The sequence below is a fragment of the Spermophilus citellus genome (assembly GCF_964194105.1).
Source record: "Spermophilus citellus genome assembly, chromosome: 1".
NCBI lineage: Eukaryota > Metazoa > Chordata > Mammalia > Rodentia > Sciuridae > Spermophilus > Spermophilus citellus.
Genome location: NC_138182.1, coordinates 184,844,623 through 184,972,748, shown reverse-complemented (window position 1 = coordinate 184,972,748; position 128,126 = coordinate 184,844,623). Strand labels below are relative to the sequence as shown.

Here is a 128,126-nt window from a genome sequence, read left to right as displayed (position 1 = left end):
TCTAACAACTAGTTTTAAAATACAGATTTAATGATGGCTTAACACAATGCCTGGCATGTGAGATAGTCTCAATGAAAATGTATTGCAGGGCTGGGGATGTGGCTCAAGCGGTAGCGCGCTCGCCTGGCATGCGTGCGGCCCGGGTTCGATCCTCAGCACCACATACCAACAAGGATGTTGTGTCCGCCGAGAACTAAAAAATAAATATTAAAAAAATTCTCTCTCTCTCTCTCCACCTCTCTCACTAAAAAAAAAAAAAAAAAGAAAAAAGAAAAAAAAGAAAATGTATTGCATAGAGAAAGTTAAAAAGAAACCTTAAGTTATAGAGAATCCACCATTGGCTCTCCTGACTCTGGGCTTTTAAACATTTAAATACTCCCCATAACTTTCCACACCCTCTTCATTTAGCTACTAACAATTTAGAAATTGCTTACTGATGGCCCAAGTCTGGGTTAAAGTACCTAGAAATTCCCCTAAGTATCCCCTACGTACCGCCCTTGGAAAAAAAAAATTTTTTTTAAAGAGAGAGTGAGAGAGGAGAGAGAGAGAGAGGGAGAGAGAGAGAGAATTTTTAATATTTATTTTTTAGTTCTCGGCGGACACAACATCTTTGTTGGTATGTGGTGCTGAGGATCGAACCCGGGCCGCACGCATGCCAGGCGAGCGCGCTACTGCTTGAGCCACATCCCCAGCCCATGGAAAATTAATTTCACTAAATTTAATTGCCTAGTTTTGTTTGTTTGATGTTGCTTTGTGTTTGTAGTACTGGAGAGTGAACCAGGGCCTCCCACCTGCTAGGCAAACACCCTACCACTGAGATACATCCACATCCCTCTTTATTTTGAGTCAGGTCTCATTTGCTCAGGTGGACCTGGCACTTGCAATCTTCCTGCCTCAGCCTCCGGAGTAGCTGGGATTACAGATGTATACCATAATTGCCTGTTTGTTTGGCACCAGACTACAGGCTCCAAAACAGCAAAGATTGTGCCTAGTACAGTTTCTGGCACATGACAGGTACCTCATAAGTATTGTTTAAATGAATATGAGAATCTCAGGCACATGCAATGGCCCATGCCTGTAATCCCAGCAACTCAGGAGGCTGACGAAGGAGGATCTCAAGTTCAAAGCCAGCCTCAGAAACTTAGTGAGGCCCTAAGGCAACTTAGCCAGAACCTGTCTCAAAGTAAAAAATAAAAAGGGCTGAGGATGTGACTCAGTGACTAGGCTCCCTGGGTTCAATCCCTGGTACAAAATAAAAGAATCTCATACTCCACAGCTCTTCTAACTTAGGTTTACTTTCCTGTTCCAATTCTGCCCTAACCTGTATTAGCTGTCATGTTTGATTCATCTCCTTCCAATTCACATTGGTAATTGCAATTATTCATATAACAAATATTAATTGAATAATTCCCATGAACCCTACATAAAACTGAAATAGAGTAGGGAAACATGGTTACTGCCTTCATGGAGCTTACATTCTAATGGGCATAAGACATTAAAGCAGAAAATAAAAAGGCAATTATATGATCACAGATTATGTGGGGCTGGGGATGTGGCTCAAGCGGTAGCGCGGGTGGCCTGGCATGCGTGCGGCCCGGGTTCGATCCTCAGCACCACATACAAACAAAGATGTTGTGTCCGCCAGGAACTGAAAAATAAATATTAAAAAATTCTCTCTCTCTCACTCTCTCTTAAAAAAAATTATGTATAACCTGCCCTCATGCCTCCAAATTTATTCTTATGAATATTCCTATTTTAATGACTAAGATTCCTCCAAAAATCATTTTTTGGGCCAGGGACAATAAAATGGTGCATACCTGTAATCCCAGAGACTTAGGAGGCTGAGGCAGGAAGATAGCAAGTTTGAGGACAGCCTCAGAAATTTGTTAGCCCATGTGGAATACCTTCTTTAGATAAATTTTATTAGAAAGGTAGTACAATATCCAGGCACAGTGGCGTACACCTGTAATCCCAGTGACTCAAGAGGCTGAGGCAAGAGGATTGCAAGTTTGTAGGCAGACTCAGCCACTTAGTCAGAACCTCTCAAAATTAAAAAATAAAAAGGGGTGGGGATGTAACTCAGTGATATAGTGCTCTTGGGTTCCATCCCCAGTATCAAGAAAAGCAAGCAAGAAAGGAAACAAGCAAGCATAGTAGATAGAGCTCAGGCTCAAAGTCAAACAGATCCAGTTCATCATTTATTAGATGAGTGACATCAAGCAATTCAACTAAACACTAAAGGTGATAATAGTATGTAGCTCACAGTACAGCTATGAGAATTAAATAAATAATAAGCATTTGAACCCTGTTTATGCATATGAACATGATGAATATGTCTGGCATATACTCAGCACTTTAAAATGTCAGATATTTTTGCTGGTCATGGTGACACGCATCTGTAATTCCTTTTATTCTGGACGGTGAGACAAGAGGATGGTAAGTTCAAGGCCAGCCAGGACAATTTAGTAAGACCCTATCTCAATATGAAAAAATATGGGGTGTGGGATAGAGATATAGAAATATATTGGTAGAGGATCACTGGGCTAGGTTCCTAGTACCTCAAAAAAATTTTTAATTTAAATTTTAAAATAATAAACTTTTTAAAGTCAGCTATTGTTAACATTGTTTTAAGGAAACTAAAACAATGATTAAAATGGAAAAAAAAAGGATACCTGTACTCTATAAAACTCTTTCCTGGCCTAACTGAGCTGGTTAACATCGTATAATTGTATGACATACCCTTTCAGACCATCGAACCATTTGGCAGTCATTCTTCAAAACTACTTAACAAAACTCAATTGCTCCCTGATTTTTTTCCCCCAAACTTGCCCTACTGGTTACACCACTCAATTCAGTAAATAGTCAACATTTCTAAATTTAGATCCACAGACTATAATTAATTTTGACATGTCTTTGAGTCCTTTTGTATATGCTTTTTATCCATATTTACCTAACTTCTCTATATGACAGGGTCCTCTGAAGAAAGAATTATGAGAACTTCTTTCGATATTTCTGTCCTCAAGCATGTGGCTCCTAGTGACTACCTCCTTACCCTATTACACACCTTTAGTTCCTAAATTATTTTTTTCTCAGACACAAGGTACTACATGTTCTACCTTTATCTTTATACTTCTAGAATAGTGAATACTTATTTTTTGCTGGGCACAGTAGTGCATGACTATAATCTCAGCAACTGGGAAGGCTGAGGCAGGAGTATCCCAAGGTCAAGGCCAGCCCCAGCAATTTAGCAAGACCCTGTCTCAAAAAAAAAAAAAAAAACGTTGGGGATGTAGCTCAATGGTAGAGTGCCCCAGGGTTCAATCCCCAGTACTTGAAAAAAAATCTTTTAAATGACACAAAGAGTAGAAATATAAAAGCCTTCTAGAACTCAGGAGCTTAGTTGATGCTGGAGTTCCTTTGTGCAACTTCAATGGAGGAAGGTACTATGCTCAGTGGTTGTTTCATGGACTTGGGATTCAAAAACAGGGTCTGATGAGGCCTTGTCCCATTCTAGTTCTATGACTTTAGGCAAGTTCCTTCAACCCTGGAGACCTATGAGTCCTCCCATATAAAAAGTAGATAATGATAATACCTACCTCTTCAGCTTGCTGTGAGAATAAAATGAGCTTTACCAAGCAAGGTGATTAACCCAATGCCTGGTACTCAGTAAGTGCTCAAGAAATATTAAACAGCCAGCCTATAATCCCAGCGGCTCTGGAGGCTGAAACAGGAGGATGGAGAGTTCAAAGCCACCCTAAGCAAAAGCGAGGTGCTAAACAACTCAGTGAGACCCTGTCTCTAAATAAAGTACAAAATATAGCTGGGGATGTGGCTCAGTGGTCGAGTGCCCCTGAGTTCAATCCCCAGTACCAAAAAAAGAAAGAAAGAAATATCAAATAGTCAAGCAAGCAAGAAAAATAGATGATGCACACCTATAATCCCAACAGCTCAGGAGCCTAAGGCAGGAGGATCACAAGTTCAAAATCAGCCTCAGGGACTTAGCAAGTCCCTAAATTACTTAAGGAGACTCTGTCTCAAAATAAAAGTAAAAAGGCCTGGGGATGTGCCTCAGTGGTTAAATGTCCCTAGGTTCAATCCCAGGCTCCAAAAATAAAAATAAAATAAAAATGTGGAGACCACTGGAAGCCAGTTTGGTCAATCAATTAGTGAAAATTCTAAATCTGATTGACATGAGCTAGGAACAGTAGCTTTGTTACTCAGGGAGACTGCCTTGTTATTTAAACAAATGTAACCAAATTAGAGAAGTTGCACTGCTCAGATGCAAAAATTTTGAAAAGCCTCTATAATGTCTACTTTTCTTCTAAAGTGGGATATTGTGATCCTGAGGAATTAGAAATCACTCACTCATTCTATACAACTGCAGACTCAGGGTCCATAAGATTCAGCCTGCCCTCTTGTCAACATTCCACAGAGCACTGAACTCTATGTCATGGGCTCATATGGGCAATGTGACGCCTGAGTCATCAAAACACTGTTTGTAGTTCCCAAACAGCCTACTATCCATATTGCCACTACCATTATCATCATCATCAGTGTGGAATAGTCCAAGGACTCCATAACAGAAAAAGGAAGGAAGAAAAAAAATAACTACTAACATATTGTTGAAATTTCAATCTTACTAACTAGTTTTAAATTTTTATTTTGTGCATTTATGATGTTTAAGGTTCCTGTTTCTATTATATCATGAAACTAGATTGATCTACACTATAAATTAGGGAAACAACCAGGATCATGTCCCCCTCTCTACTCCCTGTTAATTAGGCCCCCCGAATTTTTTTTTTTTTTTGCATTATTGGAAATAGAACCTAGTGCCTCCTTGCACAAGCTAGGCAAACACTCTACCACTACATCCCCAGTCCCAAAAAAAAGTTATTTTGCCTTGAGAAAAGTTCTCACTAACTTGTCTAGGTTGGCATTGAACTTTCAATCCTCTACCTCAGCCTCCCAAGTAACTGGATTACAGGAGTGTGCCACCATGCTATGCTTCAGGTTCTCAATATCTTTTTATTTAATATTTATTTATTTTTTGTTTTTTTTTAATTTTTAATATTTATTTTTTAGTTCTCGGCGGACACAACATCTTTGTTGGTATGTGGTGCTGAGGATCGAACCCGGGATTCACGCATGCCAGGCGAGCGTGCTACCGCTTGAGCCACATCCCAGCCCCCTCAATATCTTATTAACCAGAAGACTACTATCTTGCTGCACAGGGTGGCACACATCTGTAATTCTAGCAATTCAGGAAGCTGAGGCAGGTGAACCACAAATTTAAGGGCAGCCTCAGAAACTTAAGGAGACCCTCAGTAACTTAGTGAGAACCTGTCTTAAAATTAAAAATAAAAAGGGCCGGGATATAGCTTAATTGTAAAGCAGCCCTAGGTTCAATCACCAGTATCCACTACCCCCCACAAAAAGAAGACTACTATCTTTCTCATGTAATATCTGGGAGCATGGACTCTAATGTCCAATTGCCTGATTTTAAATCATGGATCCCCCTATACTGAATTTGCTGTGTGACCCTGGGAAAATTACTTGATTTTGGCCTATAATATCATAATAATAGTACTTACTTAGTAATATTGTTGTAATGATTATGTTAGATTATTCATTAAATATTTATTGATCATCTGTTACATATTAGGGGTTTTATGCTAGCACTACAGATATAACTGAAGACAAAATACCTGACTTTATGAAGATGTTCTAGTTGGGGTGGGGTAGAGAGCATTAATAAGTGAAAAAAACTATTTCGGATAGTAAAAACCGCTATGACAAAGATAAAACAGGATGATATTATTTAGAATAAGTAGGACAAAGAAATAGAGTATTAATTTAGATTGGATAGTCAGGGAAGGCCTTCTCAAAAAGGTGTGGAGACCCAACTCCAGACCCAACTCTTTTCATGAAGAGGTCTTCCCATCCAAAGATGTGAGGAAAATAATTCCAGGAAGAAAGGACCAATAAATACAAGAGCACAGGCTCCATGATGGGAAGGAGCTTAAAATATCTGAAAAACTACCTGGTGTGGTAGTAATGCCTGTAGTCACAAAGACTGGGGAGGCTGAAGCAGGAGGACCACAAGTTCAAGGCCAGCCTAGGTAAAAAAAAAAAAAAAAAAAAAGATTAATTTGAAAAACAAAATAAATTTTCTCTTGATACTTCTCTCCATAAACATCCAGACTCAATTGGTAGAGCACTTGACCAGCATGCACAAGGTTGTGGGTCCAATCCCCAGAACCAGAGCTAAAAATGACAATCTGCACCTGTAATCCCAACAGCACAGAGGCTGAGGCAAGGGATCATGAGTTCAAAGCCAGCCTCAGCAACAGTGAAGCAGTAAGCAACTCCGGAAGACTCTGTCTCTCTCTTTTTTTTTTTTTTTTAATATTTTTATTTTTTAGTTCTCGGCGGACACAACATCTTTGTTGGTATGTGGTGCTGAGGATCGAACCCGGGACTCACGCATGCCAGGCGAGCGCGCTACCGCTTGAGCCATATCCCCAGCCCCAAGACTCTGTCTCTAAATAAAATACATAATAGAGCTGGCGATGTGGCTCAATGTTTGAGTGCCCTGAATTCAATCGCTGGTACCCCTCCCCCGCCCCCGCCTCCAAAAAGACAATCTGACTCAAACATCCAGAAACCCCTCTTTACACTAAATTGGTGATTGATTTTTTTTTTTTTTAATGGTACTGGGGATTGATTGAACCCAAGAACATCCTACCACCAAGCAACATCCCTGGCACTGTTTTATTTTTTATTTTTAGATGGGGTCTCACTGAGTTTCTGAGGCTGGTTTCAAACAAATAGTCCTGCTACTTCAGCCTCCCAAGTCACTGGGATTATAGTGCACTACCATGCCCAGCTCCTAATGATTGCTTCTGAATTCACTGAAAACCTAGAAGCAATTAGTGAGGAACTTCCATGAGTTTCTTTTACTGCATCTCCATCATATCATTACCTACCAATATGGGCTCTGTTTTTGCACTTATGATGAATAATTAAGGTTTCTGTTAAGACTTATATTCCATTTGTACACTAAACCCCATTATCTTTTGCATGCTTAGAGATTTTGTTCCCAAGTTGCTCACCTCACCTGCACCATTATATTTTCTCTCTCCAGATTGTACCTATCCACATTCATATATCTTCTATGCAAACAAGCGGACAAGCAAGAGAAACCAAAATAGAAGCAAACCCCATCCTTCTCTCTACCTCACAATACCTTCTGGTATTTTCACTGGTGGTTTATTTCCCTTTACAATAATACTCTTCAAGAGAATTGCCATATGCTGTCTAATTTCTCTCCTCAACCCCTTTCAATCACATGTTCACCTCTTTTCCTCTGTGGAATTGTCCAGCTCATCAATTACCCCCTGCTGCCAAATCCAGTGTTCAGTTCTCTGTCCTCATCTGACTTGACCCATGAACTCTAGTTGATACACTGAAAAATTCCAACTTTCTTGAGTAATGTTTCTTCTCTGTCTTTTCCTCTGGCTTTGCCTTCTGATTTCTGAATAGTCCTCACCTTTCCTCTATACAGGGGAATGCCCTAATGGCCTTCCATTCTAAACTTACTCACTTTCAAGATAGCTAAAATATCTGGCTTTAAACACAATTTGCAGGCTAATAAATTTTAACTCCAGAACCAACTCTTCTCATGAAGTCTAGATTTACTGATCCCACTACCTACTCAACATTACTTAGAGATTTTTATATTAATTACTATTGCTGCCCAAAATAATTTTCCAAAACTTAATGGTTTAAAACCAAGTTATTTATTGTTTCTAGGAGTTTGTGGAAGTTGGGAGTTTTAGAACACTTTGATGGGCCTGGGTTTTTTTTGTTTGTTTGTTTTTGTTGTTTATTTTTATTTTTTATTTTTTTTTTATGAGATCACAGTCAGATATTGGCCAGAAGTACAGTCATCTATCTGAAGCTTGACCCAGGCCAGAGGATCTGCTTCTAACATGGGCCCCCATAAGCCTGGAAAGTTAGTTCATGATATTGGTAAGAGGTTTCAGTTTCTCTCAATGTGGACGTCTCTAATGGGCTGTCTCACAACATAGCAACTGGCTTTCCAGAACAAGAGGTCCAAGGTAGAAGATAAATGCTTTTAATAACCTAAACTCGGATTGGGATTGTGGCTCAGCGGTAGAGCATCACCTACCATGTGTGAGGCCCTGGGTTCAATCCTCAGCACCACATAATAATAAATAAATAAAGATACTGCGTCCAACTACAACTAAAAAATAAATATTAAAAAAATAAAAATTAAAAAAACCTTAGACTCATAAGTCACCAATGTCACTTCAGGGATACTCTGTTGGTCAGACTGGCACTGATCCAATGTGAAAGGAAAGTACCTGAGGGTATGAAGGTGGAGAGGAAAAACAGGGGGGCAGGGCAATGTCTTGAAGCTGGCTACCACAATGTCTAAAACTGAATTCTGGATCAATTAGCAATGTTCTAAACCTTCTCTTCTATCATTTCCCCCCATCTCAGGCCAGATGCTCAGGACAAACACTTGGGTGTCATCCTTGATTTTTCTTTGACTTTTAGATCCATAATTAATCTGTTAGCAAAAATGGGGGCTTTATCTTCAAAATAAATCCAGAGTCCAACTTCTCACCATGAGTTTAGTCCAAACTAGCATTATCTCTTGTTTGGATGATCACACTTGTCTCCTATTTTCCCTACTTACTTCCACTTATGCCCCCTGGACTCTGATGGCCATAGAGCAGTTTCAGTGATTACACTTTTTTAAAAAAGGTAGGTTAGATCATTTCATTCCTCTTCTTAAAACCTTAAATGTCTTCCAGTCTCCCTTAATATTCAAATCCAGAGCTCTTAGCTTAACAAAGTTTTTCATGATCTGACCTCTAATTACCTAGCTAACCCATCACTTTCCTCTTGATTCACTCTGTTCCAGTCCCACTGCCTCCTGCTTTTCTTCAGATTTGCCAAGCAAGTTCCTACCTCAGGGTCTTTGCACTTCCTTGGAAAGCTGCTTTTCAAAATATCCACAAACTAATACCCTTATTACCTCTAAGCTCAAAGAGTCTTTTTCCCATCCCTATCATTCCCTATTCCCTCACTTTGTCTCCTTGTTTTGTATAGAATATATCCCACTTGACATATTATATAGCTGTTTGTCACCATTCTCATCCTGCTAAAATAGATCTTCTCAAGAATCCCTATTTTTTTTTTTCATTGATCTATCCCCAGGGTCTATAATAGGGCTTTTCCTATGATAAGTTTTCAATCAATATTTCTTTCTTGGGCTGGGGATGTGGCTCAAGCAGTAGCGCGCTCGCCTGGCATGCGTGCGGCCCGGGTTCGATCCTCAGCACCACATACAAACAAAGATGTGTGTCCACTGAAAACTAAAAAATAAATATTAAAAAATTATCCCTCTCTCTTTAAAAAATATTTCTTTCTTTCTTTTTTTTAGTTTTATTGATTTTATTTTTCTAAATACATGACAGCAGAATGCATTACAATTCTTTAATTACACATACAGAGTACAATTTTTCATATCTTTGTATATAGAGTATGTTCATGTCAATTCATGCCTTTATACATGTACTTTTTTTGCATTATAATTCTTTTTACACATATATACCACAGTTTTTCATATCTGTTTATATATAAAGTATGTTGACACCCAATTCGAGTCTTCATACATGTACTTTGGATAATGATGTCCATCACATTCTACCACCCTTGCTAATCCCTTGCCACTTCCCTTTCCCTCCCAACCCTCTTCCCTATCTCAATTCATCTAGTTTTCCTATGCTCCCCCTCCCTATCCCACTATGAGTCAGCCTCCTTATATCAGAGAAAACATTAGGCATTTGTTTTTTTGGGGGATTGGCTAACTTCACTTAGCATTATCTTCTCTAACTCCATCCATTTACCTGCAAATGCCACGATTTTATTCTCTTTTAATGCTGAGTAAAATTCCATTCATTGTGTATATATGCCACTTTTTTTAAATCCATTTATTCACTGAAGGGCATCTAGGTTGGCTCCACAGTTTAGCTATTGTGAATTGTGCTGCTATAAACATTGATGTGGCTGTGTCTCTGTAAGTATGCTGTTTTTAAGTCCTTTGGGTATATCCAAGGAGAGGGATATAGCTGGGTTAAATGGTGGTTCCATTCCCAGATTTCCAAGGAATCTCCATACTGCTTTCCCTATTGGCTGTACCAATTTTCAGTCCCACCAGCAATGTGTGAGTGTACCTTTTTCCCCACATCCCCGCCAACACTTATAGTTGTTTGTCTTCATAATAGCTGCCATTCTGACTGGAGTGAGATGATATCTTAGAGTAGTTTTGATTTGCATTTCTCTGATTGCTAGAGACGATGAACATTTTTTCATATATTTGTTGATTGATTGTATATCCTCTTCTGAGAAGTGTTTGTTCAGGTCTTTGGCCCATTTGTTGATTGGGTTATTTAGCTTTTTGGGTTCTTTATATATCCTAGAGATTAGTGCCCTATCTGATGTGTGAGGGGTAAAAATTTGCTCCAAGGATGTGGGTTCTCTGTTCACCTCACAGATTGTTTCTTTTGCAGGAACTGAAAAGTAATCCATGTAAAGTCACATGGCAGAGTGCCTGGCACACAAGCACAAGATTTTATTATTTGATGTGTCCAAATCCCAAAAGATTGATTCAATCTAAAAAAAAAAAAAAAGAAGGCAGTTTCCTTCTAACATCAGAAGGTTGATAACCAGGGGAAACTGGAATCTGGTCAGTCCACCACTGTTGCTGTTTTGCAAGGGGGAAAAAAGCTACTATTGAAGTGGAACTTTGCACATTTTTTTTACATCTCTCTCAGATGCTTTTTCTATTCTATTCTTTTCTTTTTTCTTTTTTTCTTTTTCCACCAGGAATTGAACCCAGGGGCACTTAACCACTGAGCCACATCCTAGCCCTTTTTATTTTTTGAAAGAGGATCTCACTAAGTTGCTTAGGGCCTCACTAAATTGCTGAGGCTGGCTTTGAGAACGTGATCCTCCCACCTCAGCCTCTTGAGCTGCTGGGATTACAGGTGTTTGCCACCATGCCTGGTTCTTCAAAATGCTCTTTTAATCTGCAGATTTATCAGATCTAGGTCCCCTGGGAACCCGTAAAACTTGGAGAATAGGGCAAGGACTACTCAAGAAACCACACATACTGAAATGCCACTTTTGACTCTTTTTTTCTGGTAACACTTTTCTTAACACGTGAAACAATTACTTATGTTTTTGGTTTTTGGTACTGGCGATTGAACCCAGGAACACTCTACCACTGAGCTACATATTCAATCCTATTTAGTTTTTATTTTGAGACAGGGTCTGGCTAAGTTGCTCAGACCGATCTCAAAACTTGTGATTTCTTGCCTCAGCCTGCTGTTTTGCTGGGATTATAGGCATGTACCATGGTGTCCGTCTGAAATAACTTTTTAATATTGAGATACTAGTAGAGTTAGATGCCACTATAAGAAATAACACAGAAGCCCGGCACAGTGGCACACACCTGTAATCCCAGCAGTTTGGGAGGCTGAGACAGGAGGATGGAGAGTTCACTGCCAGCCTCAGCAACCGCGAGGCACTAAGCAACTCAGTGAGACTTTGTCTCTAAATAAAATACAAAATAGGGCTGGGGATGTGGCAGTGGCCGAGTGCCCCTAAATTCAATCCCTGGTGCCTAAAACAACCCCCCCACCCCCCCACCCCCGCAGAGAAAACTTTTGCATACCTTCTCTAATTCCTCCATTGGTAACATTTTGTAAAACTATATAGTATAATATCACAATTGAATATTGATACTTGTATTAATTTGTGTATGTGTATAGTTTGTTTTATACAATGTTACAACCCTGATTCACCACTACAGTCAAGATACAGAATAGTTTCAATATCACAAGTGTCCTTCATTTGCCCTTTTGTAACTACACCCCCTTTCCCTCTGTTGGCAACAGGTCTCAGTGCCTATGTAAGTCTCTTTATAGGACTACTTAAATGTCTTACATAGTGACCAGCCTTCCCCAGATAAGAAATGCTAAGTTTTTAAAAACATACATACAGGGCTGGGGATGTGGCTCAAGCGGTAGCGCGCACGCCTGGCATGCGTGCGGCCCGGGTTCGATCCTCAGCACCACATACCAACAAAGATGTTGTGTCCGCTGAAAACTAAAAAATAAATATTAAAAAAATAACATACATACAGAAGTCACCTCCCACCTTTCTTCCACTTTTCAAATTGTTATTATGTTATTTTCAAATGGTATTCAAATGGAACTATAAAGTATGTAAACTTTGGAGATTGGCTTTTTCTGCTTTGTGTAATTCAACCAAATTGTCATATATCAATAGTTCATCCTTTTTATAGCCAGGTAGTATTCCATGGTATGTATCACAGTTTGTTTAACCATTCACCTGTTAAAAGACATCTGGGCTGATTCCATTTTTTGGCTATTACAAATAAAGCTGCTATGCACATTTGTGTACAGATTTGTGTGTGTGAACATAAGGTTTCATTTCTCTGGGATAAATGCCCAGGAATGCAATTGTTGGTTCATATGGTAGTTGCAGGTTTTGTTTTTTAAGAAACTGCCAAATGCTCTTCAGAGGGGTTGCATCATTTTACATTACTCCCAGCAAGGTACAAATGATCCAATTTCTATGTATCTGTAACAACATTCAGTGATGCTAGTTCTTTTAAAAAAATATTAGCCATTTTTATGGTATGTAGTGTGAAACAACTTTCTTTCTCTCTCTTTCTCTCTCTCTCTCTCTCAATCTTATAACACAGGAAACAAATCTACATTCCCAGAAAGAAGGGATAATTCAACTAGATTCCCCATTTGTTTTGCAAAGGTAAAGGTAAACACACTTTACCTTTGCATAACAAAGATTCCAGCAACTCTTTTTGAGTGACTTTTCTCAGAGCCAGATGAGCTGCTATAGATGACTCTGGAGAGACTGATGTTTATTAAGTTGACTATTTACAGATGTACAGACAAGAAGAGATCTGTTTGTAAGCTTGGGCATTCTAGTTTGATATTCTACCAAAGCTTTGTTTAAGCAAGTAAGGAAAACTGTGTGTGTAAATTTTACAGATAAAACAAATGAACAAAAAAATGATTCTCAACCTTTGTGATTGTACATCTGGGTCAGCTTTTAGCTATAGGGTGAAGAATAAGGACAGAAAAAAAAAATCCATTTGCTAGCATAATGTACTCTGATTCTGGAGGACCTATTTACTTCTCTGAACACTTGCATGAGATCCCAACATTGACAGTTCTTCTGATTGAGGCCAATTTACCCTCAAGCCAAGAAAAGGAAATTGGTTTGAATGAGAATTGTTTAAATGTCCACTTTCTTGTAGTCACTCACTCCTCAATGCCCCCCCACTTTTATTTTTTAAATATTTTTTAGTTGTAGTTGACACAATACCTTTATTTAATTTATTTATTTATATCTGGTACTGAGGATCGAAGCCAGGGCCTCACAAGTGCTCCGTGAGCGCTCTGCCGCTGAGCCATAACGCCAGCCCCATCAATGTCCCTTATTAACAATATCTCTTTTCTTTATTTTTTTCTTTCTTTCTTTCTTTTTTTTTTTTTTAGAATATCGGGGGCCACCTACACATGAGCTAGGTCCACCTACCAGCCTTGACTAGAGAGAGTGAGACAGGAGAGGAGAGAGGTGCTGAGGATCGAACCGGAGCCGCACGCATACCAGGCGAGCGCGCTACCGCTTGAGCCACATCCCCAGCCCCAATATCTCTTTTCTTAATCAAATTAGCATCTAAGAGAACTTTAAGTAAGTCAATCTTACTTAGTTAACTATCCAACTTGACATCCACCATCACTAAGGAAAGAAAACTTATTTAAAATAAGTCTTGTATTGGGGATATAGCTCAGTTGGTAGAGTGCTTACCTTGTATGTACAAGACCCAGGGTTCAATCCCCAGCACCACTGAGAAAGATCAGTCTTATTTTCTGTTACCCAAGAACAGTGACTAACAGATGATAATGAGCTCAGCATGTATTTGTTGAATGATACACATAGGGTTTTTTTGTGTGTGTGTGCTCCCCGCCCCCCTGTACTGAGGATTGAACTCAGGGGCACTGGACCACTGAGCCACATCCCCAGCCCCTTTTTGTATTTTATTTAGAGACAGGGTCTCACTGAGTTGCTTAGTGCCTTGCCATTGCTGAAGCTGGTTTTGAACTCTCCATCCTCCTATCTCAGCCTCCCAAGCTGCTGGGATTACAGGCATGTGCCACAACATCTGGCTCATATTTCAATGTTTACTAGCAAGATGATTTAGTGAAGGTTACAGGTGTGGGCTTTGGAGTTTCAAGACCTTTCTGGAATGTAATTTATTTGTGAACAGGTCTATTATATAGGGGTACTGTGAAGATGAGAGGACACAGTACACTGAAACACTTAACATAGGGAGAGTACAGAGTATGTGTATGTGCTCAACAAATTTAGCTATGATAATTATTTCCATGCCCAATAAATCACCAGAATCTGAGCTCCCCAAAAGTTTAGAATGCATTCCAAAGACTTAGTGAATGGATATAACTTCAAAATTCTCTTTGTCTCTGCTCCAGCATAGATTCTGGCACATGGTAACCAGCACTCAGTATGTGTATATTGAATTAATACATATATGCATGCACTGAAGTCAGGAGAGGCCAATAACTATGAACCTCATCCATTAGTGGACTGCAGATGAGTCAGTCCTGTGCACACAATGCATGGTACTGAATAAAGTAAATGGAAAAATTCTGTTTCATGGCTAGTGACCAAAGCTGAACCATTTAGCAAATGGGAGTGAGCCAGGCAGGGAGTAGAACTGACTACATATATATTATCTCATTCCTACTTTGGGAAAAACAACTTTTTATAAATGCTTTAATATCTAGTTTCAAAGCAATATTTCTTTCATTTTTAAAAAATATTTATTTTTCAATTGTAGTTGGACACAATACCTTTATTTTACTTATTTATTTTTATGTAGTGCTGAGGATTGAACCCAGGGTCTTGCATGTGCGAGCGCTCTACCACTGAGCCACAACCCAGCCTGTCAAAGCAATATTTCTATATGTATATAAAATGTGGGCTGGGGATGTGGCTCAAGCGATAGCGCGCTCGCCTGGCATGCGTGCGGCCCGGGTTCGATCCTCAGCACCACGTACAAACAGAGATGTTGTGTCCGCCGAAAAAAACTAAAATAAATAAATAAATTCCCTCTCTCTCTCTCTCTCTCTCTCTCTCTCTCTCTCTCTCTCTCTTCCCCCCCTCCTCTCTCTTAAAAAAAAAATGTACTCAATTCACTGAAGTAATATGATAACATGGTAGTAGAGAAAAGGGGGAGCCAGGTGTGGTGGCACATGCCTGTAATTCCAGCGACTCAGACTCAGAGGGCTGAGGCAGGAGGATCACAAGTTTGAGGCCAGACTCAGCAATATAGTGAAACTTTCAATAGAGAACTTCATCTCAAAAAAAAAAAAAAAAAAAGGATGTAATCCAGGACAAAGTGCCCCTGGGTTAAATCCTCAAAACACACAAGCTTGGGGGGGGGGGGGGGGGAGGGAGAAGGAAGGAAAGAAAGAAAAAGGGGAGAAAATTACTCAGGATCCCCAAAACCAAATCTTACCACTATAATCATGGTTGTTTTCTCTGTAATGTTGTTGGTTAAATGATGCCCATGGTAACCAGGAAGCATATATGTAATATGTATGTATATATGTGTGTGTATGTATGTATGTATATATGTATATATATAAAACCTTTGTCTTCTGAAGTAAAATCTGCAAAATTTGTTACATAAATTAAAATATTTGAAAAGCACTTTGACATTCTTGAAAAAGGCTGATGTAATGTGATAAAAGCAATTCCTGTTTCATTTCTATAATACTATCCAGTTCCTTTTTTTTTTTTTTATTGGAGATTGAACCTACAGACACTTTACCATTGAGCTACATCCCAGCCCTTTTATTTTTTATTTTTATTTATTTATTTTTTTAAAGAGAGAGCGAGAGAGATAGAGAGAGTGATATAGAGAGAGAATTTTAATATTCTATTTTTTAGTTCTTGGCGGACACAACATCTTTGTTGGTATGTGGTGCTGAGGATCGAGCCCGGGCCGCACACATGCCAGGCCAGCGGGCTACCGCTTGAGCCACATCCCCAGCCCTATTTTTTATTTTTAAGACAGGGTCTCATTAAGTGTTTTAGGGCCTTGGTAAATTGCTGAGACTGAACTTGAACTTGTCATCCTCCTGCTCAGACTCTAAAGCTGCTGGGATTACAGGCATGTACCACCATGCCAGGCATCCTATCCAATTTTTTTTTTTCTTTTTTAGAGAGGAAAGGGGGAGAGAGAGAGAGAGAGAGAGAGAGAGAGAGATAGATAGATAGAGAGAGAGAGAGAGAGAATTTATTTATTTATTTATTTTAGTTCTCGGCGGACACAACATCTTTGTTGGTATGTGGTGCTGAGGATCGAACCCGGGCCGCACGCATGCCAGGCGAGCGCGCTACTGCTTGAGCCACATCCCCAGCCCACTATCCAATTTTTGACTAGCCATTGGCCTATAGGTCACTTTTGTATTTTTCTTTTTAAATGTGTCATTTTAGGGTAACACTTCATCTCCTTTGTGGAAAGAAATAAAGGGGAAGAGGAGACAGGGAAGAAGAGGCAACAATTGGATGTGAGAAAGTTCTGCTCTTACTGTCAGAATTTCTGGATGCTACTTCTGCTCCATTTACAGACCTGTGATTCTGGGTAAACTACTTAATTTCCCTGGGCTTTTTCCTCATTTGCAAAGTTGCAGGGCAAGTGTTAGTGAGGAAGGCTCATTAGATGGTTTCTAAGTGCACTTCTGCTTTTATTACTCTATATAATGGGTCAGAAAACTGTGGCCAGCAAGACAAACCCTGCTGGCACCAGTTTTTGTATACCTGTAAGGTTATAATGCTTTTTACTTTTTTTTTTCCTTCTAGTACTGGGGATCAAACCCAGGGCCTCACATTTGCTAGGAAAGAGATCTACCACTGATCCACATCCCAGCCGTTGCCTTTTAGATTTGTAAATGGTTGGGAAAAAAATTAAAATAATAATATTTCATGACATGTAAATTACACAAAATGGAATTTTCCTATAAGTGTTTTCAGAATATAGCCAAATATTTCTTATGTATTATCTCTGGCCAGTTTCATGCCAAGACATTGCCTATTGAGTATTTGCCACAGAAAACTCAAGGCCCATAAATCCAAAAATATTTACTATGTGGCCCCTTGCAGAAAAAGCTTGCCTATATCTGTTCTAGGTACAGTATATTTAGTTTATTTACTCATCTTGGGTTGATCCATCTCTTTTATATGAAATGTGTGCTCATCAGGTATTTTTCCAAATGTATTATAATTCATAAATTGTTCTCTTTCCTAAAAGGAGGGACTCAGTTTGCTTTGTTCACCATTGCACTCCTGGTGCCATGCACAGTGTTGGCTCATAACAGCGGCACAGCATTTGTTATTGGATAAACACTCTATCACCAGTGCTAAGCCACAGATTTCGGACTTCCAAAGGAATTTCTTACCTAATAAAACTAAGTTGCCTATTTTGGTAATTTTTAAATTCTTCTTTAATATTATTTTTAAAACCTCTTTTGCTAATCAAAATTCTCCCTGAAGAAAACAGGGAGAATTTTTACACAAACTTATTAGAATAATTTTCCCCCTAAGGTATTTATTAATAATACTAGTAAAAATGAAATGGCCTCAGTCTTTTACGTCCGTGCGCCACGTTTTTAAAATGACGATTACTGGATTCCAAGGTATGGTTATCAGAAACATTCTGCGTAATTTAAGCACAGCAGTAAAAAATACAGGCACGAGTGCGGATCAAAACGAGTGTGTAAGGAAAAAAGTAAGATTTTGCATTATTTGCAATGTGTCGAATGTGATCCTATTGCACGTTGTGTTGCAGATTTACTACAGCTGAGTCATTTCGGGACACGAGTGTGGGTTTCCAGGAAAAACGAGAGGAAGGAACCAGGATGAGGGGCTCGCCGGGTTCCCCCAGGCACTCCCAACAGCAGACACCGGTATTCCGCGGCGGGCGACGGCGTGGTCCAAAAAGGCGCCGCGGCCCCTTTAAGAGGCACAGCACCTTCTCCAAGATACCATCTTGCACCAGGAGTTCACTTAAGCTCTCCACCTACCTTGCTATATCCCTCCTCCCTAACTGGGTACGGCCGGCCGGCGGGGCGAGCGAGCCTTTTCATTGGCTTTGCGCGCACGGCCCTCTCTCTTCTATTGGGTATCACACCCGCCACTCGTCATTATCTCCCGCCCACCTGAGCCTTCGGGCTAGGTTGAGTGAGGGCTCTTGGGTTAGTTCCTGTTAGGCCCCGGCCGGGGGAGTAGGTTGAAGTCTCGTAAGATGCCCGGTGGGCTAAGATACTGGGGGTTGTGAAGGGAGCGTGAGGAGGCGGCGAGTGGAGATCCACGGCAGGCCTGAAAAAGAGCGGCGGCCGAGCCCGCCTTCCCTGCACCATGCTCATAGAGGATGTGGATGCCCTCAAGTCCTGGCTGGCCAAGTTACTGGAGCCGATGTGAGTGAGCCTGGCAGGGCCGGGGCCGGCGAACGTGGGCGTTGGGGGCCCGCGGGGGCGTGGGGGAGGGGAGGCGGCGTGAGGTGGGCGGCGCGGCGGGGCGGCGGTGGGGAGGTCCCGGCGACGTCTTCTCTGTAGTACTATCACCATTGTGGGGGGGAAGGGAGGCGGAGGGAGAGGGAGAGCGAGGGGCGTAGAGGCGGTGTTGATGTGGGGTTGAGGGGGGGTCACGAGGACGGCGAGGGCTTTTAAAATATGCCTATTGGGGTAATGAAATTTAAAATACTGCTGTTTGAGATCTGAGGGAGATGGCAGGGCTATCGAGGGATTTTTAAATGTGAATAATCAAATCTTGAAGGAGACAGCAGGATCGAGGGCTTTACAAACCAGTATTAATCCAGGACTAACAGATCTAGAAGCAGAGTATCGAGGGCCTTTTCAAAATATTAGGGAAGAAAGGGGTAGTAGGGACTTTGATGCTGTGTAGCTATTGGTGAGCTCGAAGGGTTCAAGAGTATTGAAGGATTTGAAAAATGTTATGGAGGAGCCGAAAGGGTATGTGGGCATCAAAGGGTTTTAAAAATTATTGGGGAGCTGATAAGTGTGCCAGTAAGGGTATTAAGGGTTTTTAAAGTATTATTGAGGAGTTGATAATGCTAAGAGAACCAACCAATGATTTTTAGTTGTCATGGGAGGTTAGGGAAAAATTGAGAATTTTTAAAATAAGTTTGAGGATTGAGAGGACTACACTTGGACGTAATATTGGTGGAGGGGTTTAAGGGGTATACCTGCAACATCTAGGGATTTTTTTTTTTTATTAGATACAGGGTGTTGGAGGAGTAAATGGGGTAGTAGAAAGAAAAAGGGTTTTGTGAATATTGATGAAATATTGATAGCACAACTGAAGTTAATTGGGGTTTTAGGATTGTTGTTGAAGCACTGAAAAGAAACAAGAGACCTGTCCTTTTAATATTATCAGATGCTTGAAGAGGATATAGTAGAGGCATCAACTTTCTGTTTTATAGTTACTTTAAGGAGGTAGGGTTGTGTAGAGTGTTTATTTGTGGGGACTCTGGGATAAAAATCTGTGGAACAATCTTCTAGGATCAGGAAAGAAAAGGCCAGTTCCTTGAATGTGCATCTTACCAATTCTTTTGGAAGAGGGCACCGGAAGGGAATAGAGGGGAAGGGATCATTTCCTGCCCCCTCCTCATTTCTGCTTCTTTTCCTCTTATTGGAGGTTAGGCCTTGAAGAAGGAGAGTTAGAGAAAGGATGGGCAGGTTTTGATTCATTAGATTAGATTGCTTTAGTGGAAAAATTGAGTGTTTTTCAGAGGGTGGAAATACGGAGTAGTTTTGGTAGTGTGGAGGCAGGGTAAATTGGTGCTGTTGGGAGACTGTCAAGCTACTTCCCTGTTAATCTATTTCCTGGGTCCCCCTGAGAAACCTGGTTAACTAATTGTTTTTGTTTTGCTACTTTGGTTTCTTGGGTGGAAAAGGCAATATCTAGGAAGACAAGTTTTATGAGTTCATTGTATTAGTTGGGAAGGCAGGATGGGCAAGGGAGGAAACATTAGGGGAATTTTGATGTCTGAAGTTGTATTTGCATTAGCAGAGTGAGAAGTGTGTGAGTACAGCATGGGTATAAATAAATGAATGAATAAATGTGAAATTAGGGCTTCTGAGTTTTAAATTAGTGGTGGTCTAGTTAGTGTGAAAGTGGCTTCTGGACACACTTGAAAGTTTTGTAGAATATGAGCTCCTTGAATGTACATCTTACTTTTTCTACAAATAAAAAGGTTTGGGGCACAAAGATGGAAATGGATTGTGAAGGTTGGAAATTAGATAAATTTAGTGAAATTGACCATATGTGTCTTTTATCAAGACTGATAAAAGGTATGTATATTTAAAAAATTAGTTACCTTTTCTTGAAAATTAGTTATCTTTTGTATTATTAAACATAAAATTGACTTTGTATACTTGCTATTTCAGTTGCCTTTTTTTTTTTTTTTTTTTTTGTGGTGCTAGGGATTGAACCCAGGGCCTTATGCATGCAAGGCAAACACTCTACCAACTGAGCTATATCCCCAGCCCTCTGTTGCCTTTTAAAAAAAAAAAAAAAACTATTTTCCATGTAAGCTCTGATTTTGTTTGTTGGTAGAGATCTTTTAAAAAGTATTAAATGTTCATTTTATGTCTTGGATGGAAGGTAACAATTTTAAAAATTTATAGTTGATTGTTTTTTCTTTTTGAAAAAATTCTTTAAAATGTGCTATTCTGAGTGTTTTTTTTTAATATTTATTTTTCAGTTTTCGATGGACACAACATCTCTATTTTTATGTGGTGCTGAGGATCGAACCCAGCGCCCTGCGCATGCCAGGCGAGCGCATTAAGGCTTGAGCCACATCCCCAGCTCGGTTCTTTTTTTTAATGTAAAATTTTAGTTTGAGTAGAAACTTTATTTTACTAAGCATGTTCACGAGATTTTTTTGGCTGGAGTAAAACATTTTAAAATAATTATTTGAATTTAATTTTCCCATTTGAGTTAATGTTTTACTTAAAGTCCACTTTCTACTTTTTTTTTTTCCTTAAAATTTTTTTTTTTTTAAGCTGGGAACAGGGACACATGCATGTCATCCCAATGGCTTGGGAGGCTTAGGCAGGAAGATTTCAAGTTCAAAGCCAGTCTCAGCAACTTAGTGAGGCCCTTAAAAACTTAGTGAGACACGTCTCAAAAAATAAAAAGGGCAGGGCATGTGACTCAGTGGTTAAGCTACCCTGGGTTCAGTCCCTGGTGCCAAAAATAGTTATTTAGAAAAAAAGTTTTTTTTTCACTCATTTAATGTTTAAAAAAAAAAAGGTCTGGGCTGGAGATATTACAGAGCACTTGTCTCACATGTGCAAGGCCTTAGTTTCCCAGTACAGCAAAAATAAATAAGTAAAAATTAAAAAAGACCTAAAATCACTACTCAGACTTTAACAATGTAGTTTGGTTTCCTAAAGTGACAAATATGCTTATGTTTAACTCACATAAGTATTGGTTTTGGAGGGAGATATTAATAAGAAATAGTAAATGCAATATGAATATCATATTTTCATTCTTGCTATATTATGGAGGTTATTTTTTGTTTATATGTCCTAAAATATGATAAATGGTAAGATAAAGTGGGTTGTATTTGTAAATTTATTTTTTTTTGCATATTCTAGATTCAAAAAAATTTTCATGGCAGATTGACATGTTGCTACAACATAGCATTTCAGAGCAGTTGTTAGTCTTTGAGATAAAGTAGTTGCAGTGTCTAGGTTGGAATCTATGGTTGTGCACATGATTTTTTGTTGCACTTTCTTAGCATAATTTGCCTTAACTAAATTTATAAAAGCATCTCATTTTTAGGAGGTTTCAATCATGTTGCATCTTGTCATTGATGAAACAAAGGTATGTACCAGGTATTTTTAAACCAATGCAATTTGCATGTGATTATTTCCTATACACAAATGGTTAGAGCTTATCTATTGCCTTCTTTTTTAGATATGGAACTCTTATTATTAATCTTACTAGTGGAAAGATGGAAGGAGGGAGACTGGAAGAAATAACCCGTTAGTTACCTTAGCTGGTGGAGAAACACAAATCAGCAACCTTTTTTCTTGGCAATCCATTAAAGGGGAGGGATACCATATTTTAGTCAAGAAGTTTTATTTCTTTGTTAGAGGTGCATGAACAGACTGGAGTAACAGGTCTTGTTTGGGGTCTTCATCTTTCCCCCGTGATATTGTAGTGAGAGATAAGACGAAGGGATTATGCACAATTTAGAATTGTTGTTTCATTCTGTGAGAATTGACTACTTATTTTAAATATGTGAACCCCTTAAAAATAAGATTCTAAGAAAATCCAGGAGATAAATGAATCACTGAAGAAATTTCTGCAAGTTTAGAAAAAGTTCAGGCAAGCGTTTTTCAGTAACAAATCTGCATTTATACCAAAACATTATATTTAATGGGGAATTTTAGGAAGTTATTTTATATATATACAAAACATATATGAACATTTGCTGCTGCTTTTTTGACTTAATAGATAAATTTATCTTTATGTTTTTCTTTTCCCTGCTTTGGTGCTAGGGATCAAGTTCAGGGCCTTGTACATAACAAGAAAGTCTTCTATGAGTGAGCTATATCTATAGCTCTTGGTATATGCTTTTAAAAGAGTAATGGATTTTTTAAACTTGTTAGATAGTGTCTGTTTGTGTTTACTAATGGAGCATTATTTTAGAATGGGAGAATTTGGAGAAATTGTCTGACCTTTTTCTCTTTATTTATTTACATGCAGTGCTAAGAAGGGATTATTATTTGAACCCAGTGCCTCACACATACTAGGCAAGGGCTCTACCACTGAGCCATAACCCAAGCCCCTAACCTTTTTCTCTTAAACAGATATATTAGCTTTTTAGATAGGTGCCTAACAAAAATTGTATATTAATGATGTAGACTAAAAAGTGTTTTGTGTACCTTAATCATACTATAATATAAATTTTATGATTTTTGAAATAGGATATACATTAAACTTTCTGCAAAATTATACATATTTTTTTTTGGTACCAGGGATTGGTACTAAAAGGTTTAACTACTGAGCCACATCCCCAGTCCCATTTTTTATTTTTATTTTTTTGCTTATTAATTTATTTAAGGTACTGGGGATTGAACTTGGGCACTCAACCACTGAGCCACATCTCCAGACCCATTTTGTAGTTTATTAGAGACAGGGTCTCACTGAGTTGCTTAGCACCTCACTTTGGCTGAGGCTAGCTTTGAACTCTCCATCCTCCTGCCTCAGCCTCCTGAGCTGCAGGGATCATAGGCATGCTTCACTGTACCCAGCTTCTATTTTTTTAGTTTTAGACAGATTCTCACTAGGTTGCTTACAGTCTCACTAAATTGCTAAGGCTGCCTTGAACCTGTGGTCCTCCTGCCTCAGCCTTCTGAGCTGCTGGGTTTATAGGCATATACCACCATGCCCAGCAAAAATCTCTTATTAATGTTAAGCACCACTACCATTTAAAATAATATTCATCAGATTTATGCAGGCTAGAGTCTTATTGCAGGTTCCATAAGTAGGAACAGAAATAGCTAGTGAAAGTCTGATTTGGTATGCAGTTTCTGTGAATTCTGGCCATATCAAAGTCTTTTTAAATTTTTTTGTAGTTATAGATGGACAGAATACCTTTGTTTTATTTGTTTATTTTTATGTGGTGCTGAGGGTTGAACCCAGTGCCTCACGCATGCTAGGCAAGCGCTCTGCTGCTGAGCTACAGCCCTAGCCCTATATCAGATTCTTTTTAAAAAATTCTTTTTTGGGGGGGCTAGGGTTGTAGCTCAGCAGTAGAGCGCTCACCTAGCACATGTGGGTTCAATCTTCAGCACCACATAAAAATAAGTAAATAAAGGTATTGTGTCCAACTATACCTAAAAAATAAATATTAAAGAAAATTCTTTTTGATACTGGCAGTTGAACCCAGGTGTGCTGAGCCACATCCCCAGCTATTTTTATTTTTTTGAGACAGGTCTTGCTAAGTTGCCGAGGCTGACTTTGAACTTGTGATCATCCTGTCTCAGCCTTCCGAGTTCCGTACTCAAGTCTTTTTAAAAATATTCTAGAAGGTTGAATATGTTGTCATCTTGGAGTATATATTGGAAAATACAGTAATAAGATTAACAAAGATTATTTTATTGGTTCATATTCATTGGTTTTGTGGTCATGGCAGGTATGCATACATGTGAATGCTATAATTTACCTGTGGCTAATAGGTTTGCAATCCTTACCAAGTTAAACTCTGGCTGGTAATCTCTATGGTTACTCAAATGGGAGGAAAAATTATTATCTAGCTGTTGTTAGACCTGATCTCCTGATTAACTGGGTTAAATGATTATTTTGCTGCTACATTTTTAAGACTGAGAAGTACTAATAATTTTCTGAATTGTACCAGTGGTTTCAAAGAATCAGTGTACCTCTAACATACTGTGGAACTTAAGGAGACTATTTCCTGTTTCATAGGAAAGGTCTTATTTTGTCCAGAGACTTCTTGGCAAGTTTTAGTTTACTGAATTAAGAACATATTTGTTCATTTGTCCTTGATCTGCCTCCTAAATATATCTGACTTCATTCTTCCTGGCCCAATAGCTATAGAGCAGAAGCCAGAAGTTGCTTTTATAGCTCTGTGTTTCCTACCACTCTCTAGGCTCATCTTCTCACAGTGTCATTACTTATATCTTTATTAATCTCTTTTTATATCATTTGTTGTTTTACGTATGATTATTTTCATACTCATCTCTTGGTCATGTGACTGAAGGGCAAGATCTGTCTTGCTCAGAGTAATTCTATTACCAAGCAAGATGCGTGGCACTTACTTAACAGTCAATATTTAAATGAATGAGCATCCTCAAATATGTTTAGATTGTTTTGACAATTAGAAAAATGAAATTGGGTTGGGGATATAACTTAATAGTAGAATGCTTGCTTAGCATGCTCAAGACCCTGGGTTGGATTTCCCCACCACAAAAAAAAAATATTGAGCCCAGGAACATTACGCTTCTGAGGTACATCCCTAGCTCTTTCTTCTTAAATTTTGAGACAGGTTCTTGCTAAGATGCCCAAGTAGATTTTGAATTCGCAAGTCTCCTGTCTCAACCTCCTAAGAGTCGTTGGGATTACAGATTCACTGGGATTATAGCTCCTACTGCTTTAGGAGTTATAGTCCAAATATCAAAATGGTGTTTTGCAACCAACAGATATTATATGTATATTTTTTACCCCAAATCTTGTTGTGTTTCTTTCATAACTTATTCTTTCATGAAAGCACTTAAGATTAAAGAAGCTGGGCATGGTGATGCATACCTCTAATCCTAGCAGCTCGGGAGACTGAGGCAGGCAGATCATGAATTCAAAGCCAGCTTCAGCAATTTAGTGAAGCCTAAGCAATGTAGCAAGACCCTGTCTCTAATAAAATATAAAAAAGGGCTGGAGATGTAGCTCAGTGTTTAAGCACTACTGGGTTCAATCCCCAGTACCTCCCCGCCCAAAAAAAAAAAAAAAAAAAAATTTAAAAGAAAAGTGCTATTGGTCTGAATATTGGTTTCTTCTCGTATTCACATTAGAACTTAGTCTCCTGTGTGATAGTTTTAAGAGATAGGACCTTTATTATTGCATTACAGAAAAATTTAGAAAGGAAATAAAATTATTTGTAGATATTTATTTTCAGTTTTTCTTTTATGTGTGAAGTTTTGTGTGTGTGTGTGTGTGTGTGTGTGTGTATGTGTGTGTATGTGTGTGTGTGTGGTTGCTGGGGATTCAACCCAGGGGGCCAGACTTTTTTAAAAAACTTATTTTTATTTTTTGGGTACTGGGGATTGAACTCAGGGGCACTTGACCCCTGAACCACATCTCCAGTCCTCTTTTATATTTTAGAGACAGGGTCTCACTGAGTCGCTTAGCACCTTGCTTTTGCTGAATCTGGCTTTGGACTCTTGATCCTCCTGCCTCAGCCCCCTGAGCTGCTGGGATTACATACAGGCCAGTGCCACTGCTCTCGCTCTTGGCAACTTTTTAACTTTTTAAAAACCTTAAAAAAGAATATTACTCAGCAATAAAAGAGAATAAAATTAAAAAAAAAACACCCTCTTTTAGAGGGATGAGGTTGTGGCATAGTGGTAGAGTGCTTGCCTAGCATGCATGAGGTACTGGGTTCGATCCTCAACACCACATAAATGTAAAATAAAGATATTATATTCATCTAAAACTTAAAATAAATATTAAAAAAAAACTTTTTTAGGGGATACAGCTCAGTTGGTATATATTGGTTGCCTAGCATGCACAAGACCCTGGGTTCAATCCCCAGCACCAGTGGAAAACAAAAAATTATTTTGTGATAGGGTCTTGTTAAATTGCTGAGGTTGGCCTTGAATTTTTTATTCTCCTGCCTCAACCTCCTGAGTGGCTGGGATTACAAGCATACACCATTACACCCCTGTCTGTATATGAACTTGTATGTAGCTACATGACAACTCAGTGTAAAATTTTGTGTCTTGATTTCTTCAGTTGACATAACATCAGAAGCATATTTTATAGGGGGCTGGGGATGTAGATCAGTTGATAGAGTGCTTGCCTCACATGTACAAGGCTCTGGGTTCTAATTCCCAGCACCAAAAAAAGAAAAGACAAAAAAACCAGAAGTATATTTTATAAACCTCCAGCAGCAAGAGAATGGATTCCTTTACTGTACTTTTCTGTTAGAAGTAATATCATTTTTATGCAATAAATTTTTAAAAAGTATTTCTAGATACCTGTGTTATTTTCTATATTTGCCTTTGTTTCTTTAGTCTGGTTTTCCATATATGTAACTACTAGTCAAGGAATATGGACTTTTTTTTCTCTTTTCTTTGAATATGAACTTTTAATGGCTATTGATACCTATTAGAATCAAATTCCTCTCCCTGGCTTATGACTCAGTAGCACATTTCTTAGATGTCTTACCTGTGAAATAGAGATTGTACTAAGAACTTAAAATTAGACCCATATTCAGAAAGATGTACATTTTTCTGAAAGTGGAAAAGGTATTAAGTAGTTTTTTCCTGAAACAAAGACTACAATTTTTTTTTTTGTACCAGGGAATGAACTCGGGGTACTCGACCACTGAGCCATGTACCAGGGAATGAACTCGGGGTACTCGACCACTGAGCTATGTCCTCAGCCCTATTTTGTATTTTATTAGAGACAGGGTCTCACTGAGTTGCTTAAGCATCTCGGTTTTGTTGAGGCTGGCTTTGAACTCGTGATTCTCCTGTCTCAGCCTCCTGAGCTGCTGGGATTACAGGCCTCTTCCACTGTGCCCGGCTATACAATAATAGTTTTTTAGTAATGTTTCTTGGCTTGGGGTCAAAGGTAGGACTTTTACTCTTTGATCTTGGAATTTAACATATGTCTGAAATCTTCTGTGAAGTTGATGTGCCTACTCAGCAGATAATTTGAGGTTTTTGCAGATAAGGCAGTTAGAGCAGTATTTCTATTAGATTTCCTAAAAAAAATTCATTTTAATAGATTTTATTTTTTAAAATAACTTACAGGATAGTTAAAACATAACCTTATTATACAGAATGAATTAAAAAATTTTAAGGTGTCTTTGTAATTGTAACTTATATTAAGCTTTAGTAAATTTATTGATTCTTTATTTTAGTTAAAAGGTTACTGTTTGTTGAGACTTAGAATACATTGATCAGTCTTGGAGATGTACATTAGAAAAGCATAGGGCTAGTGAGGTATGGTGGTGCATGCCTGAAATCTCAGTGACTCTGAAGGCTGACGCAGAAGGATTGCAAATCCAAGGTCAGCTTCAGTAACTTAACCAGACCCTATTCTCAGATTAAAACATAAAAAAGTGTGAAGATGTAGCTCAGAGAAAATAGCATTGCCATTTTCTGCCATTCTTTCTTATTTTTCTGTATCCTCTTCTTGCGTATTAGATGTTCTTATCTAGGATCTAAACTTTTCGAGTAAAGGCGGAAATGTGATTTACCCCCCTTTCTCTCACTGGTCAAATGTGCTATTCTTCAGTGAAGTTAAGTCTACCTATACATCTTCATTTTAAGGTGTTTATAGAATACTAAGTTTAGCATTGCGTGTATAATATTTTTTGAAAATGTAACTGCTTTCTTGTGCTTTTTGTTTATAAATGAATTTTTTAAAAAGTGTATATAAGACGTATGTTTATGATGTTTTGATATGTACAGTGTGAAATGGTGACTGCCATCAAGCTAATTAATGTCCGTTTTATCACACAATTATTTTTTGTTTTTATGTGTGTGGTAAGATCCTTAAGATCTACTCTCAGCAAATTCAAGTATATAATATGCATACAACACTTCAGAATTTAGCAATTGGATTTACTAAAGTGATGTGTTCATAATGTGTTCTCTAAAATGGAACTTTTTTTGATATTTGGGGTTGAACCCAGGGGTGCTCTATCACTGAGCTACATCTAGATTGCTTATTGCATAGCCATTGCTGAGGCTGGCTTTGAAATCCTGTTCCTCTTGCCTCAGCCTCCCAAATCACTGGGATTACAGGCGTGCGCCACCACACCTGGCCATCCCTAGCACTTTTAAAAAATATTTTTTAGTTGTAGATGAACACAATATCTTTATTTTATTTACTTATTTATTTTTATGTGTTGCTGAGGATCAAACCCAGTGCCTCATCTGTGCGAGGCAAGTGCTCTACCACTGAGCTACAATCCCAGCCCCCCCAGTGCTTTTTAAACATTTTTTATTTGAGGCAGTTCCTTCCTAAGTTGCTAAGGGTCTCATTGCTGATGAGGACCTCAAACTGGCGATTCTCCTGCCTCAGCTTCGTGTTGCTAGCATTACAGATAAGTGTATGTTACCATATGCCTGTAACATTTTTTAGTTTAGAAGAATCTTGACTTTCTTTTAAATTGTATGTTTTTTGTTGTTGCTTTTTGCCATGGATGTGGGACCCAGGGCATCAACATGCCAGGCAAGTGCTCTACCACTCAGCCGCATCCCAGTCCTACATTGTATTTTAAAAATATATGTAACCCATCATCTATGACCTTTGTCCATAATTTTTAGAATTCTGTGTTTTGTAAAATTGACACATTTTTCTTTTTCTTTTTTAAAAAACATTTATTTATTTATTTATTTTTAGGTGTAGATGGACACAACACAATATCGAACCTGGGTCCCGTTTGTGCTAGGCGAGCGCTCTACCACTAAGCCACAATCCCAGCCCTCTTTTTCTTTTTTTTTTTTAAACATTTATTTTTTAGTTGTAGGTGGACACAATACCTTTATTTTATTTTTATGTGGTGCTGGGATCGAACTGAGTGCCTCACACATGTTAGGCAAGCGCTCAACCACTGAGCCACAACCCTAGCCCCAACACATTTTTCATTATAATTAAGTGCATAGATGCAACCTTTCCCATGTCAATATCGGCAATGAAAAAAATTTTCTTGTTTTATCCAAATATGAACTTTAAAAACTAGGTAGAAGAAGTAAAGGTGCTGGTGCTTCATTTTTCTTTTTTTTTTTTTTACTGATTTCAAAATTTTTGGAAATGTAATTGATATTTTTTTTTAAAGAAAGAGTGTGTGTGTGTGTGTGTGTGTGTGTGTGTGAGAGAGAGAGAGAGAGAGAGAGAGATTTTTAAAAAATATTTATTTATTTATTTATTTAGGTTTTTGGCGGACACAACATCTTTGTTGGTATGTGGTGCTGAGGATCGAACCTGGGCCACATGCATGCCAGGCGAGCGCGCTACCGCTTGAGCCACATCCCCAGCCCCCGTAATTGATATTTTTGAGCTGAAACTTTTCCCTTTCTAGTTGATAGTGGAGGTCTAAGGAATTATGGAACAAGAGTAGATGGAATAATATTTTATAGGAATATGATCACTTTGGTTTTTTTTTTTTTGTTATCATCCCAAGTATTTTCATTCTATTTTTATAACCCTATGAAGCCACATTGAATATATGTTACTTAAATATAAGCATTCATGGGGGAATATAGACTATATATATTTGTTTGTTTTGGTACCAGGAATTGAACCCAAGGACGTTTAACCACTGAGCTGTATCCCCAGACCTTTTTATTTTTTATTTTTAGATGGAATCTTTTTTTTAATATATATATTTTTAGTTGTAGATGGACACAATATCTTTATTTATTTTTATGTGGTGCTAAGGATTGAACTCAGTGCCTCACGCTTATGAGGCAAGCACTCTATAACTGAGCCCCAGCCTCAGCCCCTAGATGGTATCTTGATAGGTTGCCTACAGCCTCACTAAATTGCTGAGGTTGGCTTTGAACCTGAAAATCCTTGCCAAAGCCTCTCAAGCCACTGGGATTACAGACCTGTGCCACCATGCCTGGCTGGAATCTAGACGATTAAACTAAGCTAAACTTCTATTTTTCTATGATGGAGACAAAACATTAAGTCTGAACAGTGGGTATACAGGAATTGACAAACCAGGATCATTTGGTACCTGGCATAAGAGATTATTTTGAGTGCCAAAGTTGGATTCCTGCTGACTAGAAAAAACATGAGGCAGATAAAGTTTGTCTCTGCTGCCCTTTTGCCACTTCTAATGACTCTAGATTTTTTTTTCTTTGCTTATAGCTGCTAAAGCATTTACCAATAATATTTAAGGTATCATCCTTCTCATGTTCTCAGTTTTTTTTTTTTAAACGACTGTGGGAAATGTGTCCGTCTTTTTATTTATTTATTTGTTTATTTATTTTGTACGGGCTTGAACTCAGAGTCACTGGACCACTGAACCACATCCCCAGCCCTCTTTGTATTTTATTAGAGATAGGGTCTCACTGAGTTGTTTAGTGCCTTGCTAAATTGCTGAGGCTGGCTTTGAACTCCTGATCCTCTGCCCCCACCTCCCTAGTTGCTGGGATTACAGCGGTATGTTCTCAGTTTTTAAAAAAGTCTTTAAGGGGAGCTGGGGATGTGGCTCAAGCGGTAGCTCGCTTGCCTGGCATGTGCGTGCGGCCCGGGTTCGATCCTCAGCACCACATACAAACAAAGATGTTGTGTCCGCCGAGAACTAAAAAATAAATATTAAAAATTCTCTCTCTCTCTCTCTCTCTCTCTCTCTCTCTCTTTCTCTCTCTCTCTCTCCCCCCCCCCTCACTCTCTCTTTAAAAAAAAAAAAGTCTTTAAGGGATGGGGTTGTGGTTTGGTGGTAGAGTGCGTGCCTCACATGTGTGAGGCAATGGTTTTAATTTTCAGCACCACATATAAATAAATGAATAAAATAAAGTTCATCAACAAATATATAAAGTCTTTAAGATACCTATTGAAAAAATTAGCAGTGGTGTTGATTGCTTTTTCTTTTCCTTTGAGATGGGGGAAGATCTCACTATGCTGCCAGTCTGGTTCAAACTTGAAATCTTTGTGCCTCAAACTGAGCAATAGCTGAAAGTAAACGTGTGCCCACCCATGCCCAGCCATTTTTGGATACTGGTGCTTGAGGAGTGGAGAAATCTAGCCCATCACTCCCAGTTTTTTCCTTGCTGGCCATTTGGAACAGGTAGTTCCTGAGGGTATTATTTATTATTGCCTAGGAGACAAGCAGCAACTTTTAAGTGTCAGGTGCCACCCTTTTCACTGAGAGAGCAAATAAATGTAGACCTGGTATAAGATTCTTGGTGTAATTAGAAGTTCAAAGATTAAGATAAAGTAGTTATTTTGTAGAAATAAAGAAAATCTCATTTGCAGTATTTGTATGTTATTTATTATGGTAGTTGCCTTTGTTGGCAGTCACTTAAACTTTTGATCTTTGGTTTTCCAAAATGGGTTTATTTTATTAATGATACCACTGTTTGAAAACAATGTTTTCCATTTTTTTCTTTTTCTAATAGATGTGATGCTGACCCATCAGCCTTAGCCAACTATGTTGTAGCACTGGTCAAGAAGGACAAACCTGAGAAAGAATTGAAAGCCTTTTGTGCTGATCAACTTGATGTCTTTTTACAAAAAGGTAATTATTATGGGCCTTCAACCAAGTATTTATATAAAGATTTTGAATTAATTAATTATTTATTTATTTATTAAAAATATTTATTTTTTAGTTGTAGTTGGACACAATACCTTTATTTTACTTACGTATTTTTATGTGGTGCTGAGGATCAAACCCAGGGTCTCGCAAGTGCTCAACTGCTGAGCCACAACCCTAGCACCAAGATTTTGAATTTAAATCTTGTTGAATTTCTTCTCTTTCCTCAATAAGGCAGTGAATGCTGTAATGCTTTTTACATGATTGGGACCTTTGCAGATTTTGGCAGATCCTGGTTGAGGGATAACAGTTTAAAGATTATGCTGGGCATCTTTCACATTCCTGTAATCCAAGCAACTGGGGAAGCTGAGGCAGGAGGATTTAGAGTTCAAAACCAGCCTCAGCCAATTTAACGAGGCCCTAAGCAACTGAGTGAGACTCTCTCTAAATAAAGTATTAAAAAAGGGCTGGAGATGTGGCTCAGAGGTTAAGTACCCCTGAGTTTAATCCCCGGCACCTCAAAAACCAAAACACAAAACTCAAAAAACAGTCTAAGGGTATTGAAACTGCTTATCTTACTATTAAACAATGAGCCCATCAGTATTTTTTCTTTCTTGGCTAGGGCTTTTTTTTTTTAAGAGCCTTATATTTGTACATAGTTGGGTTCATCTTGACAAACTCATTCATGCATAGAAATCAATTTTAGTTCATGATTCCCTTCTTTTTCTTTCCCGTCTTCCCTCCCTCTCCCATTCTCCTTCCTCTACTCCATTAGAGTTCCTTTCACTTGGGGCTTCTTGAAGAGATGGGTGTGATCCTCTTCTCTTTTACCAAAGTCCTTTCCATGATCTACAGAGTTTCCATGAGGTTTCCCCTGTTGTCTCTCTGACATCTTCTGCCACTCCCCCTCACTTGTTCCACTGACCAGTTTACTGTTTATTGAAAATGGCAAAGTTGCCTGTAATCCCAGTGGCTCGGGAGGCTGAGGCAGGAGCATTGCAAGTTCAAAGCCAGCCTCAGCAATGGCGAAGCAACTCAGTGAGACCCTGTCTCTAAATAAAATACAAAATAGGGCTAGGGATGTGGCTCAGTGGTTGAGTGCCCCGGAATTCAATCCCCAGTACCCCCCGCAAAAAAAGAGAGAAAATGAAAAACTTGTCCAACAGTTCAGAGCCTTTGAAATTATTTTACACTTGACTGAAACATGAATTGCTCCCTTATTTCTTTCTGGTCCATTTTCAAATATTGTTTTTGAACAGTTTCCCCTGATTGCCCTTTATACAATACATAACATTCCATGCTCCCCAGTCATTTCTTTCAACCTTGAGTACTTATCACTCTATGTCATGATTATTTTCCTGTTTCTCTCTCTCTTCCCACCTTCTTTGTCTTTTCTTTTGTTCAAAGTAGAGACTTGATGGGCTGGGGTTGTGGCTCAGTGGTAGAGTGCTTGCCTAGCATGTGTGAAGCATTGGGTTTGATTCTCAGCACCACATATAAATAAATTAATTAAATAAAGGTCCATTGACAACTAAAAAATATATATATATATATAAAAAAGTGGAGACTTGAAACCTACAGTGGTTGGCACATAAATGCTTGATAAGTATTATTATTAGGTAAGTAGTACTATGGATAACACTTATCAGTTGATCTAGGTTTTTTTTTTTTTTAACACAATACCTTTATTTTATTTATTTTTATGTGGTGCGGATGATCGAACCCAGGGCCTCCACATGTTAGGCAAGCACTCTACTGCTGAGCCACAGCCCCAGCCCCTGTTGATCTAGATTGATGAGAAAATATCCTTTAACTCAAATATCAGCTGGTGAAGAGAAGATAAGATGGCTTCTCATTTTAATACATAGGGTTACATCTTTTTTTCAAGCATTTTAAGACTTTTTTGGGGCTGGGGATGTGGCTCAAGCGGTAGCGCGCTCGCCTGACATGCGTACGGCCCGGGTTCGATTCTCAGCACCACATACAAACAAAGATGTTGTATCCGCCGATAACTAAAAAATAAATATTAAAAAAATTATCTCTTTAAAAAAAAAGACTTTTTTTGTTTGAAAAAGAAAACATAATACAGAAATTCCTCTTTAGTATAGATGAGTGTTCTTTTTTTTTTAAATGTGTTAATTTACATTGAAGATGACTCATGTGAAATGTAGAGCCAAAAAAAAAAAAAAGTAAAATATAGTAAAGATATTTGGAGTATGAGGCAAATGAATGTTTAGACATTTAAGAACTCACTGTTATAAAAAGCTGCAAAAAAAACTGGAAATGAAGTTCAAGATTCATCTTGAACACAAACAATGTATGAGTATACCTTTTCCCCCACATCCTCTAACACTTACTATTATTTGTATTCTTTTTTTTTTTTTAAAGAGAGAGAGAGAGAGAGAGAGAGAGAGAGAGAGAGAGAGAATTTTTAATATATATTTTTTTTTTTTTTTTTTAGTTCTCGGAGGACACAACATCTTTGTTGGTATGTGGTGCTGAGGATCGAACCCGGGCCGCACGCATGCCAGGCGAGCGCGCTACTGCTTGAGCCACATCCCCAGCCCCATTTATTTGTATTCTTGATAATTGCCATTCTGACTGATATGAATGAAATCTCAACTTGGTTTTGATTTGCATTTCCTTAATTGCTGGAGATAGTGAACATTTTTTTCTTTTTCTTTTTAATATTTATTTTTTTAGTTGTAGTTGGAAACAATACCTTTATTTATTTATTTTTATGTGGTGCTGAGGATTGAACCCAGGGCCTTACATGTGCTAGGCAAGCACTCTACTGCTGAGCCACAATCCCGGCACCTTAAACATTTTTTTCGTATATTTATTGGTCATTTGTATTTCTTTCAAAAAGTATTTGTTTAGTTTTATGCACATTTATTTATTGGGGTACTTGTTTTTTGGGGATTACGTTTTTTGAGTTCTTTTTATTGTTGGTGGGATTGCAAATTAGTGCAACCACTCTGGAAAGCAGTATGGAGATTCCTTAAAAATCTAGGAATGGGGCCTGGGGATTTGGCTCAAATGGTAGCGCGCTCGCCTGGCATGCATGCAGCCCGGGTTCGAACCTCAGCACCACATACAAACAAAGATGTTGTGTCCGCCGAAAACTAAAAAAGTAAGTATTAAAAAAAAATCCTCTCTCTTAAAAAAAAAAAAAAATATATATATATATATCTAGGAATGGAACCACCATATGACCCAGCTATATCCCACTTCTTATTATATGTTCAGAAGTTCTAAGATCCACATACTGTAGAGATATAGCCACATCAATGTTTATAGTAGCATAATTCACAATAGTCAAGCCATGGACTGGGATTGTGGCTTAGTGGTAGAGTGCTTGCCTAGCATGTATGAGGCTCTGGGTTCGATTCTCAGCACCACATATAAATAAACAAAAAATAAAGGTCCATTGAGAACTAAAAAAATATTTTGAAAAATAGTCAAGCTATTAAATCAAACTAGGTGATCTTCACCAGATGAATGGGTAAAGAAAATGTGGTATATATCATTGTGTGTATCCACAAGACACTAGTTAAAAAAACTATAATATCAAAAAGATCAGTAGAGTACAGGGAAGGGAATAAGGGAAAGGGGGAAAAGAGGAAGTACTAGGGACTGAATTAGGGCAAATTATATTCTATGTTTTTATAATTATGCAAAAAAGAATCATGTTACATATATAATTAAAAAGAACCAATAAAAATATATTGCAAAAAATAAATAAGCATTTATCAAAAAAAGCTACAAAAGTTTTTAGTAATTCTTTAACCTTTAAAAATAATACACATGAGGAAGAACTCTAAATTTTATTTATTTATTTAATTAGTTGTAGGTGGACACAATATCTTTATTTATTTTTATGTGGTGCTGAGGATCGAACCCAGTGCCTCACATTGGTAGGCAGGTACTCTACCACTGAGTCACAAACCCAGCCCTATAAAAATTTATTTATTTTTAAGTATTTATTTTTTAATTGTAGTTGGACACAATACCTGTATTTCATTTATTCATTTTTATGTGGTGATAAGGATTGAACCCAAGGCCCTGCACGTGTGAGGTGAGCGCTCTAGTGCTGAGCCACAATCGCCAGCTCCCTAATAAAATTTATTTTAAAAAGAAGAGAAGAAACAGCCAGAAATTTACCACCAGAGACGAAATCACTGTTGTGTATAGCTTTCTAGATTGGCATTGTCTAGGAGAACTTTGTGCAATTGTAGATAATGATTTATATCTGTATTTTCCAGTTTAGTAGCCTTTAGCTATTTGTGGCTATTGAGTGTTTGAAATGGGTTTATATGGTTGAGAAACTGATTTTTAAATTTAATTTTAATTAATTTAAACCCAAATCTAAACAGCCACATGTAGTTAAGAAGTTGCCATATTCAACTATTGGATAGTGCACCTCTAGACTTATGTCTTTAATTGAGATTATATATTAAAACCAGGTGTGATGGTGTACCCCTAAGATTCTAGGGATTTGGAAGACTGAGGCAGGAGGATCACACATTTGAGATCAGCCCCAGCAACTTAGTGAGACCTTGTCACAAAATAAAAATAAAAAGGACTGGGGATATAACTCAGTGGTAAAATGCCTGTGGATCAATCCCCAGTATCTCCTCCCCAAAGAAGATATATCATGAGAATACTCTTGACTATTCTACATGTATCCCTATACCACCTATACTACATAATTTTGCCAGTTCTTACATCTTTGAGTTTTTTTATGTAGGTAAACATAAAAATATTGTAATGAGCTGGGCAGGGTGGCCCATACCTGTAATCCCAGCTGCTTGGAAGCTAAAGAAGGAGGATAAGGGGCTGGGGATGTGGCTCAAGTGGTAGCGCGATCTCCTGGCATGCGTGCGGCTCGGGTTCCATCCTCAGCACCACATACAAACAAAGATGTTGTGTCCGCCAAAAACTAAAAAATAGATATTAAAAAAAAATTAAAAAAAAAAAAAAAGAGGAGGAGGATAAGAAAGTTTGAGGCCAGAGCTCAGAGTACAAGGCCCTGGGTGCATTCTACATTGCTGTATGGTATAGGGGGAGGGAAAGAAGAAAGAAAAAAAATCTTATGTCTTTGAGGCTTGGTATTATCAGTACTCATTTTTTTGGTAGATGTTTTGTATTCTATTGTATGATTGTCCCACAATTTATTTTACTAGTCTCTTTTGGAAATTTGGAGTTGTTTCCAGTCTTTTGCTGTTTCATACTCCAAGAAATATTCTTCCATGGATATGGTTTGCATACATTTAGTTATGCCAGAGGGACTAAAAATCCAGACGTGAGCTGGTTGTGGTGTTGCACACCTGTAATCCCAGCTTTCTGGAGGCTGAGTTATGCAGATCTCAAGTTCAAGGCCAGCCTGGGAAAATTAGTAAGACTCTCAAAATAAAAAATAAAAAGGACTGGGGATGGAGCTCAATGGTAGAGCACCCAGGGATCATTCCCCTATATTTTGGGGAAAAAGAAACAAAATAAAACCTGGAAGTGGGATTCTTTGCTTTAAGTTAGGTTGTGTTTTTAGTGCCATCAGCAGTGTATGAAATTGTTTCTTTTCCAAACCTTGTTAACAATGTTTAATTTTTGTTTGTTTGTATAACACTTTAATATTATTTCTTCTCAGAAACTTCAGGTTTTGTGGATAAATTATTTGAAAGTCTCTATACTAAGAACTACCTTCCACCTTTGGAACCAGTTAAACCTGAACCAAAACCACTAGTCCAAGAAAAGGAAGAAATTAAAGAAGAGGTAATGTAAAATTATTCTTTTGCTTTGGGGAACTTCTCAAAGTATTCTTAGTTGTAATTTGAGCTTTTTAGAAGTAATTATCTATTGATTGATGTTTTTGTGTTTGGGGCATGGTGCAGATACTTAGGGTTTCTTGAAAATTGAAAAAATTTCAGAGAACTTATTTAGAGCTCAAAGTCATACTTGTAGAGAGGAATTCAGAGAAATCTTAAATCGAGTGACTTCTAGAAAAAAAATTTCATCAAATATGGATGTTTCGCTGAAAATAAAGTATTAATGAAACCTGGAAAGAAATCATTAGGTAAAGCTTTTCATATATGTAAAGAAGACATTTTTTTAAACCACATAGTTGTTTTAAATGGTTAATTCAATTATAAACATCATTGTCAATATTAGAAAAGCAAAAATGGCTTCACAATATTGACATATAAAGACTGATAATAGATGGATACCTAATTTTTTAAACCAAGATGGAAGTTTTAGAGTTCATTTCAATTCCTTTCATATATAGATAACATAGCATATGAGAAGAATGTGAATTCTTTAATGAGGCTGCATGAATTACAAAAGCAGTTCTACAAGTTACTTCTGTCTCACTTTTTTAATTTATACGTGAAAGCGGAATGCATTACAATTCTTATTACACATATAGAGCACAATTTTTCATATCTCTGGTTGTATACAAAGTATATTTACACCAATTCATGTCTTCATACATGTACTTTGGATAATAATGATCATCACATTCCAGCATCGTTTCTAACCCCATGCCCCTCCCCCTTCCCTCCAACCCCTCTGCCCTATCTAAAGTTTGTCTATTCCTCCCATGCTGCATCTCTCCCTATCCCACTATGAATCAGCCTCCTTATATCAAAGAAAACATTTGAAACTTGGTTATTTGGGATTGACTAACTTCACTCAGCATTATCTTCTCTAACTTGATCCATTTACCTGCAAATGCCATGATCTTATTCTCTTTTATTGCTGAGTAATATTCCATTGTGTATATTTGTCACATTTTTAATCCATTCATCTATTGAAGGGCATCTAGGTTGGTTCCACAGTTTAGCTATTGTGTATTGTACTGCTATAAACATTGATGTGGCTGTGTCTCTGTATATGCTGTTTTTAAGTCCTTTTGGTATAGTTCAAGGAGAGGGATAGCTGGGTCAAATGGTGGTTCTATTCCCAATTTTCCAAAAAAATTTCCATACTACTTTCCATATTGACTGCAGCAGTTTGCAGTCCCACCAGCAGTATATGAGTGTACCTTTTTCCCCACATCCTTGCAAACAGTTATTGTTGTTTGTCTTCATAATACCTGCCATTCTGACTGGAGTAAGATGAAATCTTAGAGTGGTTTTGATTTGCATTTCTCTTATGCTAGCAATGATGAACATTTTTCTTTTTTTTTTTTTTAAAGAGAGAGAGTGGGGGGGGACAGAGAGAGAGAGAGAATTTTTTAATATTTATTTTTTCTTAGTTCTCGGCGGACACAACATCTTCGTTTATATGTGGTGCTGAGGATCGAACCCGGGCCGCACGCACGCTAGGCGAGCGCGCTACCACTTGAGCTACATCCCCAGCCCCAAACATTTTTCATATATTTGTTGATTGATTGTATATAATCATCTGAGTAGTGTCTGTTCAGGTCCTTGGCCCATTTATTGATTGGGTTATTTATATTTTTGGTTTTTGACTTTTTGAGTTCTTTATATACCCTAGAGATTAGTGCTCTATCTGTTGTGTGAGGCGTAAAGATTTGCTCCCAAGATGTAGGCTTTCTATTCACCTCACAGATTGTTTCTTTTGCTGAGAAGAAACTTTTTAGTTTGAGTCCATCCCATTTATTGATTCTTGATTTTAATTTTTGCACCAAAGGGGTCTTATTAAGGAAGTTGGGGCCTAATCCCACATGATTGAGACTAGTGCCTCCTTTTTCTTCTTTTATATGCAGGGTCTCTGGTTTTATTCCTAAGTCCTTGATCCATTTTGAGTTCAGTTTTGTGCATGGTGAGAGATAGGGGTTTAATTTCATTCTGTTGCATGTGGATTTACATTTTTCCCAGCACCATTTGTTGAAGAGGCTATCTTTTCTGCAATGCATGTTTTTGGCACCTTTGTCTAATATAAGATAATTGTAATTTTGTGGGTTAGTCTTTGTGTCCTCTGCTCTGTACCATTGGTCTACCAGTTTGTTTTGGTACCAATATCATGCTGTTTTTGTTACTGTTGCTCCATATTATAGTTTAAGGTCTGGTATAGTGATGCCACCTGCTTCACTCTTCCTGCTAAGGACTGCTTTAGCTATTCTGGGTCTCTTATTTTTCCAGATGAAAATGACCATACTTCCAAAAGCACTGTACAGGTTAAATGCAATTCTGATCAAAATCCCAATGACATTCCTTACTTGGAAATAATTTTAAACTGACATAAGAATCAACATGAATAGTAACTCAAACTCCTATATGACATTTGCAAGGTATATTTATTGAAGATTTGCTCTGTTTGCTCTCTGCAGGTCTATATCTGTAACTTTTTATTGTTGTTGTTAGTGGTGGTGAGTCATAGATATAACCCTTCACCTTTTTAAAAAAATTATTATTATTTTTTTTATACTTGTAGATGGACAGAATGCCTTTATTTTATTTGTGGTACTGAGGATCGAACCCAGTGCCTCACCCATGTTAGGCAAGCACTCTGCTGCTGACATATAGCCTGAGCCCCGCTTCACCTTTTAACACATGTATTTCCTTAGAATAAGAATATTGTTCTTTCTGGGCACAGTGGTGCACACCTGTAATCCCAGTGGCTCAGAGGCTGAGATAGGAGGAGCTTGAATTCGAAGCCAGCTGCAGCTACTTAGGCTCTAAACAACTCAGTGAGATCCTGTCTCTAAATAAAATATAAAATAGGGCTGGGGATGTGGCTTGGTGGTGCCCCTGAGTTTAGTTCCCGGTACCTCCCCCCCCCAAAAAAAAAAAGAATAATATTATTCTTTTAAATATAATTCCATTATCAATTACATTAAATTTAACATCCATACAATAGTTTTTTTTTATTGGTACTGGGGATGGAACCCAGTGGCCCTTTACCCCATTGAGCTATATACCCAGTCCTTTTTTAAGACAGGGCCTTGCTAAGTTGCTGAGGGTCTCACTAAGTTGCTGAGGCTGGCCTATAACTTGCAATCCTCTTACTTCCTACCTCACTCCCTTGAGTCTTTGGGATTACAGGCATGTGCTACCATGCCTGGCTAGATTCACTTTTATTTGTGTACTTATATATTTATTTTTTGGTGCTAGGGATTGAACCCAGAGGTACTTTACTACTGAGCCACATCCCCAAGCCTTTTTAGTTTTTTAATTTTAAGACAGGGTCTCACTCAGTTGCTGAGGACCTCAATAAGTTGCTAAGGCTGGCCTCAAACTCAGGATCCTCCTACTGTAGCTTCCTGAGTCAATGGGATTGTAGGCATGCACCATTACTCCCAGTCTTTATTTGTATTTTTGAAGTAAATCCTGGTTTTTAATTTTTTGTCGGTTCTGGAAATCTAACTCACAACCTCATGCATACCAGGTAAGTATCCTACAACTGAGTCACATTCCCAGTCCAATAAATCTTAATTTTGAAAATTGTGAAAAATGAATATCATCTTCTATATAGAGCTACTCCATCTAATACTTGATGGCATTTCTTGTTTATGAAATTTAATTTAAATTGCATTAAATTCTAAAATTTAACTTAAATTTTAGAAACAAGAATTGCTTAAAAATAAATTGATGTTTAAATAAATTCAACTGTTATGTGAACTATTATTTATGTAAGAAATCATATATTAGTGCATAAATAAAATAGTTTAATGTAATTCTGTTAGCTAATGTCAAGCGGGAATGTTTGAAGCAGCATGTATCTTTGGCTAATTATCTCTTTTTCTGGTCTGTGGATGCAGTTACTGTAAGCAGGGTATGAAACAAATTTATGGACTGTCCATCTTAATTGTCTTCCCTGGTCCTCAGCTGCGTTGTACCATTAGGTATTTTATAATTATACTATTGATCACAGGAGGAACCAGGTGAAAGAATTGGATCATTGGTACAATTCTTCCTGATGCTGAAAAAAACAACAAATGATATATGCCATGATTTATGAAGCAGACCACATTTTTTCCTTTCTTCACCCCTTGTTTTTTCTTAATTGTGTTTTAGAGAAACTCAGTCATTTGTCCTGTGGAGTTTATTTACTGTCTGGGTTTAGCTGATTGTATTCCAATGGAGTAACACATCCTCTATGTTTAAATTGTAGAGAGAATGATTTTTAAATACAGTGTAGTGATTATATAGTTTTGCTGGTGCCACATCATTGCCATTGTGGCTGTATTTTAGTTGTGTGAATTAAATTGTCATCTCCTGGTCTGTTCACTCACTTTGAGATTTGTTTATAAGTAAGCTTCTGCATTAGATGTTTAGTTCTTGCAGATGACTTTATGTCACCTTTCTCAAGTGAAGGCTATGTTTGTGGTTTGAGAGCAACTTGTTTAAAGATAATAAGATGACTGGTTCTCTTTTTCCTTTGGTACTAGGGATTGAACCTAGGGGTACTTTACCAAGGAGGTATTATCCCCAGTCATTTATTCATATATTTTATTTTTTAAAAAAAATTTGAGACAGGTCTTGCTAAGTTGTTGAAGGCCTTTGATAAATTGCTGAGGCTGGCTTTGAACTTGTGGTCCTTCTGCCTCAGCCTTCTGAGTTCTGAGATTACAGGTGTGTTCCACCATGCCCAATTGTTCTCTTTTTATTTCTGGTCCCTCTTGATTGTTAGGCTTTAAAAGAAGCCTTAAACTGGGCTTGATGGCACATACCCGCTAATCCTAGCAACTCAGGAGGCTGAGGCAAGAGGATTGCAAGTTTGAATCCAGCCAGGAAAATTTAGCAAGACCCTTTCTTGAAAAGTAAAAAGGGCTGGAAATGTAGCTCAGTATAGTGCCCCTGGATTCTATCTCTAGTACTGTAAAAATAAGTAACAAAATAAATAAAGCCTAAATAAAGCTTTAACATTTCCATTATTTTCCAAAACCACTTTTCTATAATTTACTTGAAATAGTGTAGTTTTGTGTGTGTGTGTGTGTGTGTGTGTGTGTGTGTCTGTGTGTGTGGTGCTGAGAATTGAACCCAAGGCCTTGTGCATGCAAGGCAAGCATTCTACAAACTGAGCTATATCCCTAGCCCAATAACTTCTTTTTATAGCATTCATGAAATTAACTGTTTCTGAAACCTTTTCTATTAAATAAATCTAAAGTCCTCTCTATGTGTGAATATATTTTATAATTAGGAATATAAAAACCATTTTACTTTATGGTGCTTAGTGATTTACTATTTCTATTTCAGTTTAAAGAATGAGTTGCTTGGGGCTGGGGATGTGGCTCAAGCTGTAGCCCGCTCGCCTGGGAAGCGTGCGGCCTGGGTTCAATCCTCAGCACCACATACAAACAAAGATGTTGTGTCCTCCGAAAACTAAAAAATAAATATTAAAATTCTCTTTCTCTCTCTCTTTAAAAAAAATAAAATAAAAAATAAAGGCATTGTGTTAACAAAAACAAAAACAAAGAAGAATGAGTTGCTTGTTTTCATCCTTTATTACCATTTCATCTCTTAACAATTAATAAAGTGCTTCTTAAAGTAATCTGAGTGTCTTTTACTATTGCCTAACTCTTTTGGAATTTTTAAAAAATATTTTTTAGTTGTAGATGGTCACAATATCTTTATTTACTTGTTTTTTATGTGGTGCTTAGATTTGAATCCAGTGCCTCACGCATGCAAGGCAAGTGATCTACCACTAAGCTACAACCCAGTCCCTGAAAATGTTTTGATTCAGTATTTCTTTTTTTTTTTTTTTTAGTTTCTTTTTTTTTTTAATTTTATTTTTTTTATTGGTTGTTCACAACATTACAAAGCTCTTGACATATCATATTTCATACATTAGATTGAAGTGGGTTATGAACCCCCAATTTTACCCCAAATGCAGATTGCAGAATCACGTCGGTTACACATCCACAATTTTACATAATGCCCTATTAGTAATTGTTGTATTCTCTACGTTTCCTATCCCCTACTATCCCCCCTCCCCTCCCATCTTCTCTCTCTACCCCATCTACTGTAATTCATTTCTCTCCTTGTTTATTTTCCCATTCCCCTCACAACCTCTTATATGTAATTTTGTATAGCAATGAGGGTCTCCCTTCATTTCCATGCAATTTCCCTTTTCTCTCCCTTTCCCTCCCATCTCATGTCTCTGTTTAATGTTAATCTTTTCTTCCTGCTCTTCCTCCCTGCTCTGTTCTTAGTTGCTCTCATTATATCAAAGAAGACATTTGGTATTTGGTTTTTAGGGATTGGCTAGCTTCACTAAGCATAATCTGCTCTAGTGCCATCCATTTCCCTGCAAATTCTATGATTTTGTCATTTTTTATTGCTGCATAGTACTCCATTGTGTATAGATGCCACATTTTTTTTTTATCCATTCATCTATTGAAGGGCATCTGGGTTGGTTCCACAGTCTAGCAATTGTGAATTGTGTTACTATGAACATCGATGCGGCAGTATCACTGCAGCATGCTCTTTTAAGGTCTTCAGGGAATAGTCCGAGAAGGGCAATAGCAGGGTCAAATGGTGGTTCCATTCCCAGCTTTCCCAGGAATCTCCAAACTGCTTTCCAAATTGGCCGCACCAATTTGCAGTCCCACCAGCAATGTACAAGTGTACCCTTTTCTCCACATCCTCGCCAGCACTTGTTGTTGTTTGACTTCATAGTGGCTGCCAATCTTACTGGAGTGAGATGGTATCTTAGGGTGGTTTTGATTTGCATTTCTCTGACTGCTAGAGATGGTGAGCATTTTTTCATGTACTTGTTGATTGATTGTATATCCTCCTCTGAGAAGTGTCTGTTCAGGTCCTTGGCCCATTTGTTGATTGGGTTGTTTGTTTTCTTATTGTCTAATTTTTTGAGTTCTTTGTATACTCTGGATATTAGGGCTCTATCTGAAGTGTGAGGAGTAAAAATTTGTTCCCAGGATGTAGTCTCCCTATTTACCTCTCTTATTGTTTCTCTTGCTGAGAAAAAACTTTTTAGTTTAAGAAAGTCCCATTTGTTGATTCTTGTTATTAACTCTTGTGCTATGGGTGTCCTATTAAGGAATTTGGAGCCCGACCCCACAATCTGTAGATCGGAGCCAACTTTTTCTTCTATCAGACGCAGAGTCTCTGATTTGATATCAAGCTCCTTGATCCATTTTGAGTTAACTTTTGTGCATGGTGAGAGAAAGGGATTCAGTTTCATTTTGTTGCATATGGATTTCCAGTTTTCCCAATACCATTTGTTGAAGATGCTATCCTTCCTCCATTGCATGCTTTTAGCCCCTTTATCAAATATAAGATAGTTGTAACTTTGTGGATTAGTCTCTGTGTCCTCTATTCTATACCATTGGTCTACCCGCCTGTTTTGGTACCAGTACCATGCTGTTTTTGTCACTATTGCTCTGTAATATAGTTTGAAATCTGGTATCGCTATACCGCCTGATTCACACTTCCTGTTTAGAATTGCTTTTGCTATTCTGGGTCTTTTATTTTTCCATATGAATTTCATGATTGCTTTATCTATTTCTACAAGAAATGCCGTTGGGATTTTGATTGGCATTGCATTAAACCTATAGAGAACTTTTGGTAATATCGCCATTTTGATAATGTTAGTTCTGCCTATCCATGAACAGGGTATATTTTTCCATCTTCTAAGATCTTCTTCTACTTCTCTCTTTAGGGTTCTGTAGTTTTCATTGTATAAATCTTTCACCTCTTTTGTTAGGTTGATTCCCAAGTGTTTTATTTTTTTTGAGGATATTGTGAATGGAGTGTTTTTCCTCATTTCCGTTTCAGAAGTTTTGTCGCTGATGTACAGAAATGCCTTTGATTTATGCGTGTTGATTTTACATCCTGCCACTTTGCTGAATTCATTTATTAGTTCTAGTAGTTTCTTTGTAGACCCTTTTGGGTCTTCTAGGTATAGAATCATGTCATCTGCAAATAGTGATAATTTAAGTTCTTCTTTTCCTATTTTTATGCCTTTAATTTCTTTCGTCTAATTGCTCTGGCCAGTGTTTCGAGAACTATATTGAATAGAAGTGGTGATAGAGGGCATCCCTGTCTTGTTCCAGATTTTAGAGGGAATGCCTTTAACTTTTGTCCATTCAGAATGATGCTAGCCTGAGGCTTAGCATAGATAGCTTTTACAATGTCAAGGTAAGTTCCTGTTATCCCTAGTTTTTCTAATGTTTTGAACATAAAGGGATGCTGTACTTTGTTGAATGCTTTCTCTGCATCTATCAAGATGATCATATGGTTCTTATCTTTAAGTCTATTGATGTGGTGAATAACATTTATTGATTTCCGTATATTGAACCATCCTTGCATCCCAGGGATGAATCCTACTTGATCATGGTGCACAATTTTTTTGATGTGTTTTTGTATTCGATTCGCCAGAATTTTATTGAGGATTTTTGCATCTAGGTTCATTAGAGATATTGGTCTGTAGTTTTCTTTCTTTGAGGTGTCTTTGTCTGGTTTCGGAATCAGGGTGATGTTGGCCTCATAGAATGAATTTGGAAGAGCTCTCTCTTTTTCTATTTCCTGAAATAACTTCAAAAGTATTGGTATTAATTCTTCTTTAAAGGTTTTGTAAAACTCCGCTGTATACCCATCCGGTCCTGGGCTTTTCTTGGTTGGTAGTCTTTTGATGGCTTCTTCAATTTCATCCATGGATATTGGTCTGTTCAAATTGTGTGTATCCTCCTGACTCAGTCTGGGCAAATCATATCATATGACTTAAGAAATTTATCGATGTCTTCACTATCTTCTATTTTATTGGAATATAGGTTTTCAAAATAATTTCTAATTGTCTTCTGTATTTCTGTAGCATCTGTTTTGATATTGCCTTTTTCATCCCGTATGTTAGTAATTTGAGTTCTCTCTCTTCTTCTCTTCGTTAGCATGGCTAAAGGTCTGTCGATCTTATTTATTTTTTCGAAGAACCAACTTTTAGTTTTGTTAATTTTTTCAATAGTTTCTTTTGTTTCAATTTCATTGATTTCCACTCTGATTTTAATTATTTCTTGCCTTCTGCTACATTTGCTGTTGTTTTGCTCTTCCTTTTCTAGGGCTTTGAGATGAAGTGTGAGCTCATTTATTTGTTGGTTTTTTCTTTTTTTGAGGAATGACCACCAGGCGATGAATTTTCCTCTTAAAACTGCTTTCATTGTGTCCCATAGATTCCGATATGTTGTGTCTGTATTTTCATTTATCTCTAAGAATGTTTTGATTTCCTCCTTTATGTCTTCTGTAACCCATTGATCATTCAGTAACATATTGTTCATTTTCCATGTGATGTAGGATTTTTCCTTCCTTCTTTTATCATTGATTTCCAGTTTCATTCCATTATGATCAGATAAAATGCATGGTATTATATCCACCCCTTTATATTTACTGAGGGTTGCCCTATGGCATAATATATGGTCTATTTTTGAGAAGGATCCATGTGCTACTGAGAAAAAAGTATATCCATTTGATGATGGTTGATATATTCTATATATGTCAGTTAAGTCTAGGTTATTGATTGTGATATTGAGTTCTATAGTTTCTTTATTCAACTTTTGTTTGGAGGATCTGTCCAATGGTGAGAGAGGTGTGTTGAAGTCACCCATAATTATTGTGTTGTGGTCTATTTGATTCTTGAACTTGAGGAGAATTTGTTTTATGAATGTCGCAGCACCATTATTTGGTGCATAAATATTGATAATTGTTATGTCTTGTTGGTGAATGGTTCCTTTTAACAGTATATAATGTCCTTCTTTATCCCTTTTGATTAACTTAGTCTTGAAGTCGATTTTATTCGATATGAGGATGGCCACCCCTGCTTGCTTACGAGGACCGTGTGCGTGGTATATTTTTTCCCATCCTTTCACCTTCAGCCTGTGTATGTCTTTTCCAATCAGATGTGTCTCTTGGAGGCAGCATATTGTTGGATTTGTTTTTTTAATCCATGATACCAGCCTATGTCGCTTTATTGGAGAGTTTAAGGCATTAACATTCAGAGTTAGTATTGATATATGGTTTGTACTTCCATCCATGTTTGATTATTTATCCTTTTTTTAAAAAATTTAGTTTGTTTCTCCGTGATTATCTTTCCCCTCGCCCCTCTGTCTTTACTGAGGCACTTCCCACTGATGGTTTTGGTTATTGTTTTTCATTTCTTCCTCGTGTAGTGTTTTGCTCAAAATGATTTGCAATGCTGGTTTTCTGGCTGCAAATTCTTTTAACTTTTGTTTATCATGAAAGATCTTTATTTCGTTGTCATACCTGAAGCTTAATTTTGCTGGATACAGAATTCTTGGTTGGCATCCATTGTCTTTCAGTGTTTGAAATACATTGTTCCATGACCTTCTTGCTTTCAGTGTCTGTGATGAAAAATCCGTTGTTAACCTTATTGGTTTACCCCTGAATGTAATCTGTCTCCTTTCTCTTGTAGCTTTTAATATTTTCTCTTTGTTCTGTATATTGGATATCTTCATAACAATGTGTCTTGGCGTTGGTCTACTGTGATTTTGTGTGCTCGGTGTCCTGTATGCATCTTCAATTTGTATATCTGTTTCCTTTTTTATTTCTGGAAAGTTTTCTGTAATTATTTCATTCAGCAGGTTACTCATTCCCTTGGTTTGAATCTCTGTACCTTCTTCTATCCCGATGACTCGTATGTTTGGTTTTTTTATGTTATCCCATAACTCTTGGATGTTTTTCTCGTGATTTTTTTTACCAGCTTTTCTGAGTTGGCTAGACTGTTTTCAAGATGATATATTTTGTCTTCATTATCTGACGTTCTGGCTTCTACTTGCTCCACTCTGTTAGTGGTACTCTCAATTGAGTTTTTAATTTGGTTTATCGTTTCCTTCATTTCTAGAATTGTTGTTTGATTATTTTTTATAATCTGTATCTCCTGATAAAGATGCTTAACTTCTTCTTTTATCTGTTTATGTAATTCATTCTCAGTGTGTTCTTTCGCTGCTTGAATTTGCTGTCTTGTATCCTCTTTAAGGTTCCATTCCATCTGTCTAAGGTGTTCTTTGAGTTCTTTATATGACCATTTTTCTGATGACTCTAGGTCCTCCTGAATATTTAGGCTGTCCTGCATTGTTTGTACTCCTTTTCTTCCTTGCTTTTTAAAGCTGCTCATGTTACTTCTTGTTCTGTTTGACTGATGAGTTACTGTTTACTCCTATAAATTTATTAGATGCTTGGGAGGAAAGGTATTAGAAGGGAAGGGAAGAAGTCACTAAAGAGAATGAGAGTAAGCAGGTAGAATTCAAGGAAGGGGGGATAAGATAATTGAAAAGAAATGAAAAGACAAAAGAAGAAAAAGAATAGGAAATAAAAAAAGAAAAAAAAAATTTTAAAATAATAAAAAAAATTAAAATTAAAATTAGAAGAAAAAAAATTTTAAAAAAATTGTAAATAAAAATTTAAGAAAACAACAAGAAAGAAAAATGAAAATGAAAGAAAAACCCAAATCAAAAAAAAAAAGATAAAAGAAAAAAAAACTAATAAATACAGTCTTAGAGTTTGATTAACTTCTCTTCCAGTAGGTGGCGCTGTGCCCACCAGGCCAAGTTTCTCCTGTCAATATGCGGGAACCAATCACTGTGCAGCAGCTCCTCCTCCCAGACTGGGCGAGTCTCCAATCCTGAGTGCCTAGGGCCTCCTCTTGTGTCTAGTCACTTCCCACTTTTCCTCTAGCCAGGCCCCTCTCACGGGTGCCGCTCACCACAATACTGGCTACACGCCAGGTCTGCTGCTCCCGGAGCCCTGTTTCCATGAACGACTGGGCATACTCTCCCAGTTTGCCATTCCCTCAGACCCTAAGTTTGTAGAGCTTGGGACTGAGAATCCTCAGCGAATTTTACTTGCCCTCCGGTAGCCACGTCCCCGGTAGCTGGTGCAAGAGACCTCAGCTGTCAGCACTGGTGGGAGCGGTAGTTCCGCGCCGTGGGTCCCGCGCCACCTCTGATTCCCTCGGTCTGGCTATCGTGCTCACGGGAGAGCTGGGAGGGGCCCTTAAGGTTTCCCTGATGTGTGGAGAGGGAAGGCTAGGGAATTACACACCTGTAGCCGCAGGTTTCAATGAAGTTATCTCCTCCGCCGCAGTCTGATGATGTCAGTTCTCTGCCATGGTGGTATCTCTTGCAAATGGCGACAGTTCGTTTCCCTTTGCCGGGCGACCAAAGCAACGGGTGCGTCCTTACTGTCTTTCCCAAGACCCGTTTCAAACCTGTGGCCACTACCTATGAAGGCTCGGTAGGCATTTACCTCCATAGGATGAGAAGGGCTGACCAGTTGTTTCAGCAGGATGGATTAGTGCTGAGTCACAGCTGTTTGTCTGTGGGAAGCAGGCGAACGGGAGCTTGAATTCAGCCGATCCGGGCTCAGTGTGTGTTCTGAGAGGCCCAGACTGTTCGCCCCAGATCTACGTCAGCTCAGCATTGCCTAGTGATCCTGAGTAAACAGATTTAGGTTGTTTACGACTCCCTATGCCTGCACAGCTGAAGAGGTCAGGGACTTGATCTTTCTGCGCCCGCCGCCATGTTGGAATCCCCTCAGTATTTCAATATGTATATTTGTCCCCTCTTGTGCTAGAAAGATCATCAAGTGACTTTGTTTTGTAATTTTATAGAAGAACTGTTCTCATTTTTAATGAATGTTTTTATATAGGTTTTTCAGGAACCAGCAGAGGAAGAGCGAGATGGCAGAAAAAAGAAATATCCTAGTCCCCAGAAGACTCGTTCAGAATCTAGTGAACGAAGGTTTGTTTGTTTTTAATTAGGAACAGATTGATATTTTTTTAGTTGCTTTGTAAGGCGTTAAAAGGAGTTTTAAATGTACTAACTCCTCTCTCTAAATACATTAAACGGAAGAATGTTATTTCTCTTTCTGTTTTTTGTCTTTGTCTTACTTTCCATTTCTTTTATAAACAATCATTATTATGTTCTTTCCCCAAGAGCTCAGTGGGGTGGAAGCAGTCTCCTTAGAGAGTAATAAAGAAATGTTCCATTTGGTCAGGGGTGCTCAGTATTAAAATTATACATATCAGTTTTATATTACAGGTAGTCGTTTGCGTGTGGAATCAGGAACTTATCTTCAAAATACTGGTCTTTATTTAGGAAAACTTGTTTTTGAGCCTTGTTTCTATTTCATTTCTAAATTGCTCCCCCCCCTTCTTTCTATATTTTGGGTTCTTCTCTTTTTTTTTTTTTCATTTCACCCCACCCATTGGACTTGTGGTGGGAATGTTTTTTTCTTCTTATATGATAGATTAGAAGAATTATGTGATATCGTCTTACACTTTCCTATAAAAACACAAACGTTATGAGTTTGGATGACTTGAGAGTATTTCATATTCTGTTTTTGTTGGCAGACTTCACTTTTATAGCCTTTATATGGCTTTTATATCTGTGTATTATAGGACACGTGAGAAAAAAAGAGAAGATGGCAAGTGGAGGGACTATGACCGGTACTATGAACGGAATGAATTATACCGTGAGAAGTATGACTGGAGAAGAGGCAGGAGTAAGAGCCGGAGTAAGAGCCGAGGCCTGAGTCGAAGTAGAAGCCGAAGTAGGGGGCGCAGCAAAGACCGGGATCCAAATAGGAATGTTGGTGAGTAGACAGGAGGTATCCCCCTAAAAGTTTTATTGTTTACGTCATGGGGGTATATGAGAGTCCCTTAAAGCCAGATGTACCTTCAGTATGCCTAAACAATATAAAAACGAGAATTACCTCAAAAAACTGAATATTGATTTTTGTTAGAAAGATAGGGTTCTATTGGGTTGGAATCGTAGGCAATGAATTTATTTTTAAGATATCAAAGTACATGTCTAGACTTAAGTAATTTTGTGTAATTTTTAAAATGTCCTTTCATCAACAAAGCTATTACTTGAGGAAGAGGGTTGCCTGCCTTTGGTTTTTGTTGTTTTTTGCGAATATAATTGATTTATATCAATTGCCTAAAGTTTATAAAATTGAAAAGATCCTTATCACTGGTCTCCTAACTTGAATAATATTCCTATTAAATATCAGTAGAAGCTGACCCTTTTTCGTATTGTTGTTGATGTTGATATTATTATAAAAGATGATGTTTTACAAGTTATTGATCAGACATGTCACATTATTCATGTTCCAGCTTTTAGAATAAATTAACAAGAGCAGTTTGGAATATAGAAAGATAGCTTAGTAAGTTTACTCCAGTGTTCTCATCTTGCTTATTCTGTAAGAAAATAAGTTGATCTAGCTTTTAGGATAAATTAATAACAAGGGCATTTTGGAATACAGATAGCTTTGTAAGTTCTCATCTTTCCTTTCTGTGAGAAAATAAACAAATTCAGGAACGTAAAATGTGTGATTTCTTTGTTTCTTGTTTTTATTTTGTCTCTAAAGCAGAACACAGGGAAAGATCAAAGTTTAAGAGTGAAAGGAATGACCTGGAGAGTTCTTATGTGCCTGTGTCTGCACCACCTCCAAACTCTTCTGAGCAGTATTCCTCTGGGGCACAATCTATTCCCAGCACTGTTACTGTGATTGCACCTGCTCACCATTCTGAAAACACAACTGAGAGTTGGTCTAATTACTATAACAATCATAGCTCTTCCAATTCTTTTGGTCGAAACCCACCACCAAAGAGGCGATGCAGAGATTATGATGGTAAAAACTATGACCTTCTTTTATATTGTTCCTGAAAATATTTTAGTAAAACAAATATTGCCTATATTGCATAGTTTTTCATTGTAGCTCAGATTTTTGTTAAAGGGATGAATGAAAGAGTCTCTTTTGGGATATGCTTATATACCTGTTTTATATAGTGCTTTGGCTCTTGTCAAGAGAATATTTAAATTTGACCCTTTTTTTAGTTTTTATTCTTATTGTTACATAAACGTAAGTATACCATAAAATTTGGTAGATACTAGGAATTATAATATCTTTATATTGTTTGGTGCTGGGAATTTGTTATTAAGCACATTTAGAAATTTGATTTGCTGATTTTCCATTTGAATGAATGCATCAGCATGTGCGTATTTTATTTATTTTTATTATGGAAATAAATATTTATAAAAGTTGACAAAATATAATTGACCCTGAATATTCATCACCTTGTTCCAATAGTTACCAACTCATTAGTAATCTTGTTTTTATTTAGACCCTATGCACTTCTCCTTCGCTTGTATTATTTTAAGCAAAACAGAAACATCATAGCATTGTTGTCATCATCATTGTCATTATCATCATCATCATTATTATTTTGAGGTACTGAGGATTGAACTCAGGGCCTTGTGTGTACTAAGCAAGTACTCTCTCTACAACAGAGCTAAACCTCCATGCCCTCATTTTTCCTCTATATTGAATGCATGTATTTTTACATTTTATTTATTTTTAATGGGGAATAGAGTGAAATTATTGTTCAGGTGTTAAAAATCTCATTACTCCTGTTTCTGAATTTTCCTTCCCAAGACCAACTTAATGATGTCAGTTTCTTATATATATCTTTCTAAACATGCTCTGTGTATATGTATCTTAAACTTAATTTCCCCTACTTTCTTTTTTACATAAATGATAGTATTCTCTTCATACTTTCACATGTATTTTTACTTAGTATTTCTTAACGGTTATCCTGTATTAATACAAAAAGAATTTCTTCAATATTTCTATAGGCTTCTTATAGCTCTATCTGTACAAAAATGTGTTCAACCTATTATTGATGCATGCTTGTGATGTTTCTAGTATTTTTTTGTTACAAACAGTGCTGTAGTAAATACTACTATATAGTGCCTACTTTAATATTTTATTTATTTTTGAATATATTTTTATTTCTAATTGACAGTAATTATACACATTTATGGGGTAAAATGAGATTTCAGTTTATGTATATAGAATGGAATGGTCAGATCAGGATAATTGGTGTGTTTATCACTTTAACATTTATTCTTTGTGCTGAGAGCATTCAAAATCCTGTCTACTAGCTATTTTTTTTATTAGGTACATCTACTAGCTATTTTGAAGCATTCAATTATTTGTTGTAAATCACAGATATCTTGTGTTGTACATTAAAAGTTATTTCTCCTATCTAGTTGAATATTGTAAACCAAAAATTCAGTTTGCAAATACAGAAAGAATGGTTACTTTAGAATAACATTATGAAGATAGATTATTGAAATTAAGTCATCTAGTTCAATACATTTATCCCCTTTCCTCCACAAGCTTTCTCTAAATTGATATTTGTTTAAAATATCTGAGTTTTGCCTGTTTTGGTGTCGCATATCTGTAATCCCAGTCACTCTTGAGGCTGAGGCAAGCTTCACCAACTTAGTGAGACTCTTAGCAACTCAGCAAGACTGTTTTTCATTAAATAAAAATGAGCTAGAGTTGTGACTTAGTGGTAAAGTACCCCTGGGTTCAATTTCCAGTACCAAAAAAAACCTTGAGTTTTTATTATAAAAACTTAATAGCAAATGGTTTAATCTCATTGCACTTAGTAGCTTATTCTTCCCTGTTATTTGTTATCTCAACAAGTCAGTCTTATAGTATAAAAAGAAGAGAATACACCTTTTTCTGCTTCAAGGACATATGATTATTAGTAGAATGACACCAAGAAGACTTTAAGACTCCTTAGAGAAAACCTTCTTAAATCAGAATGGTGGATTTTTCAGGGATTTGTTTTATTTTCTGATCTGTAAGTAGGTCATAATAAGATTCTTTTTTTATTCTTACAGAAAGAGGATTTTGTGTACTGGGGGACCTTTGTCAGTTTGATCATGGAAATGATCCTCTAGTTGTTGATGAAGTTGCTCTGCCAAGTATGATTCCTTTCCCACCCCCTCCTCCTGGGCTTCCTCCTCCACCACCTCCTGGAATGTTAATGCCTCCAATGCCAGGGCCAGGCCCAGGGCCAGGCCCAGGTCCAGGCCCAGGTCCAGGCCCAGGCCCAGGTCCTGGCCATAGTATGAGACTTCCTGTTCCACAAGGACATGGTCAACCTCCACCTTCTGTTGTGCTTCCCATACCAAGTAAGTACATGCTAGTTGAATCCTTTTTTCTTTTGATGGTGAATTCTATTCAGAAGAAATTCCTCCTTTTGGTAAAATTGACACTGTTTAAACTGTTTGAAAAATAAAGTAATGATAGAATTTGGAATATATTCCCATAATTAAGATGCCATTGCTTCCTTTTTGCCATCCATTGTTGCATGGAATTATTTGTCATACCTTAGCAATGTAAATTTTGCTTATGGTAGCCTATCATATAGTGACTTATGGTCAGAATTTTGTTAGTTGATAGCAAGAGAGAGAACATGCTAGTAATTTAATGAAATTTTCCAATCTTAAAAGCAAACCTCTTCAAGAATATTCAAATGACATTTTAACAATTTTTATCGAAATTTTCAGACATACATGCTGTAGGAGAAAAATATATGCCCTACATGTACGTACCATCATCCAGCCTCAGTGATTATCAGTATTTAGGTGTGCCCCCCTCTCATCCCCCAGCCTTTTGGGTTGGTGGGTTTTTGCTCAAGTAAATTCCAAATGTCAAATCAGTTTACTAATTTGTATTTCTGTGTGGAATTCCTTAATAATAAAAGGGGATTTTGTTTGTTTTTGATATTAGAGATTGAGCCCAGGGGCACTTAACCACTGTGCCACATCCCCGGCACTTTTTTTTTTCCCTAGTTGTAGATGGACATAATGCCTTTATTTATTTATTTTTCTATGTGGTGCTGAGATTTGAACCCTGTGCCTCACATGTGCTAGGTAAGCACTCTAACACTGAGACACAATTCCAGCCCAGTCCCTGGCACTTTTTAAATTTTATTTTGAGACAGGGTCTCACTGAATTATTTAGGGCCTTGCTAAATTGCTGAGTCTGGCCTTGAACTTGCTATCCTCCTGCCTCAGCCCCTGAGTCGCTGAAATTACAGGAGTGCCACTACACTAAACAAAGGCTATTTTTGTTTTTGTTGCTTTTTAAGAAAAAAAATCAATATGTGAGTAAGAAATTTTTCCCAGCACCACACACACAAAAAGAAACATGTTTAAAAATGGACTTTTAAATAACATTCCATGTATGTATGATATGTCAAAATACATTCTACTGTCATGTATAACTAAAAAGAACAAATAAAAAAATAAAAAAACATTGTTAACAATTACTAGTATAGTAGGAACAGAGTTAGACTGTAAGATGTCATTGACAGAATGATGGCATGAATTATTTACATATATGCAAAAGTATGAGAAACATTTACTTGAGGACATTTTAACATAAGACTGGCAAATTATTTAAAAAAGTATTGCCATTTAACTTATTAAAGCTGTACTTTTATAAATTTTCTTTTTTTAAAACATTTTATTTTGGGACCTGAGATTTAACTCAGTGGTATAGCTTTTACCTGGCATATGTAAGGTCCTGGATTAATTCCCGAGCAACACACACAAATACACACAACATTTTATTTTGAAGTAATTGTAGATTCACAGGAAGTTGCCAAAATAGTTTAGCATGATCCTGTGTATAAATTTTATCTGCAGTATAATACTATAGAGAACACTTCAGAGTTGGTAACTGTTGGCAGAAATTTGGTCAGTACAAACGTGGTTTTTCTAACTTGGCATTTGTGAATTTTTAATATTGTCACACAGTTTAATAGTAAAGTTTAAGCTGAGATTTTATTCTCCAGATAATGAAATATTCTTTCTATGTAAAAATTCTAATATTAAAAGATGTTATCTCAATATAGGAACATATTGGTATAAAATTTAAACCCAAGAGTGTCATTTCCTCCAGTATTTTGCTATGAAAAATTTCAAGCCAACAGTTGAAAGCAATCTACTGTTACCCCAGAAAATTTCCTCAAGTTCCTTTCCAGTCATTCAAGGCAACCAGTTTTGTTCACCCTTGATTAGTTTTGCCTGTCCTGAAAAGAGTGTCATTTTAATTAATTATACAGCAGTGTTTAAACCTGCATATCTGAAATTCATTAATTCTATTCATAGCCCAATTAGATCTTTTTTTTTTTTTTTCTTTTTTCTTTTTTTGCATCTGAGATTGAACCCACGGTCACTTTACCACTCAGTCATATCCCCAAATCTTTTTCTATTTTTTATTTTGAGAAAGGGTCTTACTGAGTTGCTTAAGGCCTTGCTAAGTTTCTGAGTCTGGCTTTGAACTGGAGATCCTCTTTTGTCAGCCTCCTGAGTAGCTGGGATTATAAGCATGTGCCATCACGCCCAGCCCAATTAGAGCTTTAAAGTGTGAATATGTAAGTTAATACTAGTATAGTGAGCATTTTTATTAGGAAACATTAATACTCTACCTCTCATTTTTTGTAATCTGTAGGACCACCCATATCACAGTCAAGCTTGATAAACAGTCGTGACCAGCCTGGGACAAGTGCAGTGCCCAATCTTGCACCAGTGGGAGCAAGACTACCTCCTCCCTTACCCCAGAACCTCCTTTATACAGTATCAGAACGTAAGTAAACATTTGACTTAAAATTGCTGAGTTTTGTCCCATCAGTATAACTCTTTTATAAAATTAATTTCTATTTTTATGGACTATGAATTACAAAAATTATATCCACAAAGCAGTTTACTCTGATTATGCCAGATAGCCATAATTTTAAAAATTATTTTATTTCTTCTTATTTGTTATCTATGACAGCAGAATGCAATTCAATTCATATTATACAAATAGAGCACAATTTTTCACATCTCTGGTTGTACACAAAGTAGAGTCACACCATTTGTGTTTTCATACATGTATTTAGGGTAATGATGTCTGTCTCATTCCACCTTCTTTCCTACCCCCAATGTATAACCATATTTTATTTTATTATTTTTTTTGGTGATCTGGGAGATAAAGGCAAGGTCTTCTGTTTCGGAGAAGTCTCCCCTATAAAGTAGCAACATTTTAGTCTCTTCTGTATTTAAATAATTTAAATTATTGCTATAACCTCCTTAACATCTTTACATTTTGTTTCAAATCCCCTGTCCCCAACCGTACCACATTCTTTTTAGATGGTTCCTTTTTTTTTTTTTTTAATATGTTTTTAGTTGCCAATGGACATTTAGTTTACTTATGTATATGTGGTGCTGAGAATTGAACCCAGTGCCTCACACATGGTAGGAAAGCGCTCTACCACGGAGGTATAACCCAGCCCCCTAAGTGGTTCTTTTTTTTTTTTTTTTCAATATTTATTTTTTAGTTGTAGAGGGACATAATATCTTTATTTTATTTATTTATTTTTATTTGGTGCTGAGGATTGAACCCAGGGCCTTGCACGTGCTAGGCAAGTACTCTACCACTGAGCCACAATCCCAGTACCCCCAGATGGTTCAAGTTTCTTTCTGGAACCATCAATGAATCTCTCTTTTGTTTTTGTTTTTTTTTTTTACCTTTTTTTTCATTTATTTTTTTTTTAAGAGAGAGTGAGAGAGGGAGAGAGAGAGAAAGAGAGAGAGAGAATTTTTTAATATTTATTTTTTAGTTATTGGCGGACACAACATCTTTGTTTGTATGTGGTGCTGAGAATCAAACCCGGGCCGCACGCATGCCAGGCGAGCGCACTACCGCTTGAGCCACATCCCCAGCCCCATCAATGAATCTCTTTGTGGCTTATATCCAGAATCTATTCCTCTCCTTCTTGGTAATCTGTTTTCATTCTTTTCCAACATGGTGTCTTTTCTGATCAGGCCAATTATATCCCCTCTTTGTGCCTGTCATGACTCAACTTTCTTTTTCACCCCTAATTATATGCTTGTTATATAACTCTTTAGAAACTCAAATTTTCTAAGTACTGGAACATTGTTGCTCTGCTTTAAACTCCTGTGTTACCAAAAAGCATTTATTTTATAATTTGACATATGTGTAGGCCTGTTTGATTTTTGTTGTATGTAAATTGTACATTCAGCTGAGCCTCCTTAGAACAGAATCTATATCTGACATTTAAGTAATTTTTCTTCCTGTTTCATGTTCAGTATCTCTGATTACTATAGTGTCTTTTAGTGTTTGTTCTATTGCTGCTCTCATTTTTTAATTATGGGAAATCTCAAATATATATAAAAATAAAGAAGATAGTATAGTGAACTTGTAGGTGCCAAGATAATGAAGTCCTGTGTATCTATCACCCAGCTTCAGTAGTTATCAGCTCATAGCTAATTCTCTTCCATCTATTTCCACCTGATTGGCCCTTATCATTATTTCTGAATGCCTTTTGGACTTGTAAATAGGAAAAAACATTATTTATCCCAGTCTGTTGCACATGGCATATTTTTGTATTGGATGGCAAATTTTTATATTGTTAAATTTAGTTTTGTGACTCATGAGGTAAAGATTCCATTTGGTTCTAATTTTTTAAAATCTGGCAGTTCTGAATATTTCACTGATATAATTTAATATTCATTAATTCAGCAAATATTTATTGAGTACTTATTATGTGCCAGTGCTTATTATTCTAGATACTAGAGGTCCAAGATGAATAAGATAGAAGACCTCATGTTGCTTGATGTCCACTTTTCTCTTTTCTCTAAAAGGAAGAATATTCTGTGATGTAGCAGTAAAGGCCTTTTAGAACAGAAATTGCAAACGTTCATTTTTCAGAAACTGATAATATGTAAGCAAATTGGGGGGACAAATATACTTAGCAGCTTCTTATTTTGCTAGAATAAGGCCTATATAAGAAAATATATAGTATTTAAATTTTAAAAATAGTTTTACATCTAAAAAGACAATCTCAGAATAAAGGACCATTATTTAATATTTATTTTTATGAAATATTTACTATATTTTTCTGTTTTTTTTTTTTTGTTTGTTTGTTTCAAGACCAATAAAAGGCAGTAACTTTCCATTGGCATTTGTGCTTGACTGCTTTAGAAGGTAGTCTTTTTTTTTTTTTTAATAAATATTTTTGTTTCATTTATTTATTTTTGTATAGGGTGCTAAGGATCGAACCTAGTGCCTCACACATGTGAGACAAGCGCTCAACCACTGAGCTACAACCCCAGCCCAAGAAGGTAGTCTCTTATGCTTATGAAGATCTTTAATTAGATGACAACTGATTATTTTTAAAGTTGTGTTATTAACATTCATTGTGGACATTTCAGAATTTTGCTATGCAAAAAAATTTGAGGTTTTTCTTCCATTCTTAAAAGCCTAAAATTTATAGAGAAATTTGAAAACTTTTCTTCTTGTAGTACTGGGGATTGAATCCAGAGCCATGCCATCATTGGTAGGCAAGTACTCTACTGCTGATCTACATCTTCAACCCTTTTTAGTTTTTTTTGTTTTTTTGTACTAGAGATTGAAACCAGAGGTGCTTTACCACTGAGCTACATCCCTAGTCATTCATGTATATGTGTGTGTGTGTGTGTGTGTGTGTGTGTGTGTGTGTGTGTGTGTATTCTGTAGTTGGGCACAATACTTTTGTTTTTTTGTTTTTATGTGGTGCTGAGAATTGAACCCAGCGACTCACATGTGGTAGGCAAGCGCTCTACCGCTGAGCCACAGCCCCAGCTCCATCCCTAGTCCTTTTTTTTTTAAATTTTTTAAAGAGAGAGAGAGAGAATTTTTTTTTTTTATATTTATTTTTTAGTTTTCAGCGGGCACAACATCTTTGTTTGTATCTGAGGATTGAACCCGGGCCGCACGCATGCCAGGCAAGTGCGCTACCGCTTGAGCCACATCCCCAGTCCCCCTAGTGCTTTTTATTTTTTATTTTGAGATAGGGTTTTCCTATGTTGTGGAGTCTTGACCTTAAACTTGAGATTCTCCTGCCTCATCCTCCAGAGTCATTGATAATACAGGAGTGCACCACTACACCCAACCAAGAAGTAAGTTTTTTAAGAAGTAAACAGGACTGGAAATGTAGCTCACTGATAGAATACTTGCCGAGCATGCACAAGGCCCTGTGTTCAATCCCAGCATTGCAAAAACAGACAAAAAAGCAAACTAGCATAAAAATCAGAAGCCAGTTACATCGGGGCATGGTGGTGTACACCTATAATCCCAGCAACTGGAGAGGCTAAGGCAGGAGGATCACAAATTCAAAATCAGCAATTTAGCAAGGCCTTAAGCAACTTAGTGAGATCCTGTCTTAAAATAAATAAAAAGGTCTGGGAATGTGGCTCAGTGGTTAAACACCCCTGGATTCAATCCCCAGTACCAGAAAGAAAAAGAGAAAAGCCAATTACAGTATATTTTGCCATTAGACAAGATTGCCTGAGAAGCACAGGTCACAAAGAAATGTATTTTGGTTGAATGCAATGGTACATACCAGTAATCCCAGTGATTCACAACTTTGGTCAGGAGGATCAAAATTTGACTAGCCTCAGCAGCAACTTAATGACACCTTGAACAATTCAGTACGACCTTGTTTCAAAATAAAAAGGACTGGGAATGTAGTGCAAATGACCCTGGGTTCAGTTAATCCCCAGTTCCAAATATATATATATAAAGAAATGAATTCTGTAAAATACAAAACATTTATTTAAACTTTTTTTTTGTTTCAATTAGTTATACATGACAGTAGAATGCATTTATGCACTTTGATATATCTTACATAGATGGGATATACATTTCCTTTTCTCTACTTAATGTAAGGTAACACTATTCTTCCCTAGTGCTCCCTATTGTGAATTAGCATCCGCATATTAGTGAAAACATTCAGCCTTTGGTTTTGTGGGATTGGCTTACTTCTCTTAGCATGATATTCTCCAACTCTAACCATTTACTGGCAAATTCCATAATTTTACTCTTCTTTAAAGCTGAGTAATATTCTACTGAGTATATATACCACATTTTCTTTATCCATTTATCTATTGAGGGACACCTAGGTTGGTTCCATAGTCTAGTTATTGTGAGTAAAGCATTTATTTAAGCTGTAATTATCACTTGTTTTGGAAGAGGACTATTGAATGTTAAAAGCATAAGAATAGGGGCTGGGAGCTGGGGCTGTAGCTCAGTGGTAGAGCACTTGCCTAGCATGTGTGAGGCACTGGGTTCAATCTTTAGCACCATATAAAAATAAATAAATAAAATAAAGTATTGTATCCATCTACAACTAAAAAAAAAAAAAAAGTTCTCCAATGTAATTCTGCAACCTGTACACTCAGAAAAATGAAAAATTATATCCCATCTGATTCAAATGTACGATATGTCAAGATCATTATACTGTCATGTGTAACTAATTAAAACAAATTAAAAAAATGGAAAAAACTAGTCTATTATAAAACTGGATATATGTGATTCCTGCTCATGCTATTCAGAAGTTAATATCAAATTGGTTATGGTTTAGAAAAGACTGAAATTTGTTGTTTTTATTGAGTTAAAATGACATCATATGAAAATGACTTGAGATGTAGTTGGAATTTTTTGAAAAGACTACAACACCATACACATTAAAGTCAACTCTTTCCACTGAAGTATTTTTAAACATTTTACCCAGCTTTAACATCGCCAACCCAGTGTAAACTGTCCCCTGCAACTCCAGGTCCTGGGAATTGAGCCTCTTGCATGCTAAGCAAGGACTCAAATACTTAGCTCCAGCCCCTACAAGACTTTCTATTTTTAAGACTTTCTTTTTTTTATGGTGTTGGGGACTGAATCCAGGGCCTTGTGTATGGGAGGCAAGTACTCTACCAACTGAGCTATATCCCTAGCCCCCCTATAAGACCTTTTTTTAATTTGAAAAAGCTTTTTTTTTTTTTTTTTTTTGGTGGGGACACAGACTCCCTCTTTTTTCCTCTGCATTCTTTATTGGTGCATTATAGTTGTACACACTGATGGGATTTGTTGTTATATATTCTTAAATGCACACACAATAGAATAATATAATTTTGCTAATATCACTTCCTAGCACTTTCTCCTCCCTCTCCATCTCCCACTCCTTGGTCCCTTTCCTCTGCTGATATCTGTGAGATCACCCCATCTTTTTCTTTTCTTTTTTCCTTTTTAGCTTCGACACATGAGAGAAAATATGCAACCCTTGACCTTCTGAGTTTGACTTATTTCACTTAACATAATGATCTCTAGTTTCATCCATATCTAGCAACTGACATACTTTCCTTTGTCATTTGATTTTTCTTGTATGTAAATTGTACATTCAGCTGGGCCTCCTTAGAACAAAATCTATATGACATTTAAGTAATTTTCCTTCTTGTTTCATGTTCAGTATCTCTTGATTACTGAATAAAACTTCATTGTGTATACATACTACATTTTCTTTATCCATTCATCCATTGGTGGACATCTAAAATTATTCTATATTTTGGTTGTTTTGAATTGTGCTTTTATAAACATGGGTAAGCATGTATTGCTATAGTATGATGATTTTTAATTCTTTAGGATAAATACCAAGGAGGGTACAGCTGGGTCATATGGTGGTTCCATGCCTGGTGTTTGGAGGAACCTCCATACACTGATTTTCATAGGGGTTGAACTAATTTATAAAAAGTGTTACTTTTTTTCTACATCCTCTCCAGCATTTATTATTATTTGTATTTTTTTGAGAGCTAAAAGATTTAATTCTATATTAATATACCATAAATTTAGATAAGATGTAAGCCCAGTTCTTTATTTTGTTATAAGCAATTATATTGAGACTATCGCAAATTGATAACATTTAGCAAATATTAGGAAAAGAATCTACTTCCTCAAAGATAAGAGGCAAAGACCTTGGGTGGTCCCTCTGGTCACCAGTCCATTTCCACTCAGGCATACTCTTCCCAAATTGTCTGATCCGATGATGTTGGCCTGCTGTGCACTTCCATGATGGTCAATCAGCCCAGCTGTTTCCCCCCATTTATTTATTTATTTTAATTAGGTATATATGACAGCAGAATGCATTTTGATTCATTGTACACAATTGCAGCTCAACTTTTAATTTTTATGATTGTACTGTTTGTATTCTTGATGACTACCATTCTGGCTGGTGTGAGAGTTCTTTATATATTGTAAATATTAATTCTCTGTCAAGAGTAGCTGGGAAAGATTTTCTCCCATTCTGTAGGTTCTCTCTTCCCATTCTTAATTGTTTTATTTGCTGTGCAAATGCTTTTTAATTTAATGCCACCTAATTTAATATTAACTCACAGGACCATTTTTTTTTAAAGTATGTTCTTATTTTTTTTGTTTTACATTTTTTTTAAAAGATAGAGTAGAGAGAGGAGAGAGAGAGAGAGAGAGAATTTTTTAATGTTTATTTTTTAGTTATCGGCGGACACAACATCTTTGTTTGTATGTGGTGCTGAGGATCGAACCCCGGGCCGCACGCATGCCAGGCGAGTGTGCTACCACTTGAGCCACATCCCCAGCCCCTTTGTTTTACATTTGATTTGCTTCCTCTGCTTCTTTGAAAAAGATATAGTGGAAATATAACTGCCAAGATTATTGTACTGGAGGTGCAAAAAAGTAATAGTAGTATATAATGTCCTGGATTCTAACAATTGCATTTTAAACCTTGTATATTATTTTAATTTTTTTTTCTCCTTGTGTTTTACTTTGATTCATGTTGTGTTAGTTGTTACAATGCCCGTTTTCAACATACAGATATTCATCCAAAGAAATACATGCCATTTGTGTCCTTTAAACTTTAGTTCCTTCCTTTTTTTTTTTTTTTTTGATACAATACCTTTATTTTATTTATTTTTATGTGGTGCTGAGGATCGAACCCGGTGCCTCACACATCCTTGGCAAGCACTGAGCCATAATTCCAGCCCCTTTAGTTCCTTCTTTAGGTGACTATTTATTAGAGTTTCTACTGTGTAGCAGGCAGCACTTTGGTCCTGGAACTTCTAAAGTATACCAGAGACCTTGTAGTCTTTTAGAGACAACACATAATAAATATGGCTGAACCACAGAAGGTGTGGCTTTTTATTTTTTCTCTATTTGAGCTTTTAGGTTAAGACCAACCCTATGTTTGTTTACCTGAGAATATTCTAAATTTATTAAGTTTATTCTAAATATCCTTTAGAATATTTATTTAGGAAAAATTTAAAAATCAACTGAAATTTCAGTTTGAGTAAAGACTCTTCAACTAACTAGAGTTAATGTTAAGAATGTGTTAATTTTTTTTCAATTTTTCTGATTTCTTTAAGAATGTGTTAATGTGTTTCTGATTTCTTTAAGAATGCTATCAGGCATGTAAAGAAATATGAACTTAAGAGGGGCAAATGAACTTGAGGTATTTGTAGCTTGGAACTATCCCATTACTCTGCACACTGAGCAAACCTAATTGAAAGAGTGTAAATTCTGACTAGCTTATCTTTACCATTATTGTAACCTATTGAATATTTTAAAAACTCACAAAAGATTTCAAATATATGCAAAAGGAAAACAAATAATGTTGTGAATCTTCATGTTCTTATTTCTGGCTTCAATAGTTATCAACAGATATATACTTAAACTTGCTTTGTCTGTAATCCGTCTGTAACTTGAGGTTTAGAACAAATCCCTAACATAGCATTTTACCTTTGTAAACTTAGGTATCTTTAAAACATAAGGATTAAATAAGAATAATAAAACAAAATCACTATACTATAACACTCCCCTCACAATTGATAAGTTTATTTTGTCAAATATTCAGTTAGTGTTCATATTTCTCAGCTGTGTCATTAATGTCCATTTACAACTGGTTCATTTGAAGCTGGACCCAAACAAGATTACACATTATACTTAGTTTATAGGTTTCTTAAAATCTGTAATGATTTCCCTTGCGCGCCCCCCCCCCCCCCGACATTTATTTGTTGAGGAAACAGATCATTTCTCCTAGAGAATATTCTCACAATCTAGCCTTGTCAGCTTGCATCCTCTGGTATCATTTAACACATAATTCTACCCCTGTATTTTCTGTAAATTATAAGTTGATTAATAAGATTCATACTTATTTTCTTTTTCTTGTTTTTTGGAAGAACGTTTTGTAGATGGGTTTATGTACTTCCTACTGTAGAACATCATTATGTTCATGTCTGGTATTTCCTTTCTGTGTTATAATATTGATCAGTGCACCCAGATTTTTTTCATCCTGATCCATTCATTTTTAAAATTTGCTCATAGTTTTAATAGCCAGTTTTTTTTTGCATTTATTCAACATATTTAGGCATTTGTTTTATTTGAGGAACATTTTATGGTTTTTCTTACATAAATCATTCATGTTTTATAAATGCATTCCCCATATATTATTTATTTTATTTTTTAAAAATTTTTATTTATTTAGTCATACATGACAGTAGAATGCATTTTGATATATACTACATACATGGAATGTGCCTACAGCAATCATATTGTCTGCTCTGCTGCCCTTCCTATCCTCCCTATTCCTCCCTTCCTCTCCCATCCTTTCTCTCTATCCGATCTAATGTGACACACTTTTTTTTTTCCTTTTTCTCATTACAACATCATATATGTATTCTGTATAACAGTGAGGTTCTCCTTCCATCTTCTGTGCAACTCCCCTTCTCCCTCTTTTTCCCTCCCACCTCTCTTTCCTATTTAGTGGTAGTCTTCTTCTCATGCTCTTCCCTCCCTATCCCATTTTGAGTCACCCCCCTTATATCAGAGAAGACATTCGGCATTTGTTTTTTAGGGATTGGCTTACTTCATTTAGCATAATCTGCTCTAATGCCATCCATTTGCCTGCAAATGCCATGATTTCATTATTTTTTATTGCTGAGTAATATTCCATTGTGTATAAATGCCACATTTTTTAATCCATTCATCTATTGAAGGGGGCATCTAGGTTGGTTCCACATTCTACCTATTGTGAATTGTGCTGCTATAAACATTGATGTGGCTGTGTCCCTGTAGTATGCTCTTCTTAGGTCTTTTGGGTATAGTCCAAGAAGGGGAATAGCTGGGTCAAATGGTGGTTCCATTCCCAGCTTTTCAAGGAATCTCCTACTGCTTTCCAAATTGGCTGCACCAATTTGCAGTCCCACCAGCAATGTATGAGTGTACCTTTTTCCCTGCATCCTCGCCAGCACTTATTGTTGTTTGACTTCATACTGGCTGCCATTCTTATTGGAGTGAGATGGTATCTTAGAGTAGTTTTAATTTGCATTTCTCTGATTGCTAGAGATGGTGAGCATTTTTTCATGCATTTGTTGATTGATTGTATTGTCCTCTTCTGAGAAGTTTCTGTTCAAGTCCTTGGCCCATTTGTTGATTGGGTTATTTGCTTTTTTGTTGTTTAACTTTTTGAGTTCTTTGTATACTCTAGAGATTAGAGCTCTATCTGATGTTTGAGGGGTAAAAATTTGTTTCCAGGATGTAGACTCCCTATTCACCTCGCATATTATTTCTCTTGCTGAGAAAAAACTTTTTAGTTTGAATTTGTCCCATTTGTTGATTCTTGGTTTTAACTTTTGTGCTGTAGGTGTCTTATTAAGAAATTTGGGGCCTGCCCCCACGTGATGAAGATTAGGACCAACTTTATCTTCTATTAGACGCAGAGTCTCTGGTCTGATTCCTAGCTCCTTGATCCATTTTGAGTTGACTTTTGTGCATGGAGAGAGAAAGGGATTCAATTTCATTTTGTTGCATATGGATTTCCAGTTCTCCCAGCACCATTTGTTGAAGATGCTATCCTTTCTCCATTGCATGGTTTTAACACCTTTGTCTAATATAAGGTAGTTGTAATTTTATGGATTTGTCTCTGTGTCCTCTATTTTGTACCATTGGTCTACCAGCCTGTTTTGGTGCCAGTTTTAATAGCCAGTTTTGATGATGTATGGATCTCTGGTTTCATGTGATACTCTAATTCTGCAATTTCTTTTTCATTATTTCTATAATTCTATAAAGTAAAACTTGGCAGTATTAAACCTTTGGTTATCCTGAAATTCAGTTTTACAAGAAAGACAGAAAAATGTTTGTTTTCTTTTATTTCAGTTTTCAGAATGATGAGTTGATTTTCTGTGTATTCCAAAAGGGCTGCCTGTATTTTTTTTAAGTATCATTATGGCAGGGCATGGTGGCTCATGCCTGGAATCCCAGTGACTCAGGAGGCTGAGGCAGGAGGATCACGCATTCAAAGCCAGCCTCAGCAACAGCGAGGTGCTAAGCAAACTCAGTGAGACCCTGTCTCTAAATAAAATACAAAAGAGGGCTTGGGGATGTGGCTCAGTGGTTGAGTGCCCCTGAGTTCAATTCCCGGTCCCCCTCCTCCCCCAAAAAAATATTTTAAAAAGTATCATTATGAACTCATGTATTTTTATTATGTTTGATAATGTTCTACTCCATTACAGTCCTTTTTTAAAAAAATATTTTTTAGTTGTTGATGAACCTTTATTTTTTATATATATTTATTTGTGGTGCTGAGGATCGAACTCAGTGCCTCGCACATGCTAGGCAAGCACTCTGCCACTGAGCCACAACCCCAGCCCCCATTACAGTCCTTTTTCATGTTCAGATTTTCTCATCTTTGACCTATTGTATCATTTCCTATTGACCCCTGCTGGATTTTTATTTATTTTCGATGCACTAGTCTTTGGTAAATGTCTTTTGGAAGGATAAGTTATACCATGGCGTAGCAAACTCATCTTAAATATTTTCTGCCCAGACCTAGAATCAGCCCTTTGTCTAAATAACATTTTTTTTTAATATTTTATTTTTTAGTTGTATTTGGACACAATACCTTTATTTTTATGTGGTGCTAAGGATCGAATCCAGGGTCTCGCACATGCTAGGTGAGCGCTCTACTGCTGAGCCACATCGCCAGCCCAAGAACATTTTCTTTTAAAAGTACTATTTAGGGACCTTAACAGATGTTAAGAAAAATTAGATTTTATTTGAATAACAACAGTCTTTCTGAAGTATTTGAATAGCATGTTGTCAATGGTTTTTAAAACACTGTACAAACTAGCCTTTTACTTTTCAGTTTTCTTTGGCTTAGTTATTGCTAATTAGATATACTTGATCTATTTTATGGTGCATCAGAAATTTTATTTGGGGATTGAACCTAGGGGTGTTGTAACCAGTGTGCCCTATCCCCAGTTTTAAGCAGTTAGCTCATGCTTAAAACTATTTTTAGATCATTGAAGATAATGTTGAATCATGTACAGTACAATGATTAACTGATCCTTTTTGAATAGAAATTTTGAGAGGATTGGTGTTAAGTGCCCAGTTATGTAGTCTGCTATATTATATGGTTTATCTCTTCTGTTTCTCCATATATTAGGAAGAGAAGAGTAGTAAAGTTTAGCCTTTCTATTTCTTAACATTAATTATGAAATCAAGTGGTTGCTTTATAGCCTCTCCTGTTGAGGTGTATTAAAGATCTTTAGGAGCTGGACATGGTGGTACACATCGGTAATCTCAGCATCTAGGGAGGCTAAGGCAGGAGGATTGCAAATTCAAAGCCTACCTCAGCAGCTTAGCAAGACCCACTCAGTTTGAAGTAAAACTTAAAGAAGGACTGGGGATGTAGCTCAGAGCTCAAATGTTCCTGGGTTCAATTCCCAGTACCACATACAAATACACACTCACACATATACACACATGCCCTAAATTCACTTTAATTTGGTTCGTGTGTTATAGAGAATGTCTGACTTTGGATATAATACGCTGATTAAACTTTATAAATTTGTATGTCTCATGTGGAGTTGTCAGTTAATAATATGCTTTGTTGTTTTCCTTTTTTCTTTTGTGGTATTGGGGATTTAACTCAGGGAGCAAGTTCTCTGCTATTGAGCTACATCCCCAGCCCAAGATACTATTAAACAGCCAAAGGAAAGTTTGCTTTTTGATATATTTTTTCTCTCTTTTTAAAATTGTGCTAGAGATTAAATCCAGGACCTCGCCGGTATGATTATTCTTTTTCTAATCTTGTTCTTCAGAATTTGACTTCATTGTGTCTATATTGTTGTATATTTTACACACACACACACACACACACACACACACACACGCTGTCTTTAAAAACATGATTCATAGTATCTGGAATAATTTCATATGTCCAATGCTTGTCTGTGTATCAAGGTTTTTGTCTTTGTTCTGTTATTGACCTACCCATGTGGAATAACAAATTATTGCTCTCTTTGAACATTTCTTATTCTTTGTGAGGATATGCTTGTGGTAGTAGTCCATTATTATCTTTTCTTTTCTCAGGAGAGTATTTTTTGTGCAAACCTAAAATATGTGGTTTTGAGGCGAGTGTATGTCGGATAGCCATCAGTTGCATATCTCTTTGGATACAAAATGCTATGTGAATAATAGCTCAAGACTCCTTTGGTAACTTGACATGGTTGGTTGGCTTTGGATATAATGAACACATAGTTGTTCCATTTAAGATTCTAAAAGATGGAGATTATGTAATTGTACTACCTAGTTCTTATTTTGTTTATACCTGAATGCATCCTAACCAGTGGCGAGTCTGTACTTTCTTGAGTTAGAAAGAATCTCAGTAACTTCTTTCTCAACTACTGTTCCTGTTGGTATAATTTCTGTGTCTTGGCTCAGTCTCAGGAAGTACACCATTACCTAAGACAAGCTCGTGACTCTCAATCCCAGCTGCCCTCCTATTCTTTCCTCTATAGGACAGCCCATGTACTCTCGTGAACATGGTGCTGCTGCATCTGAGCGACTTCAGTTGGGGACACCGCCTCCTCTGTTGGCTGCTCGTTTGGTGCCACCTCGCAACCTCATGGGATCCTCCATTGGGTATCATACCTCAGTCTCCAGCCCCACCCCTCTGGTCCCAGGTAAGCTTTGCTACAGATGGCCATCCACCTTACTGATCTTTTATACCTTAAGCTGGTCACCTAAGAGGTGGCCTGACATCCTGATCTGCTGTCGCATATTCCTATTTAAACTCTTAGGTTGTTTTATTTTATTTTATTTTTTTAAAGAGAGAGTGAGAGAGAAGGGGACAGAGAGAGAGAGAATTTTAACATTTATTTATTCTTAGTTCTCCGCGGACACAACATCTTCGTTTGTATGTGGTGCTGAGGATCGAACCTGGGCCACACACACGCTAGGCGAGCGTGCTACCGCTTGAGCCACATCGCCAGCCCCTCTTAGGTTGTTTTATTATCTGTTCCTCTGCTGCTTTGCTTTGTATTTATTGGCTACTAGATGAATAGGACCCCTTTGTGTCTGTCATCTTCTGGTGTCTTCTGTATTAACTTTCTGTGTCTCAGTAATGAAGTCATGCTAATTTCTGATTGAGTAGACAGGAAGGTAGTATCTACTTGAGTGTTTTCTTTCCTTTTTTTTTTTTTTTTGGTACTGGGGTTGAACCCAGGGGTGCTTGATCATTGAGCCACATCTCTAGCTTTTTTTTTTAATACTCCATTTGGAGACAGGGTCTTGTTAAGTTGCTTTAGGACATGCTAAGTTGCTGAGGCTGGCTTTTTGCTCCACCCCTGATGCTGGCTGTTTTTTTTTGTGTTTTTTTTTTTTTTGTTTTTGAGGCTGGCTTTGAACTCATGATCCTCCCACCTCAGCCTCCTGAACTGCTGGGATTATAGGCATGTGCCACTGCACCCGGCTACTTGAGTGTTTTCTAATTAATTAGTTATACATTATGAGGAAAAACTAGGGTAATTTTTCTTTAAAATAAACAAAAAAATTGGTTTCTTGCTGATTATGGATAAAATATCCCTGTCCCCCCGTCTACCTCTCATTGTATGGACTAATTGAATGTAATGTGGTGATTCTTGAAAAGAACTCTTTCCTCCTGTTGATGTGTATATTTTGAAGATCTGTGGATTGCTTTGTCTCATGAGACTGTTTTTTTGTTTTTTTTTTAACCTTTTTCACTTTGCCTTTAGATTTCAGTTCATCATAATTAACTAAAGGACTTTTAAGTTTATTGGCGTTATGTGTATTCCCAGGAATTACAGAACAGGGACATTTGATTATGTAACTTTAAAACTTTCTGTAGCCTTGACTGTACAAGATTTTGTTAGTAATGCCACATGGTAAATGAAAACTTTTAAACATATTTTGCTGATTTTTTAAAAAAATAAAATGGCATTTATTTTGTATGTTATATAATTTTTAGACACAAAAACCATGGAAATTATTATTTTACGTATCATCAAATTATGTCAGTCTTAAACACAATCAGCTTTAATTAAGCAAGTAGATGAGATTTATTTTCAAGCTACACATTGTTCCAATGCATGTTTCTGTCAAAAGGGTATACTCACTATTGAAAACTATAGTTGTCTTGAAACAAACAAACAAAAAAGTGGGGGCGTGGCTTAGAGCAGAAGCTGAAATATTTAAATAATGTGAAGCCCGAATATGAAACCCAGATAAGTGTAAGTATAGCCTCCTAACTCTTGAGGTGAAAGCATCTGTTTGGTTGTGCTTTTGTTAACTATCATCAGATTACTTTGAGGCTTAATGACAGCTTTGAGAATAAAATGTAAATTCTACGATAGGAAAATTATTGTGATAATAATTGATTATATCTCCTGAGTCATTCTCTTCTGAGTAGGGCAGCACAAAGGGCTCCGGTGATTAATTTCAACATTGGTTAACATTTGAAAAGATAAATAAAATAGACAAACATTTCAAGAAGTAAACAATAAGAGAGGATCAGTTTTTAATACACTGATATCCCTTCTGTGCTACTCCCATGAACTCTTTCAAAGCCAGAAGTGGAAGAATGGAGGGAAGGTAGGGAGAAGAAGTACTGACTAGCAGTTTTAGTTCTAATGCCAAATATCTCAGAATCATTTGTGCTTTAATGTCATTTTATTGTTTAGGCTCATGGTAGCTTGTTTATGGTTTGTGCAAGGAGAGAATATAAATTTTGCTCATGAATGTAAAGTTAGGGAAAACACAGTATTCAGGGGAGAGGTTTAATCTAAGAGGGTTGTGAGAAATTTGCTGCTTTGAGGACTTCTGAATCCTAATAGTGCTCATTTAGATAGGCACTGCAGTTTCAAATGCTTATATGAGTCCAGAAAGATCCCTAAATGGGGATAATTTGCTAATCTTATACTTTGGATCGTAGAAGTAATTGATCATTATTGAAGATTTGAGTGTACCTTATCTTATAACTTAAATTTAATGTGAACCACTTAAGGGCACAAGGACTTCTAAATAACATTTATAAAAATTAGTTCTTCAGTTAATTCATAAGCTTTTCCTTTTATGGAAGATGAAAAGGATTTATACCATTTGGAAATAAATACTTTCAGAAATTTTTTAGCATTAACATAATAACTATTTAATATTATAATTTTAAAAATTAAAATCTTAGTTTAGGGAAGATATAGGACATTTGATAAAAGTGAAGAAGTCATTAAGATAATTATTTATAAATATAAAACTTATCTAGATGTTTTATTTGAAAAAAATTTTTAATACATATATAAAACCAGCTAATACTTCTTTACTTTGAAGTGCAGATAGGCAAACGAATTGGTAAGGCATGAAACTCAACAATCTTCCATATATGATATACATATACATGAAATGTGTATTGAAGTTTGGATTAGGCAGTTAATATATAGTGTAGAAAGACTAAGTGAATGAATCTGGTAGTATATCAGAGTTTGAAAATGGGTATATTTATGTTTTGTGATAATAGTATTTTTTCTTTCACTTTCAAACAGAGTATCTATAAACTGTAACTCAAAAAGAAATATATGCTGGTTGATATAATTTGTTGAAGAATATATGTTTATTATTATTTATTTATTAGCAGTTATTTATAGTAATGGGAAGTAGTTTAACTTCTTTCTGATTTGTTATATGTTTTGTTTTGTTTTCCCTTAGATACTTATGAACCTGATGGTTATAACCCAGAAGCTCCTAGTATTACCAGCTCTGGTAGATCACAGTATAGACAGTTCTTTTCAAGAACACAGACACAGCGTCCCAACCTGATTGGTCTAACATCTGGAGATATGGATGCAAATCCAAGAGGTGAGAATGTCTTGAACTTTTTCTGATAATAAGTGTAATGCAGTAGTTGGATAGCTATTACATTTGCATTTCTGACCTCATTTGAGGAAATTATGTATATACTCTCTTTGAAGGGCATTATGCAATCACTTCAGATATTTTAAAATTTTATCTCCAATTTTGATTTTAAAGCAATAGTTAGAATATTTTCATTTTTTAATACAGATAATATTAATGTTATTTAATTGCTTTTTGGGGCATAGGACTTCATACTGTTTAAGCTGTATGCAAGGTATTATGCTAGATATTAGTATAGAAGATGAAATGATTGTTCTCTTTCCCTCAAATAACTCATTATTTGTACCCTGAGAGTTCTGTTTCATGCTAATAACTGAGGACCTAAAACATTACAGTTAAACTATCATTGGACCATTTTTACCACTTCTAAGTAAAACCATAGTTTAGAACCTATTACAAAGCTTAGGCACAAACATTAAAAATTAAAAAAATTAAAAACAAAACAAGTTTAGACATTAGCCTTTACTTTTTAATATGGGTTGATAACCTCTTTTCCCCCACCCTCCAAAAGAAGATTATTATTTTTTTTGGCACCAGGGATTGAACTGTGGTGCACTTGATCACTGAGTCACATCCCCAGCCCCATTTTGTATTTTATTTAGAGACAGGATCTCACTGAGTTACTTGGTTCCTTGCTTTTGCTGAGGCTGGCTTTGAACTTGTGATCCTCTTGCCTAAGCCTCTCGAGCCGCTGGGATTGTGGATGTGTACCACTGCGCCTGGCCAAAAGAAGATTATTTAACAAGTGTGGTGACTACAGTTACTATTGCTTTAGTTAAATTTCCAAAATTTAATTTCAGCTTGAGTTACTGGCCACATGCCATACTTTACATATTTTCTAATTTAATCATGTGGTGAACACTTTCCTATTATTTGCTGTCCTGATTTTATTCGTCTTTACTGTCATTAATAATATTATTACCACTGTGGTTTTTGTTTTAAGATTGTACCAAATGGTCGGATGAGGTGGCTTGGGAGGCAGAGGCAGGAGGATCATGAATTCAAAGCCAGCCTCAGCAGTTAGGCTCTAAGCAATTCAGTGAGACCCTGTCTCCAAATAAAATACAAAATAAGGCTGAGGGTGTGGCTCAGTGGCTGAGTACCCTCGAGTTCAATACCCGGGTACCAAAATTTAAAAAAAAAAAAGATTATACCAAATGCCTATAATGTGCTTACACACACCCCCACTACACCCACTACACACACACACACACACACACACACACACACACAGAGAAATATATATAAATATTTATTTGTATGTATAAATACATTTGTAAATACTTATATTTATACTTAAATTTTTATAAACATAAATTTATATTTATGCATACATATATATAGTTCTCTCATTCTTTACAACAGCTCATAAAAGAGATACTGTTTTTATACTTATTTTTCAAAAGCGAAGCCACTGGGGCATATTATTAAAGAATTTGCCCAAAATCACACAACTTCTAAGGGTCAGAACTGGAATTTGAACCCAGGTCTACCTAACTCCAAAGAATATGTTCTTACCTTCTTTGTTGCACATATTGTTAACCTAGTTACCTGAAATTAGTGGGAAGTTCAGGTTCTCAATGATTTCATGTCTTCCCTTTGTAAATAACCTGGTCTAGTCTGTCTGTACATTCATACATAGTAATCCATAGATAATCTCTGTCACTGAAGAAGTCATGTGGTTTGTATACTAAATACTTGCTTTGTCGTCTTGTATAAGTACTTAACCTCCAGATATCTTTATTATTGTTGTTTTAACGAAGCACCTCAATCAAGAAAAGCATTAGGCAATGTGAAGTGGTAATCATAAGAACTATTTAAGGAAAGTGCAAGGGCATCTCAAGTTCTAGAATGTTTTATAACATCACAATTATTGTCTCCTCCATTAGCCTTCTAAAAACACAAATCGTACAAGGGCAGGATTAATTCATTAATTTATTTCCAAAATCTCCTACATTTTCAGAGCTATAAAATAGTTGCTTAAGAGATACATGTAAAATGAATGAGCTTTTATGTCATAATTTCCTTGATTGTCACATAGATTAAGTGGAACATAGTACTTCCCACCTGTATCCATCCCTCTATGCCCAATAAGTTATTCTTTGCTTGATGGAGTTGCTAAATTTAGGGGAAAATACTCAGGGTATAATATACATGGTTTTGTGTGATTTTACTTTTTTGTTCAATTCATTTCTTCCCGCCATTGATAAGTATAAGTTTTACAGTATTATTATAGTGTTTTTTTCATAACTGTTGTGAAATATGTCACTATATAGTATTGACCTTCCTCTTCCCTCATGTTTTTCTTGAATGACTTGAAAGTAAATGACAGATGCTGTGACACTTTAAAACTTTTAGCTTACATCTAAGAATAATACATAGTCCTAAATAAGCACAGTATTATTGCCCAGTAAGAATCATATTTCCATAATATACTATCCAGTTCGTACAGTATGGTGAACACTTCTGGGATTACATCTGAAGACAGATAATGTCCCTTCATTAATGGTGCTAAGTTTGATTATTTCTCTAAGGTGATATATTATCTTTTTATTTTATAAGTAAGTAATTTGTAGAGTGGTGTTCTTCAGTAACCTTTATCCAGTAATTTTTTTAACGCATTGATGATCCATGCCTGAATTAGTTATTACATTGGGGTTGCCTTTAAGTTTTTTAACTTGAATTTTTATTTTTTAAAAGAGAATAAAGAAGCATTGTAATTTTTCTTGCTATTAGGCATTTCCAAAAAGGCAATGATAGTAGTTGAAAGCTATTCGTAGTTCTTTTTTTAGACTAAATACTTTAATCATCTGAAATTCCCACAAAACTCAGTAATATGAATTTTTGTTTCCAACAGCTGCTAATATTGTCATCCAGACTGAACCACCAGTTCCTGTTTCAATTAATAGCAACATAACCAGAGTAGTTCTTGAACCAGATAGCCGAAAAAGAGCTATGAGTGGTTTGGAAGGGCCACTCACAAAGAAACCTTGGCTGGGAAAGTAAGATAATTTTCTTGATAGTAACATTTAATTGGTGTTTTTGTTGATTTGATTGAATTAGTAAAATTGTTAAAATTAAGAGTTGTCATTAACCATTATTTGAAAATTATGTGTCTCAAATTTAGGCTTCCAGGAGACATGTTTAGAATGTCCTAAAAATTGAAAAGTTAACAATAACATAATAGATATTTGCAACATATCTATTTCTGTACTTAATGCAATATTAAAAATTATTGTGACACTAGAAATAAAAAGAAAAGAAGAAAAAGTTTTGTACCTTTGCAAAAGTTGAAAAACTCATTATTGAAAAATGATGCTGTAGGGCTGGGATATAGCTCAGTTGGTAGAGTGCTTGCTTTGCATGCATAAGGCCCTGGGTTCAATTCCCAGCACCACACACACCCAAAAAAAGGAAAATGATGTTCTAGGGCTGGGATTGTGGCTCGGTGGCAGAGTGCTTGCCTCTCACATGTGAAGCACTGGGTTCAGTCCTCAGCACCACATAAAAACAAACAAAGTAAAGATAATGTCCATGAATAACTAAAAAAAAATTTTTTTAAAAATGGTGCTCTAGGCTGAATGCAGTGGTACATGTCAGTATTTCCAGTGAGTCCAGAGGCTATGGCTGGAGGAATGTAAGTTCGAGACCAGCCTCAGTAATTTATTGAGACCTGTCTCAAGAAAAAAAAAGGCGGGGGGGCTGGGGATGTAGTTCATGGGTTCTATTCCCAGTACCCAAAAAGAAAAATATGGTGCTCTATCCTTGCTTTAATGTTAGGCTTTGGTAATTGTTGTAGGTCTTTTTTTTTTTTTAATATTTATTTTTTAGTTTTAGGTGGACACAATATCTTTATTTTACATTTATGTGGTGCTGCGGATCAAACCCAGTACCTCATGCATGCTAGGCAAGCACTGTACCACTGAGCCACAACCCCAGCCCTAGAGCATCATATCACTGAGCCACAACCCCAGCCTGTTGTAGGTCTTTTTAACATGTTTTTTTTTTTTTTTTTTTTTTTTTTGAGAGAGAGGGGGGCGGGGAGAGAATTTTTTAATATTTATTTTTCAGTTTTTGGTGGACACAACATCTTTATTTGTATGTGGTGCTGAGGATCGAACCCCTCGCCCCGCGCATGCCAGGCGAGCACATTACCACTTGAGCCACATCCCCAGCCCAACATGATTTTTTTTTTTTTTTAAAGAGAGACTGAGAGAGAGGGGGAGAGAGAGAATTTTTTAAATATTTATTTTTTAGATTTCGGTGGATACAACATCTTTGTATGTGGTGCTGAGGATCGAACCCGGGCCCCACGCATGCCAGGGGAGCGTGCCACCGCCTGAGCCACATCCCTAGCCCCCGACATGATTTTTAATGTCAATTTGGCCTCTTTTTGTAATATCACACAGTTCTCTTTTTTTCTTTCTCTCCACCTATTTTATCAAGATAAGGGTTATGTTGGGCTGGGGTTGTGGCTCAGCCGTGGATTGCTTGCCTAGCACCTGTAAGGCCCTGGGTTCAATCCTCAGCACCACGTAAAAATAAATGAAATAAAGGTATTGTGTCCAACAACTTAAAAAAAAAAAAAGGAGTATGTGAGAATTGCTTAGTAATTTCTGAAGAATGCTAAGAACTTACAAAAAACTTTTTTTTTTTTGTGCTGGGGATTTAACCCAGGGTCTTGTGCATGCGAGGCAAGCACTCTACCAACTGAGCTATATCCCCATTCTCCCAAAACGCTTTTAAATAAATAGGAATTTTACTTACTTTGCTAATTTACCTCTTGGGAATGCATGAGGTGAGAGAATTAACGAGGATCTATTAATATTTGTTTCAGGCAAGGGAATAACAATCAGAGTAAACCAGGATTCTTGCGAAAGAATCAGTATACAAACACCAAATTAGAAGTCAAGAAAATCCCTCAGGAATTGAACAACATTACCAAGCTCAATGAACACTTCAGCAAATTTGGAACTATTGTTAATATCCAGGTAAATGTGGCTATGTCAATAACAGAATCCATACATTCTGTGTGTCTTGGTAGTGTTCTATCAGCTCACCTTGCTTAAATGAGTCAGTAGTAATTATGATCATTTCTTTTAAGTGCTATGAACTTTACACTGTGTATCTATATACCCACCTTTATAGTGGAATTGTGAAGCTGAATTGTTCTTGTGAATTCATTTGATTTTTTTCTCTGCTACCCCTCTTAAAAAAGATAGTCCTATATCTTAACAAATGACTTTTTCTCCCCTATATTAGTGTTATAACTTAGTAACTGAGATTTTTGGTAATTTCTAAGCCTGTAATCTTGTCTGTTGACTGATTTTTTTTTATATCTTGGTGAAATACTAATTATTTAAGGATGGTTCTAACATTGAGAATTTTAGGCAGTAGAATATGTTATCCAGGACCAAAGAAGCTATAGCCTTTTTATTTTGTTGTGTACTTGTTAGATATTTGAATTTGTGGTTGGGTGTTATAACACATAAAGAAAGACAAGTTTAATTTGAAATTTCAATTTGATAGTTGCTAGTTATCATTATATAGTTGAATTTAAGAAAATAGTATTGGGAGACTTGGTATTTCAATATACTGAAAAAAAAAGTGTTCTTTTTGAGAAATTTATAAACATATTTTTTTCCTTGGGTATAAAAGTAGTAGATGTTCTGTTGTATAAATAATTGGAAATATATTAAACACAAGTGAAAAAACAAATCACCAAATCTTACTGCTTGGCAGTGATGACTGTTTATCTTTTGATTAAAAGACATGCTGTTTATATTTATATGGAAGTATACATAACACATATTCTCTTTTTAAAAATGCTCTACACACTGAAAATCACAAAAAAATATGATTATACCAAATATCCCTCTTTTTTTTTTTTTCCTGTTAAAATTTTCCTACATCATTATTTCTTTATGGCATTTAAGAAAATGTACATGACTTAAAGTAGGTAGGTGCAAATCACTAACATGGATGCTGGGCTGATTTGGTTCCTGGTGAGGGCTTTCTTCCTGGCTTACAGATAGCTGGCCCTCTTCTCACAAAACCACCTATCCAATTAAGGCCCAAATTTATGATCTCATTGAATGTTAATTCCTAAAAGACTGTCCATGGAGGTTAGGGTTTCAACATACAATTTTGGGAGGACATAATTCAGCTCATAGCAATGGTTCATAATTTATTTAACTATTCCCTATTCTTGGGAATTTAAGTTCTTTCCATTTATTTTCTTAAAGGTTGCTTTTAAGGGTGATCCTGAAGCAGCCCTCATCCAATACCTTACCAACGAGGAGGCCAGGAAGGCTATTTCTAGCACAGAAGCAGTTCTAAACAACCGATTTATTCGAGTCCTGTGGCATAGGGAAAACAACGAGCAACCAGCACTGCAGTCCCCAACACAGCTTCTCCTGCAACAACAGCAAACATTGAGTCATCTCTCACAGCAGCATCATCACCTGCCACAGCACCTTCATCCGCAGCAGGTGCTGGTGTCCCAGTCTCCTCCTTCTTCAGTGCATGGAGGTATCCAGAAGGTAATTTGGTTCAGTAGGAATTAGAGGTCTAGTCCCACCCGTAGGCCAGTACTTCTCAATTTGTGTCCCTTGAGTTGTTTTTTGTTTGTTTGTTTGTTTTGGCGTTACTAGGGCACTGTACCACTGAGCTACATCTCTAACCTTTTTTTATTTTGTTTTGAGACATGATCTTGACAATTTGTCCAGGCTAACCTTGAACTTGCAATCCTCCTACCTCAGCCTCCCAAGTATATGGGATTACAGGTGTGTGCCACCATCCTCAACTGGCTCTTGAGTCTTCTACCTTAGACATACTCATGGTTTGATTTGCAAACCAGCAGCATTTGATTAGTAGAAATGGAGATTCTTGGGCTTCACCCATCCTATCCTAGTGTGAAGACAAGGAATCCATGTTTTAACAAGCTCTCCATGTGATTGTTAATGTACACTAAAAAATTTGAAAAGTGCTATTATCCTTGTTCTCACTGCAGACTTCTGGCCTCACCTGTAGGACAAATCTAGAGTTGATCTCAGATGTGAGGTCCCCAAATTTACATGTTTCAAGAAGTACTCTTTTGGGGGTAGTGGGGATTTAACCTAGGGGCAATTTACCACAGAGTTATATCCTCAACCCTTTTTATTTTTTATTTTGAGAGAGGTTCTCACTAACTTGCTTAGTGCTTTGCTAAGTTGTTCAGGCTGGCCTTGAACTTGCAGTCCTTTCGTCTCAGGCTTGTGCATCACTGGGATTCTAGGCATGAACTCCACACCTGGCTAAAAAGTACTCTTTAAGTGATTTATATGCGAACTGAAGTGTAACAACTGCGCACCACTGAACAACTCTAAATTTAAAGATGATTTACTTATTTTTTTCTCCCTGTATCTATTTGACCTACTTTTTCTTATGTAGGAAAATTCTATTCCTGGGGACTGGAGCTCTACTCAGTGGTAGAATTCTTGCCTAGCCTGTGCAGGGTCCTGGATTCAATCCCAGTACTACAAAAATAAACGAATAAATTTAAGAAAAGAAAAATTCTATTCCATTTCAAGCTGGAATGGAAACTCCAACTGTGATTTTAACTATTTTATTCAGTGATTAAATAGGGCCTGGTACTTTTTTTTTTTTTTTCCCATGGCATCAGGGATTGAACCTAGGGGTTCAACTGCTGAGCCACATCCCCAGCCCTTTTTATTTTTTATTTTGAGACAGGGTCTTACTAGGTTGCTTGTAGTTTTACTACGTTGCTGAGTCTGGCCTTGAACCTGCGATCCTCCTGCCTCAGCCTCCTGAGCCACTGGGATTACAGGCATGTACCACCATGCCCGGTACCTATTTTTGAAGACATTTTAATGAATAGTTAAAGGAAGGAAAGAACAAACACCATGTGTTAGAATCGTTTAGTTGCTGACAATAATGATAATCTCCACCTAGTTGTTTTCATGTTTATATTAAATGCGTTTAAAGACAAAAAGGTATTCCTTATAGTGTCTATATGTATATATGTATAAATATTATATATATTTATAGTATATATATGTTTATGTATGTATATATATTATATATTTATATTATATATATTTATTATATATATATATATATCAATCATTTGTCTTGTAGCATCTAAGCCTTCATTCATTTTTGTCTGTATCTTGCATCACGTTAGGGCCCAGAGTTGAGTACTTACTTACCCTAGATGTTGGATAAATAGTGAAGAAAAGAGTGATACCATCCCCTCTATGATTATTCAACCATGTTCTCTGTGTGTGTGTGTGTCTGTGTGTCTGTGTCTGTGTGTGTTTTGCTGGGGATTGAACAAGCACTCTACCAACTGAGCTATATCCTTAGCCCCTAAACCATGTTTTTTTTAATGTAGCTCAAGATTGCCTTTTTTTTTTAAACTTTATTTTCATTTATATTTTTATGTGGTACTGAGGATCTAACTTAGTGCCTCACATATGCTAGGCAATCACTCTACCACTGAGCCACAACCCCAGCCCTCAAGATTGCCTTTTGAGACCATCATTTTACATCATGACTCATACTAAGCTACTGTGATTTTAAGCCATCTTTCTCAAAGCATTATATATTAGAACAATAAAAATTGTAGCATTTTTAAAAATATATCTGTATGCAGTTTATTGTTACATATTTAATTAATTTATTTTTTGTGCTGGCACTGAAGGAGGGGCCTCATGAATGCTAAGTTCATGCTTTACAACTCAGCTACATATCCAGCTGTAGTAACATTTTAGATATCCAAAATGTGTGCATAATGTAACATAATCATTTGTATATTCACCCATCTCCAAAAATAAAAACTATGGATAATTGACACACTGTCCCATTTTCATTTCCTTATCTTCTTTCCCAGGTCACCACTATCTTACATATATGTCATTCTTAGGTGTGTTTTTAAATGTTTTCCACATGTGTATTTGTTTTGTGTATGCAGATGATGGGCAAACCACAGACATCAGGTGCATATGTTCTTAACAAAGTTCCTGTTAAACATCGTCTTGGACATGCAAGTGGTAACCAGAGTGATGCGTCACACTTGTTGAATCAGTCCGGTGGTGCTGGGGAGGATTGCCAGGTGTGTGGATTTCATATATATTTCTGTGAATTTCATATATATTTAGAATCATTCAGTGACACAAAGAGAAGCTACTATTAATTGTAAGTTCCTTATAATTGTAAAAATCCCAAATGCCTAAACAAATTGATTATCATCTAGATTTATAACATCTTACTTCCTTAATCAAGGCAAGTGTGACAGCTGACCTTAATGTGGAAGGTATATCTTCCTAATTTCCATAATTACAGAAATTTGCTAATTAATTTTTTTTTCAATTTAAATCTAAGTAGGGGAGAGCTGGGAATGTTGCTCATGGTGGAATGCTAGGGGTTTGATTCCCTGCATGGCCAAAAAAAAAAGTTAAGTAGGAATCTGAGAATTTTAGGTACTTACTAATAGGTAGATATCTTTCACAGTCTATTCCTTTACTCATTTTCCCTCATTAATAAAAACATAGTGAAGGGAATTCGTCATAATTTAAAAAAGGGGATTGAACTCGGTTCCATATGCATGCTGGGCAAGTATTCTACCACTGAACTATATACCCCTACTCCTAGAAATTTTAGTTTGAAATGTCTTGTAGCTTCTTTTGCTTTTAGGAATATATCTATACAGTAAATATCTAGCATGGAGATTATTAGAAAGAGAGCCAGGGAAACCCTGAAAAAGAACACAGGGCTATCCCAAAAAATACTATAAAAAGCCTCTTTAGCTAAAACAATTTAGTATTGGCATATGAATAGACAGATAATAGAAAATAATAGAAAATCTAGAAATTGACTCATTTGCAACTTGGAATTTATTATATTCTAACAAAATATCCCATATCAGTGAAGAAAAGAAAGGACTTTTTTATAAATGATACTGGGATAACTGATAGCCATATGGAAAAGATAAAATTAGACCCTTTATTAATCACTTCATAGCCAGGATAATTCCAATTATAGCTGAAGTTTAGATGCTAATAGAAATGCTAAATGATACAACTCTCATAAAAGGAAATCTGGCAGTATCTGGCAAAATTTTGTGTGCATTTGTTTTAAACTAGTAATCTTCCTTCTCAGAATCTCTGCCAAAGATATGGTAGCCAAAATATGAAAAGGTATATGTGCAAGGCTACTACTAATTGAAAGTTCCTTGTAATTGCAAAAAACCCGAGTGCCTATCAGTAGAGTTTAATTCCTTTAAAATGTTGTACATGCATTTTAAAAGGTCCCAAAAGCAATTTTAAAACGCTCTTTTTAAAAATCATGTTTGGGCAATGTTGGCACAGGTTGAGTATTTGTCTAAAATGCTTGGGACAAATTTTCAATTTTGAATTTCTCCACGTGTTGGAATCTTTACATATATTTAATGCGATCTACCCAGGTCTAAATATGAAATTCATTTATGTTTCATATATACCTTATTATTGTAGTTTAAAAGTTAGTCTTATACAATATTTTTAATAATTTTTTGTGTGAAACGATTTCACTGAGTACTTATTATGTGCTAATAACTTCTTGTTTACACTTTAGAATTTCCACTTGTGGTAACATCTTGATGCTTAAAAATGTTTCAGATTTTTGGAGCATTTAAGATTTTGGATTTTCAGATTAGGAATGCTCAACCTGTGTTATGAAACTAACTTGTGGGCATTGTAGGATAAATCAAATGAGGAATTAATAAGCTGCTGTCATTGACAACTGAGATTTTTCAGAATGGTTGAAAGGAGGAGAGATTAAGTAACAACACTGTAGGCCTGCTATTAAGTTGAGAGAATCAGTATATATATATATATATATATATATATATATAGTTATATTTTATCTTTAACCCCAAAATGTTTTTTAGTTCTCTTCACTGAAAAGGTCTAAACACCTTTAACATTCAAAGAAACATGGGTCCTTGAAGAAATGGCTGTCTAAAGTCTGGTGTTATGGATGATATAGAATATTTTGTTAAACCCTAAATTGTTGAAGATTACCAGAACATTGTCAAAGAGAAAGAATATCATCAAGGCTCTAGATCCTATCTGCTGATTTAAAAGAAAATTGGGGAACAGAAGAACTTATTAAAGTGTTCTACAGAATCCCTACAGGATTCTACAGGGAATACTACAGGATAAGTGCCTTGTTTTCTTGAACAAGTAATTTGCAAAACTAGAAAGAGATGGCGAGGGAAAATATAGATTAAAGGAAATATACTGAATTGTACTATCTGGATTTTAATCCATCCGTTTATGAGACAAAAATGTTTAGAAAATTATAATACACACTGGAGATGTGGATATTTAAGAATTAGTACTATCTTTTAAGTGTGGTATTGTGGTTGGTTATGTAAGAAGAAGAAAGAAGTTCTTTTAGAACTATAACTGAAATATTATAGATGATGTGGTAAGGTTTTGGGGTAAGAATGTAGTAGTTGGGGATATAAATGAAATAAGATTATTTTATGTACTGATCATTATTTATTGCTGCTTGGTGATGGATATATCAAGTGTTTTCTACAATTCTACTCTTGAATGTCCGAAATTCCATTATGAAAAACAAACAAAGAAAAAAAATGATTTTTTAAAGACAAATCCTTAGTTGATTTGTTTTACTGGCTATGATGGACAGTTCATAAACATTAACTTCTTTTTCAATAAGCTGAGTTTCTATGGAAATTAAAAATTGTGTTGTTGATAAAGTGTAAAAAAGAAGTTATTAGCATATAATAAGTACTCAGTAAATTGTAGGTATTGACATTTTAATTTGAATAATAAAATAATAATGTGAATGTTAGCTCTGTGGTATCTAAGGGGCTTTCCTGTATCGTTAATTTCCTGTATAGTTTTGTTATTTTCCTGTATATTGAGGATAGTTAAATCTTATGGAGATTGAGAGAAGTTTTATATTTGGATATATGTTGTTACAATTTCTATGAATTCCTTTTATTTTCTGCATCTCATATATATTCAAAATTAATTAAAAAGCAAAAAGAAGGAAAGAAAAGAGCAGTATGAAAGGGAAGACTTGAACCATATAGAATGTAGTATCCTTTGTAACTGTATGTGCCTTAAAGAAGGGAGAGTACTTGTAGAGTCATCTATTTAGAAAAGGAAAGGAATCTAATACCAAAACCAGCAAAGTGAAGATGGACACCTCCTGGTTATTTGCAAAGTTAAATTTGTGAGCCAAGTACTTATATTTTATTATAAGCACATATTATTTTATTAAATTGATATTAAGATTATAATTTGAAATAACTTGATTCTAGAAGGATTTCCAGTTATTGGAAAATATGGGTCCTTATTTGGCATTTTGCTTATGGAAAATAACTTTATTATAATACAGCCAAAGACAGCCAGGAACAGAACCATAGTTTAAACAAGCTGAATTCATTTTTCTGTGGGGGAAGTTACACACAATGAAACCATGGATTTTAAAAGGATTTATTTTAAGATTTGGGCTGTATTTAGGTGGTTTTGGTGCAGGATTTTAAAAAAGTAGGATTAGATATCTCAATACATTATACCAAGAAAGGGAAGGTTAGGGTTGGGGATGTAACTCAGTAGTAGAGCACTTGCCTAATGTGTGAGGCCCTGAGTTTAATCCCCAGTATCACAAAAAAGAAAGAAAAGAGGGTAGACTAGAACCTAAAGCTATAGTTGGTAAAGAAGTATCTATCATTTTTATGAGCATGATTAGAGGGATAGTCATTTTTATGATTTGGCTAATATTAATGTTTTTAATCTGTATTCAGTCCTGATTGTGCAGTGATCTTGATTTTTGTCTTGATCCATCCCAGTCAGAACAGTGGCTTTGTCTGCTATTACTATTCTGTGAAATTGTGTTTAACAGTAGGGCTCTAAGATCTGAGAGGCAGGCCAGGTTCTAGGTGTTGGGAGCTGCTCTTCTTTTTCTTACAGTTAAAACTTGAAGAAAAATAAGGGATTGCATTTAGAAACAAAATGTTGTAGCTAAAAATTAATAATGTTGAATGACAATTGGAGTCATGTGTGAAGAACCAGCTTTTATAAATGAAGCATTTAAAATATTAAAAAAAAATTAACCCCTAAGAAATTTAAAACTATATGTAGTCTTCATTTTAAGCACCAGTAAGGTTTAATTTAATCATATTCTTGTGTTGTTTTGTTTTTGTTTTTTTTTAGATGTTTCCAAGTCCAAGCCATCCAAAAACGATTTACAGCTCCTCAAACTTAAAGACACCTTCAAAACTTTGTTCAGGGTCTAAGTCTCATGATGTTCAAGAAGTTCTTAAAAAAAAACAGGTACCAATCTTAGTTCTTGTCTTGCAGAGGAAATGACCTATTGAATTTTGAGAAGTTAATACTTTTAAACCAGTTCATGTTATAGAACATATATCTTCTCCATTTAATGTGCAGTCAAAAACTGAAAAAGAATGAACAAAACAACAAAATTGTTTCACAGTGCCTTTCAGTGGCCATATCAAACAAAAGGAATAACTTTTTTATTTTTTTGGCACTGGAGATTGAACCTAAGACTTCACGTATGTTAATAATAAGCACATGCTCTACCACTGAGCTATACCCTCAGCCTTAAATTTTATATAATTTTTTTGGGGGGAGGTGGGGGATGAGGTATTGAATTCAAAGACACTTTACCACTAATCCACATCCCCAGCTCTTTTTATTTATTTTTTTTTTTTAGAGAATTTTTTTTTTTTTAATATTTATTTTTTAGTTCTCGGTGGACACAACATCTTTGTTGGTATGTGGTGCTGAGGATCGAACCCGGGCCGCACGCATGCCAGGCGAGCACGCTACCGCTTGAGCCACATCCCCAGCCCTCTTTTTATTTTTTAATTTGAGACAGGTTTTTGCCAAGTTGCTGAGTCTAGCCTTGAATTTGGGATTCTCCTGCCTCAGCCTCACGAGTTACTGGGATTACAGGCTTGCACCACTGCCCCTTGTTCTGTCATGTTTCTTTTTCTTTCCAGTGGAAAAAAGCACATACTTTCTTTATTTTTTCTATAGTGCTGGAGATCTAATCTAGGGCCTGATACATGCTAAGCAAGTGTTCTACCACAGAGCAACACTCCTAGCCCAAAGCACCTAGTGAAAAGCAAAGATTTTTATTTCAGCATTTGCTTTACTGTATCCTTTTTGGTTTTGTTATTGGATAATATTTCACATAAACTATAGCATTTATTTAATATTCAAATAGTTATGAACATATGTAGTCATTCATATTATTCAGTTCTGAGTTTCATTGTCATTTTAGATTTAAGCTAGTCATAGAGGTTTTTTCCAAATAAAGTAGATTTTTATATGTACTGTCTTAGTAGAAAGATTCACTTCTCAGAGGTGAAAGCAAAATTTTTCTGGCAAAAATCCATAGATTTTGGTGATTTCTAACCTATAACTGCATCTCACATTTTTATTAAATTTGGAACTTCAAAATTAAGGATTTGGCTTATTACATTGGTAAGTTGAAAATAGCTCTTGTTTTCTTTAAAGATATTCATATCATTTTAATCAGTAAATCTCATAGAGCTAGTCAGTATCCAGTATTTTAAATATTTTTTTTTAAAGTGCAGTTATAAATTTTAAAATGTGAATTCTCTTATACCAGAAGTTTTGGGAGAAAATATACTCCACAATTTTGTCCCTGGTTTTAGCTCTTCTTTTTTAATTAGAAAGAAAATCTTAGGAATAATTCAGAAGAAATGAGAGTATAGTAGTATTATATATCATTGGTAAATTTTGTTATCTGTTACTAATTTTTTTTTTTTTACCTCTTTATATAGGAAGCAATGAAGCTGCAACAAGATATGAGGAAAAAGAGGCAAGAAATGTTGGAAAAACAAATAGAATGTCAGAAGGTAAGATAAGAACTCAATTATTTGCTTGTTGGAATTGATGTTTAGAGTTGATTTACAAAGATATCCAGACTTCTGAGTTTTTAAGATTGCAATTTACAAAGTATAGTTTTACTTTTTCTGCTTATTTTGTAGATGCTGATATCTAAGCTTGAAAAAAACAAAAACATGAAACCAGAAGAAAGAGCAAATATAATGAAGACTTTGAAAGAGCTTGGAGAAAAGATCTCACAATTAAAAGATGAATTAAAAACTTCTTCTGCAGTCTCCACACCATCAAAAGTAAAGACAAAAACAGAGGTATCTATTTACATCTACCACATTCTTGGTACTTTGAAAGTGCAGTGAAACCCTTAGATAGCTACTAACCTAATAGAGACAGGTAAACAGTGATAGTGTATTTTTTTCAATGGTTCTATAGATGCTGTTTATCCTCTTTTTGAGAAGAGGTGATAATTCCCTTTTGGAACAAAAGTGTGTTTCGTTTTCATTTGGTGCTAGGGATTAAACCTGGGGCCTTGTATATGCCAAGCATGGGCTTTACCACTGAGCTACACTCCCAGCTCCAAAGGTGTGTATTTTTTAATTGAATTTTTTGTCTTCTGTGCTGATGAAAAGGAAACTGCTCAAGTAATGGCGAGGAAAGAATTATTTTCTATAAAGCCATTTCCACCCCCCACCCTGTTTTAAAATATCTTGTTTTAGTAATATCTTTATTTTATTTTTATGTGGTGCCGAGGATTGAACCCAGGGCCTTGCACATGCTAGTCTAGTGCTCTACTGTTGAGCCACATCTCCATCCCCAAAGACATTCCCTTTTAATAGTCAAAAGATATCATTGGTCTTAATAGGAATAAAAATGTGGTATGCTATTAGAAAAAATAATAAGTTCTAGATCTCTTTCAGTCTAGTTTTATTATTTCATATCTGTTTCTGTATCTTGGGAGAGTACTTGCTTTATGCAGAGGTTCCCTTATACCACAACTTCATTAGTGGGATTTTAGATCACTTCCACCCTTTGAGAGCTGGGAATAAATTTGTCAGATACATAAAATGTAATTATTGTATATATTTGAAATGATGGTTCTCTATCAGTGTAGGAATATAAAGTGATAGTTAAGATTGCTTTTATAAAATAAAAAATATGTTTTTATTGAGATTCCCCAATTCTAGAAAGAATATAATATACTTTACTCTTTTTTTAGACGTATAGTAGTTAGTTTAAAACTCTTGTGATCAAGTGATCCTCCCAATGTCAATCTCCATTTAGCTGGGACTATAGGTGCAAACCATCATGCCCAACCATATGTACGTTTTAAAATCAATGAGTGTATGGGAGGGCTGGGCATGGTGGCACATGCCTGTAATCCCACCAACACAGAAGGCTGAGACAGGAGGATCACAAGCTCACAAGTTCAAGGCCAGCCGTAGCAACTTAGTGAGAACCTCAGCAACTTAGCAAGACCCTGTCTCAGAATAAAACACATAATAAAAGGGATGGGATGTGACTCAGTGGTTAAGCACCCCTGGGTGCAATCCTTATTACCAAATAAATAACAGATAGATAAAATAAAAAGGGCTCGGGATGTGACTCAGTAGTAAAGCACCCCTGGCTGAAATCCCCAGTACCCCACTACCACCCCCCAAAAAAAGAAAAGAAAAATATATAAAACTGCTTATCATGTATAACTGATTAGAACAACAACAACAAAACACATTAGCAACTATTTATATTTTGTAGAAAGTCATTTTATTCTAAAGGATGAAAATAAAATAAAGTTACAGCAATTAATTAAAAAAAAAAAAGAAAAGTGCATGGAAGGGTAAATCTCTCTCACAGTCATGCCACCTAAAGACATGACTTTTTTTGTATCTCATATAAGAAAGAATGGCAACAGTTATGGAGTTCCTGTTAGAAAGTAATTCTGTAACTATTACATTTGTATAGTTAATAAATGCTTATCATTTAATTTACTTTGCCCCATTATGTTTCATTTATGATGCATTATTATGTGAAAATTATTTCAGCTCCCTCTTCTTAGGTGACTATTTCCAGGATCAAAATTATAGGTCATCTTATGCTGTTATACTACTATTTATTGTCGTTATGCTCACTATACTTTTGTAGTTTTATGTTTGTAAAGTTACTTTCCTTAAAGCACATGTTTCTTGGCATCCTCTCACTTATTTTCTCAAAAGGCAGATGTGTCATTGTGAAACTGTAATTTTCTGATAAAATCTTGGAAGTTACCTTAAAAAATACCTTTTTACTCTTAATTTTTCCACAGGCCCAGAAAGAGTTACTAGATACTGAACTAGACCTTCATAAGAGGTTATCCTCTGGAGAAGACACAACAGAATTACGGAAAAAACTCAATCAGTTACAGGTTGAGGTGAGATTTAACCCACCACATGTAACATCTCAAAATTTAGCTTTTTCTCTATTTTTGAAGGTTTAGTCTAACAATGTATGTTACATTCTACTTTTTGTTGTTGTTATTCAGGCTGCACGATTAGGTATTTTACCTGTGGGTCGAGGAAAGACCATGTCCTCTCAAAGTCGAGGAAGAGGCCGAGGCCGTGGAGGAAGAGGGAGGGGCTCACTAAATCACATGGTGGTGGACCACCGCCCCAAAGCACTAACAGTTAGGGGATTCATTGAGGAGGAAAAAGATGAATTACTTCAGCATTTCTCAGTAAGTTTTTGAAGTAGCAAATGCTAACTGTAAAAACACTGTGTTCAGCATTTTCTTTGCTACAGTCTGTACAAATATCAATGTTTATACATTAGAAATTTTAGTTGTAAAAATATGCGTATTAGTAAATTCTTACTAATTTATTTGAAGGTCAAAAAGTAGATCTTGCTTTATAATTCCATGATATTCCATGTAAATGCATGTGTGGTGACAAGTTGTTCCAAAGTTGCATTTGATTTTTGTTCTTGGATTATTACATGGTTTATCAGATAATTCTAGTCAATAAGTAAAATTAATTTTTTCGTTTGTAGTGCTGGGTTCACCCAGGGCCTTGTGCATTCGAGGCAAGCACTCTTCCAACTGAGCTATATCCCCAGCCCAAAATTGATTTGGAATAGAGATTAAAAAAAAAAAAGAAAACAAAGAATTTATTAGGCCAGTAGACATGTTTAGTTATATTCTGTATGTGGCGGCCCACTTCCTTTAAGGCAAACATACAAATAGAAATTTGTTACAGGCAGATGTCTTTATTATTCTGACATACAGAGTATATTCTCTTTCCAACCACTCATTCTGTATTCATCAAGCTAGAACATTTTTATACATTGCTCTCATTTAATCTTAAATAATTATATAAATGTGAAAGTGAAAACATGAATCTCTATGTATCATTTTGTGTGTTCAGATGTGAAGAAAACCAAAGCTTAAAATGCCAACCAAGGCCATTCAGTCATTAAAGGCCAGAACCAAGATAATTAGGTTTCTTCTCAGACAACTTTTTTGAGTGAAAATATTTTCTACTTTAAAATGTGTTAAAGATGGTGAGCCAAATCATGAAGGACAAGGCTTCACTCCAAGTGTTTTTATTAATTTGATGCTCATTAATTTTGTTTACCTTGACTCTTGGAGAACAATAGGTTATTATAAAGAGAGTCCAGATTTGAGAGTCAGCTGACAATACTGAGTACTAGGAAAATACCCCCGGATTAGCTACTTGGGTAATTTAGTATGCTTTCTTTGAACAGTTTGCAGATGTTATTGTGAGTAAATTTAGCATACTTAAAATGAACTCTTCTTAATGTCTTTTATATCCCACAAAGGCCAAGATGATGAAATCTATATTTTTAATATTTTTATGCTGTTCTTAGTGATTGTGAAAGGATGAACCATATGTATGTGAATATAGATATAGATATATAACTATGTCTATATAAAAAACTGATGGGTTATAGGCAAGCTAGTGTAAGAATCTAATTCTTGAGGCCCTTGTAGTTTGTTCTTCTATCCAGTAGTCTACTTTTAGGAATTTATCATAAGGGAATTGTGGTTATGTACAAATAGTGCCTAAGTATTCTCATTGTAGCACTCTTAGTGAAAAGGGAACCATGTAATTATTAATAGTATTTTGCTTGTCATTAAAAACGTGTTCTTGGGCTGGGGTTGTAGCTCAGTGGTAGAGTGCTTGCCTCTCATGCATGAGGCCCTGGGCTGGGTCCCCAGCACCACATAAAAATAAACAAATAAAAATAAAGATTTTTTTAAAAATGTTCTTTTTAAATTTCTTTTTTAGTTGTAGATGGACACAATACCTTTATTTATTTATTTTTATGTGGTGCTGAGGATCGAACCCAATGCCTCACATGTGCTAGGCAAGCACTCTACCACTGAGCTACAAATCCAGCCCCTAAAGTCATGTTCTAAAAGACGATTGACCAATATGGGGAAAATTTGGGGATTAACTATTAGTTTAAGAAAAGATTAGGTACCTCCAGTAATCCCAGTAACTCAGGAGGCTAAGGCAGGAAGGTTGCCGGTTTGAGGTCAGCGAGGGCAATTTAGTGAGTCCCTGTTTGAAAATAACAGGGTAAGGATGTAGCTCAATGGTAGAGTACCCCTGGGTTCAGTCCCCAGTACTAAAAAAAAAAAAAAAAAAAAAGATTCAAAACCACATATAAACTTGAAATGAAAAGTGCATTAAATTGTTAGTTGTAGGTAGCAGAATTCAAGTTTTTAATTGTTTTCTTTGTATCTCTAACTTTCAGTGAACATATAAATTTTTTAAAATCAGACTTTGTACCTCAAATTATTTTATATATTAAATATCTGTTTTAAAAACATGGAATATATAAAATATAAATAAAATTTTATGTATTTTAAATATCAAAATCAATTCAGAAACAATTTTTATAAAGAGAATCTTTGCTTATATGTTTTTTACCTCACAGAGATCTAAGGATTATTAAAGATCTTTATGAAGAATTCCATTAAGTATTTTAACATTGCAGGTTTGTTCAGCAGCTGAAAGTTGTAAGTCATAAAGCTTACTTAAGGGCACAGGGCAAGAACTAAGGTACATTAGTTTATCTCTGGATTAAAGAGACATTTGACAGGTTTCAACAAGGGAAGTTATTTTCCTAAGTGTTTGGAATATTTGGACTTGATGTTGGCATTTTTCAAGTAGCATGCATCAGTTAACTTGCAGAGTGTTGAATTGTGGTAGTGTGGTTTAACCATTATACTCAATGTTACATGATGGAACTTTTTTTTTTTTTTTTTTTCCTTTCCTGGTTATAAAGGTAATAATACATGGTTCTCTCAATACATTTGGCTGCAAGTGACAGATAAATAACTTGAACATATAAACATGTATTTTCTTCCTTTTCAAGAAATCATGAGGCAGGGAGTGTTTTTGTCAGTTTTTCATTGCTGTGCCCAGAGTACTTGACAGGAACAACTTAGTGGAGGAAAAATTTATTTTGGTTCACTGAATCAGACGTCTCAGTCCATGGATGGCTGACTCCATTGTAGTAGGCCCATGTTGAGGTAGAACACGATGGGGGAAGGGCATAGGAGAGGGAAGCTCCTCCCCTCATGGCCAAGAGGAAGCACAGAGATAAGGACTGCTGGGCACCTTTCCAAGGCATGTCCCCACTTACCCACCTATTCCAGCCACACCCCACCAGCCTATTTAAAGAAGGATGGACTGGTAAGGTTATAGTTTTCATAATCCACTTGCTTCCAGACATTCCTGCATTAACATAAGGAGGTTTGCCCCTGCCTCCCTCCCTGGCTTGGGGGGTGGGGAGGAGGAGGAGGAGGAGGAGGAGGACAACTTCATACCCAGAAGTTTGAGAAATGGTTAATTCAGAAACTTAACTACACAAGGTCTTTCTGTTATCTTGGGCATTTTTCCTCATAGTATTAGGGTGACTGCAGCAATAACAAACATCATATACAACCTCTAACAAGAATGCACAAAGGCAGAAAAGTAAGGATACTACCTTTCTTATGCCAGTTGTTAAAGTAGGGAAGAGAAGAAAACCTTTCCAGAAAGTATTCTACCTACTTCGCCAGCCACCATCACTCCCAACCAGTGATGTACCTTCATGCACCTTAGCCAGAAGTGTCTTATGCCCATTTCTAAACTAATGACTTTAAGGGAAACAGAGTTACCATGACTGAATTAAACTAATCATGGTTTGGCCTCTGAGCTAAGAATCACATGTGGTTGTTATTGCTGATGTAAGTCAGGATTTGTTAAAAAGGAAAGGATCTTATCTATGTACCTACCTATTTTTGGTACTGGGAATTGAATCCAGGGCCACTTTACCACTGGACTACTATCTCCAGTCTTTTTAAAAAAAAAAAAAAAAAAAAAAAAAAAAAAGCAGGGCCCTACTAAATTGCTAAGGGTGATTGGATTATAGACATGTGCTACTATGCCAAGCTTGTTAGGAAATTTCTTACTTTATTTACATAAAAGTTCATACATATGCATAATTTGAAGACTCATACTACTAATTTACCCACTACAAGTCTCTTGTTTCATTCTCATTTTCCCTTCATTAGACACATGTTTTAACTTTTTAGCTGATTCTTTTAACATTTTTTTCACTTCTGCTTTTAGTGTTTCTTCTTTTTTTAAGTTGTCATTTTATTTATTTGTATACAGTGCTGAGAATTGAACCATGTGCTAAGCAAATGTGCTACCACTGAGGCACAGCCCCAGCCCCTACCTCCCCAATTTTGAGACACCTGAGTACTTCCTCTGTAATATAAAATTTCTCAAATACAGTTAGCTTTTCCCCATAGCTTCTCTTTTTTTTTTTTTTTTAAGAGAGGGAGAGATAATTTTGTAAATATTTATTTTTCAGTTTTCGGTGGACACAACATCTTTATTTTATTTTATGTGGTGCTGAGGATCAAACCCTGCGCCCCGTGCATGCCAGGCGAGCGCGTTACTGCTTGAGCCACATCCCCAGCCCTCCCCATAGCTTCTCAAAAGAGTTTTTTCTCATCTTTTTGAGTGTCTGAAAAACATATTTCAGTTTCACTATACATTCAATGATAACTTATAGTGAGGCAAGTAATTTTCTTTTGTGTTTACCAGAACAAAATTTATCTTATCTCTGAATTTAATATTTGGAAAAACTTTTCTGTATAATGCTTCAGTGGTTGCCATTTATCAGACTTTGTTTTAAACACTTTTAATAATGTAGATTTTTATCATATTTACTGTCATTATCTATCACAAGTGATCAGGAAGTTACTTTTTCTGCACATTCTACTGTGTATAAGGTTCTTCAGATAAAAATGCAGTTTTGGTAGATTATAGGCATGTGCTAACTTGTGTGGCGGATTTGACAGTCAGTTTTAAGTGTGATGATTATTCTTTATGTGGGACAGTCTTTTGCAGACCTTTTTAGCTTAACCCAGCTCCTTCCTATAAATGCCAGTAAAAATTTTTTTTAGTACCAGGGATTGAACCCAGGGGTGCCTAAAAACTGAGCCACATCTCCAGCACTATTTTATTTTTCATTTTGAGACAGCATCTCATCAAGTTGCTTAGGGCCTTATTTTTTCTTTAATAGAAGTGGTAGCATATTATATAACATTCTTCCATATGTTCTTTTTTTTTTTTTTTTTTTATACTGGGGCTTGAATCCAGGGGCGCTTAAACACTGAGCCACATCCTCATCTCTTTTTATTTTTTATTTTTGAGATAGGTTGCTGAGAGACTTGCTCAATTGTTGAGGCTGGCTTTGCAACTCTCCTGCCTCAGCCTCCTGAGCCACTGGGATTATAGGCATGCATCACTGTACCTAGTCTTGCGTATGTTCTTTTCATTTAATACCTATGAGATTCTATGAGATTGGTCTATACTAATATATATGGTTCAGTGTTAGATGATAATATATATTAAGATGTATTTAAGCAGAAAGACACATAAAATAAGTGTTAAGTATTAAATTAGTTCACAAAAATATCATGACCTTCTAAAGGCTCAGAAGAACCTAACCCTGTATTACCTCTAGAAGCACTGGTTTGGTATACTCATTCAGTGTTTGTAGTAACTTTTTAGAATATAATTACCAAAAATAACAAGAATTGTCAGTAGTTTTATCACCCAAATGTGCATTTCTAAATATTGTTGTATTATTTTGCCTTTAAATTTCTTTTTTTAGTTGTAGATGAACACAATACCTTTATTTTATTTATTTTTATGTGGTGCTGAGGATTGAACCCAGTGCCTCATGTGTGTTAGGCAAGCACTCTACCACTGAGCCACAACCCCAGCCCTGTCTTTCAATTTTATGTGAATGCAGTCCCACAGTATGTATTCTTAGGATTTTGATTCTTTTGTTTATCATGATGTTATTTAACATAAGTTGGCTATTTTTATTGTTTTATATTATTCATTTGTATAAATATGCCAGTTTACTTTTCCATCATTCCACTGATAGGTATTTGGGTTATTTTCACTTTATGACTTTTATAAAGTGTTGTTGTGAGCATTCTTGAGATGTCTTTTACTGCATATGTTCAAGCATTTCTGCTGGATACATGTGGAACTGCTGAGTGAATCACATCTGTTTTAGATTCTCACCAGTTATGTTGTGTGTTCCTGACTCAGTGTCATCAGAACATACTTTATTGTAATTTGCTATTCTTATTTGTTATAAGTTAGTTGGTGAGAATTATTTGTTAGTGTCAGACAGCATACAACTTAAATTTCTAGTTCTTCCTTCAAAATATGTATACAGTATAGGTAATGCCTTAAAATTCCTTTTGGAGTACAGAACCTGTGGCCTTTTCTGGCTATAAAATTAATATATTTTTACTTAAGAATTTATGTAATACAGCAGTGAACAAAAGAAGCATTGAAAGCATCTATGAATTGGGCTGTGTGTTTAAATGATAGAGTAAAGGCAAAGGATATCTGCTGCACACATTGCTCAAGGATGGTAAATGTATCTTTGGGGGTCATTTTGATGCATTATCTTGGTATGTCCTCAAGTCAGAATGTTTCCTGTCAGGTTTTAAGCATTTAGCCCCCGAAAGGAATTTTTCCTTAGGTCCACATGTTCTTTGGAGATATTTGACAAATGCTTCATGAGGTTTATCAGAGATTTTTTTCATGGACAAACCAGAGTGAAATTAGAAAGAACCCCTTCTGTTATGTTTGTCAGAACTGCACACAGAATGGAATGTTTTGCAATCTAGTACCTTTGATAGAAAAGCTATCAGAGTAACTAAGCACTCACTTTCATGAAACTTTGAATCCTTTTTCTCTTGTCTCTGTTACTTTGTCTTTAAAATGAAACTTTTGCCTTCACACTGAAATTTGCTGAGGAAAAAAAAAATGTTAAGAAACTAGTACAAAGAAGCCCATTTGAAACAGAGCAGTTTTACCTTTAGTTAGGACATATGTGTCTAATTAATGCTCATTGAATAGGTAGATGGACTAGGGAGTACTTGTCATTGAATAGCACTTTAGAAGAGGAAATGGGAAGAGCTTTATTAAAAAGTAAATAAGGGGCCCTGGCTGTAGCTCAGTGGCAGAATACTTGCCTGGCATGTATGAAGCACTGGGTTCAATCTTTAGCACAACATAAAAACAAACAAACAAATAAATAAATAATTATTTTAAAAATAGTAAATAGGCTGTAAGACCTGCAGTGAAGTGAATGGACGCTAGACTGTTTCCTTTTTTTTCCCTTTTCTTTTCTTATTCTTTTTTACAGTACTGGGGATTGAACCCAAAGTCTTATATATGCTAGGCCAGCACTCTACCACTGAGCTATATATCCTTGGCCCTTTTTAAATTTTTATTTTAAGACATGTTACTCAGGCTGGCCTTGCATTTGCAATCCTCCTGCCTCAGAATCCTAAGTAGCTAGGATTATAGGCATACACCACTGTGCCTGGCTCTTTGATTCACCTTTTTAAAGAATTAGATACTTTAAGGTATGAATCTAAATTTGTACCCATCAAAATCAAAGGTTAATAATCAAGAAAAGAATATTTATTATTCTCATCATGACTTATATAGAAGAACAACTATATACATCATCCCAAATGTGATAAGTGGTAAAATTTACTGACTTATATAGAAATGGTGGACTGTCCAAGACAGACCAGAACAAATTATTCTAAATAAAATGGACTTCCTTCTTTCTAGATTGTGGACTCACCTTAACAGATTTTCCCCCAGATCATTATACTTTCTAAATAATATAGAATTTGACAAAATCATTACAAATATGATGCAAAATTACATGTTTTTCTAAAATATATTTTAGGCTGCAAACCAAGGGTCAAAGTTCAAAGACCGTCGGCTACAAATATCATGGCACAAGCCCAAGGTACCATCTATATCCACTGAGACTGAGGAAGAAGAAGTCAAGGAAGAGGTAAATTCAATGATTGAATGATTAAGACTTGAATTAGATCACATCTCATTTCCCAATTAGATATTTTCCTTCACACTAAATAGTACAACTTTAAAACACACACACACACACACACACACACACATATACACGCACATATGGTGTTTTTCATGCTTTTAGTTAGATCAGTTTAGAAATAATAATCAGTCTTAAAATACAAGAAAATTGATTTTGCTGTATTAATATTGGTTTTTCTTTACTTTTTTCTTTTTGTTTTGGTAATGGAGAGATTTAAGCCAGAGGCACTTTATCATTGAACCACATCCCCAGCCCTTTTTATTTTTTTATTTTGAAACAGAGTCTCACTGAGATGCTCAGGGCCTTGCTAAATTGCTGAGGATTGCTTCAAACTTGGGATCCTCCTTCCTCAGACTCCCGAATTGCTGGATTACAGGCATATGCCACTGTGCCTGGTTTACTGTTGTGTTTCTAATTAGTTTATTAAAGTGAACACTTAAGCTGTGTTGCAAATGATTTCTGATTCATCATAATCTTGGCTTTAAAAGATGTCAAGAATTTATAATTGATCAAGTGTCTTCTGACTACATGGGTAATTTTATATAGCAGAAGTAGAAATCCTCACAACAGAAAGAAAGCTAAGTCTTAGTATTTTAGTAATGTTTGTGGCTACTTTGTGTCAAATTTTAAATTCTCATATATGATTTGGAATATCAAGTGTCATGAGAGATTAATGTATTTATTCCTTACAAATAATTAGATAAACATAACAGGAAAAATTTAGTATTTTGACCATTTATTTCCTCAAGTTAATGGAATAAAATTAATTTTTCAGAGACATTGCTCATAGATATTTTTAAATTTTTTTTCTACCATTCACACACATAGGTATTTATTTTCCTGATGATAATTAGAATGAAAATATATTAAAATTAGCAGAGGAGAATTTATATTCTTTTAAAAAGTGTTTGGGGAAAGGGAGAAAGCTTGGTTAACAAGTATAAAGTCACAGCTAGACAGGAAGAATAAATTCTTGTGTTCTATTACTCAGAATGATTATAATTAACAATGTCATACAATTCAAAATAGTTACAAGAAAGCATTTTGAATGTTGTCATCACAAAGAAAGAAGATCTTCTGAGATAATGATAATCTGAGTGCCCTGAGTTGATCAATATATGATGTTTGGGATTGGGATACAACTCAGTTGGTAGAGTGCTTGTCTCACATGCACAAAGCCCTGGGTTCAGTCCCCAGCACATAAAAAAAATGATGTTTGAATGTACCAAAACATCATACTATACTCTAAAAAGAGTTACCAGCCTGTTCAACAACAAACAATTTTGGGTGTTTTTTGCCCTGAAAGATAACTCTTGAGTATATCACTTGTAAATATAGCCTGGGCTTTGTATACTAGCCTGTTTCTCCATTAGCCTAAAAAGTATTTAATGTTTTCAGCGAATTTTACCCTCTCTTTCTTCAGGAAACAGAAACCTCAGATTTGTTCTTGCATGATGATGATGATGAAGATGAAGATGAATATGAGTCTCGTTCATGGCGAAGATGAAATCTGATGCAAGCTGTATAATTTTTAGGAATATTGTTTAGAAGAACAACTTTTAAAAATTATTTAAAGAAGTCAATGAGCCAAAAAAAATTTTTTTTTATTTTTCTTTTCAACACAGTAGATTTAAGGACAGCAAGTTTGCTATTTAAACACATCTCATAATTGTACATGATATTAAAGCACCAAAGGCCTAGTGACTTTTATGCAGTTGTGAAGATCCACAGGAATGACATGGATAATCTCTAGAGCCTTATTTTCCACACCACCTGTTTTTGTTGCTATTGGTGTTGGATTATGATGTAAATGACAGGGTGTTCAGAAATTTTATTTTGGATTATAATCTGATAAAATTTCATTAAATGTCAAAATCGCCTGGAATCTCTTAACTCTCAGCTATTATGAATGGGTCGTCAGACAGTAGGAGATATTTGTAATTAAAATACCCTTTTGCTTTCAAGAGTTGTCTTGGAAGAAAAGTAAATTTAATTTTTTTACTGTGGAGCAGCCCAATTTGTATTCACTCTCAGTTTTTTCAGGGTTTTTATGTGCAGTAGTGCTATTTCAGTGAAAATCACAACAAACTCTTCTCAAATGCTACAAGGCAATGGTAGCTAGCTACGAGGTATTTCTATCCTCATATTAACTCCTAAACTTTTCCTGCTGCTGATCTTTGCTTTGATATTTAGTGAATTGGTTCAGTTGATCCCTTTTATTAAAAACTCAAAATGTAAAAGGCTTTCACCTGTTCACCCTTTCTCGTTCCGTTTTCTTCCTGTTGCCTTTTTAGTCATAGGTGTGACTTACCCATTATTGAGATGAGTGATTTAGTTGGGCCATCAAGAGTCATTCCCCAATAAAAAGTTTTAAAACACCACCTTGATAAATAAGTGATATTTTGATAAATAAAAGGGGAGAGTCACCAGCTTCTCCCCCCACCCCTTAAAGGTTCAGTTTAGTTATAGTTAGACAAAAGGGTTAAAATGTGTCCGAAATTCTTTTCCTAAATTTAAACCATGATGGTGAGGTGACTGGGGGTAGGATGGGGGTGGGGTAGGAGGCTGTGTATGCTAGTAATAAATGGGAGTCATAACTTGACTTTGATCAGATGACCTTATATTTTCGTAATTTTGTAGCTTGTTGCTATCCATGAACATATGCATCCTTTAGTAGACAGCTTCCTTTACTGTGTGCATTTTTACTGTACACTGTATAGTATATCTGTTAAGTAAAATATATATGTAAATTTATGTCCTTGTGTTCTAAATGTTAGATGGAAAAGCAGAGGAGCAACACTACACTGTATTGACCCCTAGGGAAATAAAATGATTAATGTACATAGGATGTTACTTTTTCAAGGATATACACATCTGTGTTTTTATATGTGTGTGGTGTGAAAATTTGAAACCTTTTGGCTTCAGAAGGTTCTTGGTGATCACTATATCAAGGATTTTGTTTCCTGAGGTAAAGATTGGTTTCTGAAAAGAGAAACTATTCACTAAGAAACTTAAAACCTTCAGGACTCTAGATTTACGTAGCTTCAAAAAGTTAAATCCCATGTTCTGATCATCCTTTTCTTTCTACATATTTTCCTGGAATGATGTGTCAAACCAGGGTCATTTATAAGTTCGTGTAATTTTCCCTTAATAATAAGGACTTCCTCTTTCTAGGTTATTGTTATATTTCTGATAACACTGAAGCTAAAATAAGCTTATAAAAGAAGGAGAACATTAGAATGGGGTACCTAGAATAAGCAATCTTGCTCCTTACTCCTCCATCATCTCTAATGAAATTTTCTTGATGTCTGTGGCTCAGTCAGTATATATTTTGAAAGATTCATTGTGGTGAATATTTTGAGTCCTGACAATTTAAACGTGATAGAGGGAACAAAGGATTTATATATTTTTTGTACAAAGTTTTTTCTTAAACTGTATAATTTTGTAAATAATTTGTTTGGTTTTTTTTTTCTTTTGTGTACTAAAACTACCAGCGTATAGATTTCAATAAGAATTGTTGTATTTTTGTATTTGGAAACTGAAAATTACAGTAAATTAATGGAGCTGTAAGAAAATTTTCAGTAGACTGACAGTTCAACAGAATGAGATTCCTTTTCATATGATTTTTTAACTTCAAAGTTGACATCTTAACTGTACTCTCACTATAGAGTGAGTTGAGGATTTCTTTGACTTTTAGTTACTGGGGGCAGGGGATGACAGAGAAGGGTGCTAAAGTGAAGAACAGATAGATAGTTTTTTTCATTAAGGTTTGAGGTCCTTTCTATAAGACTTCATTTTCAGTGTACCTTAAATAGAACTAAAAAATATTAAAATGTCCTAAGAATTCTAAAACATGCTTGATTCTCAAAAATGAATTCAGAACATGAATTAATTATATTATAAAATTTAAGATTAGTATTAAGTAGTGGAATACACACACACACACACACCACACACACACACACACACACACACACACACACCACACACACTTTTTCCCCTTTGGGAATTTTTTTACCAGCACCCTCTCCAACTCTTAGAATTCTCTAAAAAGCAAATAACTACTGTGACTTTTTTTTTCTTGACACCTTTATTTACATAAATAATATACAGCATCAAGGCAAATTCTGCTGTTCTTCTTAATGTGTAGTTGATCAGCAATAAAAGCCATCAATATGGCTCTGTCAGGTTGAGTTACTGGATTTCTGCCCAAGCCTAAAAAGGTAACCTTAAGGAATACAAAATTTCTCTCAATTTCTTCATGTCATATTGGGAAAATATTGTCACCAGCTATGATAATAAATTGGAAAACAGTCTTGTTAAAGTGAAAAAGATCCATTATGATGGATCATTATTTCAAAAAAAGAAGAAAAAAATCATGTGAAAAGGAATAGTGGTTCCTCTTGATGTATAGTATGCCTGTATTATAGTTTTTACAAAATTGTGAACTTGTGTAATAGTAAAATAGGAGATATTGTTGAATTTCTAACTGTTTATACATTTAAATTCATATATGTAATGTTTGTTTTATTGATTACAATCTGAATTTCTTAAGAAGCATGTTGACTTTTGCAATAAAGATGCAATATGGAATGGTTCACAATTGGGAAAAAAAGAAAAAAAATGAAAGTTACAAATTTAAAAGAATTCGGAAAATTTATGAACCATTCCAAAAATTATAACAATCACCAAAAGAGCTGTAATTCTGGCTTGTTCTGGAAAGAAAGAATATGCGTGTGTATGCTTGCTCATGAGAGAGAGTGTGAGCAGTAGGTATGTATGTGTGCTTTCTGTTGGGTTCAAGTATATGAACGAATGTTATTCAATATGAATTTGGGTTCAGAGTCACTGGCTATTAAATGTCCAGGAGAACAACTCCCTGAACAGGGTAGTCTAGAGAATGAAAGAGAAGTCTATTAAAGTGCTCCTTGTAAGTGACCATTGATAGCCATATTTTTTTGGTCATGGATAGATGTTAGTATCCCAGATACAAAGCACAAACAATATTATGAAAACAGTTATATTATTGTGAAGATATTCACTTTGTGTGCCAATAATAGGAAGGACATTTTCCTTATGTAGAACAGGAAAAAGAGAAAGAATACCTAGAAGAGATGACTTAAAAGATATTTAAGTTCTAAATGTGATGAAGATTTTGTAAGGATTAACTAGAGAAGGCAGTGATCTTACACACTGAGGACTGGGTGGTGATGGGAAAGGGAAGGAGGAATATTTCACAGGGGTTCCTATTTTCTCATTTAAAAATTTGCTCTTTTTAAAATTCTCCTTAAGTGTATTGTTTGGAAGGACATTTATAATTTTCAGCTTATTCAGGAAAACATTAAGTTTATTTCATTCTTTTCAAATAAACAAATTTTATTTGTATTGCATGTATTATGTAAATGGCAAATAAGCTTTATGTGGCCATTTGTTTTGAATAGATTGTTAAGTGATCCTATCCTGTGTATATGTATAATAAAATTCTGGGGCCTTTTGCAGGGAGCAAGGTTCTGAATATAGTTATATCTGTTTAACATGTCAAGGGGCTGGGGTTGTGGTTCAGAGGTTTAGCGCTCGCCTAGCACATGGGAGGCCCTGGGTTGGATCCTCAGCACCACATAAAAATAAGTAAGTAAGTAAAGGTATTGTGTCCAATTACAACAAAAAATAAATATTAAAAAAAGAAGACAAGTCAAATGTTTTACTAAGACGGCACTTTCCTTAATAGAAACTATTGATTTTATTGATGATTTTACTGATTTTTGAGGTAATTGTGCTAAAGCCAAGGACACAGTTTGAACTTCATCATATTACCTAGTCTGGATTTAGTTAACAGTAAACAGATATGACTGTATATATCAACATATGGATTTGGTTTTTTTTTTTTTTTTTCTGGTACTAGGGATTGAACTCAGGGGTGCTCAACCACTGAGCCATATCTCCATTCCTTTTTCAAAATTTTTAATTTTGAGATGTCTCACTAAGTAGCTTAGGACTTCACTAAGTTGCTTGAGGCTGGCTTTGTATTTGTGGTCCTCCTGCCTCAGCCTCCTGAATCACTGGGAGTACAGTGTGCCATCATACCCGGAAACTTGTAATATTGAGTAAGAGTCAAGGTTGCCTGAGACCAAATGGGACCTACATTATACTATAGAGCAGATGGGCTCATTTGTACTTTTTGTTATTTTTAAATTTTTCTGTTTTTAAATTGGTATATTATAGTTGTACACAGTGATGGGGATTTGTTGTTACATATTTGTATATACACACAATATAACAATTTGGCCAATATCGTTTCCCAGCACTTTGGACTTGTTTTTAATCTCAAAGAGCTATGTAAGGGGCCAACCATCACTGACCAAAAAAACAAAACAACAACAGAAAACTACTATGGTATTATGAACTATCCTTCATTTATGTTAAATTGCTTTTGTGAAGAGAGCTGCTTTCAGTAGGATCATCTACCTACCTTTTGGCCCCTTACCTCTTCTGCAGTCAACCTTAGGTTAACTAAGCCTTTCCAGCATTCTGAGTTAGGTGACTTGATACAGGTGAAATTAAGGTCAGACTAGTGTTTTGTTGATTATTTGCAGTATATTTGGTTTTTGGTGGTTGTGGTAGTCATTAAGTATGACAAACATTGCTATTTCTGTGTTTATGTTAAATTATCTTTTGGTGAAAGAGCAAGAAAAGTCAATCTAGTAGCTTGTTTTGGATGAAAGTAAGCCTTCATATTTTATGTTAGTTTTCTAACCACTTTATGGAGTTCTGCTTTTTTTTTTTTTAACTGATGATTGAACCTAGAGTTGTTTACCATTGAGCGACATTTCCAGCCAGTTTTATTCATTTTTAAAAAATATTTTTAAAAATATTTTTTAGTTGTAGATGGACACAATTGCTTTATTTATTTATTTTATGTGGTACTGAGGATCGAACCCAGTGCCTCACTTATGCTAGGGAAGCTCTCTACCACTGAGCTGTAACCCCAGCCCTTATTATTCATTTTGAGACAGGGTCTGATTAAGTTGCTGAGGGTCTTGCAAAGTTGCCCAATTTGGCCTCAAACTTGGAATCCTGCCTCAGCATCCTGAGTTGCTGGAATTATAGGCTTGTACCACCAGGCCTAAGAGCCTGTAGGGGGCTCCAGAAGACAGAATTTAGTCTTAGAGCAGTGACTGAATCTTCACAGCAAGTTGCAATGAGATGTTTCCTATTATAATCCAGTATATAACACACCCCAAACAAGTTTACCATACAACATTTAGGCTTACTACCCAATAAACAGTTGGGGTCTTATTCTTTTAGATAAAAATTATTATCTGTATCTACTTTTGGACTTTCAAGGTTTTAGTTTGGAAATGAGTGGCAGGATGGGTTGAATTTTTAAATTACTGTCTTTTTCACTGTGAAATTATAAATACTATTTTGAGTATAAAATAAGTCTGTTGCTCAGAAAAGTGGTCTGGAGTCTAAAGTTGGTCCTTAGTCTACAAAATGAAAAGGCATGCATTAACTTCTTTTTTATTTTTATGTGGTACTGAGGATCGAACCCAGTGCCTCATGCATGGGAGGCAAGTGCTCTACTTCTGAGCCACAACCCCAGCTGCATTAACTTCTTAATTACTTGATACTCTTTCTTGAACCTGAAGGGTGTTTTATTTTTATTTTTTTTAAAGACAACTTCTGTGTGACTTTTTAAACTTGCATACAGATTTTGTATTTTTGTTATTTGTCCTCTTGGGAAGGAGGTAGAATATTAGTGCATTGGTGCTATTTTTTATGCAATTCAGTTCACTGCAGAAAGTATACACACACACACACACACACACACACACACACAAAAGAAATGCCTGTGAAGTCCATACAACAACTACTACTACTTAGTGTCTATAAATCAATAAAAAATACTTGGTTTGAATGTACTTATTTTAGAGTTCACCTTAGCCTTCAATGATTCAAAACCAATTTTAGTTTCTGTAAAAAAGTTGTGCATATTCTAATATTGCGCCATTGAATTTTCACACTTTTTGAACCAAGTATCCCTGTAAGTTTATAAGAAATACAATAAAACCCTGTATAAAATTAATTACCTATCCTTTTAAAAAATCTATATGATTTTTTAAACTTCTGTATTGATTTTTTTCCATTGTGTTTCTTAAAATTTTATTTTTAGCACATACTTGTACATAGAGGGTAAAATGGATATTTCTATATATGTATACAGTGAGTACTCATCAGAACAGGGTAATTATCATTTCCATCTCCTTATCATTTATGTTTGGAAGCTTCAAGCTCCTCTTTAGTCCTTCATGAAATATACAGTATGTTGTGAGTGATAGCCATCCTACTCTGAGGTAGGACGCTAGAAATTAATTCTTCCTATGGCCTTTGGCACCTCGTACCAGCTTTCTCTTCCACTGCCCCCACTCCCCCTAACCTTCCTAGCCTCTGGTGATTACTATTTATTCTGAAATTGACTCTCTTCCTTAGCATCTATATGGGAGAGAACATGTGACTTTTGTCTTTCTGTGTTGGTTTATTATGGTTAATGTCCTTCAGTTCCTTCATTTTGCTGCAAATGACAGGATTTCATTCTCTATGGCTAATATTCTATTGTGTATGCATGCTATATTTTCCTTATACATTCATTCATTCAAGGGACACCCTGACAATTGTGAATGTTGCTGCATTAAACATGGTAGCATAGGTATCTCTTTGATATGCTGATTTCATTTCCTTGGATATCTCAGAAGTGTGTTGACTGGATCAGATAGTACATTTTAGCTTTTTTTTTTTTTTTTTTTTTACTTGTCAATGAATATTTATTTATATGCGGTGCTGAGACTCAAACCCAGTGCCTCACACATTTTAGGCAAGCGCTCTACCACTGAGCTACAACCCCAGCCCAGATTTTAGTTTTTTGAGGAACCTCCATACCATTCTCCATAATGGCTGTTCTAATTTACATTTCCACCAACAGTCTTTGTAAGAGTTCTCTTTGCATCCTTCCCAGCAATTTTTTATTTTAATAGCCATTCTGACTGGGGTGAAATAACTCATGGATTTAATTTGCATTTCCCTGGTGGCTAATGATGTCTACCTCCCCATCCCCCTTTTTTTGGTACCAGGGATGGAACCCAGGGGTTCTCAACCACTAAGACACATTCCCAATCCTATTTTCTTATTTATTTATTTTTGGTACTGGGGATTGAACCCAGGGGGCACTCAGCTACTGAGCCACATCTCCAGCCATATTGTATTTTATTTAGAGACAGGGTCTCTTGGGCTAGGGCTGTGGCTCAGTGGTAGAGCACTTGTCTAGCACATGCGGGGCCCTGGGTTCGATCCTCAGCACCACATATAAATAAATAAAATAAAGGTATTGTGTCAACTACAACTAAAAAAAGAAAATATTTAGAGACAGGCTCTCACTGAGTTGCTTAGCGCCTCGTTTTTGCTGAAGCTGGCTTTGAACTCGCAATCCTGTTTCAGCCTCCTGAACAGCTGGGATTACAAGGATGTGTGACTGTGCCTGGCTGATGTTTACCATTTTGTCATATACTTGTTGTATTCTACTGAGAAATGTCTGTTAAGATCATTTGCTCATTTGTTAAAGAATATTTATTTACGTATCTTTAATTTTAGGTGACACGTTACTTTGTTTCTTATGTGGTACTAAGGATCTAAACCAGTGCCTTATGCATGCTAGGCAAACACTCTACCATTGAGCCACGACCCCAGCCCCCATTTACTCATTTTTTTAAAGTTGGATTATTCCTTGAGGTTTTGAGTTCCTTATATCTCTTACACATTAATCCTTTGTCTATGAATAGTTTACATATTTTCTTCCATGCATTATGTTGTCTTCTTTGTTCTGTTGTTTCCTTTGTTGTGTTGATTATTTAGTTACCTGTTAGTTTAATATAATTCCATTTGCCTTTTTTTGCTTCTGTTGCCTCTGCTTTTGGGGTCTTATCCAAAAAACCATTGTTATATCTACATCTTGAAATGTTTCCTTTATGTTTTATTCTAGTAATTTCATAGTTTTGGCTCTTACGTTTAGGTCTTTGATCCACTTTGAGTTGATTTGTTTTATATATGGTGAGACGGGTCGAGTTTCAACCTTCTGCATATGATCTCCAGCTTTCCTACACCACTATTGAAGAGGCTGTGCTTTCTCCAGGGTACAACTTTGATGCCTTTGTTGAGAATCAGTTGGCTATAGATGCCTGGTTTATTTCTGTATACATAACTGAACTTTTTCAGTTTCTAAAATGTGAAGAGAACGATTGGAAACATGATGAAAATGTTGCAATATCTTCAGAAGTGCATAAAAGAATACCATTTAAGTTTATAAAGTAAAAATCTATTTTTAAATCTCTCATACATTTCTTTTGGAATTCCTTAGGTAATAAACCTTACTTTCCCATAACACCATGGTTCCAAGCAAATATTTTCAGTTATAATAAATTATGATTTCTAACTACTCATTTAAAAAAGAATAACTGCCATATATTGAATGTAGACTGATTGGCCCAAGTAATGAGCTGAGTAATTTGCCTGCACTCTGTGCTTACAACAGCCTTGGAGAAAGATGCTTTTATCTCCTTGTTTAGTTTTGAAAATGGATTTTTGGAGAGACTCCTCTTGAGGGTCACAACCTATAGTGGTGGGATCAGGGTTTGAACATCATGAGTTTGACTCCAGAATTCATATTCTTTTTTTTTTTTTTTAAGTCATCATTAGACCTTTATTTTATTATTTATTTATATATGGTGCTGAGAACCCAGTCCCTCACACATGCTAGGCAAGCACTCTTCCACTGAGCTACAACCCCAGCCCCAGAGTTCATGTTCTTAACCTCTGTGGTCTACTGCTTCTAATAAAATGGAAAATTGCAAGCCTGTGGAATGTCACTGATCTTTTATATTAGTGTCTGTCAAATACTGCCATTCTGGTTTCATCTGGCTTATCTACCTTGGATTGGAACCTAGCTCCCTTGGGGAGCAACATCATGTAGGAAACCATAGAGAAAGGTTTATTTATGCTAATTTGTAGAAAAACATTTTGAAGTAATAATCTTCTGTGACCTCCACAGTGTTCAGCCAGCCAATTTGATACATTTCACAACAATTTGGCTATATCATAACCTATGTTTATTTTATTTTCAATTTTATCTTAAGTATTTTCCCTGTGGCAAACTGAATTATGATAATCTTGCAGTATTTTTACCCTGCTTCTTTATGTTTTTCAATATTTCTGGTGCCTTCTTCTTTTTAACCTTGGCATTAGAAAAATCATGTTGTACATAAATAAGTTTACATGCTTTAATTTAATGGTGTTTTCATATAGTATACTAAATTTTCTAGGCAAAGTGCTGAGAATAGCAGTGTTCTCTTACATTTATTTTTAAGCCATAGATTTTTTTTAAAAGAATATATTCTCAGTGAATAAAACTGATGTTCATGTCATTGTTCCATTTATAGAATTTTTATATGTTCAGATTTTTTAATTTTAGTAATGTTCTTATAATCCTCTAGTAATGCTTTTTAGTTTTCACTGTTTTAGCAACTAGAAATGTTTATTGACTAATAATTTTCATGGTAACAATTGTCATCTGAAAAAAAGAAGAGTAATCAGTCTTGAGAGAGTGGGGACTTTTTGTTCTTTGACAGCCCAATGAAAAGGTTTTAGTTTTTGACAAATTTTATAGCCAAAAGGAATATTTCCAATATAACTATATCAAGGAAATTGCTGAGATAAAAGAGAATGATTATAACATTCTGCTGGTAACATAGTACATCGTTTTAGAAAGGTAATTCCCACTAAAAATGAAACTGAATTATGTATTTTAAAAATATTTCTACCATTGACTGGTTAAAAAAAGTTTATGTGCTCTTATTAAAGAATTATCAACTGTTTTTCTCTGAATATAAAAGATTGGGAAGAATTTTATATAGAGAAGTTAATTTCTTAGAGTTATAACTTTTTTATTTTTTGAAAATTGTCTACCAATAGCTTTGAAGCACTTCTGTCCCTGTGATTTATTTAAATCCTAATAAATTATACATTTCTGCACTTTAGTCATTCATGTGAAAATTATTTGGAGTCATCTCAATAGAATGGTGCTGTGTGGTCTCTTGAGGCTCCAAGTATGTCAAAGAAGTTTAATCCACTCTTAGTTTTATATTTGCAAGTGAATATTATTGATAAATTAGATAAAGTTGGAGAGTCTTTAAAGATTGAAGTAAATTATTAAAATCTACTTAAGGATGAGGACATACTTATATAAGGACTCCTTATGGAACACTTCTGAGTTTTATTATTTTTGGAAAGCTTTTTGTGAGTTTAGAAACCTATTAATTTCTCAGCAATGCTACCTGCTCCTCCAAAAAAGGGTCTCTAATTGGGGCCTTAAAATGTGCACAGAGCTGTTTTGACATTACGAATACAGCTTCCCAGTTATTTTGTCTTGCTGTGTTGCCCAGGCTGGCTTGAATTTGCCATCCTCCTGCCTCAGCCTCCTGTTGTCTCTCCTGTTTTATGACTCAGGGATTGCCCTTTTATTCATTCTGAGGTTTTGATTGTTGTCATTGGCAATAATTTCGTGTTCCATAGGCTTAGGGTGGCAGAATTGGTTACAATAAAAGATTTCAATTGTTTTCCTCTCTTTGCAGCTTACATGAGTCAGAATCCAAATAAAATGTATGCCCTTAAAATAGCTGGAAGGTACAATGAGGTTTGATTATGCTCAACATCCTCTGTCATTCTTGCCCAGAAACATGGATTTTTTTTTTATATGTGTGCCATACAAAGAAACTAAGAAAACACTAGGCAAGACAGAGTAAAAAATTCTGCCTACAGAGGCCTTTTAGTAACTATTGATAAATGATTTAATGAAGAACTAGGAGAGGTAATAAGGAGCAACCTCTCTGCCTTTGATTTGGCTCCTTTTCATTTTATTTACCACAATTTCAATGGTGCTAAGAATAAATGATTGCAAACTTGGAAATGAAATTATAAAAACTATTATGATATCATGATATACTCTGTATATTTTTTAGTGAAAAAAATATAGTACTAAGTACTACTAAGTTTGTACAAGTAGGGTATTTAACCATTGTTTGATAACTGTGTTCATATTTCAATTCTTATTACCTCTGTGAGCTGAGATTAATTAAGCCTTTTGAAGACTCAGTTTACTCATATAAAATGGGTATTTTAAAATTAGTACCCATTTAATGTTCACAGGATTGGAAGCATTATAATGAGATAGTATCATTAAAGGTACTTTGTGAAGTGTGTATCACCATTAACACGTCATCTAAGCTTCATTACATTGTCTGAATGGAATTATTTTCAACCACAATTGAATTTCCTATGTGGGTTATTAAGTCATGTGGAATCACCTAACAGAACGTGTTAGCATTGTTGGAAAAAAGAGAAGGAAACATTTCATACCTGACTTTGCACCTCTGTGTTTGTATAATACATCACAATAATCAACTATGTATATAGACAACCAGATCTTAGGTAACAATATTTTCTAATCCTTGGTGCACAATAATACATGCAGCCATGAGAGGAACCAAATACAGTCTGTTTTGACAGTCTTATGAGTCACTGCAGCCAAGGAATTTCCTTTCCAAATCAGAATTCTCTCTTACCAGTTTTTTTAAATTTTAATTTTATTTATTCTAATTTGTTATATATGACAGCAGAATGTAATTCAATTCATATTACACAAATGGAGCACAATTTTTCATATCTCTGGTTGTACACAAAGTAGAGTCACACCATTCGTGTTTTCATACATATACTTAGGGTAATGATGTCTGTCTCATTCCACCATCTTTCCTACCCCCATGCCTCCTCTCTACCCCTCCCTCCCCTTTGCCCTATCTAAAGTTCATTCATTCCTCCCATGCTTCCCCCAACATCCCCATTATGAATTAGCTTCCTTATATCAGAGGAAATATTTGGCATTTGGGTTTTTGGGATTTGGCTTACTTCACTTAGCATTGTATTCTCCAACTCCATCCATTTACCTGCAAATGCCATGATTTTATTCTCTTTTAATGCAGAGTAACATTCCATTGCGTATATATACCACATTTTTCTATCCATTCATATATGAAGGTATCTGAATTGGTTCCACAATTTAGATATTGTGAATTGTGCTGCTATAAACATTGACGTGGCTGTGTCTCTGTAGTATGCTGTTTTTAAGTCCTTTAGGTATAAACTGAGGGGTGGGATAGCTGGGTCAAATGGTGGTTCCATTCCCAGTTTTCCAAGGCATATCCATACTCTTTTCTAGATTGGTTGCACTACTTTGCTGTCCCACCAGCAATGTAACTGTGTGCCCTTTCCCCCACATTCTTGCCAACACTTATTATTGTTTGTATTCTTATTAGCTGCCATTCTGACTGGAGTGAGAAGAAATCTTAGTTTTAATTTTGCATTTCTCTAATTGCTAGAGATGTTGAGCATTTTTTCATATATTTATTGATTGGTTGTAAATTTGCTCCCGTTCTGTAGGCTCTCTATTTACTCCACTGATTGTTTCTTTTACTGAGAAGAAACTTTTGAGTTTGAATCCATCCCATTTATTGATTCTTGATTTTAGTTCTTTCACTATAGGAGTCTTATTAAGGAAGTCAGGGCCTAATCTGACATGATGGAGATTTGGGCCTACTTTTTCTTCTATTAGGTGCAGGGTCTCTAATCCACTTTTAGTTGAGTTTTGTGCATGGTGAGAGATAGGGGCTTAATTTCATTTTGTTGCATATAGACTTCCAGTTTTCCTAGCACCATTTGTTGAAAAGGCTATCTTTTCTCCAATATATGTTTTTGGTACTTTTATCTAATATAAGATAACTGTATTTATGTGGGTTTGTCTCTGTGTCCTCTATGCTGTACCACTGGTCCATTTTGGTGCCAATATCATGCCACTTTTGTTACTGTTGCTCTGTAGTATAAGGTCCGGTATAGTGATGCCATGTGATTCACTCTTCTTGCTAAGGATTGCTTTAGCTATTCTGGGTTTTTTATTTTTTCCAGATGAATTTTATGACTGCTTTTTCTAATTCTATGAGGAATGTCATTGGGATTTTGATTGGAATTGCATTAATTCTATATAGTGCTTTTGGTAGTGTGGTCATTTTGACAATATTAATTCTGCCTATTCAAGAACAAAGGAGATCTTTCCATCTTCTAAGGTCTTCTTTAATTCCCTTCTTTAGTGTTCTGTAGTTTTTATTGTAGAGGTCTTTCACTGTTTTCATTAAGTTGATTCCCCAATTTTTTTGAGGCTATTGTAAATGTAAATGGAGTAGTTTTCCTTTCAGAGGATTTGTCTCTGATAAACAGAAATGCCTTTGATTTATGGATGTTGAGTTTTTATCTTGCTACTCTGCTGGATTCATTTATTAGTTCTAGAAGTTTTCTGTTGGAATTTTTTTGGGTCTTTTGTGTATAGAATCATATTGTTGGCAAATAGTGATAATTTGAATTCTTCTTTTCCTGTCCGTATCCCTTTAATTTCTTTTGTCTATCTAATTGCTCTGGATAGTGTTTCAAGAACTATGTTAAATAGAATTCCTACCAGTTTTTTTTTAATATCACATAGAAACATAGATATTTCCCCAGTCTTTTGCTCTTTGATGCATTTAACAGTCATACCTCAAAAGATCCTTACTGGTTGTTCTATTGGGTGTCATGATCTGCTCCAGTCTGATGAATCCTTTAGAGTGAATCTTTTAGTTATGTAAAAAAGAGTTTTTTTCTTTGCCTTAATTCTGTGAGGTGTATATACTTGCATATAAAAAGGAATTGTGCTTTAGTTTTCGATCAAAGGATAATTATAATAGAAAAATTGATATTATTTTATATAGAGAATAGATTTTTTTGGTAGACAATAGAATAGCTGTTGAATAAGATATGTTTTTAGTACAAACTCTGAAATAACTGCACAACTCATTCTTGAACTTTGTTTCTGGGTAAAAAAGGTAGAAAAGTACTTAAAAAGAAGCAAGCTGTCATTTTTGCCATCCCACAACTTTATAAAATTATCATCTCAATGATATTCTGGAAAAAAAACATGTTATTAAAACAAACTTTTTATTTTTAGTGGGTTCTATCATAACCATTAAGCAAATGATTTATTGTACAATCCATAATATAAAATGTTTTAAACACATGAAAATATTCCACACATTACGTCTTGAAATGTACTGGAGATAGAACCCAGGGGCGCTGTATCAGTGAGCTACATTGTCAGTCCTTTTTATTTTTTGAGACAGAATCTCCATAAGTTGCCTAGACTGATCTCTAACTTGTGATCTTCCTGCCTCTGCCTACCTAGTCACTGGAATTACAAGGGAATGCCACTGTTCTTGGCTTCCTGGTCATTTTAATAGAGGTGTATAAAAAGTGACGACAAGGAAGGAGGCACGCACAGCAAAGAATCATCATTTCACCAGGCAATGGCCTACATCTGTAATTCCATTTGTAATTCGGGAAGTTGAAGCAGGAGGATGACATGTTCAAGGCCAGCCTCAGCAATTTAGTGAGACCCTTAGCAACTTAGTGAGAACCTGTCTCAAAATTAAAATAAAAAGGACTGGAGATATAGCTCAGTGGGAAAGCTCTCCTGGGTTTAATCTCAATAAAAAATTTAATTAATAATAAATAAATGAAATAGGATTGGGCATGTAGCTCAATGGTAAAGTTCTTCTGGGTTCAATCCCCACTACTGATGAAAATCAGTCAGTCCATTCAATGTGACCCAAGGGAGTCTTGTTCTTTTGTGGGACTATTTTTATTTCTCTATTTTATACTTCCTTAGGACATTATGGCTCTCTATTTAGAAAACTCTTGAGTCTTTTTTTTTTTAAAACCAATTTCTTGTGGCAAAGGATTCTTCTGTAGGAAGAAGGAAGAAAGAGGTTGTGAAACATGATTCCCTCAGGGATAAACCGGGGGCACTATGCTCAATTGACAGGGAGACCCTCTTCTTTGTTTTCTGCTTTATTCTTTCTTATAATTGGAGTGATTAACTTAATGTGACTACCCAGAAGCCAGAGGTGGAGTTGCACTTCGAATTTAAAAGCAAAACCAGGGATAGCAGGTGTGAAATTTTTGATAATGGCTTTATCCGAACTAGATCTGGAACATTAGATGAAGGGACTTTTTCTGCCAATAATATTACCTGTAGATTGAGTTTTAACACTATACTGTAACCCCAAAAGGTAAGCATCTGCAGAACAAGCCTCTCTTATAACTGATACAACAAACTCAAGGACTATGTATTTGTTCAAACCTTTACATGGTTATAGTACTTTCCACTGCAGGATGACAAACTGCATGTGAGTTTGGGGCTTTCATGCAAGAAAAGACTATTTGCTATTGCCACTCCATGCATTAGTAGTTATACCATAAAGCAACTTAGAGAATTTATGAAAAACTTTTCACCACTGCATTATGACAGGAACAAATGAGTGTCATCTGCACATTTGTTTTAAGGGCATACTACATTATATGATAAGCACAGAGGACAGGTAGATCCTTGCCATTTCCCCCCCCCCATGCATGCTGATTCTGCATAACCTTGGTAGCTCAGATTTTTATAAGAATTATCTCTATCTTCTGAGCAATCAGAAGCTGGCAACACTAAAAAGAGAAACTCTAAAATAATTTTTAAAATTTCATTCTTTTCCTACTATCTGATTTAACTGTTATTTTAAGACACTGCAGATATTTCAGTAATGAATGCAATTCTAGATATTTCTTCTTAAAGGTAATATTTATCCTAGAGTAAAAATTCCTGAGCTGAAGTTGGTGAGGATCAGTTGAAAATGTGGCTTGAAAATTGTGATTTTTTTAAATATCTGCATAACATGTTAGAAAGTTTTGCTGCAATGGGGCACAAAACCCATAAATATCAGCATTGGGGTGGTCATTAAAATATGATCTCTTCATTGTTTTTTTTTTTTAATTTTTATGGCTTACAAAGTGCTTGTGATTCTATTTCAGATTAATTGCATTTTGCCATGTGAGAGCTATGTACTTTTACTGACTACCCAGCAACTAAGTATGTCCTGCAGGCTAGAAATGTATGGAGAGGGAAATAGAAATGTGAAGCATGTGGGTAGGAAGAACTACATATAAAGTTGCCTGACACTGGAGCAGTTCTTGGAATTCAGTAGGTCTGTGTACAGAAAACAGTGTCAGTTGCATGGCCTGTAGTTTGTGTTGTCTAATAAAAACCTAGAAGTAACAGAGAAAGCTTTGGTTGCACACTCACTTCTGTTTTGTTAGTTCAGCTAATGGCATGAATGCTTTGCACAGCCCCTGTGTGTTTTCCCCACATTTGGATAAATGAGCTAATGCACTACTTCCAGAGAGCTTGGTTTTAGGTAATAGGCTGTCTTCTCTTTGTGGTATTTCTATTTTAATTTCACAACCTAGCATCTGCTTCAAGAATCATTGATGCTAAAGGATATGTGACAGGGGTGGATGGAAAGCAGTGGAAGGGTGAACACTAAAGCAATCTACCATTCTTATATTATGTCAGGTCTCAATTTCCTCTAGGATTTCCAGTGAATCCTCAGCTGTGGCCATCAGTTGAACAGAAATGGGGAGGAAATCATAGAGGGGCCTTAGGAAGAGTTTGATGGTAGACTGTGTCATACAGAGGTCCTTGCTTGAAAGATGAGATAGTCATTCCAGGCCACAGCAGAATATGCTGTTGGTCTGTCCTAGGTAGATAGGGTTCTGCCCTGCCCCACTTGATGTGGACTGTCTATGCTCATGAGCAGTATGCTGTCATGACTAGCTATTGAATCCACTCAATTTTTTTTTCAGGCAAGTTAAGCAGTATTTCAACACTTTTATTAACGGCCCATCAGTGGCACTCACTCACCAAAGAATACTGCAGAGATTACACAAGATGCCAGTTTATGCACTAGCAATATAATTCCCTCTCCTCTCCATGCAAGAAAGCATTAGAGAATGCAAAGGAGAGAGTGACTTCATTGTAGGGGATAACCTCAGATCTACCCTAATTTCCGACAGTGGATTTTTCGTAAATGTTGACACTCTTCAGAGAAAATGTACCTTGCACAAGATGTTGAGAATCACTGTCTTTGAATAGCAACTCTGAACTCTGATTGCACACCAGTGGGTTCCTAGGGAATATTTAAAAAAATGCTGGTTACTGGACCCCAGCTCTGAAGATTCTAATTCGATAGTCCTAAAAGAGGAGTTTGAGTGCATACACATATACTGTCAATATAAACCATGTGTGCTAAGTATAAACATAGGCATGTATGTATGTGAAAAAAATTATATAGTAAACTTCCCTGAGTGATTTAGTTATGTAGCATGGAAAGTACTTTCTAAAATCATTCCATATATTGATGACATATAATTCAGCAAGCAGAATATGGGTTATGTTCCCAAAGAGGGTTAAGGACACAGTCACTGTGACATTTTGCATATAAAATCTGAGTGCTACCAATGTCATTGAAGGACTCGAATTCACAGTCTCCAGCATGGGTAAGAGATGAGCACTGGAAAAAGGTTAGCAAATCATGTCTCCTACGACCCCATCCTGGTCACCATGTCAATACTCACCTTTTGTAGATCTTCCCTAGCACATGAAGGGGAATTATGCTCCACTCAAAGAATTGTGGGACGTGTCACTGGGACGGAGAATATGCAAGGAGGTAAGGTGGAGCCTGTGCTAGCAACACGTGGTGAAAGCTTTAACTGTACAAAGGCTGAATTCTGGGTAAAATACCCACCACTGTCATTCTTGTCCATTGACCACAGTAAGCTGATCTTGACAGTGATAATAACTCACAAAAACTGAGCACATATTCTAAGCTGTCCTAAGAACTCATTTTATAACTTCTTGAGGTGGGTACTTGTATTGTTCCATTTTGCCAATGAGGAGCTCAAAGGGCTGAGAAGTTAACCTGCCCAAATCACAAAGCTAGTGAGTGATAAGGCCAATGTTTCAATGCACACGGCCCAGCTCTCACGAATGGCCCCACCTTCCCACTCCGTATCCCAGATCAGAGTGTGACAGGGAGGCTGTTTTACACCATCTTCACAAACTTAAAAAAAAAAAAGGAACCAACAGGTTTTATTCTGGCCAAATTTATATAAAAGCAAAAATGAGGTTTTGGATCATTTCAGATTTGCCTAGGATGACTTTAAAATTTAAAAAGTTACCAGGAACGAGGCTGGTAACTTAACCATAAACAAGGCTGCTTTTAGAATAGTTATAGAAATTTCCAAATGCTGCTTAAAAGAGTAGGCATCTAACTCTTTTCATTCCTAGCATTAGTTTTAGCTCCCATAAATTTAACTCCTATTATTATTATTGCTTAATATAATATTTAAATATTGGAAAACACGAAGAGAACTCGCTCTGACAATTTTATTGTGCGTTCCAGTTTAAACAAATATTGTCTTGGGGCAGTGATGCATTCACTATTATTAGTTCCTGTCATCACTATATATACACATTTTTTTTTCTATTTGTGCCTCTTTTATGCTTATTCTATTCTTCAAAAGTGTCTTCATGAAGATACATCTGTTTAGCTTTGGTGATTAGAAGAAACATTAGTGAACCTACTCTTTCAGAGCATAAATATTTAATGGATGTTCCTCATTAATTTCTTCTGAAACTGACTCTTGTTAGACTACGGTTAGATATATTTCTTGAATTAAGACCAGATATAAGGAGCAGGGACTCTGCCTATTTTGAAAATAGGCCATTTACTTTTAAGGGAAAATTATGACACTGGCGTCCATCAGTGACAATAAGAGAAAGCCTGTTTTACTGAGATGCATCATGTCTTTTGTTTGCTTAGGGCCTTGCATCAAAAGTGTCTGTTTATCAATCTGTTTCTTTAATTTTCCACACAAGCCTGCCTTTTAATCAAACAGATCCAAAACCCAAGGATCCCTCGTAGGCCTGCCCTTGACCTCCTGTCTCCCTTTTCTTTTTCTTTTTTTTTTTTTTAATATTTATTCTTAAGTTTTAGGTGGGCACAATATCTTTATTTTACATTTATGTGGTGCTGAGGATTGAACCTGGTGCCTCATGCATGCTAGGCGAGCACTCTACCACTGAGCCACAACCCCAGCCCCCTGTCTCCCTTTTCTTTGTAAAACAGCCCTTTTTTTTTTTTTTTTTTTGCCTGACAGCTGTGGTGGTGGTGGGGGTCTCCTCTGAGCTGATACATACACACAGAACCCTGTCCCAGTTTAGTGTTTATTTCCTATCCTGCTATTTATTAATATATATCTAGTATAAATAAGCTGGTGCAATTAATGAGTAGGTAATAAAAATACAGGTTCTGAGACAAATAGCCCAGTAAAATACTTCCCTGAGGGCTTTCTCCTGATTAATAGTTGATTTCCTTCTATGAAAAGAAGGACACATTAGCGTTGGCCTGGTTCTGACACTCAGGGCAGGCAAATCTCACCCCTAGTATAAGCAATGCATCCCCTTGGTCTTCTTAGAATCTGGAGAAATTACTCAGCCTCCCTGCAAGAAGGGCTACACTTCACTCATCAAAGGCAAGTTGGTGTTTGTTTAAAAACAAAACAAAAAAACTAGTAAGTTACATTGATTATACAGAAGTGTGTGCCTCAAATGCAGGACCAGTGTGTAAGTCCCAAGTGGCTGTGCTAAATTCTAAGTAATGGCAGCCATTGTGGGACAGACTGAGCAGTATTCTTGGAAGTCTTCTTAGACCTGCTGGCTCCCAAAGGTCTGTTACCCCCAAGATAACAATGCCATGTATTAATGAGAAATGTTAGTGTCAACCAGAAAGACCAGCAACAGCAGATTGATTAAATAAATTATGGGATGGCAATATAATGGAATAGACTACACTGATTATAAATAATATTGTCATAATAAAAATAGTTAACTGTTTAGAACAGGTCAAGCATAGTGCTAAGTATTAAATAGGATTTCCACCTTTTTATTGGTACATTATGATTATCCAAAACAGTGGGATTCGTTGTTACATATCTGTACATGCACATAATATAACAGTGTGATTTGGTCAATTTTATTCCCCAGAACATCCCCTTTCCCTTCTCCCTGGCTTCCTTTCTCTGCTGTATTGGTATTCCTTCTATTTTCATGAGTGTTAAGTAGTTTTAAAGGATGTTTTTAAAAATGTATCATGTAGTTTTATGATAATTTATTATAATTTTTTTGTATTTTTATAATAATTTTAAGGTATGTAAAATGTATGCCCATTTTACAGATAGGAAAGTTTTAAAACACAAAGGGATTAAGTAGCTTGCATAGAATCACACAGAGAAGAAATAGCAGAATTGGGCTAGGAATCCAGGTATATGAAATTTGGAAAATTAAGCAAAGGAATTGTTAAAGGAGAAAATGACATTAAGAAACTTTATCCAGTAACCTCTCATTTTAATTTTTTAAAAGAATAGTTTTTATTTTTCTCTTTTACCAGTAATCATGTATCATCTTTGCCTTTTTATGATTGGAAAAAGTCATTTTTATATTTGAAATAAAATATGTTGAGTTATATTTGACATAGAACATATGGCTCTTTATAGGACTATACTGCAGTGTTTATTTAGTGTCTCCTTGATGTCAGGTTGAATTCCTTCCTTTGTGATTTCTGTTTGAATTTTAGAAGAGCAGACAAACTTGTGAAAAAAAAAAAAACCTCAGAAAAAAAGCATAAAGTCCCAGTTTGCTGTTCAGTTGGTTCCCACTGTAATTTAGAATTGATGCAGAAAGGAAACACCAGGCAATGACTCTTGTGTGTCTAACGAACTGCAGTGGACCCCGCAGGCGGTGGCCAAGAGCCGGCATGGCAGGAGTTAGGTGAAGGTACAATAGGAAAAGAGCACTCGCAACTCAATCTCAATATTGGTTTCTTTAATAAATGGAGCCATAAAGTTGTATTGAAGTGAATATACATTATTAGTATCGCTTACCATGTTTATGATCCACTCCACATCAAAGTGACATAAAAAGCAGAGTTAGTACCAATTAATATCCAATTGCTCATCAAACTTTAATTTGTATTTGCTTTCCCCTGATTGATACATCTTTTATAACCAAAAGGCTCCATCTCTTTATAACATATGCTATCATTCAAGGCCACTTGTTTTAATCACTCTGCAAACCAGCATGAAATTGTCTCATAATTCACCCAGGTTTTGTCACAAGTGGCTGAAGTTACAGCAGTTTTTTAAAAGGAGCAGCAGCCCTTCTCAGAAATGTTTGGAATTATTACAACTGTGGATCAGATCCCAGGCTAGAAGCAGTCTTGTCTGATTGATGAAGAAAATGCTGAATTTTCAGAGGCATCAAATTTCTTTCTGTTTTCACCCCCTGGCTTGGATTTTGGTAGTGTAGCTGCAGAATGGGTTTAATAGTTGCAGGGACATTGGCACAGGTTTTGGGGAGAGGTGTCACCTGCAAGGCTGGCTCTGCAAGAGCAATTCCAGATAGTTACTAATCCACAGCCAGGGTTAATTTGGATTTAACACATGATAAAATAAACAAAGAAACAAACAGGAACACTCATATCTTTCATGTTACCTTTTATTAGGTCTACAGATAGTGAATTCAGAATCATCCAAGAGTTTTTGTGTTGTTTAGCTATTGTGAAAACTTGAGGGTTCTCCAGGGCACCCAAGGGAGTTCCCTGCACCCAGGGAAAGATCTCCGAGATCCTAGGGCCTTTCCCACTCCCCAGAGCCAAAGCAAGGCTTCTCAGAGGTCCAGGCCACATCTATATTTTAAAAACTCTTAATATATTACAAAATTAAAAATGTCAAAACAGAACTATGAAATTGGCATATTTAAATTTTCACATTAAATAATGTAAATGCTTTTGGCATTTAAAGAAGAGGAAGAAGAGAAGGAAGAATGGTTAAAGGAAAAAGAAGAATGAAAATGAGAGGGCTGGGGATGTGGCTCAAGAGGTAGCGTGCTCGTCTGGCATGTGTGTGGCCCGGGTTCGATCCTCAGCACCACATACAAACAAAGATGTTGTGGTAATAAATATTAAATAAATATTAAAATTCTCTCTCTCTCTCTCTCTCTCTCTCTCTCTCTCTCTCTCTCTCTCTCTCAAAAAGAAAAAAGAAAATGAGAAAGCATGGTGGTGCAAACTTGTAATCCCAGAGATTGGGGAGGTTGAGGCAGGAGGATCACAAGTTCAAGGCCAGCCTCAGCAACTTAGTGAGTCCCTGTCTCAAAATAAAAATAAAGAAGGGTCTGGGGATGTGGCTCAAGTGGTAATGCGCTCGCCTGGCATGCGCAGAGCCCTGGGTTCGATCCTCAGCAGATGTGTTCACCGAAAACTAAAAAAATATATTTAAAAATTTTCTCTCTCTCTTTATAAATAAATAAATAAATGAAATAAAGAGGGCTGGAGAGGTAGTTCAGTGTAACACACCTCTAGTTTCAATCCCCAGTACCAAAAGAGAAAAATATAAAAAAAGAATGCAAATGATTTTAAGTATAATCTTTTTGGGGGGATACCAGGGATTGAACTCAGGGGCACTCGACAACTGATTCACATCTCCAGCTCTATTTTGTATTTTATTTAGAGACAGGGTCTCACTGAGTTGCTTAGCACCTTGCTTTTGCTGAGGCTGGTTTTGAACTCCCAAGCTGCTGGGATTGCAGGTGTGCATCGCCACACTTGGCAAATAAAATCTTCTTTGGAGAAAAATTTCAAAAGCCTAAAGCCCCTGCTTCAAAGAACCTGGGCCAGACCCTGAAGTAAGTTCCCAGCTTTGGTGAGCCTTGCATGGAAAAAGAGATGGGGCAATTTCTGCCTGCCTTCAGTGGGGTGGAGGTGGACATGGGTGTGTCTAGTCCTTTGAACTATTTTAATATATAGGTCAAACAACCTTAAAGTAGGTTTCCTTTACAAGGGTTTGGGTGAGAACTACAATCCCAGTGCTCCTTATATCCTCCCATCCTACCACTGGTGTCTGGGTGAGGCAAACTGAGTGTGTCCATACCAAGCTGCGGGCATGACTCCCTCTCCCAACTATTCAAACAATGACATGGTGGTGAGACTACAAATCCTGGAGACTTTCTTTTAAATCATGAGTCTGCATGTTCCTAGTTGTGAGATACTGGCCATGTTACTAAATTTCTGAGCCCCAGTTTGCTAAATTATAAATGCAGGGTAATAATGATACTCTTCTCCCTGTAGGATTGTTACGGGGATTAAATGAGATCACCCTGTCAAAGCACTGGGCACAGTGCCTGGCCTTAGCATAAATGTTCAACAAATACACTAGATATTATTACAAAATTATTGCTTGCTGAGCTCAAGCTTGCAGAGCTGGGAATGTGGAAGCATGAGTAGCTGTGCTACCTACCAGGGCAGCTGAGTGTTACAGCAAGAAGCCTTATGTCATTCAGGAAAATCCAAAGGATAGTACTCACTTTATTTTTTAAATTGCTATTTCAGACTTCTTATAAAGTTTAGTAAAGAATATAACAAACACCCAAAGTATCCATCATTTGCCTAAGAAATAAAACACTATGAACAATGAAATGCTTTACAGCTATTAAAATAAATAAACCAGAGCCATGCGGATAAATCTCAAAAACATAATGTTTATCAAAAAGAGCAAATGAATTTAGAATCATCGGAGACATCCAGTACAATACCATTTATATCAAGTTTATAAACTCGCACAACGATGCTGTGTACAAATTGTTTAGTGATGCATGCAGAGGCACTAAAAGTGTCTAGATATTCAGGGGAATGATAAGCAATACTTTGAAGAATGGGAGCCCTTTAATTCTCAGGTGTCCTGGCTTTGTTCTCAGCAGGGCCTAGGTCAGGAGCTCCTCTCCCTGCTGTCTTTACACAGATGTTAGCCCCTGTGGAGACAGAACTCCAGGCAAGCAGTGTTAAATACACTGAAAGCAAAATTCTTCCTTTGAATGTACTCAGCTCCCATTAAAGTCCAGGGGCGCTCTCTCTGCAGGCCTCAGTCTCTTTTGGACTCTGGGAAGCCTCCTGCACATCATGACATGACATATTCAACCTGAATTCTGAAGGTTGGATGTAACATAAAAGCAGCCAACCAACAGCATAAATGTATATGAAATGAAATCAATAAAATGTGTATTTTTTCCCTCTATTGAAGATAGTCCTAGGAGGGTACATCACAGAAGCTGGGACAGTGCTAGGGAGATGCTAACAGGAAGGATGAAGGCAGCTGGGGGGGGGGTTGTGAGCAGGGGGTGTGAGCAGGGGGTGAAAGGTGGGAGTCGGTGTTAACATTCACTCTGTGAGCCAGGAGTTAATGAGAAATGCCCTTCCTTTCCCCTCATCACTTGAAAATAACTACTACCAATGCTTAGGTGATGAAATAGGGACTTCTGTTTTTTTTTTTTCATTCTACTTTATTCTAAGAGGGTATCGTAATAAAGAATTATTCCAGAGATCACATCGATTTCTTTTGCAAAAGGTTGATACAAGATTATGAGTTTATGATGAGATGGAGAACTGGAATCAGGCAGAGAGAGAAATGATTTTGTCCATATGCTGTTTTGCAGCTAAAACCACAGCAAAGTTTTTTATATTTCATGATAATAAAATGCCAGGCACTGCAACGAGTCCTTTTGTGTCAGCGATTTCATTTATACCTGGTGGTAACACACAAGGTAACACAGCAGAGCTTCTATGAAACCAGAAATACACGGTTAAGTCACAATTGAACCCGGGGAGCCTGACTCCAAAATCTATGCTACATCTGCCATCACATAATATATGTTCCTTCACTGAAACTTATGCTGTGAATAGATGCTCTATGTTTACTAATAGAATAATCCTCTAACTGTATTCTAACTCTGCCACAGTGCTCTGTTGCTGGCAGCTTTGGCAATTACTCACCTGACCCTCTCTATCATAAATCCTATATTATAAGTGACAATATCGCCTAGTAGTTGAAGCCTTAGTCTGAAACTGGGAATCCTCTCTAATCCCCTTTCTTGTTCTAAAATTACCCTGCTGCAGCATGCACTTCTGTTCTTCACCTCTTATGACTATCTTCTCCTCTCCCAGAGCTGGGCCTTTGCACCATTTTTTTTTTTTAATATTACACATTCAAGTGTGGCCTCTGGGGATTGAACCGTAGGTAGGCATCTGATAATTGGGGGAAGCAATCATTTGTGGTCAGAATCAGCCAGACTGTCTTCTGGGAATTTGGGCAAAGAAAGAAAGAATTGAAAAATAATGCCATCTCCTTTCTTGAACAGTGATGTCATTTAGAAATTCCTGAAGTCATCAGCTTCATAATTACATCCTAAAGACCAGCTCCATTTGAGCAGTTTGACTGTATTGTGGCATATTTTTATCCTTTTTAAAAATTATTATCTTGTCACTTTTCAAAATGCTTTACTTTGGGGTCACTAAGACTTTTGCTCTTACATCATTATTACTTTGAGGTGAGATTTTCAGGATTCTAGCTTATTTTACATTAGTTATACTTCAGAATAGTTTTCTTCTTCTGCCTGATTGTAGTGGTGGAGACTTACCTCAATCTCAAAAGTTCTATTTCAGACTGGGGATATAGCTCAGGGGTAGAGCCCTTCCCTACCATGTGATTCCTGGCACTGAAAATAAAAAAGTGCGATTTTTCAGAGCATAGCATTATGATACATGTGTTGGTTTGCATTCATTTCATTTTCAGGGAGCAATAGATATTTTTGGACCTCTTGCCACCCAACTCCAGGCACACATTTTCTATGTACACGTAGAGCCTGGTATTATCTTGTGAGTTAATAGTAAATCCAGGACTGGGATGTGAAAGTGCCCATGAATGGGGATTTGGAATCTCTTGGGGTTACTTGATTGTGAGTAGTAGAGACCAAATTTGACTAATAAAAAAGAATTTACTGGCAATACAAAGTAGATTACAGAATTGAAGAAAGGCTGAAAATCTCAAGGAATAGCAGGAAGCAGGTAGGTCTGAGGTCGTAGCAATGAGGGGGACTATGCTTCAGTGTTTCCATTGATGAGAATGAGCTGCTACAATCCCTGTCAGTCCACTTGAAGCTGTTTCCATGTAGAGACCACAGGCCTGGACTATGTCAACCCATTAGCCAGAGGAGGGTACGATTTCCCATTGACAATCCTACCAAAGTTGTATCTACTCACAAAGGTTCTCCAAAGCAAAGCTGGGGTGTAGAAGGGAGAATAGCTGGTGTTCAGATTAAAAAAAATGTCCATTCTCTTTTAGGATTTCATTTGACTGCTCCCCAAAAGTGGTCCAAGCAACCACTTTATCAGAAGAACCACCACGTGTTGAGGCCAAAGTCAAGGATCAAGATGCACTCGGCTCTACGTTGCTTAGTATGACAGGCTTGTATTTGATGTGTGCGGATATAGGTGTTGTGGTTTGAGAGTCCCTAGGACTTACAATGTGAGACTTCCTGGTGCAAAGTGTTAGGTTGGTGACTGCTGTTTAGAATATGAGGAAATATGGGTGTTTAGGTGTTCCACCTCACCATCAATCAATTCTGTGATTGGAACTGAAATCTGCATCATCTGCAGAGAAGGGGAATCTGATCTGTAACAACAAAGACAGAATTTCTAAGAGGTTATACAAAGTCAATAACTATTCCTAATCAGGTTC

The 128,126-nt window shown here is 36.2% G+C and overlaps 1 protein-coding gene across 2 annotated transcripts; it reads left to right on the top strand.

Moving 5' to 3' along the window:
• Positions 1 to 18,399: 18,399 nt before the first annotated feature.
• Positions 18,400 to 104,131, top strand: RBM27 (RNA binding motif protein 27). 2 transcript variants are annotated; one of them, XM_081291438.1, is made up of 21 exons: positions 18,400 to 18,650; positions 32,088 to 32,206; positions 37,869 to 37,993; positions 50,803 to 50,894; positions 51,554 to 51,747; positions 52,528 to 52,788; positions 54,852 to 55,145; positions 57,475 to 57,609; positions 70,662 to 70,826; positions 73,861 to 74,010; positions 76,925 to 77,069; positions 78,905 to 79,058; positions 80,313 to 80,609; positions 83,042 to 83,182; positions 87,300 to 87,419; positions 88,919 to 88,993; positions 89,126 to 89,290; positions 91,279 to 91,383; positions 91,495 to 91,686; positions 99,270 to 99,380; positions 100,861 to 104,131. In XM_081291438.1, the coding sequence occupies exons 1-21, from the start codon at positions 18,592 to 18,594 to the stop codon at positions 100,942 to 100,944; spliced, it is 3,183 nt and encodes a 1,060-aa protein (XP_081147564.1). In that variant the 5' UTR covers positions 18,400 to 18,591; the 3' UTR covers positions 100,945 to 104,131. The 2 variants fall into 2 exon arrangements, with proteins under 2 accessions (XP_081147564.1, XP_081147563.1); XM_081291437.1 differs by having other exon boundaries at positions 52,525 to 52,788.
• Positions 104,132 to 128,126: the final 23,995 nt, after the last annotated feature.

What these genes read in the sequence shown, in the direction of transcription:
- RBM27 (XM_081291437.1), top strand. Translation starts at nt 18,592, where the DNA reads ATGCTCATAGAGGATGTGGATGCCCTCAAGTCCTGGCTGGCCAAGTTA. An exon ending in AAGTTCTTAAAAAAAAACAG is followed by an intron (nt 87,420 to 88,918) that starts GTACCAATCTTA and finishes CTCTTTATATAG; the next exon opens with GAAGCAATGAAGCTGCAACA. An exon ending in AAGAAGAAGTCAAGGAAGAG is followed by an intron (nt 99,381 to 100,860) that starts GTAAATTCAATG and finishes CTCTTTCTTCAG; the next exon opens with GAAACAGAAACCTCAGATTT.